General features: G+C 37.6%; 6 protein-coding genes across 13 annotated transcripts; 2 read left to right on the forward strand and 4 right to left on the reverse strand.

Annotated features, from left to right (window-relative positions):
• Positions 1 to 4,000: 4,000 nt before the first annotated feature.
• On the reverse strand, positions 4,001 to 16,388 carry LOC122663929 (agamous-like MADS-box protein MADS3). 3 transcript variants are annotated; one of them, XM_043859601.1, is made up of 9 exons: positions 16,336 to 16,388; positions 16,081 to 16,283; positions 9,671 to 9,749; positions 9,403 to 9,464; positions 9,195 to 9,294; positions 5,777 to 5,818; positions 4,634 to 4,675; positions 4,328 to 4,467; positions 4,001 to 4,247 (listed from the first exon to the last, which is right to left on the reverse strand). In XM_043859601.1, the coding sequence occupies exons 2-9, from the start codon at positions 16,260 to 16,262 to the stop codon at positions 4,160 to 4,162; spliced, it is 735 nt and encodes a 244-aa protein (XP_043715536.1). In that variant the 5' UTR covers positions 16,263 to 16,283; positions 16,336 to 16,388; the 3' UTR covers positions 4,001 to 4,159. The 3 variants fall into 3 exon arrangements, with proteins under 3 accessions (XP_043715536.1, XP_043715533.1, XP_043715535.1); XM_043859598.1 differs by having other exon boundaries at positions 4,328 to 4,476; XM_043859600.1 differs by having other exon boundaries at positions 4,328 to 4,476; positions 16,081 to 16,276; positions 16,339 to 16,382.
• Positions 16,389 to 35,562: 19,174 nt separating this feature from the next.
• LOC122665206 (protein FIZZY-RELATED 1-like) lies at positions 35,563 to 50,169 on the reverse strand. Its single transcript, XM_043861295.1, has 10 exons — positions 49,514 to 50,169; positions 49,303 to 49,425; positions 48,979 to 49,083; positions 37,502 to 37,681; positions 37,225 to 37,287; positions 36,939 to 37,133; positions 36,163 to 36,264; positions 36,018 to 36,080; positions 35,836 to 35,904; positions 35,563 to 35,649 (listed from the first exon to the last, which is right to left on the reverse strand). Exons 1-10 carry the CDS (start codon positions 50,105 to 50,107, stop codon positions 35,596 to 35,598), a joined length of 1,548 nt encoding a protein of 515 aa, XP_043717230.1. The 5' UTR covers positions 50,108 to 50,169; the 3' UTR covers positions 35,563 to 35,595.
• Positions 50,170 to 57,280: 7,111 nt separating this feature from the next.
• On the reverse strand, positions 57,281 to 58,293 carry LOC122665009 (expansin-A7-like). The gene is made up of 3 exons (XM_043861064.1): positions 58,098 to 58,293; positions 57,696 to 58,011; positions 57,281 to 57,599 (listed from the first exon to the last, which is right to left on the reverse strand). The coding sequence occupies exons 1-3, from the start codon at positions 58,285 to 58,287 to the stop codon at positions 57,287 to 57,289; spliced, it is 819 nt and encodes a 272-aa protein (XP_043716999.1). The 5' UTR covers positions 58,288 to 58,293; the 3' UTR covers positions 57,281 to 57,286.
• Positions 58,294 to 64,905: 6,612 nt separating this feature from the next.
• On the forward strand, positions 64,906 to 72,091 carry LOC122664457 (histone deacetylase complex subunit SAP18). The gene is made up of 6 exons (XM_043860275.1): positions 64,906 to 65,094; positions 70,301 to 70,333; positions 71,045 to 71,155; positions 71,236 to 71,331; positions 71,653 to 71,727; positions 71,814 to 72,091. The coding sequence occupies exons 1-6, from the start codon at positions 64,981 to 64,983 to the stop codon at positions 71,844 to 71,846; spliced, it is 462 nt and encodes a 153-aa protein (XP_043716210.1). The 5' UTR covers positions 64,906 to 64,980; the 3' UTR covers positions 71,847 to 72,091.
• A 1,892-nt stretch (positions 72,092 to 73,983) lies between these two features.
• On the reverse strand, positions 73,984 to 82,014 carry LOC122664455 (PGR5-like protein 1B, chloroplastic). Of its 5 annotated transcripts, none has more exons than XM_043860273.1 (11): positions 81,655 to 82,014; positions 79,849 to 79,957; positions 78,490 to 78,593; positions 78,259 to 78,359; positions 77,148 to 77,204; positions 76,847 to 76,923; positions 75,701 to 75,752; positions 75,216 to 75,326; positions 75,016 to 75,113; positions 74,595 to 74,670; positions 73,984 to 74,228 (listed from the first exon to the last, which is right to left on the reverse strand). In XM_043860273.1, the coding sequence occupies exons 1-10, from the start codon at positions 81,860 to 81,862 to the stop codon at positions 74,601 to 74,603; spliced, it is 987 nt and encodes a 328-aa protein (XP_043716208.1). In that variant the 5' UTR covers positions 81,863 to 82,014; the 3' UTR covers positions 73,984 to 74,228; positions 74,595 to 74,600. The 5 variants fall into 5 exon arrangements, with proteins under 5 accessions (XP_043716208.1, XP_043716205.1, XP_043716206.1 ...); XM_043860270.1 differs by having other exon boundaries at positions 73,984 to 74,271; positions 78,490 to 78,586; positions 79,842 to 79,957; XM_043860271.1 differs by having other exon boundaries at positions 73,984 to 74,286; positions 78,490 to 78,586; positions 79,842 to 79,957.
• Positions 82,015 to 86,853: 4,839 nt separating this feature from the next.
• Positions 86,854 to 103,754, forward strand: LOC122664448 (polygalacturonate 4-alpha-galacturonosyltransferase-like). Of its 2 annotated transcripts, XM_043860260.1 has the most exons (11): positions 86,854 to 86,930; positions 87,041 to 87,221; positions 100,556 to 100,593; positions 100,710 to 100,769; positions 100,893 to 101,027; positions 101,154 to 101,220; positions 101,323 to 101,369; positions 101,557 to 101,891; positions 101,999 to 102,356; positions 102,523 to 103,110; positions 103,241 to 103,754. In XM_043860260.1, the coding sequence occupies exons 2-11, from the start codon at positions 87,071 to 87,073 to the stop codon at positions 103,511 to 103,513; spliced, it is 2,052 nt and encodes a 683-aa protein (XP_043716195.1). In that variant the 5' UTR covers positions 86,854 to 86,930; positions 87,041 to 87,070; the 3' UTR covers positions 103,514 to 103,754. The 2 variants fall into 2 exon arrangements, with proteins under 2 accessions (XP_043716195.1, XP_043716196.1); XM_043860261.1 differs by lacking the exons at positions 86,854 to 86,930; positions 87,041 to 87,221; positions 100,556 to 100,593; positions 100,710 to 100,769; positions 100,893 to 101,027 and having other exon boundaries at positions 101,148 to 101,220; positions 101,541 to 101,891.
• Positions 103,755 to 110,189: the final 6,435 nt, after the last annotated feature.

Here is a 110,189-nt window from a genome sequence, read left to right on the forward strand (position 1 = left end):
TAGTTTTGTTGGTTGAACTTTTGTAAATTCACTATCCCAGTTAAACAAATACGAATAGATTAAGATTTTGAAATGTCACATCAGTACTGTCTCATCTAATTCTCTCATCTCACCTATGTCCCATCAAATAAAGGGACTCTGAAAAGAAATGAAGATGAGTCGGTACTCAGAAATGGCCATGACACTTTATCATTTTGGTATTATATGAAGGAGAAAAGATATTTGTCCTATGCCAACACTCCCACGGATCTCTCTCTCCTCTCTAGGTGAAAAAACACTTTTGCCCCTTTATTTTGATAAGAGAGAAATAGACACATGGAAATACTGGTGTAGACCATACTCCCGATCAAAAAACTGTTTCCCTTATATAAAATATAGTATATTCACCTGAAAAAAAGATGATAAAGTATTGATATGTCACGACTCTGACTCCCCCATCAAACCATAATGGCAAAAGGGTTTTTTGCGAGGCATGGATAGAAACAGATTCATGCTTGATTTGATTTGGCAACATGTCAATTTCAATGTCACTAAACCATATTCTCCCTCCTTTAGCCACCCAATTAAACCAATTATCTCTACCAAAAGAGATTAAACCAATTATTAAAATTTTAACTTTTTAATGATTTTTTAAAGCTTTACTTGCCACGTGGTAGATTAATTAGGGGACATAAATTCCATAATAATTGGACCCATTTGAATAATAAAAGGAGGCAGTTTTTCCACACCCACTTTGAATGGAGAATTCCAAGTCCATAGGTTTCTGTATCAGTTAGCTATCGAAAGCAATGGAGGAGGAGCATTATCGATTTCGTATAATATGAGATAAAGTAATAATGACCTTAAATGAGTGAGTGAACCCTACGCCGTGGGTGGAGAATGACTTTCTCCAAAAAAATTATGATAGTCAAAAATGTAAAGCAAGAATCTTGTAATTATGGTGAGCACTAAAGTTGAATTTGAGGGTATGTGATGAATACTTGCACTAAGACAATTATATATAACTATGGTTTTAAATATTGGTACGGTATCGGGTGATCTATATTGAAATTGGCCGAACCCGATACCAAGAATAGTGCAACGGATCAACCGGAGAATCAACCCGATTCCTGCTTGCTATGTGTTAAGTAAAGAACAACATAGATTTTGCTGCATATATACCTTCTTAGCTGAAAGATCAGCATCGATATGTTCCTGTCTAATTGATGTGAATTTTTCCAATCAATCGATCTCAAGAAATGGTTGAAAGGCAAGTCATGGAGCCATGAAAATCCAAGGAATTAAAATTTTGAAGATAAAGTAGCCATTAATAAAGCTGCCGAGTCACTCTCAATCCCTAGCTAGTATCTCCGATCCCGGTATGAGAGCCTCAAACTCTGTATAATTATTAGATTGAATGGCAAGATATTTTGAGAAATACCATAGATGAGAGCCATTAGAATTTCGAAATATCCCATTAGCTCTAGCGCGACCAGTGGTGGTCCAACCAGCATTAGTTTGATCTATGTCTTTAGTAGGGTTTCAAAAAATGGAATCACAAATCGAATCGGTCAATGTTGATTCTAATTAGAATCAGTCGAAATCGGTCTGAATAAGTTAGAATTGACTGAAAACAGAGAAGAATCAATGGGAATCGACTTGGTCGATCACAACCGATTCCGGTCCGATTCATGATGGTTAAACCTGTGGTCCTTAAAGGCTGACAAAGCTTAGGATTTGGTTCATTACAGGTTTTGGTCCAACTCATCACTGAAGCGCTAACTTGATTGATTCTAAATTAATAGACTTAACTAGGGCTGCAACAGGGTTGGGTTGGGCCTGGCCTTTTAAAACCCCAGCCTAACCGTGACTCCCTTATCTGGGTCAGAAAAATCCAACCCCAACCCGCCCTTAGGGTTGGGTCAAGCTAATTCTGATTGGTCCTGACCATGGGGGGTGAAGGGAGATGCATGGGCTGGTCAGGCTGGGAAGAAGAACAAGAAGAACAAGAAGAGGAAGAAAAAAAAAAAAAAAGAACAAGAAGAAAGAACAACAAAAAATAGAAAAAAGAAAAAAGAAGAAGACAGGGTTGGGTTGGGCCCGCGGCCTCAATCCTAACCCGGCCCAACCTAGACTCAGGGCCAAAAATTGCTAATCCTAACCCGCCCTCAGGGTCAAGGTATCTCAACCTAGGCCCTATTCAGGCTTAGAACGGGCTCGGGACCGTCAAGGTTAAACTTGCACTCTAGACCTAACCCTATACAAAGCATATAAAACCAGACAATATATTTAGTCTGTCCAATTGTAAATGTTTGGTGTAAAGATGCTTCCCTTCAAATTTATTTCTCTTTCCGTTTACCCCTTAAGCAAAATACACATATTAACTTAAATCTTATAGATGAGTTGATTATTGATCCTCTATATCCCTTCAAAATTTTGCTTGTATTATCAGATGTGGATAGCCCCTCATGTATTTGCATGCAGAATCTTCTAACCCACAAATGTTGTAGACTAATCTAAGAAGCATTCTTTTATGGGATTGGATAGAGATCCAAGTTGGCACCTTATCTCGTCCTTGTCCATGGGCTTTCGAGAACACTAAGAAGATATGATTCTATTTTTGTGGTAGTTGACAAGTTTTTAAAAATAACACATTTTATTTCTTGCAAAATACCACCAATGCCTCAGCTCACATGTTGCTTTATTTTTCAAAGAAATTGTTAGGCAACGTGGTGCATCCAAAACAATTACTTCTTAGCACGACACTCGGTTTTTAGTCATTTTTGGCTTACTTTGTGGAAGTTTATGGATACCAAACTCCAACTTTCTAGTGTCCATCTTTCATAAATCGATGGTCAAACCGAAGTTGTATATAGATTGTCTAGCTATTTGCTTTGTTATCTTGTAGGTGATCATCCACCCCAATTAGGTTTAGTTTACCACAAGCGGAGTTTGTTGACAATAGCTCCAAGTGTCAATCTACTCAACAGTATCATTGAGATTGTGTATGGAAGAAGTCCAAACCATTCCAATTCCAAATCTAAGCAAAAGAAGCATTGAAGCGGAAAAGCTTGCAAATCACATAGGGGACATCCAAGAGCAAGTAGAAGACCAACTCCAAAAAACCAATGAACATTACAAAGAAGCCCCCAAAACCCGCAGACAATATGTGGAATTTGAGGAGGGAGACTTTAGTCAATGTATACTTGCAAAAAGAAAATTTTCCTACTTACACCTACAACAAGCTCAAATACAAGAAGAATGATCTATGTCACATTCTCAAGAAAATTGGACCAAATGCTTATAATATTGAGTTGCCCGAAGCAGGCATGGATATTAGCCCTGTCTTCAACATTTCCAACTTCTACCCTTATTTTATGGTAACACAAATACTCCAATGACACAAGCTCGAGAACAAGTCTTTCAAAGTAGGGGAAGAATGATGACATCATGAAACACTAGTCCCCAATGTCTCTATCTCTTTCCTTCCCCCCTCTTAACGTCTTTCTTGCACTTTTCCTAATAGCCTCCAACGTCTCTTTCTTCTCTCTCTCCCTTCCCCCCCTCCCCCCCCCACAACCCGAATCTAACATCTCTTCTTTATTTTCCTTTAAATATATGTTTTGTTTGTTTTGAGCCCATTTTGAGAGTTGAATGAGTCCTCTCTTATTGGGTGAGTAATTCCCCAAGTTATGTACCTATCCTAGTAATTTTTTCTTTCTTATAAAAATTTCTCCAATTTCCTTCCCTCCATTTATATTCCCTTTTACCTTTAAACTTAAAGCTGCATCAATTCTACCCGAATCCCAACATAGGGTTGATAGAAGATACTGTCCAAATCCAACCTAAAAGCAATTCGATTCTTCTACTTCTGCCTGCCCCTACTGTCGTGTGCGCCCCACACACAAGCAAGGCAGAATATACCGCCTTACCCCTGCCCGAGCACCCTTAATCGCATTGCTACTATAACATAATGATTTAGAAAAGATCCAAAAGCCTTTCTATATTATTATTATTATTATTATTTTTTTCTGGTAGCAAATGAAAAGTTTCAAAAACCAGTATATATAGTCATGAATCATAATCGAAGCAGATCCTTCAAACCATGTCAGAAAAGCTTAACAACATATAATATGCCAAGCTTATAGTTTTAGGTCTTTTGCTGAGTTTGCCTGAGAATTCAGAGGACCCATCCATGGATGAAATTACTCTCGCCGGCTACACTCCGAGGAATAGCTGTTCCTTCCGGTGGAACAAAGTTGTGGTACCTGCACCAACAACATTCAAGTTAGAAGGATTGCTCTCATTACCAATCCATCTGAATCTAAACATCTATAAGGAAACCTACCCTATTTGTAAGGTGGGTTCGCAGTCCATAGGGTTGTTGGACTGAGAAGGGTGTGTAGTAAAAGCATTGTTTCCAACCACTGAAGTAGAATCCCACGAGCATTGAATAGCTCTAAGAGAGCTATGTCCTTCAGCTTCAAGCTGAAACAACTAATCAAACATGAGAGAAATGGAAAGAGTATCATTAGTTACACTGAAACACCCAAAGTGTTTCTTGATTAATGGTTGCCATTCTTATCATTATTAGAAACATAATAAAGAGAAAGCAAGTATTTTATTCAACAATGGTTACTGTTTTGGGCAAAACCTTATTTTTGAGCTGCTTGTTTAAGTCTCCAAGATAACGCTCCTGCAACCCAATCAAAAAACTGGACAGTTCAGTGAAAGCATAGATATAGAAACCCAATAAATTCTGAATAAATTTTCTATCTCAAATCTATCTTAATTTGAAGACCATGGATTGAGGAATAGGTATCAGGTCGTCCGTATTGGTCGAGTTAACCCAGATCACCAGACTGATCAAGTTATTGGTCGAGTTAATTCAGATCACCAGACTGATACAAGTTAACTCACCGATTCCTCCTCAGAATTCGGCTGTTATAGGTATGTGTCATTGCATTTTGGTGGTTGAATCTGCTTCTGATATCTGATCCCTAAATCTTTCTTGTAGAAATCCTCAATGCCATTGGGGAAGAAATTATGGCAGAAGTTTTTACAGCAAAAGAAAAGAAGAGAGAGAGGGGAAAAAAAGAAAAGAAGAGAACTATCTCTCCGGGTATGTTTTAGGATCTCGGATGGGTGGGAGAGGGCATCGTGAAGGTGTTTTGGAAAAAAAAAATAAAATCCTATAGGGGTTTGTGAACCCTAGGATTGTGGGAGAACCATCATCCTCTATGGGTGGAGGAAAACTTTGTCCTATGTTTTAGACAAAAAAGGCTATGTTATCTGATCTTACTGCAGAGGCCAGAGGGTACACTAGCATCCTCTCTCTACCTCTCGTCACCTCACATGAAATGACCTCTATGCTCTTTAAAGTACGAAACCATTTCGTTGCCCCTCATTAGTGTACTCCCTATGCTGCTTGCTCATAGGTGGATACCCAGATATTTGTTTTATCCATTGCAAGTCTATGGAAGCCCGCAACTTCTCCACATGTGAAAAGCTGACCTGCTCCTATACCTCTAATTAGGGCAGGTATGAGTTCCATGATAAATACAAGAGTGGGCAATGGATCGAAGTGGCTGTGTGAGTTCAACCAGATTCAAAGACAATTACATGGTTGAGAATGACACTAATATCTACTAACCCATTCTCATCCTCAGACTGTCCATGATCATATCAAGTACTTAAATTTGTTGAAATGAAATCTGTGATGATAAAATCAACTTCCATAGACAACAAATCTGTGTATATTTATGAAAGTCTTCCCCATCTAACAATAAGTGCATACCTTTCGGCGGAGTTCTTCCATTTGTTCAAGCATTATTTGTGTCTGCAATTAGGAAACAATAAAGGGATCATGGATCTCAACTTCATATTTAATTTCTTCACAAGATAGTGAGATGGGAGAAAATATCCATAAGAAACGAAGCAACTCTAAAAGAGAAGTTCTGTATATATAGTGATAGAACAGCCAACATGGCTTTGATGAAAGAGAAACAAGCATATAAAAAGTTTGATCTGATGAAAAATAGCAGAAATAAAGGTGGTTCTAAAGGAACCTGGCCTATCTGCAAAAAATTTAACCTCTCCCTCTAGCAAATAAATAATCACTGAGTTTCTTTTTTCACAACAATACAAGCAAAGAGACCCACAAACAGTCAAAAATACTAGCTTTAATCTGTCTCAGTAGGATAAAATAAATTTCAAATTGATGTTAAATTGCAGTGGAAGTTCTAAACTAACTAAGCCCACCAACTGTAGCCTCTACAACAACTAGAATATCCCTTCTCTTTATTCCTTAATAAGACCCCAACCCCAGACTCCCCAGTACTAATTGAACTTCTAATTCTGCCTTAGACACCTATTCTCTACTTTTCTTTTCTTAACAAATTGACATATTAGTTCTCCTCTATAACCCTTAGTGCTCCAACTGCATTTTTCCAATGGCTCTATTCCAACAGTTCCTTTACTTTCTCTTATATGTTATATAATATATATGTATAATTTTTTTTAGGGTAAATTACATATGCCTCCCCTGTACTTTGTCCTAATTACACATTCCTCCCCTTGATTTTCCCACCTTACATACGATTCCCCTATAGTTTTCAAAAAATTACTAATTCCTCCCCGTCGTTAGCATCCGTCTTATGTGCTGACATGGCATAATTAGATTTTTATAATGCCCAAACTAACCCTTGGTCATTGTGAGATGACCCATTTACCCTTTTGATAAAAACCAAAATAAGAAGGAAAAATTTGCCCTTTCTCCTCTCCCAACTTCACCTTCAACCTCTCGAACCTTGTAATCGCGAACGATACCCCTACCAGTGCACGAGTAATTATGCTCACAGTGACCATTGCTGTCATTCGATTGTTTCGGGTTCTAAAAGATTCCTTCCCAAACCGGTTTCTTTTTCTTTCTTTTACAATTATTAGAAGCCCTTCTCCATTCTTGTATTATAGGATTAGTTTCTAGTTTTAAGTTTCGTAGGCAGCCAGCCCCCATTCTTGTATTTGTGGCTTGTTAACAGGGAGAGAGAGAGAGAGAGAGAGAGAATGGAGTTACTTCTTCTTCTTACGCTATCGAAACCCATTCCCACCTTCAGGCCTCAATTTCACCAACTTCTCTTCATTCCATACGGTTCTCGCTACAAGGTATGCTCTCTTTGTGTGTGATTTACGTACACCTTGAAAAAGCCTGGATTTATGAATTACACGATAAAGGAAACATAAATTCCATTGAAAAGAGTGATAAAAAAACTACCAATTATGTTGGTGGAAGTGAATCTTTGGTGCTATTTTGGGTGAGAAGGGAATCAAACAGAAAATGCCTGTTAGAATTCAAGAAGGAAAGACATAAAAGCACTGCCGAAATAAGAAGCAGAAGAAAATAATCGGATCTTTCATCTTATCTCATCTATTGACAGATAAAAATTCAAAGTCGATAAACAAATAAAACAAAAAGAAAATTTAAATACAGAATCTCCTGCATGCATTGAATTCCGTCTTCTCCTTCAATCTCTCTCTTTCTCTCTAGTCTCTCCTTCCCGAAATTGATTGCCCTCTGGTCGGGAGAAACCAAAGGGCTCCTCGCCTCTCTGTTTCTTCTTCTTTCTTATTTTTCTCCGGCAATTATGGAGAAGATGATTTAGATGAAAGACATAAATATAAAACGTGGCGAACCAGAGGTTCACGGGTGTTTTTCTTATGTGAAGGGATGAGGTTGCGCTACGGTTCGGTTTCTAATGTTTTAGTCCCCTGCAGCAACCTTTGGTGATCTTTTACCAATCGGTATCCCTTCTTTCTCCTCTAATCTCTTCTTATTTGTTTGTGGTGGAGGCGCGGCTGCGGTGGTGGCGGTGATGGAGGTAGCGGCAATGGCAGTGGTGGCGGTGGTGGTGGTGCGGCGCAACGGAGTAGGAAAGATATGAATGTTTTAGGTTGAAGATGATGAGAAAGGTAGAATTGAAAATGCAGTTTTAATTTGTTATTCCGTGATTCCTACGTGATAGAACAAGAGATGCTCCAGCGTGTTCAAGCGAGCTGGAAGATTGAAATCAACACCCTTCCGTGCTCTTCACGCGGTAATGGAAGCTATGATGATGAACCCATCTGCTGTTCAGTCTTTGCGGTGCGTGAATTTAAAGTTTTAGGGAATAAGAGTTCGAGGAGGAGGAGGCGGCGGCAGTGGTGGCGGTGGAGAAGGAGGCGGGGCGTGGTGGTGGTGGTGGTGGCGGCGGTGGAGGAGGAAAGAAATGAGTGTTTTAAGGTTGAAGATGATGAAAAGGGTGTCATTGTAATTCAACTTGTGTTGTTTTAGAACAAGGGTAATATTGTCTTTTCAAATCATTAACTTACGACAAACTAACATCGTCACCATAAGGGGTCAAAATGTAAGGTGGAAAAATCAAGGGGTGGAACGTGTAATTAGGGCAAAGTACAGGGGAGGCATATGTAATTTACCTTTTTTTATTATTATATATATAAATAAGAACTCCCTTTTTGTGGCAAACTTTTCACTGGACAAACCTACCCCTTAAATCTCTCCCATATTCTCCCTAAACTCTCTCCCCTTATCACAACTAACCATCATCCTAAAGAAATACCACCAATTGCTAGAGAGATCGTGAGGGATGCCCAACTCACCTCCCTTTTACTTTTTAAATTATTTCATAGTTATTTTCTGATTCTAAAATAATTTCTAATATGTTAGTATAGATTCTTAATTAGCTTTCATCTTTAATTTCTTGCACAATAAGACCCTCAATTTGTGTTCTTTCTTCCCTCTCCAATTGCTCTTTTTTTCTTTTCTTGTATATTTATGTATCCTTAGACTTGTACGAAAAAGAAGAGTTTGTTTCCAATGTAATCTCTTCTAGTGAGTGAGTCCCCATTTGAGTTTGAGGTTCTTTTGTGGTGAGTGAGTCCCACACTTGGATTAGTGATTCCCCAAGTGACCCAAAAGTTAAATGGTCCTCTCTGACCCACTTAACTTTGGAAGATCTTACACTTGATTAATTTGCGGTTTATTTTGGACTTTTACCCTTAGGACCGAACCAAGAGCAACTCTATTAAAGGACACTCTACTGTTCTACATCTCTTCATAATTTCTTCTTTAAGTAATTATGTTGTGAATGTTAAAATATGAATCCCAAACAGTTCTTCTGCCATCAATCTAAAAATTTCAAATGGAAAAACAGCTATACCTTCCGTTGCCTCGCTTGTGACAGAGCTCCTTCCAGCTGTTTCTCAAGATTTTGCAGCTCTTTCACACTAAGTGGACCAAGATCTTCACCAAGCAAATGCCTTAACAAGGATTGCCAATAAGAAAATTAGTATGGATATAGAGAAGAATAATGGTGGTTGTTTAACTACTTCAATTGTTTGTCATAGCACTAGACTCTGAGCCAAAACCTCTGTGAGCGCTGAAGAGATTCATATTTTGCCTTCAACTTGGAGACTTCCTGGTACCAGCTCTGCAATTACCAATGGAAAAGAAAATAGTAAAAATTATTTATATGTATTCAATAAATCCTTCCAGCTCTATTAGACATATTTGCATTAGCAAACTAAGACAAGTTTTTTAAAACATAGAGAAATTACCCAAATCATTTACAATTATGGAGTGGGAAATTTTTGCTTCTAGGGAAAGTTTTATAGGAAGAGTTTATCAAACAAAAACCTGTGTTTCACGATCAGCAGCACTGGTGTCTTGAGGAGTGTAACAACATCGTTGGTATCGCTCAAGGGTTTTGTTCATACTGAAAATTAAAACAATTTCAATATTAGATTTTGAATTCATCTATGATTTTCTCACAAGTAGTGCCATTTAATATAAGCCATGAGATGTATTATCTTTCAACCCTAGTCATTGATTTTGTAGTTAATATTATCTAACTCTTTTACATCTATTTTCTCAAACATGGTAAGTGCACTCAGTTACATAACTCAAAATATACAGCAACTACACATAGAGAGAGTCGGAAGAACTATTGCCACAACACTGTTATCACTGTAAAGCATGCATTAGAATTAAAACTCAGGTGGAGTCCATTACTAGTATTCATGAACACAGAAAATAATTACAGAGCATGTCAAGAAGGTTCCATCATGGCAAAGCAGCACAGAATAAGAAAGTGGGAGAGAGGAAGAGGGGTGTTTGGGGGGGGGGGGGGGGGGGGGGAGAAATTAATAATCTTAAGCTGCAAAGATTGACAAAGGAAATTTTGGTCAACTCTTAATAGTGATTGTCTTGGCCTTGCAGCATAGTTTCTAAGCTTCGAAATTTTAAAAATTTTGCTTGGTACCCAGACCCATTGCTAGAAAAATGAACTGTGGAAGATTCACCTTTAATATAATTTTGTTTGAAATTGGACTAAAGTTAAGATTGGAAATTGTATTGGGTATAAGGATTTAATGTATTTGATGTCTAAACAACAATATTGAAGAAAATATTTACAAACACAACTCTGAAAGTTTGAAAAGAAAAGGAGAAGAAGAAGAAAACGAATAAATAAACATAATCTTTATTTGGTGGATAGATAATGCATATTATGCTGTATTAAATGAATTTACAAAGAAAAATGAAGTTTCAAAATACTTCTTTTGGTTGCCCTTGTTTTTGTCTCTCACAAGTTTTGAACTCAAGACATCTCCAATGTTGCTTCTTATAAAGCAAAGTAGCGGGAAATCTTTAGTCCCACATTATTTATGGAAAAGAGTAGAGTGAAATTCAAATTGTCAAATGGGAACTACAAGGGTAGGGTTCCTTGGAAGAAAGACTTGTTATGCTCTCTTGTCTTCGGGGGTTTGGTATTTATTTTCACATATAGGTGCATGCGCCGAGCCGACCGGGTAATAGCAAGGTGAAGCGAAGCCTTGTATGTGTGTGATTTCTTTTTGTTGGCGGTCGGACTTGACCTGTATCTAGATTTCTTTTTACCAACAATAGATGTCCTTCTCCTAACAGATTTTTCTTCGTCAGACGTCGGTCAAAGCATGTTATACATTGTGGGTTTTCAGGACCATTCCAACATACTTTAAACTCTCGCCGAGGCACAATGAGGTTTTAGCTACATCTGAGGCATTGTTTGACACGATGCCGACATCAGCAATGTTTCGTTTCTTATTGTCTAAAAGGCATTGGATGTTGGGAACGACAAGCTTTTTGTGTATTCTCTTGAGAAAGACACATCTTTTGGGCTTTTTTGGACAGGTGTTTCTGATGAGTATCTCTCCTCTATAAAATGATGTCCTAGACACTTTAGGAGACATTTTAAGTATTCTACTCTCTCTCTCTCTCTCTCTCTCTCTCGTGTCTGTGTGTGTTGCCTCTTGGTTTGGTGTTTTATAAGTTCTTTAAGGTCTCTCCCCTTTGTTGAATGAGCAAAACCTAAGTGTATCTCGATATGACCCAATAAGCGAGTGCAAAAACTACTGGAAAGCCTAAGGGATTGTTTCATCTTGGACACCGATTCACAAGAATCCCTATTGCACCATAATGGGTGACTACGATCTTAAGGAGAGTGACTGGTGGCACAACTAAACCCCACCAAGTGTTTGTGAGTTGATTTGTATATAAAACTCTTCTACAATAAGTAGTTGCATCAGTTCAAGAGATTAAACCCTTAAGATAAGTTCTATATTCTTATTTATTTGGTGTTACTTCCAATATATTAATTTAGTTGTAACCATATATGGTTTTCAAAGAATAAATAGCAACATACTATATAATATCTGAAGGTAAAGTATAATAAAAATAGTTCTTGTTTCTAATAATACAGTAACTGAAATGTCCAATTCATTTCAATGTCTTAAAACCATAAACTTTATTCATCATAACCTATCAAATACACTCATCAACCATAATATAAGCATCCACATACTCATTGAGTCATTGTGGACTAATTCAAAATGAAAATCTAAATTCACAAAAGGAAAAAACTGATGTAACCATTATGTCAACAAGTCAATGAATAGTGAACCTGCTACTATTTAATACACATAACAACTCACTTAGGTACTAGCTTGGTTCTGCTGACTAAGCAACCAACCAGAACTGACTAGCTTTGCATAGACTAATATTAACTATGAATAAACTGTTAATACTTTTGATACCTGCTTGATTGAAAAATATTGTAAGAACTCAGACCTACCCCTCACTCCCTTAAAGGTTTCTATGTACAAGTAGGACTTCATTAAACTTCTATATAAGTTTGTTATGTACGCGTTTTGGATTTGTTCCCCTTGATCATCTAGCCAGCCTTCCTGCAAGAGACCTTTTCTTAACACCGAGCGTGTTGGTGCAATGTTTCTTATCATCTGGGAAAATCTTTCTCAACAATTTTTTGTTATTTGATCCAATAGTGTTCCGTCAGATGAACAGATTTGATAAATATTGATAACTCTCAGATGGAGTATTAGAACGGAAAGATCATTAGATAATAAACTATTGGTTCTAAGCCATCTCTGGCGATGAAATCGTAGTTCTCGAATGAGCAATAAAAAAGATCCTACTTTGGAGGTGAATATTTTCGTAAAAAACAGTTCTGCAGTTGTAACAAAGCCAACACAAAAGAAGCTGTGTTCATCTCTATCTTGGGTTTTCCAAACCAAAATGTTCTCCTAACAAGTTTACTTGGCACTAGGTAAGTACTCCACACAAAAAGAAAAGCTAACCACCAATGGTGATGAGATCTATGATTTGACGTTGGGTTCATCATTAACTACCACCCCTATTGTTCATAGTCCAAAACACTTTTCTCTAGTCCATTCAGAGGGTCAATAGATGAAGAGATCCTATCTTCGCCATTGGTGGAGAGAAACTGGATCCATATTAATTATCAAATTATCTTTATAGTTAATAATAAAAATTAGACAGATCCACCCCAACTTACTCCCATTTTGAGATGGCTAGATATTCATCTAACAAATGCTCTTGCACTCATTGTTACACTGTGTATATGATCATAACCTTGTTGTTATGTGTTAAGGATGCATTTTCATGGTCACTCTAAACCCTAATTTGGTATTCAAAAATTCAAAGCTAGTAAAAAGTAAAGGATAAAGACAAATTTCTATGATATTGAAATAAACAGTACTACTTATGTGTAATGGATTGTCTTATATATTCTCAATAAAGAATACTGGAATATTGACAAGAAGTGTAGATTATTGACAAGTAAACATAATTTCTGTGTTATATAAGATATTAAAATGGAATAGAAAATTATAGAATTGAAACAAATATGATTATGGATATTTAAATATACTAGTTTCAATTTATGCTACATATCACACTAGATCTGCAAGAATTGCAAGACATAAGAAAAGAACAAAATCAAACCATAACACACTAGAATCACTGGCTGATGTTAGATTCATGAAACTGCGTAAAATCTACTAAACAATGCGAAAATCCTACCCGATCAAATTTCTTGCTTTTTATCACAGGTCTCATCACTTTTAATTACTTAGAAATTAAACACTTAAGATGTAGAAATCAATGCAGAAGAATCAAGTAAAATATATATATATATATATATATATATATATATTTTTTTTTTTTTTTTTTTTTTTTTTGGGGGGGGTGGGGATGGTGGATATAGTTGCAAGCATACTACTACAACCTTAATACATAGCTAAATCTAATAGCAGTAAATGAGTCGATTTGTTTGAGAAAACCTAACAAAGCCTGGGGCATTAGAAGAAGACAAATATGGATTAAAATCAGTTTAATACAACAATTATGTTGGTAAAGAATATGATTATCATGACTTGGAAGAATTCAATATTTATATTCCCAAATGGGTGCTGTGTATATGATCATAACCCTGTTGTTATGTGTTAAGGGTGCATTTTCATGGTCACACTAAACCCTGATTTGGTACTCAAAATTCAAAGCTAATAAAAAGTAACGGATAAAAAGAAATTTCTATGATCTTGAAATAAGCACTACATATGTGTAATGGATTGTCTTATATATTCTCAATAAAGAATAACGGAATATTGACAAGAAGTGTAGATTATTGACAAGTAAACATAATTTCTGTGTTCCATAAGATATTCAAATGGAATAGAAAATCATAGAATAGAAACAAATATGATTGTGGATATTTAAATATACTAGTTGCAATTTATGCTACATATCACACTAGATCTACAAGAATTGCAAGTTATAAGAAAAGAACAAAAGCAAACCCAATTTTTTTTTTTTGTAAAAAAAAAAAAAAAAAAAAAAAAACCCCTAAGAGAAGCTTAGCTTAAGAAGTAAAAGATATTAACATCTTGAACATACTAGATTCACTGGCTGATCTTAGATTCACAAAATTGCGTAAAATCTACTAAACAATGCGAAAATCCAACTCGATCAAATTTCTTGGTTTTTATCACAGTTCTAATCACTTTTAATTACTTAGAAATTGCACACTTAAATGCAGAAGAATCAAGTAAACAAATTTTTTTCTTTTTTTGTTTGGGAGGGGGGGGGGGGTTGGTGGTGGTGGTGGATATAGTTGCAAGCATACTATTAGAACTTTAATACATAGCTAAACCTAATAGCAGTAGATGAGTCGATTTGTTTGAGAAAACCTAACAAAGCCTGGGGCATAAGAAGAAGACAAATATGGATTAAAATCAGTTTAATACAACAATTATGTTGGTAAAGAATATGATTATCATGACTTGGAAGAATTCAATATTTATATTCCCAAATGGGCACTGTGTATTGGTCAAAGTGACTCAAAATGGCATCCATGATTGTAACCAGATTTGGAAAGATGAAAGAAGGCTTTCATGCAGTACAGGTTTAGGTACTTTATCCAACGAGTCCTTTTGCTCCATAAACTGAGCTGGTCTTTCCTCTTTTACTTGCTTCTTGGGATGCGATGTGATTCAGGCTTTTGCCTTCCAAGAAAATAAATAAAAAATTAAACAAAAAAAAAATCCAATGGATAAACAATTTCTAATTGATAAAATGCTAATTTTTTTTTAAAAAAAATAAATTACCACAAAAAGCTACTTCAAATCATATGAGTGAGAACAAATAGTTCCTCAGGCTGATTGATCAGAAGCACATGAACCATAAAGGGGATGTTAGGGATCTACGCGGAAGTAATAATCTCACATCACATGTGAATAGCCCGATGTAAAGATTTATAGGTATTTAGGCACCCTCTACTTAACAACTAACCTTTAAATATGATGAGATCTACAAGCATCTAATCCTTACCACCTAATTTTAAAGATGAGATCTACAAACCCCTAATAGGGAGTCTTCTTTGTTTTTTTGTTCCTTCTCCCCTTCATTGTCTAATCCTAAGTAGCAACAAAATAACTCACAAGCCATTCCAATGCAGAGATCAAAGGATCTAAAGGTGAAAATATTTGAAGACAAGTTCCAAACGTAAGTTTGAGAGAGAGAGAAAGAGAGACAGTGAAACTACAACGATATTTGAGAAGAAAATCTCATCTTGAAGAAGCCTAGAAGAGAGACAATGCCAACATTAAAAAACGATTTTTCATGTAGACTTTGTTAACCCAGAATTTCGTTTAAAATTAAGACTTCTCCATTTTTTTTTGTTAAAAACCCTAATAAAGTTCTGAAAAAGAGATGGAGAACCCTAGATCCTGCACCAAGGTGTAAGGGATGTGAGTTCCTAGGAACATCTGCACCTCTCTCTCTCTCTCTCTCTCTCTCTCTCTCTCTCTAACCGTACGGATAGATAAAGCTGAAAACCAGGAAAGAGAAAGAGAGAGAAGTACAAATGAAACGTGTCGAAGCATCATTTGAAGAAGACTAGCTTCCAGCTTCCTCGAAGGAAGGAAGGAAGGAAGAAGAAGGGATAATTTATGAGTGTAAGTCTGCTAAAACCCATCATTTCGATCTTTACAATCAGAAATTTAGTAAGAATCAAACTGTTTAAAGTGCACTTCTGCACAAACACTAACTTATAACACCATGCACCAGAAGTAGAAACAACATTTAACCTCAACTCATCCAAAAAGATACCTAGAAAAACCCAAAAAACAAATCCATAGCAAAAGAAATGAAGATGGACAAAAAGAGAGAGTGTTTTGCAGAGGATAAGATACCCGGCGCTTCCGAACTCATAAAGCTTGCCGCGACTGGAGAAGACGATGAGAGCAACCTCGGCATCACAAAGAACAGAAAGCTCGTAAGCTTTCTTAAGTAAACCATTTCTCCTTTTGGAGAAGGTTACCTGACGATTAATCTTGTTCTCAATCCTCTTCAGCTCCACCCGTCCTCTTCCCATCTCTCTCTCTCTCTCTCAAGCAAGCAAGCAAGAAGAAGAACAACAACAACAACAACAACAATAATGACGAGAGCACCGAGCCAGAGAATGAGAGAGAGAGAATGTCTTTCAAGTATGTGTCTCTCCTAAGTCCTAACCCTTTCTCTCTCTCTTTTTTTCTTCTTTTTTGTTTCCCTTTTTAACTGGGTTGGTTTTTTCTCTCTCGTCCTCTCTCTTTGCAGGAGAAGGAAGGAAAGGAAGTAAAGGGTAAATCTAAGAATAAGAAGTCAGTGAGAGTGTTTGATTGGTGGTGATGGTGGTGCACACAGGAACATAATATTTATAAATATAAAAAGATGAGATAGATTTTACACAGAAGAAGAATGAGAAAAGCGAATGAGGGTTGGTTCTGATAATTCCTTCTACTAAAACTGGAGAGATTTCTCTAATTAGGGGATGTAGTTGAGAAGCTACCACTCTCGACTTAACCGAATTTACACAACACCTCTCGTCCCAGGATCTTCTCTTATAACAAAATGGAAATCCTCCTTATTTCCTCTTTTTCCCCTTCTTTCCTTTCTTTATTCATTTTTTCACTCTTTTAGGGACTTTTCTGTACTACTACCCCCCCCCCTCCTGCACCAGTCTCTCTCTCTCTCTCTCTCCATTCTTTGGTGTTCACTTCACCCAAAGAATTCTGAAAGAGGAGAGAGAGAGAGAGAGAGAGAGAGAAAGAGGGAGCTGTGGACCTGTAGTGGTAGGGCAGGGGATGAGAGGACTGAGGAACAGTGTTAATGCCTGGTGGGATGTAATGTGTGGTGGTGTCAGTCACTTGGTTGGGACTACTACGTTAAATCCAAAAAATATAAAATTTAAATTTAAAGTGTCAGGCTACGTGTCGCCTTGTATCTCCTTAGTCGTCTCTTGGTTACAGGGGAACTTTAACGCCGTCAGGTGACGTAAACTGGTGAGTTAAGGGATCTGCTCATCTGCTGTGTTTTTTGTTTTTCACTTGCTCTAACACGCAACCTAGTGCGTATGTTAGCAAAAGAACTACATACTAAGAAGGGAAAAGATTAATTGCAGTCAGAGTTCCGATTCTGGGTATGGCTTCCTCAGTAGAGCAGATCATGATGAAGGAACCAAAAAAGCACAACAAGCTCTACAGAAACAGCACAGATTTGATTCACAAGGAGTTGCAGAACTACGTACAGGTAGTTAGTTGCCTTAAGTAAACCTATATTGTATCTTATTAACAATCCTCAAAATGGTTGGGCCGGGGAAGATTTACCTTTGATACTAATGGTTTCCATTGAGGACAACTATTCTAGGGTTTTGATAGAAGAAAGTTAGAATTAGAGATATTTGGTTTCTCTATTAATGAATTAAAATTTTAGGGAGAGGGATAGGCACACCGTCCGTACGCGATAAGCTAGTAGGGGTGCAGGACGTCAGGACACCAGGTCAAGGCATCATATATACAAGAGATAGATAAACACAACGGACACTAGCTTGTGGTACACGGTGATGTGTCCAGCCATCCTAAATGAAGACAAACCAATTCGATGGAAAAGAGAGGATAGAAGGTCTGTTGATTAGCCTACTTGTTTCCGGGGAAGCCCACTTTAAAGGAAGTAATGAAAACCTGATTGTGCCAATGGTATAGTAAGAATTAGGTATTATATTTAAGAAAACTAAATACGTTGCTTTTAAATAAGTTATCATATAGCATATCATATCAGGTAGGGTCCAAATTTTGTGGACAAATAAATAAATCTTTATATCTCCTTCTCATAAGTCAAGTTTTAGCAAAAATAAAATTTTCCAAAATTACGAAATTTAACTTTGAAAATCTAAGACAATGAGAGAGTGTATAGTGGTGATGGGAATATATACAAACACATCCATGAACAAATATGGGATGCATGCATGCACCTATCCCCTAGTGTACAGGCAAAGTGAAGCTAATCCTACGTACCTTGTCTCTAATTTTCCAAGTGTGAGTGGACATAGATAATCTTCCTGTCGTATCGATCTTATTGGTTATTCCCTTGCTATTTGCAACAGCAACTTATATCTCTACTTTGTCTGTATATATATGTCTCCAGCTAAATGGATCAAGCTCTACTTTTACTTAACCCCATTGAGTGGATCAAAAACCAAAGTAGTTGATTGCCTTGTTCAAGCACTCCTTCAAGTTTTTTCCAATCCCTTTTTTTTTTTTGTATTTGTTAAGTATATGCTCCATGGCTAGAATTAGAGGTAAGTTTTAATCCCTCATCAATCGGTAATATGTTACTGCTTGGTTTTGATTTTGGAAGAGTTTTTCCACTGTTCTTTAGGAGTTGGATGTCCTCTCTCTCTCTCTCTCTCTCTCTTTCTCTCTCTAAGACACACACTCATATGCAGTGGATACCCTCCATGGCCAAGATTGGGGTGGCTTATGACTTTGGGATAAGCCTCTCTAGCTTGAAGATCAGATTTTGGGGTTTGGATGTCTCTCTCTCAACTCCCTTAATTGTGTGGTTTGGATGTCTCTCTCTCTCTCAACTCCCTTCATTCATTTTTTTTTTTTTTTTTTTGGGGGGGGGGGGGAACCAATATGCAACATGATCAAGAGCTAGACAAACAACAATGATCTTTATCTTAGCATTAGCTTTAATGCACATATGCTTATGCTTAATCAAGCCCATAACCATACTTTGGCCGCATTCAACTCAGTTGGCATTTTTATGATGTTCTTAATACAAATAATTTATATTGACAAATTTCTCCATTTCAGTACCCAAAATATAAAAGGTCGTATCCAGTGCGCGAGGCTCTCATCACAGCGAGGTTTAGGGAGGGTCGTGTACATAGCCGTACCCTTGCTTCGTAGAAAGCCTGTTTCAGTGTCCAATCTATATATATTAACCAGTTTAATAATGGATGCCTCCTTCAAAACATTCGAATGTAAAATGTATGTCTTTCAGTGGTTCCAACCCTTTTGTTTTTTTTATTTTAGACAAAATGCCTAATATTTTGAAATTGGTTTCGACCAATATTAATAAAATTTATTAAACATGCATGCAACAGGAAACAAATGCCCATTAAATTCAAAGAAACCATTGTAATTGAATTATAATTGTTATATTTCACAAAATCTATACGTATATACTTGTATGTAAGCAAATATTTGTATACGTATGAATATCACATAGATATCACATAGATCAAAATTTTGATCCAATTTTTTAAAATACCAGAATTTATTATTTCGATTAAACCGGAATTGTCATCGAATTTAATGTTGCAACCTAAATCCAAGGAAAGGGTTTGCTAATAATCGTTTGGGAAGCATTTTTTTGTCCGGGAGTGTGGGCTACCGTCTATGCCACCATTCCCATGTGTCTATCTCTCTCCTCCTCAAAACAAGGGGGCAGAGATGTCTTTTCATATGGGAAGAAGAGAGATAGACTCATGGAAGTGCTGGCGTAGCCGTACAGAGTTCTTTTTCCCTAATCTTTTATATAGGATACAAGAGGCATATGCTGTTGTAATGGCCCTCAAGCAATGATGCGCATCAATAAAAATCAACTCCAATTACATGAAAGATTGATTCATTTTTCAACCTTAGGGAGACTGCTTCATATCAATATCTCCCCTTTTAGGAAAAAGGTTGGATACACCGCCCACATACTGCAAGCTAGCATCCAGTTCCACGCCCCCATCGATGCCACCCGTTAACTTACCGCACGCGGGCATTGTACCTATCCCTCTCCCATCTTTTTATTCCTTGTTTAATTAGTTTTGATTTTCATATCACCAATGTTGGCTCATGCGCTTTGTGAGATTTCAACTATCTAACTGATCCAACTCCACAATGTATTTTTAGAAGAAACTATTATTTATAGTAGTGTTTAGCTGGAATTACAAGAAAGGAAAATTAAGATTAAACAAATTCCCTCGCTTAGAAAAAGAATTGGTTCCTTCGCATGCACTCTTTAGAGGAACCCTTTCCCATACACACTTTTTTCCTTTTAAAGGAAAAGTTCCTGCAATGAACATATACAGTAACCCCGCTTCTCCATTATCTAACATACTTGTAGTATTACCATAGGTTTGTAGTATTCACAAACCTCGTGTGGGGTTAATAGTTTTCATTTCCATATCATGGAAAACCCTTTTTTCGCTCTGTTTAGGAATTTATTTGTTTATCTTTTTTTTCAAATTTAATTTTTTTTCTTAGCATCCAAACATAGCTTTACTATTTTCTTTATATTTTTTTTTTGGTGGGGAGGGGGTTGGGTGGGAAACTAATAATAGACTTTACCTTACTTGCCCATTGGGCTCAGTATTAAAATTGAAGACAGGCCAGGCCCAATCTAAAACCTAAACTTGCGAGTTGAGACAGTATATATCTAAAAATAAAAACCCAATCTTCCCATAAAACAGAAAAGCCCACAAACCCATTGGATCAGTGTCAGCCATTCACCAACCAATAATTGAATCAACTGAAACTCTTGACGACAATATTGGGGCCAGTGGCAGCTGTGCCGCTTGCCATATGGTTGCGCTAGCAATCGAGAAAAGATCTTTAGAAATCTTGTTCTGACCTAAAATATATGGGTCTGTTGAAGACATAATCTATCCTAATATCGGACGGACAGGAGAAAATGTGGAGAGATTTTTAGAAAATCTGTAAACAGAAAAATTAGTACCGGTAATTATTTGACAAGGCACTCAAGTTAGAACGACTTCTAAGGTTCTCTTTGGTATTATTTTATGAAATGTTTCATGGGCATGGTTTAGTTGCAAGGTATCGGAACGGGTATCAGCAACACGCAAAACTGATACGATAACGATATGATATTGGTCTGGATCGATTGTATCAGACAAAATTACCCTTGAAATTCCTTAAAAAATGAGCTTTCTGACCATTTTACTCCTTGTCCGTACCGTGCTACCGATACGATATCGGTATCGGTGACTAGCAAAACCGATATGTATCACTCAATACGGGCGATACAATACCGATACTTAGAAATCTGTCTTATGTGAATCCTACACACAGAGAATCAAGAAACAAGGCTGAAGAGATGATTGGAGTGAGCTCTGGAGGACTCTCTGTTGCCTAAGTCAAATTACAAGAAAAAATAGTTTTAGTGGAGCATGGAGAGAGCAGTAGACTTAAGATTGTATGATTCCACCTGTCATACTTTGAGTATTGTTCCTTTATTTATAGGATGAGGAAGGAAAGTCTTGAGTTCACGTAGCCCTTAGGTGATGCATATCACGCACACTTGAGTTTGAATGGGAACTGTTGAACTGAATAGTTTGTCTTTATGTGCCAATAGCATCGTGAAGAGTTCTTGGTTTGTTAACCAACGTGGAAAGTCTTGATCATGAGTTTTGCATGGGGAATCCGATCTTAATGACTTCCTTATGGTCTTGAACTGGTCACGTGTTGCCGTGTTGGGCTTGCTTACGTGACTTTAGGCTTGAGTCTCTACCACGTGGCTCCTGCTCATTGGTGAGCTAATCTTACATATATCAGGATCATAAATTGTAATTATGATGTTCAGGCCTGATTTGGTATGATTTCTATTTCAATTTAATGGGGTGATTTCTATTTCGGGAATTGTTTGATTTCATTGTTGCACCTTATTTCAGTGAAAATTTTGAAATAAACTGAGGAGCTGTTTAATTCTGAAACTAAAATTGGTTTCACCCTTCCTCTTTAATGAGCACATGGTTAATTTGATGGACAAAATAGTAATTTCATGTTAAAAATAAAACACCACCCTTCTCTTTCTCCTGATGGTCTCACCACCACCACCACCACCACCATAACAGGGGCAAACATGCCTCTCTTTCTTTTTTTTTGGGGGGGGGGGGGTGGTGTGGGGGGTGGAAGATAAATGTTGTTAAATTAATTAAAGAGAAACATAGAGACATGATCAGATACAGTTATTCTAGTTCTAATGGTTCTAGCTATAACAGCAAGGTCATGTGCTACTGCAATAACATTCCTATCCTTTTTGGTAATACAAACTTTAGGAGAGGCCAGTCAGTCCAACTATCGATACATACACATTCCAAAGATTCTAGTTGTTGAAGCCCTTGGAGCAACCCTTGCGCTAAGACCACTTGCGCTTGCCCTATGTAGCCAAAATCCATACATGCAATAGTATAGCAATTCTTGTTAACAATAACCGAGGCCCACCCTACTTCCCCGGTCTACTTAATAGAGCTCCAATCACATATAATGATAACACAATCCGGTTTAGCAAGCTCAAGGTAGTCAGCCATTGACAAGGAGAGGATAGCACTGGTGAGTTTCCATAGTAGTATTAGATTACAGGAGATTAAGGTCAACAATCCAACGATTAATGTTCTTCAAAATGCTAGTGGAGTTAGGATGGACGATCATGTCATTTAACTCGATCTAATCATACAACTAATTCTATATTTATTGATTTTCTTCTTTCATCTATGGTGAAAAGAGAATCTCTTCAACCACGGACCTGACCCTCTAATACAACTAAGGAAAGATATCACTAACCTTTGTCAGTATCATCATAGATTAAAAGATCAATCTCTTCTTCACTGTAGGTGACAGAAACTTTTGCCACAAATAAAAGTTGGAGATAACAATGGAAAATTCCAAATTGAGCAAGAATGTGGACCATTCATCTAGTAGTGGAAGGAAGTGACACTGTTTTTTACGTAAAGCAAAGCCCATGGGATCATTTGCCTAGACACTCCATAGTACATATTATTGTAGCTAAAGTAAGAGGAACAGAGTGAAGCTTCAATTGACCTTGCTTGGTGAAAATTGGGCAATTCCTAGTTTTGTAGCCTCATATGGCTTCATTTGTGGGTCTCCCTTCACAATGGGGCATATGATATGTTAAGCTATCTATAACCAATTTAGGATTTCTCCTCCTCATATTAACAAATTGAGAGGTACCTATTTATCTTGGGGAGACCCCATAAAGAAACCACAGAGGTTCTCAACTTGCAAACTTGGCAAAGAGGCAAACCCGGGCGAGGTTGAATAGTGCTCTGCTTAGGGGTAAGCATTGCAACTACCCAACAAGGACGCAACGTCAAAATACAATCCTTATTCCACTGCAACACTCTACCTAAGTAGACTTCCTCAAGGTTGTCGTTTGAGAAGATAGAAAAAAGAGTTTCAATGGTGAGGGTTAAAGGAAAAGTTATGGGAAGCTTGGGAAATAGATTTGGAGCGAGGTAACTTTATTTGTTTAATGAGAAAGAGAAATGATACTATTACCCTCATTGGAAAAAAATTATGTGTTATACTAAAAGGGTAAAAAAGTAAGATACCTTGAAGGTAAGAAAATAGAATTTTTATCCCTTACGGTTCCCTAGTGCCTCTAATAAAAGGGGGGTGGATCCCACTCGGGCAATGTGTTCAGTCAGGGAGTGGAATGGTCATTTCAGCCCCCCTATGAGAAGAACCGTACAACCGTATAGGTCAACGAACCTCAGGGGATAAAGATCCAAGAAAATGAGGATGGGCCTTGGTGCAACGGTAAGGTTGCTCTATTGTGACCAAGTGGTCACAGGTTCGAATTTGGAAACAGCCTTTCTGCGAAAGCAAGGGTAAGACTATATACATGACATTTTTTTAAGGTTAACTAGATGAAATTTGGAGTACATCTTCTTCTCCAATGGACCCTTTAAGCCAAATTTTAAATTGAGGTTATTTTTAACAAAGAGAATGCAATCTTCCCATCGCATACCATAATTCTCTTAGAAAATTAAAAATATTTTTATAAGGAGTACTCAGTGGTTTTTGAATCAATGGGATTTCATTTCTATCTATTTTACCTTTTAAAAAAAAAGGAATTTCATTTCTATTAAATCAAAACTTTTATATTGAGAAAACTTAGTAGAATATTCTTTTAGTTTGGGAAACTTAAACAATCCATTTATGAAGAAGTCTTACTTAAATAGCTCTATAAATATATATCATATGACAAATTAGATGGAACCTAAATTTTGTGGATATGTAGGCATCTATGTTTATTAATCTTGTCAAGTTTCAATACAATAGAGTTTTTCAAGTGACAAAATAGAATTGTAAGAAATCCATAACTACGTAAGGATACACACCAATGGATGAAGTATCGAAGGTGTGCCTGAGCATAACGAGGATGCATGTCAATACACAAAGATATTTGAATTAATTAGGTTCTGAGATTTGACTTCTTGTTAATCCAAACAATGTCATCTCTCTCTCTGACATTTGGAATTTTTATATCGTTTTTCTTACGTGTCAAAAAACGACGGCCTACTTAACAAACCCTTTCACCAGAGAGTATAAAGGCAAAGACAAAGTTTTCCACCACCCATGGAGGATGGTTCACCCACCATCCTAGGATTCACAAACCCCTCTAGGGTTTTAGTATGTTCCAAAATACCCTCCCGATACCCATTCACACCCTCTCCCGCTTCTCGGTGAATGGGATCTCATTCACTGTTGCTAGAGGGAAACTCAACCACCATCCTATGGCTTTAGTATATATGTTCCAAAATACCCCTCTCAATACCTATTCCCACCCCCTCCTGCCCCTCGATGAATGAGATCCAATTCACCATGGGTGGAGGGAAACATGGTCCAAAAAGCAAAACATTTCATATAAATACATAAATTTTTTATCTTTATTTATTATTAATATTAATATTATTACGGGAAAAAACACATTACTTGGTTGCATGGCCCGTGTAGCTCCTGTGCTTGAATACAAAAGTACACAAAAATACCACACTGCCCCATAGAAAGAAAGAATCCCAACCAGGGTGGTGGGCAATGCGACTGGGTAGGATGAGACTTCTCTACTTCCGCCTCGGGCAGTACTTCCGTGCGCCCCACATACAAGGCAGGTGGAATGTACCACCTTACCCCTGCCCAAGCGCCTTGCCCGAGGGGGGTTAAGGCGGTACTTTTCACCCGCTTTGTGTGTGTGGGCGCACGAAAGTACCTGGCAGGCGGAAGTAGAGGAGTCGGATCCGACCGGGTAACGTTTTTGCCCCCTAAAGGATTGATTCGATGTAATCACTTCACAGGTACACAAGCAAGCGATGTGTACTAGTGAAATCGTTCTTGAAACCAACAGTCTAATTACTGTCCATCCGTTATGTCTTTGTGCGTTGGATTATCCACGACGGAGAAACCCTACTTTAAAGTGCTGATATGACGTATGTGGTCCTGATCTTACGGAGTTGTCGTCGGGCCCACAGATTTATTTAAAAAAAGGGTGAAGGTTTTTTTTTTTTTTTTTTTTTTCAGAGCTTTTGAGAAGGAAAAGTGACGTTAGTTAGTTAGATCAATCAACAACTCCTCATGGTTGACAGTTGTCATGGTTGACAGTTGTTGTCACACGTGAATTCAACGTTCCAACTACCCCCAGGCCCCAAGCCCCAAGCCAAGCCCCTTGTTCTCCATGGTCCATCCCTGTTGTCCCAATCCCATATTCTTCCATTAGTCCGTCACTTGTATTGTCATCCCTTTTCTTTTTCACAGGCCACCAAGTCCTACATTTCCTCCCTCCTCCTTACTCCCTACTCCTTACTTTCGAGTTCAAATTCGTTCACATATGTTCACCTGAATGTACAATTCATGTGACAATGTCTGTCTAACCCTTTTGTTTTCATAAATTCTCTTTTTTAACCATTTTGGTAATAAGTTGGACAGGTGTTAGCACATAAAGTATTCTCAATTCTTAACTCCCAGTCCCACCATACACCCTCTCTCTCTCGAGTGTAGCTCAGATTCTCATATGGCATCAGTCGTATAGATGGAATTCAAGAGAAGTGGGTTTTACTGTTGAAATATTCCATCTATACAGGTTAGGCGGTTCTTGAACGAGAACCTGAGCCGGCCTCCTGCCTCTCCCATCTCCGTCCACAACCCCTCTACCTTGCATCATGATTGCATCGTTCATGTAATCAGAGCTCATACATTAGATACAGACTTATTTATATTCGATCTATCAGTTACTGGTCCATAATAAGACTCATGCTAATTGGGTTACTTGTTTGACCGTCCAGCAGTCTACCATAAAAAAAAAATCGACCGAACCGGTTTTGGTTTTAACCGATCGGATCCGATCACTTGACTGAAGTGATCCATACCTTGATTGCCTGACACCCTTAACTTGGGGTGCAATCATTTTCCGAAGGGCTTTATTAATCTCACAGAATCCTATCCGAACAAATCACATATAAGATCTTGGAATCGAGAATCCGTATTCCGTAAAGTAAGAAGATAAAAATAAGTTATTGGGCTTTATTGCTTATGCTTTCCAACTCAACTGGTCCAGCCCAACCCTTTACCGAAGTAAATAAAAATGGTGCATTAGGTTATAGGCCGTAGACGATAGGAAAGGGACTGACCGGGCCTTTTAAAGAGAATATTACTTAGAGAGAGAGAGAGAGAGAGAGAGTTACGTCTTCTGTCAATTGTCAACTGAAACAATAAACGGACGGTAAAATCAGACGGCGACGGCGTGATATTTTCTTTTTACCAACCTCTAAAGGCAAGTGGGGAGTGGGGACCGCATGACCCACGTTTCTGTTTGGTTATTTGAAACGGTCAATTCGCAGAATTTCGTACTTTGAACTCAAAGACCCTAATAAACACTCTCTCTCTCTGTTTGTGTGTGTGTGGAAAGATGATGAAAAAGGAATCTATCGCTCACCATTCTGTCACGCTAAAAACCTGTTTTCTTGTCTTATTCGGATCTCTTTCTCTGGACTGTATTTTACCGTAAATTCCGAAATGCCATTGCCTTCCTGGAATGGAAAACCTTGACAAGAGAAAACCCCCAATTTTAACCTTAATAAAAAAAATATATTTTTTTAGGGCTGGGCTTCAGTTTTCACCGAAATTAGGGATCGGATCGGGTCAGGTCAGGATCAATGGAACAATTGCTACTTTTGCTTCATTTTGGTACAAGTCCATGTTGGTCCTTGCTTGGCACCTTGCTTATAATGCTGAGTAGCCAAGAGGGCAAAAGCATGTTAGTCAATTGCGTATTCATATTGATACCTACTAGCCTAACTCAGTTATAAAGTCACTTGGTAACTTGTAAGGGGCCTTTACTGTTCATATATCCTGTGGCTTCTATTTCCTTCTTTTTCACTTCTCTCTGAGAAAGATGGGACTGTTCCAAGTTCGAAAAATCGAACCGAATAAAATTCGTAATGGTTCGATTTTGGTTTGGGATTTTTAGAGAAACTGAAATTGATCGAACCAACCAAATGGACGCAAAATTAAAATCATATCAAATCCGAAAAAAAATTAAAAATTGCATGAATGTTTTCTCTCACCAACCAAATACTGGTATTGTAGGATCTAGATCGAGAACAAAAGTGGACGAGCATAGTGGAGTGAATGGACTGTTAAGAGGTGGAAGATTGGCTGATGAAGGGATCAAGCAAAGGATGATTGTTGAAGCTTTTTTTACTTTACTTTATGACCTTTCTCAACTAATGAAATGATTGAAATCTTTTAAGTCTATTAGTGTAATGAAAAAGTATTGACAGATTTAATTTCTATAGCCCATAAGTGGGCTATGAAGGTGAGAATTGAAAAGATCTCAGCCATTGTAAGCATGGTTTTAAGAATCGGGAATCAGGTCGGTGAATTGGCTGATTCGGATCAGAATTTGTTGACACTGATTCTGATTTCCATCACTCCTAAACATTGCTTCTTGAATCGAAATCAGATCGGCAGATTCGTAGTCATTTTCTTTATAAGTCATTTTGAATCGGACCGATTCATGAGCCGATTACTGATTCCTAAACCAATTCGATTTTCAACATAAAATAGCTTAGATTTCCGATTCTTGAACTGTCAGATCAGAATACCCTTTGACCGATTCTGTTCCGGATCCCGAGTTTTAAAATCTTGATTGTAAGGGACGATGTTAAGAACAAAATATTAATATTTAGTTTTATTTAGTTATTAGTCAAAGTTAGTTCTAGAAATTATTTATCATGCTTTGGGAAGACTAATTTTTTCCTTTTTGTTTTTTTAAGAAGAAGTTTAAACTTTTCTTGCATGTTGATGATTTGAGTCTTTCTTTGTTTTTACCTATATTTTGGACGTGCCCAGGTAGTGTTCTTGTTCCCATTAGTTTACGAAAGAATTCAATGGCGACTTCTGTGGTGGAGTCATTGAGCTATACAAAGAGAAGCTCAAACCCCCACCCTCCATATATATATGCAGTGTGTATTAGTGGAGAGAGAGTGTGTGTGTGTGTGTCAGAGTGAAATTAACATGCAAGCAAAATTAAATATGGGTCGGATGTGATCATATTCAGATATTTCCTTACTAGATACGAATACCTTTAAGTGGATATAAATGCGAATCAAATTCAGATTTTTGATTATTTTGTTTCACAGTGGATATGATTCACTCTGAATCCATGTCTCACAGTTCTCTAAATCTAATGATTCTCTTTTTCTTATAGTCTAGAACATGTTGAATCTTCAAAAACCCTCAAGATCATTAGTTTTACTTAATTTCCAGATTGTCCAAATTCGAATATAAGAATACCCCTAAGCAAATATGGATGTGAATCGAATTCAAATTTTCAAATATGCATTTATATCCCTTGGTATGACCGTATGAGTTTAGTCTATTGTGTAATATAGAAAACTGATATAGCTGTATTAATTGTCAATGAAAGTGATTTATAAGTTTCCTAAAATTGCTTTTGTGTGGTCCATTTGTGAAACTCTACACTTTAGTCATATACTAGGTTGTCCAATCAATCCAATATTGATCTTAATCGTTGTTGTTTAAATTAATTAATAATGTTAATGACAACAAACAAAAATCCGATTTTGTTTAGTTGTCAACCAAACTTGTAGATGGTCTATGAACAATTAACGATCATGATTAAGTTTCATGTTTTTGTATTTTTAACTTAACGATGACTCGTTCAGTCAAAACCTAGTTTTCCAAGTATAGTTAATATGGGAATAGGAAAAAGACCAATTTGAACATTTATATCAATAGGACACCAACAACCCCTTCCTTGAGTGGCTCACAAGTCACAACATTACCTCACAAGATGTTGCTCTTGGTTTCAAGTCATATGGCCGGCACGGAACTAGAGAGAATAATTTTTCTACACTAGTAGTACCTTCTCAAATATCATTGATAGACAGTGTTCTTTTTCCATTAAAAAAAGTTGAAGCAGAGTTTTTTGTTTAGGAGTAGAGCCCTTGCAAAAATAAGGGGCCAAAGGGAGTCCCGGAAACATCAACATGGGTGAGATTTTGTACTTTTTATGATGGATGGGGCAGTCATTTTGCTCCATCCTATGTGTGGACACGCAGGCACCACGCTCATAGACAGAGCCCTTTTTCCGAGAAAAAAATAAACTGATTCATGGGCCTGTATGTGCAAAAGTAAAGTTTATAAGCCTTAAAATGCAAAAGAAACTCTTCTGATCATAGGGTCCCACAAACTGTTGTATACCTGCAACAGCAACAACTTTTAACTTTCATATGATATTAGTACTTGTTTCCGGACAACCAAGACGGACTTTAATCCGCCGCTGTACCTGCAGTGCTGCTATCCTCATCGTGTGGCACTGCAGGTGCCATATGTGCACAGCAGACCCCATATGACACACATGGCACCCGCAGCGCCGCACGATGAGTACAGTAGCGCTGCAGTTACATCAGCCAATAAAAATCTCAAACGGGACAAAGGTGTCTGTATACACTGCAGTTTGCCACGTGGCCGACACTGGGACGCAAGTCAGTTGCTCTTAGGTGAGAAAAGGTTCGGCATAAGATGTGTTTGGCTGGGAGATGTTAATTGGGTATTGTTTCTTGAGGCTATTTTATGTTTTTTGATAATACTTGTGGATAATTCTAATTGCCTAGGTATCCAATTTCAATCAGAAAGAGTCTCAAAAATGATTTTAACAAGAAAATTCATATACATGGGATTTTTTATTAAAATTGACGCTTGGATTTTCTTTTAGGCTATGTTTGGATGCTAAGAATAAATCAATCATTGCATCATCATAATTTTTATGTTTTTTCTTTTCTTGGCATCCAAACATAGCCTAGGGAGAGGGTTCCCTAAATAGCAACGTGACCCCTACGCCAGCGTGAGGGCCATGGGAGCATGTGTGGAAGCATCAATACGGGTGGGATTATCGCCTTTCATGGGGAGCAGGGCAGTCATTTTGCGCCCCTTTGTGTCAGGATACAAGGGCTACATTGTCTTTCAAGGTTCTTTTTCTCTTTCTTTTATTCTATTTTATGGGAGAAATAACACTGCCAAGTTGCATTGTGTAAACTAGCAACTCCATGTGTCTATCTCTCTCTTCTCCTTATTTATTTTATGGGCAAGGAATCGTTGCACGGTTGCGTGGCCCTTGCACCAGAGCATGGGCCAATGGGAGCGTACATGGGGGCATCAGCAGGAGGGGGCTTTTCAAGTTATATCAAGGGGTTGTGAGCATGTAGCTCAGCGTAGGCTGCACACGACCACGTGGCATTATTTTTCTTTTATTTTATTTTATAAAAACATGGGGAAATAGCTAACTCACATCGAAATAATGGATTTGACCAATTACAGTTAGGGTTAGCTTGAAACCCAAAGAAACACATTATAAGGGAAACAAGAAAGCTAATTCCTAATCAAAGCCCCAAAAATTTCTCAATCAAACAAGTTAGCACTGTGGGATGGAAATCATGGAATCTCCAACACCAAGCCAATGGGAGCAAAGGAGGAGGTGTTGCACGATTCATATCAGGGTATCCACATGCTAGGGAGGAGAGGGAGTATGAAAAGACTCATGATTCCAGCAACATGACCATCATTTGCCTAAAATAGAAAGGAAGTTATATAAGTTTCCAACTTGTTATAATATACATTATTTTTATAAGGAATTTTCTTATTAACACTCTCTAAGTTGTCAATAAATTTGTAACCTTACTTTTTAGCCCCTTATTTTATTTTCAAAATTTATTTAATGCAAAAGTAAAAAAAAAAAAAAAAGGATTTTTCAAAAAATTGAAAGTTATTTAATATAATTTTTATGTAAAAAGATAGATTTATCTCCATTGAAAAAACTGCATTACATACTTTTGAAAGTAAGATAAGGGGTAATTCAATGAAGGTGTCAAATTATAAATACATCTATAAAGGTGTCATTCAGACACCCTTTTTATAGTACTCTACATCTAACTTGACAAAACGAGAGCTTTGGTGGAAGTAGGCAATATTATCTATGGAAGAGTTTTTTGTGCAGGAGTGTGACTCATGAATTGAGAACGTGCCCAGAAACATCAATAGGGATGGGATTTTCATTTTTCATATGGATGATTCATAAGGGTAGAGCAATCATTTCGCCCCATTCTGAGTCGCTCCTAGACAGAGTCATTTTTCCCATATCTATATCATGTAAGGTAGAATAGATCCTCTATACTGTTTTAAAGCAAGCAATAATATTCCTACTACCTACTCCTCTTTTCGGGTATTTGTGATGAAAGATCAAAATCTCATAAAAGAGAGGCTTGAGATAGTTGCATGGTAGTTCATTTTGGAGCCATTCATTGTCTCATTGATAAATGGCATTCTAGGGCAAAGTTGATGCATGAAGACATGAGGTCAGTTTTTTTACTCTTAGCTTTTATATTTTGCCAATTTGGAGAAGTCAGAGGCAGCTTTCTGTCATTTTCCCAGAAGACAAAAACATGCCATTAGGAATTCTATAGGCTGTGGCCCAGCCCACTGCCAGTGGTGGGCCAGTGGACCAGTGGACCAGTGGACCAGTGGGGGACTCTTCCCACATTATTGCTGGGAGACCCTGCAAGTACAAGACTACATATTTGTTTGGTGCTTTATGCCAAAAAACTGTAAATATGAAACACATCAAAACGATTCTTTTAACCTATTTCATACTGGGTTGGATCAATCTAGGGTTGGGGTTAATTTTGGGTAATTTCATCATCCCCATAGCTTACCTCTATATGGCACCATACCCTTCACCTTGGACTAGGGCCAGGAGTGTCAAAAAGTAGCCCAAACTGTCTTGATCAATCAGAGCCAATAAAATAAAAAACTGAACCGCACCGGACCGACCAAAATCGAAGAATCGATGAAAACCAATAAAATTTTGATTTTTTACATTATTAGTTTTTATAAATGAAAATTCGAAACTGAATCGATAACAAATTGATAGCACTTAGCAACCGATAGGAGTCCATTAAGAGAAACCGATAAGAACCCAACCAATACTGACTAGACCAAAACCAAAACTAACCGAACCGAATAACATCTTAAAGTTTGATTTGGCCTACTATATGCATAAAATCAAATTAAACCGACCAAAACTGAACCGAACTAATCGTTTGACACCCCATAACCTGAACCTGGAACCTTAACCCACAAAGAAGAAGATAAAGACAGGGACGTTATTAGTTGGGCCCAGTGGTCCAAGTCCAAGCCTATGAACCGTTGATTCACTGAGAGCTGAAATTAGCCATTCCCTGTAAGAGACTTTGATCCATTCCATATGATAATAAGGATAAATGTCAGGAAATTTATCCTTTTTACCATAATCAGAATATTCTATTTCTATAAATACGGACTCTTGCTCCAATGTTTCAAACTACTCCATTCCGTTTTTCTGATGATTTTTTTGAATATGAAGAGTTAATTCCATTGATTCAGAGCATCTATTCCGCCGTAGTATCTATCAATTCTTCCAAAATCAGAAGAAATAAAATAAAGAATCAATCCATTTTATGAATGACACAATCTGCTTATCCAACACTTTACAATCTTTTGATATGGTCAAAGTGTCAAACTTCATAGTAAAAGATCACCTACTTCGTTCGCTACACGAAATTCCCACAATGGTTTAAAGAATCAGAATCAGGTCGCGGATTTCAGCCATTTCAAATCCACCGATTCGTACTTGATTTCTAGGTTTCAGGTCAATTTCGACTAATTCCGGCCGATGAAATCAAAATCCATGGAAACCAATTCCATTGTCCATTATGCTTTACTTGAACCATAGGTCCCAAGGTCCCACCCTTCTTTAAATTGTATGTTAATGTACTTGGAATTCCTTTTTGAGTTCACGTTTAAATTACTTCTGGTCCCCCCAAAAGAATGTGACTCTTTACCTAAAAAATATACAGATATAATAATTGAAGTGTCCCAGTTTTAGTAGGTTTGGTTTGACAATTGCTGCATTCACTGCATCATGAGCTGCTGTTTGCTATTCCTGTGATGAAGTTGAGGATAGCCGATGGTGAATCAACAAGAGAAAAATAGGGCTATTTAAAGATATGAAATTGAACTAAACATCAAAGAATCAGTTAAATAAAAGGACCCGGTTTCTCTTTATCACTCATGATAAAGAGAGAATCTCCTCAACAGAGAGATCTGACCCTTTGATTAGCCTAGTAAGGGTATTTTTTACCATGTCTAATAGAAGGTGAGAGTCGAGGGTGGGCCTTGGTGCAATAGTAAGGTTGCTCCATTGTGATCAAGTGGTCACAGGTTCAAGTCTGAAAACAGTCTCTTTGCGAAAAGCAAAGATAAAGTTGCATACATTATGACCCTCTCTAGACCCCGCCACAATGATCTGATCTTAGAACTTAGAACCATGCCCCTATGTGAATACCAATCATAAGACTGATTCCTTAACCTTAATAAAGGACCACCAAAATTGGTGGAGGATAGTGTGTGGGATGACAACAAACACACTTGGATTGGAAAGATAACAAACAAAATCCTCTCAGAAAACCAAAACACAAGTATTCATAATTGGCAATGAAGTGGAGGGAGTAAAGTACCTTAGCATTGAATGACACTATTGTAATATTATTCATTCGAGCAAGAGATCTCTACTTGGTCACATAGTCTCTACACAATCGTCTAGGCCAATGGGTGAGCACACCTGGGCTACCTAAGGAGCAGAGGCGTCATCTCACAATGCCCTGTGAGAGGGCGTAGGAAACACCACTAAGTAGAGATCTTTTTCTCTATTCATATATAGGGTTTTTTTTTTTTTTTTTTTTTTTGGTAAAACCTATATAGCCCAATCACTAAGTTAGAAAAATAATTTTTGCTTTCCATCCCCTATTTAGCGATTCAAGGAGCCTGTGTATGTGTGTGGGTGCCATGTTCCCTATTTTTATCTGCTCCATTTTCTCAAGTTCCTCTAATAGAGGGGGGTGGACCCCACCCAGGCAGGAGTAGGGTAGTCATTTCCACCCCCAACCCCCACCCCCCTTTATTAGACGAACTTGGGGAAATGGACTTGCCCAGGAAATGGAGCAGATAAAGGTCCGCCATGTTCCTGTAAGGCAGTGAGCCACCCTCACAGTTAATTTCTATTAGGTTTGCAAATCTGTTGACTAAAAGAGTCTGATGAGCTGAGATGGATCAGAGGTCATCCAACCCACCCAATTGCCACCCCTTTTCTACTGGACCTCAACAAATGTCCAATTTGAGACAATCCCCACACTCCATGGAGTCCACCGAACCGTATTGGGCTGAATGCATGCTTGTGTAAGCCACCTTAAACTCTTGCTAAACATGGTAGTCGCACTTTTCCAAATAGAATCTTTAATTTCCTCCTCAAACTTAGCCATACTTGGAATGTTTTGGCTTTAATTACAAAATCATGTTAGCCATTGAATTTTGGATTCCTAATGCGCAGTCAGAATAGACTTGTGAGGCTAGCAAAACCCGATGTCGACAAGGGAGTCTGGGTAGTCAACCGGTTTGATAAAGATCAATGCCAACCAAATTTGCAAGAAGTCCCTACATAAACATAACTCTTTTGGTTCGACAGATGCTCACAATATTATGAGAACTGGCCCACTGGCCCAACAGTACCATAAGTTCAGAACCGTTCTGCCAAAGTTGGTTGTAGATAAGAATTCATAAATAGAGGATTGTGACTTGAAGGCCGTGAGAAAAAAATAATTTAACTTATATACAAAATCACTGATTACATCTAGATATTCTATCAATCAAGTAGTCTTTTTCTGTCCATTGTACAACGTTCAAAGGGAGAAGCCAGCAAGGATTTGCCAACAACCCCTACTATACATCAATAACTCTGAAAGGGGTGAACAAACCAAAAATTCCAGTTTGGCAAGAGAACCATAGAAGATAATTTCACCAGTCTCCCTTGCATTGTTACACTTCTTCATCTCTTCCATTTCTGATTGGGTAAATGGGTTCGTTTAAAGAGATGCTGTCTGATGTTTCTCTGTATCATGAATGCCAAACCTAGAACGAAAAGCAATCGCTCTATAATAGTGTTGATGTTAATGGCAGCAGAAATCATCGGATTTGAGTTCTTCCAAAAGACGATGCACCAATATCACTGTCACTGTTCTGCAATTAACAGTTTCATAAGCATAGACAAATAGATACCCCTCTTTTCTTAAACATAAAGGTCAAATGGATGTAGTTTTTCTGTAACTAGACGGTGAAAAGAGAACCAGAAAGAATTGTCCTGTTGTTAGAAGTACAGATGTTTAAGATCCAAATGATGCACCCTAAACAGTAGGAAGTACTTACTTGGGACTTTGGAGAGGGGAATACATTCCAGAATCTAAGTGTCTCATCTCCTGCCCCCGTGACAATTGTCTGATGAAAATGACAATTATTAAATTTGTGAAAAGAAAAAGGGGAAAGGAATGGTAATGCAGCTTGTTGATCAAAAAACGAAAAATGAATTCAGAGAATGGAATTTATATTACCTGACCATCAGGTGAGATTGCAAGATAAAGAACTCTATATGTATGCCCAGTAAGTGTTGCCAACTACAGTGACAAAAATTTTAGAATTCTATCAGTATATAGGCAGTTCATAATAAAAAAATTTGAGTATTCTGATGTCAAGTACCTTCGACATTGTAGGATATCTCCACACAATTATCTGGTTTTGAGAGTAGCCATGGGTGCTAACTAGTTCATTGACATTCTTAGACCATACTAAGTTGCATACCTGTATCAATGTGTCAGTGGGGATTAGTATAGCATTATCCTAGTAAAGACAAGGAGAGAGATGAACAAACATATGTTCAGTCTCTTGATCAGTAAATGGGTACCCATTCCATTATGCAAGCCATTGATCATAACAATCATCATAAATTTTATCTAAAATATATCCACTTTAAACATAAATGAAAGCATCTAAATTCATTTTCAAGCTTTGATGTCAGTGAGGATCAACATGCCTCTTAAATATCATGTAGCATATTCCTCCAATACAAAAATTGAGATTACATGGAATCACTTTATTTTATTGTTGCATTGTCATCAACAGTGTCAGTCAACCTCTACATGTGAGGTTCTTTTGTTGACCAGAGATTTGAAACCAGAGTACTTGTGATCAAGATTTGCAGTATTAAGCAACTTAGGTTGTAGATTCTAGAAACCATTTATTCAGAATTTTTTGCTCTATTCTTGAAGGTTGGTTGGAGGGAAAAGAATGTGGTTCTGGCATAGTCTATCACCATTTATATCAAACCATGTCCATGCCACCAACTAAATGAATATTGATATGTTATTAAGACCTCCTTTTGAAGAAGTTTAAGTGGCATACCATACATATTATTGGAAATACAGAATCCCATAACAGATGGAAATCCTAAGGTAGGATAAGGACAAAAATATAACCTGACTGCCAGTGTCCATGCAACTCAAGTGCGAGTTAGTGGTTGTGTTCCAAAAACGTATACATCGGTCTGCTGTGCCACCACCAGATGCTAAAAGCCCATGAAGATGTGGGGACCATGCAATTGCTTTTACAGCTGCTGTGTGCTCACAGTACTTCAATACAGGTTGTGTTGAATGTTGGTTCCAAACAAAAAGCTGCAAAGAGGAAAGAAATTAAGGATTAAAAACTTTTGCTTTTGGGTGTTGGGGGGGGAGTTTAAGGGGGACTGAAACCAAAGTCACTCACTCTATTATCATTCCCACCAGATGCCAGCTGACGGTTATCGTATGACCATTTCAATCCACAAACCTAGATCAAAGTCATTTGATTTATTAATTAACAAAATAAGCAATGGCAATAACATTCAACAAATAGAATAAATATTGCTCAAAAGAAGGGATCATTAAAGATGAAAACACATAAATTCATTCAGAACTCAAACATAAGATTCCCTAAAGAGTTTAAACATCACAAATGAAAAAAGAAGTACAATAAGCTGCACCAAAGTGCAGCGGATTCTAACCTCTGACTTGTGCCCAGTGAGCTTGTTAACAAAATCATCCTGAGCACGTATATCACGTTGAAGAATAGTCTTGTCCCGGCTGCCTGAAGACAACATGGATGAACTCCAGGCAAGAGCCCCAACCCGCAATTGGTGGCCCTCCATAGTCCTTACCCTCTTACACCGAAATGCATCCCAAATCTACACGGGAAAATTAACAACAATCAATTGATTTTCAGGTTAGTTACCATAGGATAATATGCCATACATCTAACATAAAGGTTAAAAAAAAGTTAGATACTTCAATTATAAAAAAAGAACTGGAAATGGGATAATCTTTAATAACCATGATCAAGAACAGGCACTATGTGGGAACTGAGTGACATCTCTTAATCATTCCTAAATGTAAAACAATCGAATAAACTCTGATAGAAATTGGAAGAAGATTATGTTTAAAAAAAGAATGTTCTTTCAACGTATGATATGCTAGAACAATGAAGTTCAAATGGACAGATTTGGTGAGTTTTCAAGGCCCTGAGGATATTAAGGCTCTCTTTCAGTAATCTCTGTAGAGGATATTAGCCAATCATTTAGGGAAATTTTTGACAAATAGGACGTAATGGACATGATGCACAATTTTCAGTTTCCAGGATTTTCATAAACAAAATTTAAGAAATAAATAGTGATTATTCATTCTCATGATCAACTTCATAAAGATAGTAACAAGTTCCATTGACTACAATTAAGGATGGAGAGAGGAGCACAGTTGTCACAGCGCCAAGGAGAGGCAAGGCAATGGCCAGGCACTAGGCATCACCTAGTTGAACAAAGAATGCCATGTGAAGTTTGGGGGTAGGTGTAAAATACCATATTTCTTGCCCTTTAGTTTTAATTTTGAAGGACTTATGTGTAAAATAGGGAATTTATTTCCTTCACATATAAAAGTACAAGCACTTATGGATTATCTTTTTTCAGTCATTAAATGTTAAGGATCCAAGTGTTTGTTTTCACTTGGAAGGGAAGACTGAATTCTCTGTCTTCTTCACCTTCTCCCCGGCGCAAGATGATGGAGACAATCGACAGAGATGAATCTGATGACCAAAACAGGTAGGTACCCCTCCTCCTCCTTCCTCTGTATTCTTCATCTTCTTCTTTTTCTTCTTTTTTTTTTCCTTTTTCTGGGTGGTGTAGTGGCTGTAGCAGCAGTGATTGCTGCTGCATCTCCGGCAGCAGTGCCATCTGTGGCTGCTGTTGCTGTAGCTGTTTTCTTTTTCTTCTTCTTCTTCTTCTTCTTCTTCTTCGAAACTGGTTGAATATGGAATTTTCCTGTTATAAGCTATAATAGGGTTGGTATGGGATTTAATAGAGGAGATGGAAAATGTAATATACATTTGACCTAATATTTAGAACGGTTATTTGAATTTGGAATTTTCCTTATTGGACCAAGCCTAGTGATCTTAAGACCGGTTAGTAAATCTTGACATCGATAATGGAAAAGGGTCGATTGGACCTAATAGACCAAATGAGAGGACCATTTATTTCAAGTGTTGTATAAACTTGAATAAAACCCTAAATAATACATTATGTCTATACAGGTAACCTACATCATTTAGGTAATGTAGTCCTAGGTGGCAAGGATACCAGCTAGGAGCCAAGCAAGAGGATCTGCTATGAACAGGCAGTCCGATTGGGCAGAAGCAGGGTTTTAGTCCAAATTAGGGTTAGGATTAGGGTTAGGTTAGGGTTTGATGGTATGGTTATGCTAGGCAGGTGTAGGGAAGTATATCAGTATAGGTCCAGTGATGCTTTGATGAGTGGAAGTGAGAAAATTCAAAAGGCAGCAGGTTAGGGTTTCGGATTTGTGAAAAAAGGGAAGTGATGAAATCTAGGGTTTAGAGATGGAATTAGGGCAGGGGGCTAAAGTCGAGCTCTCTAGGGTTGCAGAGTGACACTCGGCCAAGGTTTGAGGGGCAGATGATGGCTGAATGTTTTTTTTTTTTGGGTGAATGATGGCTGAATGTTGCTGAAATGAAAATTAGGGTTTTGGGTTTTAATGGAGGTTAAGGGAAATTAGGGTTTTTATTGATGGGATGGGGCAGAGGTCAAGATCGAGTGGCAGAGATGTTGTGGGGATACTGTGATCCAAATTTGGTTGAATTCTGATGGTGGGTTATGGCTGTAGGTGAATTAGGTTTAGGGAATTTGAAGAAAACAAAAAGGGAAAATTAGGGTTGGGCTGTGGAAGGTTTAGAAGAAGAAGATTGGGGTTGGGGAAGGTTCAAACATACTTGGAGATGTGGTGGGATGTAGGAAGCAGCAGAAACTTGAAGTAAAATCGAGTCTTGAAGAAGAGCACTTGAGAGAAAGCTTGTTCGGACCACCCAGGCTTCGCACCGCAAGTTGTCGGTTGGATCACACACCAATCCCACCTTGCTTTGATCACATACAAAGCAGTCCTCACAAGGAAGAGAAGCAGCAGGTTGCAAAACAGAGTTTAATTTTCAAAAAGTGGAGAATGAGAGAGCTCCACAAATTTCATTAATTAAATAGGCTTAACAGCCTTTACTCCTATTCAGCCTAGGATCTAAAAGACCCCTAGCCGGCTAACTAAACCCACACTCCTTTCTAAATCATGGGAGTGTGATGTGGACCAAAAATAAAAAAATGACATAATAAATAAAGGGTGACTCAAATCACTTAAATTGAACCACTGGTTCAACCAGGTTGGGCCGGTTCAATTTAAAAACATAAAAACACTCTAAAAAACTGAGCATGGATCCACATCTAACACTACTAACTAAACTACTTGGACAGCAGCTTCTTGTTCTTCTTCTTCTTGCGGATGTAGTGCTGTAGCTCTGCATCATTAGGTTAAATTGGACGTTTGGACTTTTCATTTGCCGAGGACAGTAGAGGTGAGTGGAACTTGCACAACTGACAGATATTTAATATTTTATTTGTTTATGTGTATTGAGATGAAAATGTGATTAAATGCCTTAATGTGTTAAACATGTTTACATGTGTTTAAAATGAGAATCATCATTAATGTGATATGGTTATACTTATTTGAACTCCATTACTTGACATACTATTGCTCAGAGTGTTATGTGAAATGGGAATGAGAAAGGTGTGATTGGATAGAGTTGTATGTGGATGGAAATGTTCCGGAATGAAAAGGAATAGAAATATTGTAATATTAAAAGAAATAGTTGGACTTGTCTGTAACCCTCTCCAACAGGGGATCATGTGTTGGATGAGGCAGTGTATGATGATTGTTCCTCACTTCAGGAGTGGGATATGCTTGGTTGGACCAACCAATGCCTCGCGTAAGTGCTTGAGATGCCTTACCTTCGAGTAGGATGTTTTGCCTAGCCAGCAGAATGCCTCGCGTTGTAGCGCTTGAGATGCGAAAGATGACATCACCTTAACCGGTGATATCGACAGGTGTAACAGAAAGGCTGGACCGAATTGTGGCCAAGATCGACGGGTCTGCAGCGTGCCTCACTTATTGTACTTGCACATTTGACAGCTTGTCCGTAGAGACCAAAGACTTAAAACATTTTAAATAATGGATTGTTTATTCTTGGAAAACATGTATACTATGTTTCACATGCAGCGTAGTTATGTAATGTTTCATCTCACTGGGATTGTTAGCTCACTCCATGTTATATATGTTTCTTTTGTAACAGATCACTATCATTGCACTGAGGACTTTGCTAGGACTGAAAAAGCCTGATCAACTTGCTTTACTATTCTTTTGTTATTTTGTCTTTTTTGTGTAAGTGATGTATATTTTACAGACTAGGCAAACTGAATGTAAATTTAAACAGTTCTTAATTCAGGTAGTTGCCACCAGATCTCGCCTATGGTTATTTGTGTACATAGGGATGTTGGTTTTGTATTTATTAACCCTTTTCTTTTTATTAAGAATTCCGCTGTATATATTTATGAGATAATATGATTTAGGGACTTACAATCCCTTTTGTTTCCCACTTTGTGACATGGCTTGGCACACGCTGCCATTTAGATATGGGTTGGGGAGTGGTTTTTTCCCGTCGCATCCCAGTTGGGTCGGGGGTCTTGACAGAATGAGTCAAAACGTTGTGCTCCATACTAGTCATCCTTTCAGCCAACTGTCGAACTGTCTCAGCTAGAGGTTCCACAGCCTGGTTTGGGGTATTAGAACTCCCCTCAGCCATGGCTCTGGTACCAATTTAATGCAAAACCAGATCTACAGTAACCCGTTACACCTAGTCTCACAACAGGATTGTAATATGACAATCCAATCACTCAATAATCAACCTTCTCAGATGAAGGCCAAACTTTAACAATCAATCACAAATAAGTAGAATAAGGTTCCTTCAGAATGTAGGGGTTATTCAACGGTCAGATTAACAGTAATTAAAGAGAATTCAAATCGGAAACTGAAATTCCAGAATAGAGGAGATCTCAAATTAAACCCAATCAAGAAGTCAGATCAAACTCAAATCGAGTTTCCCTCTTGGCTGACTCAAATAATCCCCAAACTCTGAGGCCAAGTTAATGGCTGGATTCAAAGTAAGTTAAAAATCTCAGATCTGAAATAGCACCAAGAACAGAAAATAGTAGATTTTTAAAATCAGCAGATCAGAGCCTCAGATCAGGGAGATTCCCTGGTCAAAGGTCAGTAGTAAGGCACCCTTTAATACCCCAAAGTCTCAAGCCCAACTGATAAGGGTTTCTGTTTCAGGTGAAACTTATAAAACAAACAAGTTGGAATCTTATAGAAGAAATTCTTGATTCCAAATCATTCAAATTCAAATAACAGTGACAGGTTTACTCGAGGACCACAAGGTTTCACAATGGCTCTCTCCCAGGCTTGTTATTAGCATCACTTTGCTGAAGGAACAATGGGACATAAGAAAGAAGGTTTCAGGTAAGAATTTTATATAGCTGTGCTGGGTCTTGTAAAATATAGTAAGCCCGTTCGATCCTTCATAAAATCTTAGACTAACAAAAATGAAATCAAACAAGCTTTTCACCACTAACTGATCTTATTATGAATAAAGTTGAGGTTTTCTCAAAGTTCAAATGTAAAATATAGTGGAGTTCAGATCTGACAATGGCAACATAAAAATAGTGGACAAACAACGCAAACTACTCAAAGATTAGAACCCCATTGGTTAAGTGCATTTATTCATGCAAAGTACCAGTTACGTAACATTTATTCATGCAAAGTACCAGTTACGTAACACACATGGTAACTTTATAGGTGTTCTTAAAAAAAAATTATAGGTGGCCAATAAGTCACCTTCACCATTGCCAACCAAACAGTAGTAATATGAACAACAATTTAGTTGCATTACTCAATAACCAATGCTCCAACAAACCATGCAACAATACACTTCACAAAGAAAGCATTATTATATGCAGTGATGAAACCTTAGGGAGAAGGTTCCCTAATAGACAAAGGGACAAATATCTTATGATAATTATGTACAACAAACAACAAAAACAAACTCAGCCTTATCCCAACTTAATAGGGTCGGCTACACGGATCCAAACAAAGAAAGTAGGTAAAACTGAAGTCTAGACAAAAAAAAAAAAGTGGAATGAAGAAATGGAAAAAGAGAGATGGGAAATGAGATGAAAATTGAAAAATGGAACATGACAAATGAACGATGGAAAATAAAAGAAAGGTGACAGATAAAAGTAAGAGGAAAGAGGGACAGTCCAGCAAGTCAGGAGAATCTCAGCTAAATAGGGCCTGCTACATGGATCCTTGCCCTCCAATAGGCTCTATCCAAGGTCATACATGGTACAAGACCTAGACTATGCATGTCCTTCCTCACAACTTCTCCTACAGTCATTTTAGGCCTGCCCCTCGCTCTTTTAGTTCCTTCAATCGGAATCATATCACTCCTCCTAACTGGGGCATCCCTAGGTCTCCGTTGAACATGACCATACCACCTCAAACGGCTCTCTCGGAACTTATCATTGATCGGAGCAACTCCCAAGTCAGCTCTGATACGATCCTTCCTTATTTTATCCTTCCTTGTTTTTCCACACATCCATCTTAACATCCTCATCTCTGCCACACATAACTTCTCGATTTCTTAACTGCCCAACATTCTGCCCCATACATCATAGCCGGTCGTACAACAGTCCTATAAAACTTTCCTTTAAGTTTTAGAAGAATACATCGGTCACACAGCACTCCGGACTCACCTCTCCACTTCTTATGATGATTATGTAAAAGACATAAACATGAAGTCAAGAGTAAGTGGGGATTTTTTCATATTTCCAAAAATCCATAAAATCGAGAGCTTAAAGGCATTGAGAGTCAACCAACTATTGTTCTGTAACCTATGTGCCAAGGACACTTCAAATTTCAAAATTTTGTTGTACTGGACACTTGATAACAACACTACTTTCGATATAAGCCTACATAAGTTAAACACTATCTCAGAAACCCAACTATGTCTAAAAACAACAATTATGCCCGTTACCTTGTGAAATAGGTTAGGACCAATACCACAGCTGCAGAAAGACGGATAGACACACATAAACGATTGGAAATTGAACCTAAAGTTTTTAAGCCTGTACTTAAGCCCTGTAAACGCTCAATCAGTAAATTAGGTCCTAGAGGCTAGAAATAGTTTTTTTTTCAATTATTTTAAATTAGCCACTGGGAGATTCCTTCTTTTTTCTTTTCTTTTCTTTTTTTTTTTTTTTGGGGGGGGGGGGGGGAGGGGGTAATTTCTTTTTTTCAAGTCAAAACAGAACAGAGTATTTGTGGGTAAAAGTTCTAGTTCGAGCTAGTAAGTTGGAGAGTATAGATACATCATACATGTAAAGTCCATATTATGGGGCAGTTACTGCGAAAAAAAAGTTTGTTAATCAGAGCTAGGAGGATCCCATGGTAAAACTGGGGACATTTTCTCTCCTCTCTACTCTTTAACCTTCATTTTCTTTTTAATATGTGCTGGTTGTCATATTGGATACTTGGCACCAACATTTCAATTTTGTATATAAGCTTTGTATCATTTTCACCAAGGTTTTAAAGATCAGTATTTTTTACAGCTGATCATTCTGGGCTGCGGTGATCTGGTTTGGACGATCCAAAGAGAGGAAAATTAATGTAGTGGCACTCCACTCCTATCCCACACTGGATCGTTCTGGAATGATACCGATCCGGATCAGGAAATCAAAGATAATCCATATCCTACAACCCACATCTATGCCTAAAACCCACACCCATGTTTGTGTCCTTGCTAACTAGCTTAGGACCAACCTAGGGCTACAAAGCAATCAACTACTAAACTAAAGTTATTGTGTCTGTATGACAGCCTTCAGTAATCAGTACTTAAACCTTACAAAGGTTCAATGGGGCAATTTAGGTCTAAGGATAAGTTAAATGTGAGTCTTTTTATATTGCTTTAAGTTTTCCATTCCAATAGTCTCTAGGAGCTCTCCCGTAATTTCTTTTATTAAGTAAAAAAAAGTCTAGTATGTGTAAAATCTTATTAGTCGTTAAGAGTCCTAACTTGAGTTAGTAAGTAGGAGACTTCATAATAAATATATATCCATGAAAATCATGCAGTCGTACTTCAAGAATAGGTCCTTTTTGGTACTACTTGGTTCAGTGCTTTTAATTTTATTAGGTTTACTTGTTAACGGAATCTAGTATCAAGCCCAAAAGTATAGTCCAATAAGGGTATACAAGTTTTCTGTTTCAATTGAAGAGATTAGTTTGTTGTGAGGCCCAATAGATAAGAATTTAAAAAGTCCCAAGTCTTTTCGACTTCTGTAATCTAGCACAAGCTACAGAATTGTATTTACATGGTTTCTTTTAAGTTTCTTAATTAAAATCTCTATAATTTTCTCATTTGACATCATTACCTCTTCCATTTCCAACTTTGCATTTTCATACTGTTTAAAGGTCTGGTGCTTATATCGCTTTAGCAGGGCCCCAGGAGGGGTGGATTGGGATCGATCCTAACCATCAGCATTTTTTGCACAAATGTGACCACCCTTGGACTCAAACTTGCGTCTTCACACTAGCATCCCAACCTTTATTTCCATAGTTTATTTCGCTTTTAGTTTTTAAAATCTAAATTACTAACTTTCAATACAGTGTTATTTGGAGCTTAAAATCAAATTGTAGACTGCTCTTTCACTAATATCCCAGTTGCACTCAAATCAATCAGTTTGCAGTAGTCCATAAGTTCTTTCCAGCATGCGTTCGATGTAATACCCAATAATGACAAGTGATAGCCATCAGACGTGTAGGTGAAATTCTCCAATCCTACATCAATACCCACTCATTGCTCAGCAAAGGTGATGGAAACAGTCTCCATAATTCAGCACGGCTGTCAGCACGTCTCTCAAACCAGTTGATACTGTCACTAAATCATAGACAACAGATTACTCGGCAGCCAAAATGATTGACGCAAAGGCAGTGGGTAGTCTTAATCATTGTAACACCATCAACTGTTAAATATTACAAAACCCAGCCAGAACTATCAAACTAGAGTTAACACACTTGGCAAGCTCTCTGGAAGCTCCTCTCTTTTAAGACAGAACAAAAAAGGCCCCCTGATGCAGATCCTAGCCTCCTCGAATTGAAGAAGCCACCCTAAGCCTAGGGTTTTAGTAGGAGCTTTAGTTTAGTTTATTTTAGTTCTATACTTAGTTTTTATTTTGTGTTTTTAATTGAACCGGTTTAAATTGGTTGCATCCAATTGGTTCAATTGGTCTAATTTAAGTGAAGTGATCCTATTGGCTAAGAGGTTCTTATATCCTATTGGCTAGTAGGGAATCTTCTTTTATTTTAAGTAGTTTAAGTTGTTTTTAAGTCATTAGGACTCTATTTTGAATCTATTTCAGCTTCCTAGTCAGTTTAAGTTAGCTAATAGGTTAAGGATTGGGTTAGGCCATTCCTTTTTAGTGTCTAAGTCTAATTTTGAGTCTTTTATATAAGACTCTAAGGGGGTCAAGTATTGAAGACGAATTTGATTAATAAAAATTAGCTTTATGCTTGCTGCCATTGCTGCTACTCTTTGTGAGTGTATATCCTTGTGGATCTCAAGGTGGATAGGGTGGGTGGACTCCTGCGACTCCTTGCATTGTGAAGATCGGGAGGCTCTTTCAAATCATCAAGCTACTGCCATTGTTCCTGCAATACAGTGAGTTTGAACCTGTTTTCTTATTTTAAACCTTCTTCTATCATCCTTCACCTTCCCTTAGACCTAATCCACAGTCCCCTCCACCCATCAACCCTAATTCTCCATTAAACCTGCAACTCCTACCTCAACTAGGACTCCTTCATAATTTCAGATCTGTCCATCAATTCCAAACCAAACTTCTAGCCCACATTCCCCACATCACTCCCCACACTCGACCTTAACCCTAGCCTTTAGTATCCACTCTAACCCCTCCATCCCCTCACTCATTAAACCCTAAAACCTGCAACCTGATTCTGCCCTACTGCAGAATTTTAAAACCCCTCCAAACCCTAACATCTTTATATCATTAAGACCTCCTAGACCTGCATATTAAAACCTCATAAACCCCATTACCTTTATTCAACCCTAACCCTAACCCTTAATTCTGCCCTAATTAGCCTAAGCTGTCCCAATCGGCCAGCCTTGTTAGGTGATCCTATTCTCCTGGCTCCTAGTGGGACTTCTCCTACCTAGGACTACATTACCCCCCCGGCCCCGGCACACACTAATTGCTGCCTCAAGGATTATGTCAAAACTTGCATGACCATCTTTCGGGAACATAAAATCCTCAATGGACTAACCTCTTTGGCTTTCTCCATTTTCTTTTTCAAAGAATAATAACTTTATTAGCTGAAAACACAGGGCTCAAAAGGGGCTATACAGAAATGAGAAAGTATACAATTTATCAGATCGGGCTAGAGCTAGTAGATCCCCAAGCATGGAGTCCCTCACAACCATCTTTTAGCCAGCGGACCTACTAATAAAAACTAGACCTCAAAACCTATCAAAAACTGACCCACTAATAAGAACTAGACCTTAGTAACTATCAAAGGGGGGGTGGAGAGAACTAGCCTTGGCCTGCAAGTGAGTGAGGTGCTCATTAGAGAAGCCCAAGATCATTGGTTTTCAGGGTAACTACATTTCCAGGCAAAGCAAAGGGCTTCTATACAATGTGTTCCTCCTAGCCAATTTTTCTGAAAGGTGCCAGCCTTGTGGCTAGCAATCCAAAGCCTAATATTGGAACCATTAACTTTCTTTTTATTACAAACCAGATTACCTACTGTTGCCAACTTCAATATCAAAAGGTTCAATTTCAATGAAAGCAAACTGAACTAACACCAGGAAACTTGTCTTAGGATTTTAACATCTGACGACATTTGGTGAGGACAGGTTTTATGCAGAACATTGTAACACAAATGAAACAAAAATATGAGAAATAGTAGTATCTGGAACACTAAGACTAAAATGATATGAAAGAAGCTGCCAGGTATGATAAGGTAAATTAGATATGATAAAAAGTACTACGGAGAAACATTACTTTGAATGAGTGATGTCTTTCAAAATAGGAAGCAACAGGTGAGCCTAGACTCCAATCAGCAATCGAAACACTATTGAAGTCTAAGGAAGAGAATTATATGTGGATATTCAGAATCACTGAAACATGCAAGTTTAATACTTGTATATAGATCTCTGACTGATTGGATGGGTTTCAAAAAGAATTAAAAGTCAACTAGATTCATGTACCCAACCCCAAGTAGTTGGGTCAAGCTGAGTTGGATCAAATGGTTTTCAACAAAGGACCCAAGTCCAACTTGATGACAATATGTTGTATCATTGAAGTCACTTCCACATCAACTTTACATGACCTCCAAAATAACTGAATGATATAGCTTAATCAATCACAAGGAAGGAATCAGAAGTAGGTGTTAATGCTAAACACATCTCTTCCACTTTTGGCTACTTAGCTTCTAGTTTACCTGAATCTTACAGCTTAATCAATCACAAGGAATCAGAAGTAGGTGTTAATGCTAGACACATCTCTTCCACTTTTGGCTACCATGCTTCTAGTTTACCTGAATCTTATAGCTTAATCAATAACAAGGAAGGAATCAGAAGTAAGTGTTAATGCTAGACACATCACTTCCACTTTTGGCTACTATGCTTCTAGTTTACCTGAATCTTGTGTACCTTACAGATTGATTGTCTTTCCACTATGTTGGTAAGAAATTAGAAACAAACAAGACTAAACACTTTGAGAAATATGGCCTCTATAAAGCACGTATGCGCCGTCAAAGATATAGAGTCAAGCTAGATGGAACTAATTCACTTTAATTTGTGTATAAGCAAAAACACGATCATAAGTTCCATTTAGTTACAAAGACACGATGGAAATTAATAACTTAGTTTGCTCGGGAATTGCTGACATGAAACCTCTAAAAATAATCATAAAAATCTTCAGTACCTAATCCCCTTTTCTAACAATTATGATGTAGGATTTCCATGATATCTTACCTGAAGCTTTCCATCATTAGTTCCAACAGCTAGGTGTGTACCACGCTGTGCCCATGCTACCGAACAAACATTGTCATCCATTCCTAAGTCACACAATTTTGTCACCTACACGTAGCATGCCAAGGTGGATACCATTAATCTCAAAATAGAAGGATAGACTCCAAGAATGCCAAAAAATACAGTCCACAAATATAACAGAAGAATATTACAAGTTGTAAGTATCCAAAGAAGCATGTTTCAACCTCCAATAAGTTATAATAATAATAGAGTCTTTTACAATGTTAGCACAGATAATTATAATGGGAAAACAAACTCGGGCCTTACCTTGCTACTACAAGCATTCCACAGATAAACACAGTTACCCAAACCCACAGCCAACATATTATGTGAAGACCAATCCACAAGATTCAGATAAAAATCATCTTGCAATGCAGGTGCATCCAGTACCTGAATGAACATACAAGTACCCCTCAATCGAAACTAAAACAAAGAGAGAATAATACAAATAAAATATGAAATTGAAAAGGAAATTTACCTTGTAAGGGGACCTCGGAACCTTCCGCGGAGTCTTTGCCGGGCTAGGGATAACCCCGGGCAAGGTATCATCGAACCCAAAAGGGGAGAGAGAGTAGAGAGAGCGACGGGTTTCGGTCTTATATCTAAAAATATTCCTATTAGGATGAGTCAATGGAGAATGTCGGCCTTTAAAGCCAGCGGGTTTCTCAGGAGTAATAGGCGAAACAACCCCCGAATCAGGGCCAAAGAGAACTGTCCTCAGCAGAGTGGCGTAAGTACCAGCCCCATCGTCACGCCCCTCCGACGACGAGTTCGATGACGGAGATATATCAAAGAGAGCGAAATTAGAAGCAGATCTGCTAGGGATGAAGCGGTCACTGTAGATAGTTCTAGAAGGAGAAGGATGATGCCCTACACCCAGCAGGCGATCTATGTGACTCTTAGAAGAAGAAGAAGAAGAAGAAGAAGAAGAAGACGAAGGAGTTTCAAGAGAAAGAGCGCTTCGCGTCATGTTGGGAGGGAGATTCAAGAGTGACGAAGAGGCGGAGGAAGAAGAAGGGGGTCCCCTCGTCCCTGATCGGTTCTCGTTTATAGGAGTTGCAGGATCCCCCATTGCTCAGATTTTTTATTTTTTTTCTTAGATCCCAAAATAGAAACTTAAAGAAGGTAGATAATCTCCCTCTCGTTCTGGCTTCCTTCCCACTGTCACGGACGCTGCTCCATTCTTTCCATAATTCGGAGAACTCTTCTCCCAGAAACGAAGACCTTTCAGGAGTTAGAGAGAACGTTTAATACCTCGTTTCGGGAAATTTAGGATTACTGTTACGTTTCCCGGGAAAAGTTAGAAAGTGTTTCCCGGGAAAACAAATAATAATCGGTAACTACCGTCTGTCCGCCGTGGCATAAGTGCACCGGTATGAACTATGAATGCCGTTCTTACCAAAAAAACCCTATGAATGCCGTTCCACCAAAGTTTCTATTTTTTTTGGGGTTTTTTCCAAATGCCCCCCTTATGACTTTTGTAATTGTAAATTTTTCTTACTTTCAAAATACTGTAGCACTTTTGTCCAATCCGTTAGCTTTGAACGATATGTGCAAATGGATTGACATTTTTTATCATTTTGGGGTGGAATGACCAACTTGCCCTCACTAACACATAGGATTGGTAGAAAATCCAAAAAAGGAAAGAAGAAAAAAGAAAATAAGAAAGAAAGAAGAACAGGAAGAACCACTGTTCTGCAACTCATTCCAAACCCTAGCTATCTCTTCTCTTGTGGTGGACTAGACCTGCTTCAAATGGGAGATTTCAGTAGATAGAACCCCTTTCAACCTGAAATTTCAGGTAAGACTTCGTAACACTCAGGCCTATTAAGATCATCCAAGCACAGCCCCAAACTATAAGTGTTACTTGACTAAGATGTTGTTGAAACAGTTCTGGACGGTGACAGGGAAACCAACTCTGGTTTCTGGTTTCAATCTTACACCAAGAAGGGTAGTAGGGGACGAAATCTTAGGGGTTAGTCGAATGGTGCATAGCAGGAATTAAAAGGAATAGCTACGGCAGCAATTGGTTTCAACCCAAAATACCGTTCATTCAAAATATCTGTAATCTCAATCGCTGAGTTACATGTTACCATATGGAATCAAATAAAAAGAAATCCTAATCCAAAAGAAGGCCGCTTGTCAATCTTACAGCAGAGAGAGCCTTCCACTTGCTTTTCAAAGGTCAATAATGAAGGCCGCTTAATTCCAATTCTAAATAGCTAGAAATTTACCCCAAAAGAAGCTTTCTTTTTCTGCACTTCTCCTGGTCAGTCTATCTCCTGGTCTTTCCTGGGCACAACATGGATCTAAGATTGTGATTCAAATTTCAAAGTGTTCTTTGAGGTTTTCAGTTCTCAAGGAGAAGGGGAAGGAATCAAGAGTTTAAAGAACATTTTGAGGTTTCTACTTTGTGAAGTAATGGGAGAATCTGCTTATCTTATACAAACCTTTTCTCGGGCTTCTGATACTTCCCATGAAACTAGAGAGGTAAATGTCCAACATCTCAGAATTTCAGTTACGGGGGAGAATAGAAAGTCATTTCACTTGTTCCATTTCAAGTTTCTTTCTTTATTGGGTTTCCATTTGTTGCCCAGGTTGTTGAGGTTTTCATTTTGTTTCTTCTCATTTCCAGTTCCTCTTCATGTGTTTTTATTGAAACTCAAATTTTTTGTGCAAAAACGAATTTTATGCCCTGGCGTGATATGCTTGTGTTTCTCTTTTAGTTTTGTTTCAAACTTACGGTGGAAATAGCTGGGATTTGGGAGATGAGTTGCACGGTTGAGTGTAAATGAGGGCAAGTTGGTCATTCTATCCTATCAAGGGTAGAATGAACAAAAAAGTCAAGACTAACGGATTGGACCAGAGTGCTACAATGTTTAAAAAATAGGGGGAGTTTACAATTAGAAAAGTTGTAAAGAGCCATTTAAACAAATGGGTGTTTTGGGGGGAGCATTTATAAAATACCCTTTTTTGTTTTTTTTGGTAAGACCAGAGTTTCTATTATCTAGCTTGCCCTTTGTACTTTTGATTAAATAATGGTAAAACTTGAAATACCCGGATTACCCCATATTCCAAATCATCGATGGGACTTTTGCGGTTGTTGCTTGGTTTTGCACCCCTTCCCTTTCACACGTGTGTGGGAAAAAGACTATCCCATCCCTACTGGTTGATGCCCATGTAACGTTACCATTGGCCCAGTAGCTGGCGTAGTGGCCACGCAACCAAGCAGCGTTCCTTTTCATGTATCTTGTGTATGCCAATTTCTCTACGCATGTGTACTTCAGAAGTTTAGATATCACTATGCAATCTCCTAATTCTGAGAAGGAATAGATGGCTTAGATTTTTTAAAAATAAATAAATGAAAATGGATGCATCGGATTTATTTTGTGATTTTTGGAAACATCACATTCCATTTGTTACATGAATAACTACTAAAATAGTTCTCTAAGCGGGCATAAGAGTGTACGCTAGCACCTTTTCTCTCTATCTCTTTCCTCACATGAAATGACCTCATTGCCTCCTATATACAAAAGAATTCCATTGCATCTCATTGGTGCACTCCTCTATGTCATTTGCTCGGGGAACACTCTTCCTATAAATATAAATGGGAAAAAGAAGATTGACAGGCTACGTGGCGTCTACACCTAGACACAGAAAGGCGAAATGGTCATGCCCTTTCTGAAATGAAAAATCTCACCCATGTTAGATGCCCCCATGTGTGCTCTCATTGGCCCTCGCATTGGTACAAGGGCTACACAACCTAGCAACAATTCCCCCCCCTCCCCCCCCCCCCCCCCCAAAAAAAAAAAAATATAGGAGATGGTTTCCCAGGCCTTTAGTGTGGGAGGAATCTCCCTACCACACCAATGGGGTGTGGGTAATGATTTTGTCAATAGGGGACTCGCATAGCTCGAGAGGAAGAGATCGATTGAGAGAATGTCAAGGATATGAGAGGGCAAGGGAAAGAATCCTCGTATTAAAATGTAGGAATATTTTCCCAGTAAATATATATAACACGCGGGAAAAGGTTCTTTGAGCACCACTAGAGTAGGGTACACTAGCGCTTATGTGTGTCCCTCTCTCCTCCTCACATGACATGTCCTCACTGTCCTCCAGTGTACGATAGTTTTATTGCACCTCATAGGTGGGCTTCTCAATACCGCTTGCTCAGAGAACCCTCTCCCATATAACGCACAGTAGAAGGCATAATATAATAAGCAAGAAAGTTTGTTGTCCGGGAGCATGGCTCCCACACCAACACCCATATGTCTATCTCTCTCGTCCTCCCTTTAAAATAACGTTCTTGCCCCTCATGAATTGAACCAAAAGGGAAGCACTGATTGGCTATCTCACAAGCACAAGAACCACGTTCCCGAACAGAGAATACTTTATGATGAAAATAGACAATGTTTAAAAACCTCAAATCAAACACGAGATCAACCTCCATCAATTCAGATTCAAATTGTTCCACATGGATCATAACCTTATGAATTGGAATTTAGGAAGAGAAAACAAATATTTCCATAAATCTTGATATTTTGGAATTGTTTATTCAAAAGACTTGTTGATCTTGTTATAGGAGGAAATCTTCAGTGTTTTCGCTACTTTATTGATTAAAAGAATAGAAAAAATATATCAAAAATTAAAGATCTAAGAGTAGTCATCAATCATGATCGATTTAAAAAAGGTTTGAAAAATTAGATATAATCGGAACCCGGATCAATAAATTCCACCAATTCTGATCAGATTTCTAAAACCATGCAATTGTAGGATTTGTTTCCTTATTATTCTAAGGTTTGATTCATTGTTTTGTTTCCGATGTGCTTTATTGAGAGTTTTTAAAAGGTTTTGTCCTTCTATTTTGAGGTGTTTTGTTTAAACATACCATCGGCAATGATTTTACATGTTATACACATATGTTAATTGATTGATTTAAATTAGTTACTAAATATTAAAAATAACATCTGAATTTTTTGCCTGAATTTTATATTTGTAAACGAGTAATTCTCGAATCCGAATTCAAACCCAATTTTTATTTTATCCACTTTTTTTTACCTTTGATTTGACTGGATCCTTAAATTTATCAGTCGCATTATTACGAATAATTCTTCCTTCGAATAATTCCCGAATTATGGGGAACATGTTTCCTGTGGTTTGTCTAAAAATCTTTCTCAAACAGACCTCAAAATTTTATATCCAACAACACCTTAACTGAATGTGATTAACATTAAAAAAAAAAATTTGCACTGTATTCAACAATCAAAGGATCATGTTTTGGATGGTTAAGTAAAAGATTCAATATATGTAGATCATATGATTGATTTATAATCTTTGTGAAATTGGGCAAGGATGGAATGAGTTAGGCATTTTATAATTCGGTCTGATTCATAGATAGTAAGTTCAGGACGACAATAAAACAGTACGGATACATACGACAATTAATAAGACTAGACAGCAATAATGCTTTTCAATGCGGTGCAATAAAGTGTTTACGACAATGATACGGTCGACCCCAAATTCAATTAATGTGATAATTCCTATAGTTTAATTCTGAATCGATCATAAATGAACTTTTTTATCTTTATTTTTTGTTATTTTCATTTTTTAATTAGTAAAAATAAGTTAAAAAAAAAAGAGGTAAGAAAACAACCCATCAAACCATCAAATATTTGAATCCGAGGCTTGCTCTTAATTGGATGGTAAAGCAATTGATCGGTAGGGATCAGGGATTGATGGGAAAAATCCGGTTTGAAGTCAATTTATTACAATTCGATTTCTGAAACCATAGGAGCATTGACTCTTTTGGTCAGGATTGATCTGGAGTTAGTGTTTGGATGCCCTAACCCTAGTTTCAGTGTTAGGATCGGACAAATCAGCCTCTGCTGAGCATAGTTGGAAAAATAGGTTTTGACTGGGCGATTTGTTTGAGTCGAATCAAAATTTTTGAAAACTTGATCAAAAGTCATGTAGAGTGGGCCAAAGTAAAAAATGATAAGAATCAGACACAACTCACCAAAGTCAAATAAGACACGGTCTTTTCATCTGAGATACAACAAATTCAATGAGTTCGGTCATTTAAAAAAAAACTCAATTAAACCATTCCACTGGAGTAAAATGGTAAGAACCCTTGAGTCCTTCTATTCGATTGTTCGTTGAGGGAAAAAGAAATCCTAAGTCCCTCTATAACTTGTTGATGGTTAACAAAGATGTGAGTCTACAAAATGGATATGTATAAAACAATTACTACACGAAGAATATATATCTGTTTAATTGATCAGATTGGTCCTCATGAATGAAACCCACACCTTTTTTTTTTTTTGGGTATAAATGAGTCGAAGGGGAAGGATTCCAATTATGTTTTCCAGTTGATGAATCACTTTCACTATACACTTATAAACAAACAAACAAAATTGTCTACCAATTTTTTCAATAAAAAACAACAAATTAATTGATTTTTTTTTTCCCTTATGTTTTCATGTTTTCTATATCTTTTTTATTTTTAATTAATTTATATATATTTATATTTTTTGTATTTAAAAATAAGAAAAACGTGACTTGCCCTAACTAGCTTTGACTAGGCAGAGTCACCAGGTTTTCTAAAAGGTGAGTCAAGTCAGAAAACCTGGTTTCCAACTATGCTGCCGAGATCCCAATTCTTGATCGCTAGTTCTAGGTTTTTTAAGTGACCCATAATTTCTTTACAGATAAGTCAATTAGGATTAAATTAAAATGACTTGGGTTAGAGGTAGGGGTGTAAATTAATTTGGCCATGTTAGCTCCAGCCCGCCTTGTGCCCGAATAGAGCCTGGGTTGGATTTTTCAACCTTGATGGTGGGTTATGGTTGGAATTTTCAGGCCCGGGGTTAGGGTTAGGTTGGGCCAAGGTTGAGACCTCGGGTTGAGCCTGACCAGACCCTATGTTTGGTTGTGCTTTACAATTTAGTGTTTACATATTACATTCTTTGTTTAGTATCTAATTATTTATTGCTTTACCAAAAACAATGTCTAATTATCTATTGAACGGAACTATTTAAAATTTTAAGATTAGATTAAGTTTTTTAACCCAAAGAAAAGTCTAATAGTCAATTGAGTATGAAACAAATCAATACCCAATTACATGTTTCTCATTTCTTTTAATGTATAGGACGACACAAATGGAAAAAAAAGGAAGAGTCAGTTAGGGTCGCAAAAATAGGGTCAATCAAGGTCAACTCAACCTAGCCTAGCCCTGCCCTGATTGACCCTGATTGAGTTGGGATAGGCTAAGTCCGACAAGGTTGGGCTTGGGCTAAGATATCTCAACCCAACTTAAGGCCAGGTTGGGCTTAGGCTGAGGTAAGAGAACTTAGGGTTGGATTGACGTTTTAAAAAATCCGGTCCAACCCGGCCTTGTTTCACCCCTAGTTAGAGGTGGTAACTTTGGAAGAGAAATGATTTAGAGGGTGGAACGCAGTAGGTATGATGATAAATATTCATTTATACCATCCCCACATAATAAATTATGGGACTCATATTGACATTTATCTCTCTTATTTTAATCATGTGGACCCCATGTAAGATCCATAAATATATATTATTATTTTCCAACCCCTCATTAATTATAATGTGCAGATTTTTTTCTTATACTACCATTATATAATTAACAAACCCTTTATAAAAAAAAAAAAAAAATACTTCATAACATGTTCCCCACTCTATCTTTCTCTTCTACTCCTCCAGATTATATTATTGCCTCTCCATTTTCTTTATCCTGATTTCTTCAAATAGCTACAAATCTACAAAATTAAGCTGATTTTATTCATATAGACCAGGCGAATGTAGTAGTAAGAGTTTAATTGGTCAAAAATGTCAATTAAAGAGAATCAAAGCAGCAAAAAATTTTCGTTTTTAAAGGGAAAAAAAAAAGACCCAGTTTCTAAGTTTTCACCAGTAATAGATCCCATCAAAGCCCTTCTTATTTCTCAAATTAAACTTTAAAAATGAGCTATTTTCTGGTCAATTTGTTCAAGTAGAAATGATCGAGGAGGAGGGTTGTACACTGATTTCAAAAAGAGATTCAAAACTATCAAAATACAACCTTTCTTATCTCTCTTCACTCAGTCATATAAGCTGTTTACTAATTACAGTATATGAAGATTAACAAAAAAAAGAGTGGTTCAGAGTGAAACCTTTAAGAGGAATTCTTAATACAGTGTTTTGCCTTTCCAAAATAAAAAAGAGATCGAGAAGAAAATTTTATTTTTATGTATCAACGGAAATTCACTCTACCCTCATATGTCATTCCAGTATTCCAGTTCCTAGGAGCAACGTTCCAAGCAACAATAGTCTGCCTTGTGGTACGACAAGTGACCTTAAAAGAGAGAGCTTGTCCACCTAAAGATGCAAATGCCTGGTATGATGCTCCCCAGTTATGGCTCATGCTCATCCACCTAGTAGAGCTTCCTTTTATCCAAATATTTCCTATGTCTCCTGCTCCTCCCACATTCATCACATACACTAATAACCAATACCCATTTCCTTGAAATTGGAATCGAATTCCACCTCTCCTCATACAAGGTACTCTGCATGTATAAACCAATTTATTAATTGTTAGTAATAATAATAATAATTTTAACATGGTATCAGAGCCAACGTACGTTATTTTAATTAATACATACCGACGGTACATGACTGGGATGATGCCGGCGTGCCAATCGGCGATTTTCATGAAAGCAGGCTTAGACATATCAAAGTGTGTCCTTGGTGGGTTGCACCATCCACCAGCATTGGAAGACTCAGCCCAATTAGGTGGGCAAAGGTTGGTAGCAGTGATGGTGGTGAACGGAGAGCCCCTGTAGCAGTGAGGCGATTGGACACACCGCATCTGAAAACAAGCCCCACATCCATATCCATTCTGAAACAATGTTGAACTCAAGGCTGCTGTTTGGGTTCCATAACCGCTATTGTATAAGTTTCCATATCCACAAGCTCCTCCTGTAAATCCAAGAGAAGAACAGAAAATCAATCACACAGACATCGACGATAAGATATATAAGATGAAAACAGTGGATGATGAGTACCCATTGTCTCAGAAGCTGTTTCGTCACCGTAGAAGGTGGCATGAGCAAATTCCCATGGACCTCCACGGTAATAACCTCCCGATAATATTCGATGGTGATAGGAAGCTTCAATTGTTGGAATGTTCATCGTCACCATCGTCCAGTACAGAAGAAGGAAGCCAAGGGTTAATGATTGGTACAAGGAAGCCATGATCGATGCGCTTGAGGGGTTGCAGGCTTCACTTACCAATCTATAACTAAATACTCTGCTTATATATATAATAGTAAGAACTATATAGCCCATGTTCAAAGTCTTCCGACCAAATTGAAAAATATGCATGGCCATACGGCCCCCCCATATCTACCTTCGTGACCCTCACTAAGTGGGTCAACTTTATTAAATAGAAGATGGTCACGGGAAGAAGTCATATGGTGGATCTGAGGTGTATTATCCCAAATGTACCTTCAATACTCTTAAGGATGAGGGGTGTCAAAATTGAGACCGAACCGAAATGATCTGGACCAAAATACACCGATGGTTTATTGGACATTTCGGATTGGGATACTATAACCCCAAAACCGAACCAAACCACATCGGAAACCTAAAGAACTCAATATTGAAGCCAAAATTGAAATCAAATTGATCTATCCCGATAAGAAACTGATAACAGAAACCTATTTAAAAAATTTTTTTAAAATAAATATGTATGTTAAACCAAACCCAAAAAGAGTCGAAACCGAATTGGACCACAATAACAAACCGATACAATCCATAACCGAGCCAAAAAACGAACTTTCCTAATAGGTTTGGTTTCGAATTCGCCATTCCCACACCGAAACTGGCCTAAACCGACCAATTCACTCCCCCAAGGGTGTCAATTGGTCGGATCGGATCGCTTCGGTCCAGATTGAATCAGTTTTAGTTTTTTTTATCAGGTTTGTTTCGGTTTTAGTCCGATATGACATATCTATATATATGTATGCAAAATTATGGGAAAAAATATGCTTTTTTAATGAGTTTCAAATTGATATCAGGTTCTTATCAGGTTATATCGATTTGGTCTCTTTTTTAGTTTGGTTTCAAGTGAGTAATACGCTAGTCCAAAGCCGATCCAGTAAAGAATAGTTTGATTTGATTCAATTTGGACCGGTTCAGTCTAGGTTTCAGCACCTTACACATGGTCGAACCAACATAACAATCTTTACCATGAAGTCTTCATTATTCAGATCTGATCTCTTGGTTTAGAATCTGTTTAAAGCTTGATGAGGTTAATAGAATAGGGTCTATTGAGGATTGTGTACCCGCGGTTCTTTGTGTTAAGTTCGTACGGTTCGTACCCAACAAAAATATTTTTTTGTGCAAGTTCGTACCCAACAATTAAAAATTATAAATCAGATTATTTTTCACCTCAAAAAATCTAAATAAATTAGGTGTCGGCGAAAGACGTGCTCACCAGTCTATAGCACTGTTCAACAGGTGACACGTATTCAGGTAATATGGGAATTTAATATTTCCTGTTTTAACTGCTCCGACCAATGAATACTGACCACGTTTTTTTCATTTTCTTTTTATTTATTTAAATTTTGGGGAAAAAGATTCCTATGGCGACGCTGGGATGCGTTTCAACTCTCTCTCATATTATGACCATAAATTCGGTCTTAAACGAACACTCTCACGCTCTGATTGGTGTGCTTTGGGAGATTTCTCTCACATTATGTGTGTGTGAAACTAATTGTATGAATACAAAATACATAAATCAAAACCAAATTGAACCAGACATTGGAATACATTTTTAAAATCTAATCAAATCGGTTCGGTTTGATTCAATTCAATTTCATATTTGGAATATGTTATATTAGGTGTTTAGGTCAACTTTTTATATCTTCATCAACGAAAAAACACCCACTAGTTTGTTAGAATTATAATCCATCAAATTTTTTGAAAACATGAAAAAAGTAATAGATGGATCATCCACATTAATTGAAATATAAAAAAATAATATAATTTTACCCGGTTCTTATGGTTCTAAAATAGGTAATTATTCTACCCAAAAAAATTAGGTCATTCAAAAGATTCCAACTTTAAAACCAAAATCGAACTGATTTACTTCGATTTGTTTCAGTTTTAAATGGCCAATTTCAATTCTAAATTTACACCCTTATGCGGAACCCTCTCCTTAGGATTTCAATGTAGAACCAAATTTGAAAATTGAAACTAATTGATATAAACTCTTTTCTTTGTTTGATTCGGTTTTGATTTCATGATTAAAACTGTTGAACCGAATCAAATTACCTATTTTCAAGCCGAATAAAGAACTGGGTAAATTATATTCTTTTTCAATATTTCAATCAATGTGAATGATAAATTATATATATATTTTTTAATGTTTGGAAAAAGTTTGTTAGATTATAATTAACAAATAACAATTCTTTTATTGGTGAAAATGTAAAAAGTTGACTCAAAAACTTAAAATAGAAACTAAACCGAATAAAAATCGAACCAAATCAATTTGGTTTTATTTTGATTTTGAAAATGTGTTACTATTTTTTGTTCTTAGTTTCTAATTTTGTATCTTGAACCAACTCAAATCTATCTCCAGGGTGCAGGAAATGCAGGATGCGCCCAAACAATGTGGGGTGAGCAAAATGATTGACGCCCCCATCTTGCCCCATGTGTCTAAGCGCAGCCTGCGCCCCTGTGCACTCCCGAAAAGAGAACATCACTCCTAAAAACAAACTCGAGCTATGAGCACTTGTTGGCCACATCACCCAAATGACATCTTAATTAGATCAGTAGCCAAGTCATGTGATAAGGGTCACAAAAAATCAGTTAATGTTTGACGGGGCAAAAAGCTATTCGCAAAGGCTTTCTATGTGAAATTGTGTCATTTGCATAGTTTGAGGAATCATAATCGGATCAAGGGAATATCTTGATTTGAATCAAAATCAGCAGCACTTGTTCCTGATTTCAATTGATTTTTGTAACCCTCTTTTGAATTGCTTGGTTTCATGTTTGATCTTCATTTTTTGTGTTAAAAATAGCATAACATCATTAATGAAACTTACCAATGGTAACAAAATTCCCAAGTTTATTGAATCAAGAACTATATATACATATATATATATATATATATATATATATATATATATATATATATATATATATATAAATTAATCCTTGCATCTTCTTCTCTATTCCAATTTTTAGAGTTTTAATCGATTCAATTCCAATCCAATAGAAATCATAATCGACAGGAATCAATCCTGTCCCCGAAGGATACGCATCCATGTCTATAGTGGGACTCATAAAGCATGGTCTAGGTTTTATCAAATTTTAGAACCAAATTCAACCAGGTGTCCATAGTGTTAGCATTTTATGTCTTATGGGCTTGTAGTTTGCGGTATGGTTTTAGGGTCAGTACGAATTAGCACATTCATTGTCTTTAGGTTATACCCCTTCATATGGGTTGTATCCTTTTACAAAGACACCCATACATAGGAGAGACCCAAATGCATATGGAGACTTCTTGAAAGGCCACTTCCACGTCTATAAATAGAGAGTGGATGGTTGTCATTTCATTTATTCAAAGCTCAAATTTGGAATATACAGTTTTCTCTCTCTTTCTATGTGTTACAGGGAATTTGGTCTTCGTCTTCTTCTTTTCTCCAATTGTTGAGCATAGTCTTTTCCATTTTTAAATAATCAAGAGAGTAAGTGCAACACTTCTATAATCATGCTTTGTAGAGAAAAAAAAAATGGAAAAAATGGCTCGCCCAAGTTTCTAGATTTTGAGGGAAGTCCAGGAAGAAAAACTTGGTTTTCCAACCATGCTTTATAGTTTTCAATATTTTTATTGAGCAAGGGTTCTCCAAACCAATAGTGTACCCTACGCCCAAAGACATGGATTTATTTATTTTGTATTGAGCAAGGGTTCTCTAAATACAATTTTTTCATTTATATTTTACTATTGGAGAAGGGAAAGTTTTCCTTCATCGTGCGTTAAAGGTTCAACCACTATCCTAGGGTTCACAAACCCCCATATGGTTATTACCCCCAAAAAAAAAGAAAAGGTTTTAGTATGTTTCCCAAAATACATTCCCGTTTGCACCTGAAGCCCTACGATAAATGAATTCCCATCCACCGTGGTTTGAGGAAAACTCTGTCCATTTGGAAAAATCTACTTTAAGTGAAACTTGACATATGAGCAAGAGACATTATTCAAACCAAATAATTTTATTGTTATGCTGCAAAGGTATATAGGTACGGTATTACCAAAAAAAAAAGCTATATAGGTACACTTGACTTAAGTGATATCTTCTATTCCCTTTGGAAAAGGGAGAATTTAATTAATAAAAAGGGCCATAATAAATTTACATCCTATTAAATTTTCTTCCATTGGAATCACCCTGCAATAGAGAGGTGAGATCTCGTGGAAGACTTTCTAATTTCTATATAAAAATGAATTTCCTCACAAGAGTGTAGAAATCTTGATAGGAAGTCAGCACAAGAATTGACCTCTCGGACATGATGCAAGAACACACACTGCTCAAAGCCTTGACGTAGATCGAGGATTTCCCCAATCAAACCAAGAGCCTGTCAAGCGGCCTGAAAATGGTTCATGATCATCTGGATTGCCAATAGAGAGTCAGACCGAATCTGTATCCAAGGCAGCCCCAACGACCTATGTCAATTCCCGAAAATACCTTTTGTTTACAAAAATGTCATTTATAGCCTCGAGTGGTGATTCAATTCGGATCTTCATCCCTTGCAATTCCCTACCCTGTCCAGTTCCTGTTGGACTTGTGTGTCCATCAAATCCGGTTGGGTCCGGTTCAATCCGGTTTTACTTTGTATTGAACTTTTATACATTTTAGTTTAATATTATCACATGCGATATAAACTTTTTTGAGCATTATGTATCCGTAAGTTTTACTTAAAATGGTAGTCATGACTAGGGTTTGGGCTGGGCACCCTTATCATACGGTCGTCGCATTGGGTATGCCTAGACATGTGATGTCAGGGTACAAATGCGAGTACTCACATGTTTGATGTGTTTATTGGCGAATAATCTACTTTGTCGATTCCCTCATGTATTACTGCCAGATGTAGTAAGGAATAGACATGTGTCACCGACACCCTTTGCCTGAAGGAACCCTGTCACTGCAAAGTGTGATCGCATTCTTTGATTCATCAATGACTGAGACTCAAGTGAGTCAAAGTCGGTGTTCTGGGAATGCATGAACACTTTGTGAGTGAAGGAGTTACTCAACATGGTCACCACTGCCCGATTGGGGAACAACAAGATTGAGATTGTCTGTGTATGATCGGATAGGAATCTGGATCCAATGCCGTTTTGAAAATGGTTTTTGCAAAATCTATTTTACATAAAATAATAGATTATATATGATTATTTGAATAAAGTGTTTTATCAAGTTTTGCGGGACCCGAACAGATGCACAGACACTCATATATGGACATGTACTATGGATTCGGATTTGACAGTACAAGTGTACATGCCCTAGATTCCATAATGATGGTGTTGATTAGTGGGGGTTGTACATGATAATTTGTTATCATGCATGGAGTTATTTAGAATTAGCTATATTAATTGATTATTTATTTAATTAATAGATATGGTGCTAATTGTAATTATTCATAAATTTAAATAAAGTAACTAATTAAATTATGCCCTATTAGATTCTGTTTCTTCACCTTTTAGAAGCACTTTGAGTTTAAACAGAACTGCCAAACAAAGAGAGAGAAAGTTAGACTCTCACAGAGATTTATTTAAATCCATCTAGGGATTAAATTAAATCCAATTATTATAAATAGGACCAAAACGCAAAGGGGAAGACAGTCTTCCACGTTTTCTGGCTCTCCCCCTCCTGGAGTGTTTTGGTCCATCTCTCTCTCTTGTGATCTCTTCTTCTTCTTGTTTCTCTCCTTTGTGATTGAGAGTTAGGGTTTTAGAAACCCAGATCTGTGCTTGAAGAGTTGAAGAGCATCTGGGATTGGCTTGAAGAACCTTGGTTGCACCATTGGAGGTTCAGATCTGTTTACTTGGAGTGCTCATTGGAAGAAGAACCACTGTCTATTGGAGGAGCAACACTTGAGGCTCATCAGGTTAGCAGTTCTTTGTGAATTCCTCTTGATTTTAATTATTGATTATTCATGGGATATGAAAGAAACCTGAATCGATTTGTTTCTGCTGCGCATTCGGGTATGGGATGGATCCCTCTTTCATAATTGCATGGGACACAAAAGAGAAGAACAGGACATTGGTTTATCAGACCAAACCCTAATTGGGATACACCAGGGTTCCCATGGGCGACCATGGGAAACCCTAAAATTTAAATAGGGCGCCCATGGGCAACCATGGGCTAACCCAGGACGTGCAATACCCTAATTGGTTTCTAATTGGTTTCCTAAGGAACCATGACTTGATCCCAGGACCGTAGTTTGACCTACAGTGCCCCTAATAGGAGGCGCAATAACCATTCCACCCTTGCTCGGGTGGGGTCCACCCCCCTCTTATTACAAGCATTAGGGAACTAGACCGAGCAAGAAATTGCAGGAGATAATTTTCCATTCAATTGTCGATGACGGAATCGGCTGAAATCGGTTCCCCTGAACCCTTGAATCAGTCCTCGGATCCAAAAACATGGAATTTATAGGTGTTTTTTTTTTTTTTGGGTGTGTGAATCAACCGTATCGGATTGATCATAATCGGGATTGGTCATGGTCGATTCCGATTCACCGATCCTATTGCTGGTTCTTAAAACCCTGAGCGTAAAGGAAACTGGAATGGCATTGAGCCAAAAAGCGTAAGAACAAGTGAGGCACATACTAACTCCGAACCCAGGAGGAAGATCCAGAACAATAGGATTGCAGCAGAGACTAGAGATGGCGGGAGTCGCGGAAGCTCCAAACAGACCTGCCAGACCCCTTCCCCCTTCTCAGGCCAGAGGCCCTCCACCTCCCGCTCGCCCCCGCTTCGAGCCAGTTGATCGCGAAAAGGTGCTCTCTCTCTCTCTCTCTCAATGCTTTCGTTCTATTAAGTTCACCTCGTACTTGGGGACATTAAGTTTTCCAGTTTTCAGGTTTTCATGATTAATTGATATAAGTTCTTCGTCCTCTTGTTGGCAGTGTTAGGGCTTGTGAGCACTGCTTATGAATTTGAAAACCTGATGTGGTACTGTATTTTCTCATTTAACATACAGAGCCTATAGCAAGAACTTTAGGGTTTGAACTTTGAACTGGTAACCCCACTGAAGAAATACTTTGGTGCTTATTTTCACTTCCATGGGTAGACAAAATAGTTATGAGAATGTAGTGAAGAGAGGAAGAGAGGTAAAAACTTTGATCCTGGAATAGCAAACATTCTGTCCAGAGAGGGAGAATTTAAAAAACTCTCATCGTCTCTCACCAGCTCCATCGCTCAACATGTGATGGAGTGCTTCCCCCTCCCCAACGGTACCATAGGGGGAATAGATTGCCTACAATAAAACTCCTTATGGTCTAATGGTTCAGAGAAGAAACCTGTGGCTTTTTTATTATGGTCAAGAATATGATAGTTGAACTCTGACTGAGGGCTTTGTCACTTAGGAGTAGGTCTTCCCACAATGCCATGGCGAAGTTGAGAAGGAAAATTTTCCATTAATCCAATAACCCATGGGTTGAATTAGTTTATTTCAAGCTCTTTTGAAATCTTCTGTTTGTTGGCAAGGCATGGAACTAGCAAGAAAGCTTCATATGAAAGGAGTAAAATGGTTCAGTGGTGATAGTGTTAAGTGTTTTATTTTTATTTTTATTGACAGCCTGATCCTTGATGAGCCTCTTTTGAGTGAAACTCATCTGGTATCTGTCGACCATAAGGTTCCCAAATTCATGACCAAACTACTGAGAAGTAGAAAGAAAATGCCTTAGAAAGCTTTGGCCTCCGTAGGTTATTGTTAATCAGCTTCTTCCAATTTCAATCCTCTGGTCTCATATTGGAAAACAATATGGTGCACCCTCTTGGGATGGGGTAGTTACCCTCAAATCAGGCACTCATGTCTCTCGTGGACCTTAATGTGACAATCCATGGTTTATATCCAAGACAAATTGTGTGTGGACTGTTGAATGCCTGCCCAAGATCCAATTTTTCTTGTGGTAAGGAATAACATTGGATTGAAGTTGTAAAGATTTGCTAATATCTAAAGGCAGGGATAACCTGGACTGCGGTCATATATTTCTTCACTGTCTCATTGGAGGATATTTGTGGCAGATTATTAACCAAAATTGCATGTCCCATCTAGCGCAGAGCATGAATTTCCTAGATTTATATCCTTTATTAGAAATCATATCAGTCAAAAGACTGTAAATGATAGATAGCCTTTATAACATGGATTTTATGGCTGAACAAAAATGCTGCATCTTTCAAGGGAATTCACCCTCTTCTTCATCTTCATCCTAACAAAACAGCACACCAGATTTTCAATATTTTTCTGCAATGATTGATCATCTTGTATGCTTGGATTGTTGAAGCGAAAGAGGTATCATTCTTGTGCAATGGCTACCTATGGTGAAAGCAAAGTTTGATGCCTCAGTCTCTAAAACAAAACTGTTGTAGTAGGGCATGGTTATTAGGATCTTTCATGGTCAAGATCTAGATGTCAAAGTGAAATGGCTGGGAAACTTAATTAATCTATTTGATTACTGAAGCAGAATTTCACTCTGTTTGGGAGGCAATTCTTGGGCCAGACCTGTCTGTAAACCACCTATGGCTAGATGGGGAATCAAAAAAGTCATGAATATATTTCAGCTAAATCTCAATGCCCATGGAGGATTTGCTCCTATGGTTCAAGACATCAGATATCTGATTCAACATTGCTTGGATACCTTAAGACCTTGCAAACATTTCTGGTGGAGCTGATCATCTAGCTTCAGCCTAAGTTCAGAGTTTCATGGGCAAGAGCTGATACTGATCTGCTTCCGTTAAATTTATGATTTTGACTGATGCTTAAGGGGGGGGGGGGATGTGTACCCCTGGCTTTTGTAGCCCTTTTTCTTACCCCATCCCAAAAGAAGTGAGAGGGGGGGGGGGAGAAGAAAAATAGAGAAGCAAGCCCTGACCAGAGGAGGTGTCAGAAAGACATGCATAGATCATCTGTTAGTTTCTTATCCCAATGCCATCTTGAGATAGTTTCTTGTATCAGTGGCAATGATCCTTGGTTAGCACTGTCCAGAAAATAACAATGAATGGAAGAAGAATTTTGTTGGGATTATCTTGTAGGTGGATGATTTCTTTGGGCATCAAAAGTTTTGATGTGGGTGTTATTCCTTATGCTTTAGATGAACACAAATCAGGGGAAGATTGACTTGAAACTCTAAGTGATGCAGGAGTTGTTCCATGGGGCCAGGCCGAACCTGTTTGAGAACCCAAATCAAGATGAACCGGGTCCCAACCGTGTTTTGGTTCAGTAGGATATTTAGGGTTTATTTGGGAAATATATGTAATCTTTTATTTTGGGATAGCTATTAGACATGTAGGGAAGTTTCCAATTTGAGTTTTATTTAGTTTCTATTTTTATTAGTCTATGTTTTAGTAAGTAATTAGGAGTCTTTATTTTATGGGTCTTATAAATGGATGTGTAACCAACGATTGAAGCAGACTTGAGAATGGAATTTGATTGAGTTGTTTATGGTGCCGGTGTGGTGCAATAGCAATGGTTGTGTGACCTCTCTCTCTCACCTCTGGATCTTCTTTCACTTCACCTTCTATTTCCTACTTTATTTCTCAGTTCTGTAATTAATGATACTTGCAGCCCATAGTTGGGTATCGATCTCTTTGGCTTTTCTTTATTTCACTTTGGGATTTGGGGTTTAGATCACCGTTCCATATGCGATTAATCCTCCAAGACCCAGATCCAAAACCATCTTTTATTTTAAGTTTTCATCCAAGTTTCAGACCTGCACCTCCATTACTACCCGTCAGATTTGGTTTCAGCTTCATCGATCTCTTTGGTTGCAGATTCTTTCGATTAGATTCTTAGTGGCCTTGGGAGGACAGGTGGATGCGTCTTTTGCCTGAAGCTTCATATCGATTGGGCTTCTCACAAGGGAGACCCGTCTTCGAAATAACTTCCATTCTGCCGCTGGATTTATGGTCCCTTCTTTGGCTGAGGAGTCGTGAGGTTGAAGAAGACGAAATTCTTTTCCTCTTGTTTCTTGATTCCTTATCTATTAAACCCATTTTCTTTAGTTTCCAAAATTACCCTTTTCTTTTGCTGTTATTCCCACCATCCATTATTTTCCATTTCGTTCCAAGATTACCCTTTTCCATACATCATTATTAACCACAATTTATTATTTTCTCTCTATTAATTTGACTCCTACTAATTACAAATTTGCCATTACTCCTTTTAATTGGATCTTAATTGTCTTAGTGGATCCATAAGCGATCTGAATCGGGTCATCGGAGCCTTGGATCCGCATCACTAAGGCTTGGCCAATCGGTTATAATTGATCGAAATTAAATCCTATCGATGCAGATCAGAGAGCTGGATCTGTTGGTGGTGGGTTTCAGATCGACGGAAGAGGAGAACTCAATCTGCTAGGGAAGAAGAAGAAGAAGGGGAGATAAGGGGCTGTTTTGGGATTGTGAACAGTACTTGCAAACGTTATAATGAACAATAGCTCAGCGAGAGAGATAGAGAGAGCATCTGAAGGCCTCTGTTGAACATGCCCATGCCACCTCAAACGACTTTCTCTCGTATCTTATCATGTATTGGAGCTATTCCCAAATCACCTCTAATATATGATCATTCCTTACTTCATCCTTCCTAGTTTTGCCACACATCTATGATCTATCTCATCATCATCATCTCCGCTACACTTAGTTTATCTACATGATGCTTCTTTATTGCCCAACATTCCGCACCATATAATCAATTTTCACCACCTCATTATCCATCCTGATATGGGTAAATATTAACTACTCGTAAATAGCTGCCATGTGGCACGAGACACGTGTCGGACATCTTACTTGATTCACAAGATCTGCTACATTCCATATTATACCATGATTCTTCTTCCTGAAGGCCGGGAAGTTTTACCGTAGTCGGACTTTCCCTCCAGGACTCTCCATGACCATCTCCTACCATGATTGTCTCCTACCAAGATTCGCCTTCCGTATGAAGACAACCTACCATCGTAGGACTCGAAGCACCGCCTCCCAAAAGTTATCTATGTATCACCCTATAAATACAGAGGAAGACATCCAGGTACGACATCGAATAGCCTTCACCCCCTTACACCATTACTTTGCAAATTTGTATTGTTGCCTTGGAACTATCTTAGACATTGGAGAGTCCCCGCCGGAGTTCCCTCCGGTGTGTTCTCTGATGTTCTTTTGCTTCTTGAATTTGCAGGGACACTCCTCCACGTCATCTTGGTTAGTCTTTCGGCTGCAACACATTCTATTGTAACTAAAGTTACACCAGATACTCCGTTTTCGTTCTACTTATCTTAAAACCTTTTGATTCTTAGGTTGATCTCCATAATTCCAACTTTGCTTTAATACCTGCTTTTGTCTCATCCACCAAAACAATATCATCAACAAAAAGCATACACTAAGGAACCTCATCTAGAATGTCTCTGGTTAAATCATCCATGATAAGCGCAAGCAAAAAAGGGCTTAAGGTTGATCCTTGATGTAACCTGATTGTAATTGGGAATTCACTACCTTGACCCCGCACAGTTTTTACACTAGTCACTGCACCATCATACATATCTTTAATTATGTCCACATATTTACTTGAAACACTTCTCTTCTCTAGTACTTGCCTGATTAACTCTCTAGGGATTCTGTCATAAACTTTTTCTAGGTCAATAAAGACCATATGGAGATCCATAACCTTCTCTTCTCTATATTTCGAAGAAATATAAAACGTAAACTAACTTTGGTTATATTTCTATGCTCATTCTCTGTATCAGTTATGGATTGAACTGGAATCCCAGCAAGTACCTTATATTGTCATGTATGACTTATTGATTATGAACCCAATTTGAATTCCTCTGTCTTTTTACTGCACTTATCCATGAGTTGTCACTTGCAATGCATTCATCCTTCCAAATTTTGTGCAATATCCAACCATGTGAAACTTTTTCTAAATATTGTGAAGATGTCCTCCTTTTTTACCTTTTGAATTTGATGATGATTTGCATTTTTTTGCAAATGCAGACCTGCCCTCTCTTGCTTCGGGTTTTCACTAAGGTACGACCTTGCTTTGTTATTGTTTCTTTTGGATTTTGTTTCCTTTTTTAAATTTTGATGGTGTAAAAGTAATATGTTCTTAACTGCCCAATGCCAAGCTAAGCTTAATTATACTTCCACATTATTACTGTGATGCACTGATGTATGTTAATATACATTTCAGTGAGCGCCTTTTCTGCATAACTTGTAGCATCACCGTGTCTTTTTCTTTTCCCTACACATTATCATTGTCAAGAGAATAGAAGAATTATGGCCGTAATTTTCTTCTTCTAGTAACAGCCTGTAAATTCATGTTCCTTGGAGCCTCCTGTCCTCATTGATGAGCCTAACCAAGCTATTATCCTGCAATCTTTATTTTATGGAAGTAAACGTAGGAGCTTGGTTTCTTGGTTTGAGGTAGTTACCTAGTTTACTACAAGATAATAGTAAACTAAGAGGTGAATTTTCAGTGGTTCAAATTTTCGATTTTATCCTTGCTCAACACTGATGGACCAATAAGGAGAGTTCCCCATAGAAGTGTTAGTTATCATCATGGTTCAAGTAAGCGGAATTGGAATCAGAATCAGGTTATCATGCTGTGATGCCAATGCCAACTCAGTGATGGATGCTTAAAATTGGTCTTATCTGAACAAACTACCTGGTGCTTGCATTTTTCTTTTGGAGTTTTAAATTATTGTAGAGCCAACCAACTGATTCAGTATATGCATGCAGATTGGAGGTCATCATACCAAGGAAGATTTTGCCGTGAGGGGCAAGGAGCCCAAGGATGAGGTTCAAATATATACATGGAAAGATGCTAATCTTCGTGAGTTAACCGATCTGGTAAGTCCAATGTTGTTTCTCAATTGGTCTATGAACAGAAAAGTCATTTATGCTATCAGTTGATATTAGCTCTCTTCTAGGTCAAAGAGGTAGCTCCCGCAGCAAGAAGAAGAGATGCAAAACTATCATTTGCATTTGTATATCCTGATAAAAATGGCCGTAATGTGGTGAGACCGGTATGTAAAACCATGTCTACATTTAAATATCAATTTCTATGCGATGGCTTCCATTTCTTTGCATATCCTTTTATGAATGGACACTGATGGATGGAAGCATAGCTTGATATCCTTTGTAATTATCAACTAAAGCAAGCCTGAGGTATCACAATATAAATCTTATGACAGCCAAAATAACATGCAATCACACACACACAAACCCTTCATCAAGGCAAATTACTCAAAGACCCAGGAAAATGAAGGTCACTTGCATCATATTCAGTATTTCATGTACCTTGATGCTACCAATTATTATTTACTTGATATTTTCCGTTCATGAAGGTTGGGATGACACATTCGTATGGAAATGGGAGGCGACAAGATGACAGCAAAACGCTGGCTGAACTTAGCTTTCAGGTAAAAGTTCTTGTTAGGAAATGCAACACATCTCTTGAATCCATTTCTGATTACTAATTTTACTCATGTACATTGTGATTTTGAAGATTGGTGACTACTTGGATGTGGCGATCCTATAGAGGAAAAACTTTTGCTGTTGTGGAGCAGTGCTGATGTTATTGATATAACAGCAATCTCTTGCAACTCCAGTTGATCGTCAATGGTTTCTCTCATAGGTCTCAGTTTATTTTCAACTAGGATTTGTGCCTGCCAGCATATGCTTTATAACAATGTATTCTGGGATCCATTGCTTAACTACTTAATGTGATGCAGAAAAACGAGATATCTAGTTGTTTAGGGTGTAATGCATTAGATTTCATCCTTTGTTACTTTCAAGGAGACTCTACACACACTGGTGTCTGGGAAACTCTTTTCTTTTATTGAAATATTTATTTTATTACCTTTATAATGATGAACTCATTCTCGAAAACTAACTACATGTACATACCCTGGATGACCCACCTAACAATGCTACCTTGGGGCCTACCAAGCTGTGCCATATATTAGAGTAATTTGGCTATGTCAAATTCAACCTACTTATGTCGCCAGTGTAATTTTTTTTTCCTTCGCATTTTCACCAGACAAAGGACTTTAAAAGCTTTGATAGTTATTCCCCTGTATTTCGCAACCTGGTAGGTATTGAGGATAAAAATTCAGTAATGTTGGATCTTTGTCCTCTCAAGTTTTGTGCATTGCCCAGTGTACTTCACTTGTGCATTCGACTACTCGGTGCACATTTAAAGTTCATCTTCTCAGTCACATGGCCATTGTCGGGTGCTCAAGTGTGATGCACCGTACTTGAGACGATAAAATTTTGCCTTGTGCTTTCCAATAAGCCATTACATCATTATCTCAATGAGAATTTTCTTTGTTACCCAAGATGAAGAGAGAATCTCTTAATCCATCATGATGTGACCTTATGATTAGATTTTTGGACAAATGAATTTTCATCATTAACTTCTGCCTTTATTGTATGAAGCCTGACATGTTCTCGCTTCACCGTGGTTGGAGTTAAACTCTTATTTTTATTGGAATAGAAAACTCTCTTGCAATAAGTTGGACGTGACTCGACCCTGTTGCCTTTGCATATGAGGCTCTGAGTTCGGCGTAGAGAATCTTTTCGCATAATTTTATGAAGAAAGTTAGGAGGTGTAGAGTGTATCCTTAGACCAGCACAAGTATCTATCACATGGCAGACTTGATAGAGGTGAAATTTTTGTGCACAGGTGGATCTCAAGGTACCTCACCTTGTTAACCTATCAGGTGAAAAAATTTAAGTTTAGGAAATCTAATGAAGAAATGGACAGCTGAAAATACAAAGACATATATAAATACATGGGAGGACGTATAATTAAATCTGTGTTTGAAATTTAAAATCACCAATCTTTACCATTTCAAAGATATCCATACTGTCAAAATGCCACATCACTCTTCCATGTAACCAAACTTGGTGCTGATTTAAAGATAACATCTAGAGTGAAGGGAGAGGGATAGGAACACCGACTGTGTGTGGTAAACTAGTGGGCGGCACTACTGGGGGAGGGGGATGGGGTTATCATACAAGAGGGGTAGAAGGGTCATTTCAAAGGGGGAAGAAAGAGAGAGAGAGAGAGACACACACACACAGTGGGCGCTAGATGCTAGTTTACAGTACACCGGTGGTGTGCCCAGCCTACTCCATGAAGTTAATTGTTTGGGGGAATGTTTTGCGTTGAAACAAACAAAGCTTTCTGGATGCCATTAAGTTGAATTCATAGGCTTATAATACAACATCATATCTAAAAGCCCATAGCACAGGTAGGAAATGAGAACCTAACGGTGTATAATAGTTAATGGGCAGGTTAAAGAAGGTTGTGGTTAGGTTTATAGAGTCGGGTCAGCTTTTGCCATTGGAAGTATTTGGTTTCACCTCTGCGTGAACCCATGAAAGCATCAACTCCCGCTTGCAGATTCTTTCAATTTAAACTGCAAGGAAAAGATTTTCTATTCAAACTAAGGCCTGGAAATTTTTTTATTGGAACATCTGCTGTATACTGACAGGGAACTAATAGACTGCAATGCAGTTGTTCAGGTTGATGCATTGGCATCAAGTGCTGGGCGTGGGGAGAGAGAGAGAGATTGTTTGTCATACACCCAGACATACAAAGAGAGCAATATAGGGGAGAGAGATCAGAGGACCTCAACTTTACAGTCTGTTTATAATGTGCAAAATAGTGCGCAATACATACAGCTTGATTCTATGGATGATTCTTCTACTACGAGTATACATACTTCTTAGCAGCAAATAAGCTGGTACCAAATATACATATCAACAACTTTAACATACATATGGACAGACTTACATGTTGACATGGGCCTAATCTTGACTCTCCTTACTCTTCAGTTGCACAGAAGATGCTGATCTCAAATACGTGCAAGGTGATTTCAGCACTTGAGTTGTATTAGCAGAAAGCTCCACATCCCTTTGTTCATATTATTGCATGAATAAGCATCCATGGTGTCAGTCTTGTTGGGTGTTGGCTCAAAATTTTCATGCAAATAACAATGAAAATGATACCAATGGTGATAATAATAAGTCATGTGGTTTGCATTATAATACACAAGTAGTCAGATGGAAAACAAGAAAGGTTGAGCATCCTTAATGTCATTATGCTGTTCTATCCATCATACACGTCTGAGCTTGTCTAATGATGCATGTATTCCCCTCATTGACTAATGAGTGATCAATTTGTCAGCTTATGTGAAATAACTTACTCATGCGGCTTTTTTAACTACATTCAATCAAGGATGATGCTGAAGAGGAAATCTATAATAGACAAGATACATACCTCCACTCAAGCTTCACTTGGCTCCGGTAAAGTAATCAAGCGTGTTCCAGAATCATATATCAACTCAGTGCCACAACTAATGAAAACAGATGACAGGTCATAGTCATAAATCTACGGGGGAAAAATCTTTAAGGATGGAACACCACAAGCATTTAAAACTCCTTCAAGGTATACACAGATGGGTTGCGATGGCATGGTTGCATCAGTATCAGGTTGGACTGGTGGAAAACCTGAACCAATCATTAATTAGATTGGAGCAGGCCAATCCAAGCTTGGGCAGGTTGGCACTCAGCTTAGTGACTGAATGCCTAACCTGAATATAGAGTATGTTATACTAACAGCAGGGTGAGTGTGGACGTGGGTTTGCTGGAATTGAAAGGATTTGTTGACTAATACAGTGACCAAGTAGTTTAAGACTTACTTTGAACATTTAATGTTATTGGTGGAACCACCACTAGACACTGATAGAATAGTCCCAAAGAAGGAGACATTTTCTGTTCCACAGTTAGGACATGGGCCCTGGAAAATAAAGGAATCCGTCAAATATGCAAATCTAATAAACATTATATGAATATCAATTTTCAACTGATCAGATATGATGTTGGAGGCTTTGCCTAGTACCTTTAAAATTGAAAAGTCTTTCACAATTGCGTTTGTGATTGATTGAGCAATCCAAAGTATGAGGGGCAAGGCAGCAAACCATGTGAAAATGAAACTGAATGGCTCTGGAAGCTGCAATGTGATGATTAAATTAAATTTAAACTGAGAAAGAGATGCATTACATGAGTTGATGCAAAAGATGATAGCTAAAAAGTAGGCTGATTGCAGCCCCACAAAGATAAAAAGACAAAAAATCGATCAGTATTTATGTGTATGTGTGTGTGTGTGTGTGTGAGAGAGAGAGAGAGAGGTGGTTATTTCAGAGGTAGTAAATCTATCCATATTTTCTGTGAGGAGGCTGAAAACATCACATTACTATTGGGTCAAAACATGCAGACACAAAATTGCTACAACCCTGAAAAAAATAATCAACTTTCAAATGATATTGTCCATAGGTGTGCACCACTGGGGATCAGCATGGGAAAAGAAAAGGAAGAAAAACCAACCTCCAATAGATATGTGATCTCAAATCCAGTCAAATCATCCAAGAAGAAAAACCTGTGAGCATCAAAAGAAACATGTATGACATATGGCAGGATTGGCAGCTGAGGATTGCACCTACAGCTCTTATGATGAGGCCCTTATTGTATTACTAATGAACAAATTAATATATAAATAACTGAATCTACATTAACTCTTCTTATATCACCCATATTTCTCTACATACACTCAATAATTGAGATAATTAAAGCAGTTTACTTTAGATTTTATTAAGTAAAATGGCTAATTATTTTCGGTAGGCTAGAGAAATAAATGAAATCATTATCAAAGGCAACCCTCCCTTCTCTATATGTTGTTTTGGGAAGATCTAGTTTATCTTTGATATATATGTTTGCTGACTCGAATATCTCTTCTCGCATCACTTCCATACCCATTTCTCTCCTTTTTTTTTTTTACATGTCTTTCCCTTGTGCTGAGGGACTCCAAGGAACCTACGCGATCCAAATTACTCCTCTTCTTCATATCATGAACACATCAAAAAATATATTGCACACATCTCCATCTCTCCCATCCCTGATCAACAATCGATATTAATTATTTTATTTTCATGTTTTCAAGAAATAAAAGATTCTTCTTTCAAAACAATATCATACAGCAATTTGTTTTGCGTAGGAACTGGTAGGGTATAAGTAGGTCAGATAGGGCATTGTAGGAACCATATTTTGAACATTCCCTAGCTTGATTTACATCATTGACCACCTATAAAATATTCAATCTTGTATTGGATTGGCGAATCTAGTTACTCAAAAGACTTTATTTAGTCAAGCCAAGTTATTAAGCAAGTTAAGGCACACCAACTCATGGAAGTTCCCAAAGTGAACCTTAGAGAACTAGAAATAAACAGATAACTGAATTATATATCTGTATGTTGTCGGTGTGCGTGCGTGTGTGTGAGGGAGAGAAATAGAGAATTATAGGTAGAATTGAAGTTGAGCCAAGAAGATGAATCATACTAGTTTGCTCAAATGCACATAAATATTCACGTATATCAACTACTTAAAGAACAAATAATGAATGAGCACTTCCATGGAAATGGTTATACAGTAGTAATGTCTCCATTTAATGAATGAGGAAATAATCATGTTACTTACAACGTCAGTGCAATTACAGCGGCTGGAACATTCAACAGGAACATTTTGAAATAGTCAACAGTCAAGTCACTGTATACCTATAGGAAGAAAATCAAAAGCATAAACCATTAAACAAAGCTCTCATGGTAGACACTAACCAGTTACTGCCTGATGGCCTTGACATCACATGTCCAAGTCCAGCTATTCCACCAAAATAAAATAACATAAAATATAAAAGACCAAGTTCTGAAAATGAGAGGGAACTTTCATAAAATAACAGTAATAATACTATACAAAACATATAAATGAAATGTTAGCATACCTTTCTACTACGAAGGCTGCACCGTGGGCCTTCAACTACAATTTCGCTCCCTTCCGTCTATTAAATGATTATGCAAAATAGGGAAGGGAAAAAAATGAATACTATTATACTACGACTGGAAGAATCATAATTTACACTACTACTGTAATGATAACAGAAAACTAGGTATCCGCGACAAGCACTTCATTGAGGCATACAACTATCAAACTAAATGCAAATGCATATTCAAGTGCGTCTAAATCAACTAACCCTAACACAAGATACATGTAGGAGGTTCCTAATAAAAGATCTAAATACTTAGCATACACACATTAAATAAATGAGTGACCATGTCTGTGGTGTGGTGTGAAGTGTTACATACAAGTATTCATCCCAACAACATAAAATCAGCCATTTTCTTTTGGGCATGTTTGAGGTTCAACAGATTGACATAAACTAGAATCTGTGCTTATATTTTGGAGAGGGGAAAACAGGTTTCCTTCAACCTAAATTTCATTTTTTTATGTGCAAAGCTTGTACAGTAGAATACCAGTAGACAAAAACCTTTAATAACTCGGCATATTTCTATATACTTTGTAGCTGTTGAAATAGAAGGATTAAGATGCCAATCATTTCTTAGTTAACACCAACCAAAACAAAGGTTTGGCTATGGGTCTACTTTGTCTTTTCTGGGCTTTGCAACAAAGAATCATATATGCCAATATGCATTAAACAATGAAATGCATTTAGTAGTTAATCCTGGTTTGGTTTGTTGATAACAACCACACCAGCAATTATTCTTGGGAGATTTGGAAAGATATTTAAAAGAATTTTTAGACAAAATAATTTTTTTTAGCCATCTCTCCAGATGGGTCTGCCATTCAGTTCTGATGGTTCATTGATCAGTCAATGGTTCTAGAGCTTCAAACAGCCTTGACTAACGACTAGACTCTGCACCCTTTGTGGTAGGCAAAGAATCCAACTGTCTGGTCCAAAAAAACATCATTCACCTTTATATCTAACAGTTGAATCCCTTTCTCAAATTGAAATCTGTCACTACTCTTTAGTCAACCTTCCTTTTTTGTGTTCATCAAATATTTCCTTGTGGCAATTGAAGCAATGCTGCACAAACCTTAAGTCTTATCTTCAATTGGTCATACTCCTCATCTGTCAATATGGGTTTCCCAGCAACATAAGCCATTGAAGCTTCCAAAAACTTCTGTTCATCAGAACCTGCATTCCAGATGAAACAAAGAAGTAATGCAAATTTCAAAGTAGAATTATCTTCAGTAAACGAAGAGGGAGAGAGAGAGAGATTCAGACTTCAAGGATAAAATTCGTTGAGAAAACTAATAGCTCATACTTAGCATAACAACACTGCTTCCTTCCCACATTAGTTCTTCCTTCAGATTGTCAAATTCTTCATTTGACATAATAGCCTTTCCTTCATAATAGAATGCCTGTAGTATAAAGAACAGAAACTCAGTATTGCTTACCAGCTACCAAGATGGAACTCAAACAAAGATTACAACAATCAGACACAGGTAGAAGCATGAAACTAAGAAGAGCGGTATCAATGTATGGCCAAATCAGTGGTTAAGTGAGAAGGTAGAAGATAACCGCAAACGGGTAACTCCACCAATTTACATGTATCTTCTCCTTCTTATATATACACTAGGTTAGGGCAGATGAGCCACACATACCAGAGGAGCGTGTGTCATACAAATACATAAAAGAGTAATCTTAGTAATACAAGATAATAGCTTGGGAAAGGTTTAATATTATAAGGTAGTATATCATTAAAAAAGAATAATAGACAAGGGTATTGTTAGTATTTTGAAAAAATGGATAAAGTACGGGAAACAAGAGGGAAAAGTGGTAATATATTTCAGATAAAGGGTAGCTTAGGCAAAGAAAAATTTGAAACGAGAGTAAGTTAAAACGTCTAGGAGAATAGGTAGGCCAGCATTGCCTTTTATACCAAGAAGAGGGTTGTTTGAAAATACAAAAATAGAAATATGAGAAAATGGGGTGGTTTGGGAACTAAAAATTGACAACCAAACATGGCAATAGAACTTATAATGATAGGGCCATCTAATTTTTTTTTAATAGAAATATATAATTTAATGTATGAAATATAGAAAGAAGAGTGTAATTTAAGAATATAAAAAATGTGAATAAGAGATATAAAGCAGTTTGGGTATAAGAAAAAAGAAACCAAGCATGACAATAAAACTCATAAACATCAGTGGGCCCTATCAAATTTTCCCTTTAAGGGATATAATACAGTGGTGATTGAGGAAAAAGATTTGCTGAGTGGCATTTCTGGAATAAAGACTCTAGAAACAATAGAACGCTTAGGAGATTAGTTGGGGCCATCATTGCCTTTTATTATAGGTAATATTAATGTAATTTACGGAAGGTTGCTCCATTGTGACCAAGTGGTCACGGGTCGAGTCTGGAAACAGCCTCGCTGCAAAAGCAGGGGTAAGGCTGCATACATTATGACTCTACCCAGACCCCACAGTGGCAGGAGCCTCGTGCACTGGGTACGCCCTTTAATATTAATGTAATATAATAGATAAGCAGGGGAATTTTTTAAGATAAAAAATTAGTAACAAGGAAGGCCATAGGGTGCATAGAACTAAAGACAGGACTTCCTAAATTTTCTTTTGTACGGGTAGAATTTATATGTAGAACAATATGTTTTAGTACTTGTAACGCTTGAAGAAACTCTTGTTCAAGCTCCCCCAATGTCTTCTTCCCTTTCTTGTCTATGTTACAATATGGCAAGATTTTACTGTCAACAGCTTCATCTTCTTTAACCTGGCCTGGAGATAACAGTGGAGTCAGCAGACAGCCTTCCATGACATAAGCAAATAAAGATAAAGTACAATTAATAAGCGCAGAGAAAAACAAAAGGGCACCAGTGAAGTGCTGTGGGATTTATAAATCAAGAATGAAAATAAATAAGGGTATGCAGGGTGAGAAGCTATACCACCGTTAAACTTAATGATAAGAAACTTCTTCAGTCATCCATGCAATGATCACTACAGCAATGAATTCATGATAGAAACTTTGGAGAGAAAGAAACAGAAAACTACATATATTCACTGGATTTTATGGTTTGAATCCAAGATGGCTACCAAAACGCAGATGATAGCACTTCCAGAAAGAATAATCCACATAATATAGAACTTAGAATTGAAATGACTAAGTACAATAACTTCACTCTAGAAATTCCAGTGAATTAATAAGTTTTAAATTTCTTTCTTTTCTTTTTCAAGGATAGGAGAGTAACAATAAATTATGAGTCAACCACAAAGGTGACAACGAAGCATTCTATAACTTAAGGGTCCATCATTGACAAAGTTCTACATGTAACTGATCAAGACAAGAAGCACATTACGGATGATAAAATAACAATAAATCATTGAGCTAACTGCTAAAGGTTAGAATCATGCTTGAGATTTTAGAGATTAATATTCTCAAGACCTGAACATATGTAATCAATACCAGAAGCACAATTGACTAGGGATACAATGCCAACCATAGTAAATTTTTTAGCTGCCATTTTACAGATCTTACAATCACTTTCCATGGAATTATATTAAACTTCTAAATGAATTTACAATCGCAATTCAAAGCAAGCTGGTTGCAGTGCAGTTTATGTGCAAAAGCAAATTTGCCAAAATATGAGTCCAGAAAGTGCATTCAGACACTTTGCAATTCATTATTACAAATTACCTAGTACCGACCAGCTGTTCCGTTTGCAATGAAGTATGATCTATTTAAATCATTAATATCAGAAAATTTTCAATAGAACCTTCTTGTGTGAACCTTAATTTATACTAACAATGGGCATTGGTATGACAACAAGATTCAAATACCCACTGGCTTCTATCAAGGTTTTGTAAAGTATGAAGGAATCATAGACTTCATGAAGCCTGTTCAGTCGCATACACCATTGATGAACTCCAAAGTTGACAAACTTTTCGCCCCAATTTCTTCTTTGTAGGATCTCTCACAATTATATCTTAACTGTGGATGCTTTTCTGCTGCAGTACCAATATACACTCAGGTTGGGACCTGCGGTAGATATAAATGAAGATCATGTACTTCCATTTCCATTTCAAACTGTCTTACATGCCCTCAAGCCAGAGACCAATTGCTTATTTTTCTAGATTTGACCTATTCTGTTTCCAATTTTCACCCTGAGTCAGTCTGGTATCCTGGATAATTATATTCCTCTAAAGGTGTCAAACACTTCGATCGGTGTCATTGAGTCAGTTATGATTCCTGTCATAACGAATAAGCAAAGATGCTACGAATTGCAAATGGCTTTGTGCAAATAAATTAATCCATACATCAGTGAAATGGTGTGTAAGACAAAGCAAGCAAGTAATACTGTCTCTGCGATCAATTATACTTGGTTCATCAGTTGGCAAGAAAAACTTCAACTAAGCTGAAAGTAATACTTAGAACTCCATATCCAAGGATGTAACGTACAGAAAGATGAGATACTAACCTTGCTGATCAGTTGCTTTAGGGGAGAGTATGAAAAGCCTGCGGCGAGGCGATAGCCATTGGCGGCCAAAGAATTGGAGAGATACGTTATGAGGAGATGCCGGTTGAGATGAGTGAAGTCTTGAAGACGAAAGAGAGACAAAGGGTCTGCGGATATGAGCAGAGAGGAGACGAGAAGAAGAGAGAGAAAAACCCAATTCCGTTAGCATTTCCAACGAGGAGAGAGAGAAGAAGAATTGCTGCCTTGGAGGAGGAGAAAGAGGTTGGATGTGTGAGAGTTCTGTTCAGGCGAGGATGGAAGCAGTGAGAGGGTTGTGTATAGAGCTCCAATTGGTGGTAGCTGCTTCCCATTGTGTCGAGTTGCGAGACACGGACTAACGAAATCACGAAAGGATAAGGCTATTCAGAATGTGTGGAGGGAAATTCAATCGCTTTTTTTCCTTATTGTGTGTCTCTCTCTCCTCTCGTTGCTGATTTCTTTGTCGTTGTACATCGTCAGTTCATGGATTTGTGTTCTGCAGATCATCTTTCAAGAAACAATCCGTTTGGATCAAATGAAATCGCTTTCATACCTTCTTCCGGTGACACCTGGATTTTTTTCGAGTTCTCGGGTGCGTGGGGTGGATGAGAATTTAGGGATGTAAACGTATCGGATTCGGCTCGGATAGTGCTATATCCGAATCCGTATCCGATTAGCTTTCGAACGGATTCGACTAGTGCTAAACGGATATGGACACAGATACAGATGAATTTTTATCACCTCTAATTCGCTGTCCCCTCCAATTCCCTCTAATCCCTCACATAGGAGCATAAATGACCACCCTACCCCACCTTGGGTAGTGGGTAAGGCGGTCATTTCCGCTCCTATGTGAGGGATTGGAGGGAATTGGAATGGGCAAGAATTGGAGGTGATAACGATTCGATACGGATCGGATATTTTATCTGTTTACATGTAAATATAGCTTTTCGGATAGCTATAGCCTATCCGTATCCATATCAGTTTAGCTTTCAGACGGATTTAGATAGTGCTAAACGGATGCGGACACAGATACGGAAACGGATTTCGGCTATTCATTTACATCCCTATATGAGATCTGATCTAGGTCAGTGCTACTGGATAGCTGTTTTCTTAACAGCCCCCCTTAATACAACAACAACTCAGCATTATCCCAATTAAATGTGGTACGTTACATGGATCTTTATCCTCCAATCAGTTTTATTTGATATCATATTTGATACAAGGTCTAAGCTATGCATGTCTTCCCTCACCACTTCTCCTAATATCATTTTAGGTCTGTCTTTTATCTCTTTTAATTCATTTAATCTAAATCAAATCAATCATCTGTACTGGAGTATCCAAAAGCCTTCGTTGAACATGACCATGCCACCTCAAATGATTTTCTCGTAGCTTATCATGTATTGTAACTACTACTCCCAATTCATCTCTAATATGAAAAGAAAAACACTGCCCCCATCTCTATTATCACCTTTGCCTTTATCAATTTTTCACCAAATACACAAAATAATGTGGAATTCTAACCATTTATAATGAAATCTCTTGAATATGCTACATTTTGAATTTGGTGATCGTTCTTGAGTGTATGTCCTACAATGAATGTGGTCGTCTCCTCAATAGTCCTTGCCTCCTTGGAACGACGGTTTCCACTTTGTGTTTTCTTACAAACATATTTCAAAAGTATGAAATGAGATGTGGAGAAAGACTATGATTTGAAGTTTAACCACCAGAAATGACTAAAAGAAGACGTTGAGCAATCGGAATATGGATATAGCATGTGAGAGAGGACTAAACGGATATATAGGAACCCTCCCCCTCATGGTTTTAGAAATCGGATTATAATTAGTTAATCTTGATTTTGATTATGCCCTAATCTTAACCCCTCTTTTGGATCAAACATAAATAGACATGAATTGATCCTTATTTTTGTTTATTTCTTTATTTATTTTAATTAATAAAATAACAGAAAATCAATGAAATTGACTCTTTTTTTTTAACGAGATCCATAAGTAATACGATTAAATAACCTTTAAAATAATTTTTCTCTATTTCAATTTTTATGGTGGGGATGGTCAGGGCAAAGAAATATGAGGAGCTCTATATTAATCTAAACACAAAAGAAATGAGAAAATTTTATTTATAAAATAATTAAAGTGAGAAAAAGGAAAAATAGAGATTTCGATTATGTGAGATGTATAAAATAGAAAGATGAAAGAGCGTTGGTAAGGGACAAGGATATTGTAAGGAGATGGGATGAGTTAATCATTGTGAACTAATAAATGGAGATAGTTCGAGTATGAATGAACCGGATGATTACTATGTTCATCAAGACACTACTCATCATAGTTATGTAGAAACCTTAAGAAATATGAAAATAGGTAAGACACCAGCCTCGGATGAGATCCCAATAAAACGGTGGGCCTTAGGAGTATGTGGGAGTATATTAGCTAACAAAACAAGATCAGGAACACAAGGATAATATCAGATGAATGGAGAAATATTGGTTCAATTTACAAAATTAAATAAGGATGATATTTAGAGCTACAATAATTATAGAGGCATAAAACTAATGAGTCATATTATGAAACTTTGGGATAAGGTTATTAAAATCCGTATAAGAAGAGAGACTCATATCTCAAATAATCAATTTGGTTTTATGCCAGATAGATCTATGACAGAAGCTATCTACCTACTGAGGAAGCTCATAGAAAAATATAGGGCTAGCAAGAAGGATCTCCATATGGTCTTTATCCCTAGAGATTTAATCCGGAATATTTTTGCAAAGAGAGGGGTGTCAAATAAATATATAGATGCAATTAAAGATATGTATGAGGGTGTGGTGATTAGTGTGAAAATTGAGGAGAGATAGATAGCACCACTAAGTGACTATTTCAGATATATGGGGTCTACCATAAATAAAGAATGTGACATAGATGATGATGTGCTACAGAGAATTAAAATGGTTATAGATGAAGTGGAGAGGTGCGATCGGAGTACTGTGTGACTGACATATTCCTTTAAAGTTTAAAGGAAAATTCTACATGACTGTTATCCAACCAGCTATGGTGTATGAGACGAAATGTTGGGCAGTTAATAAGTGTCACATAGTAAAGTTATGTGTTGCAGAGGTGAGGATGTTAAGATGGATGTGTAGTAAAATTAGGAAGGATAAAGTGATGAAAGAACGTACTAGAGCTGATGCGAAAGTTATCTCGATCAATGACAATCTCCGAGAATGTCGTCTGAGGTGGTATGACCATGTTCAACGGAGGCATAGGGACGCACCAATAAGGAGGGATGATCTGATCCTAATTGAAGGAGCTATAAAAATTAGGGGCAAACCTAAAACGACCATAGGAGAAGTTGTGAAGAATGACATGCACAGTCTGGGTCTTGTGTCAAGTATGACCTTTGATAGAGTCTACTGGAGGGCAAGCAAGGATCCACATTATCGACACCGTGTAATTGAGATTTTCTTGATGTTTTGGACTATCCTTTGCTCTTACTTTCATTTTTCATTTCTCACTTTTCTTGTCTCTCTTCTTCATTTGTATTCTTCATTCCTCTTATTTACATTTCTCTTCGTGAGTGCCTCAGTTTTCCCTATTTTGTTTTGTAAGGATCCATATAATTGATCCCATTTAGTTGCAATAAGATTGAGTTATCATTGTTGGTGTTACTGTTAGTGTATGATTTAAACCATTTATTATCAATGTCAGACTGAAATTGGTGGAGGCAATCTTGGGTGTACTTCAGTTTTAAAACTTGCTACCTCTTAAAATTTATTTTGGAATGTTGGAGGACAACAGATTACCACGTCATTCTCTTACCCTTTCTCATCCTCCAAATAAAAAATCATGTGTTCAAGAAACTATTTATTATTAAATAAATAAATAAATTATAGATATATTCGTTAGGTTTGCATATTAAATTAATAACCACATGAAGGAAAAAGTTCCATGAATAAGAATTTACCCTTGAGGCCTTGAATTTATTATTTTGCAATTGACAAAAAACAATCAACAACCTATGTCAACCGTCCTAGTGGTGGGTCAACATGTTAGTACACTTATTACTATTTTGTTTATTTATCATGAAGATGACATATATATTCAAAGGAATACAGTTCCATCGCCATCATTGTGGAAATAATATCCTACGTTACATCAATTGAGGTGTGAGAAACGATTTTGTCATCAAATGACTCACATTGTAATGAAAGAGAGATATTGTCAATGCAGCTCCTATACAGGCAACATGTGAAAGGCAATGGGAAAAAATTCCCCCATTACGGGCGGCATGCGGGATCTTTTATCCATATTCAAAACAAGGGAAAAAAAAGGTTGCTTAGTCATATACGTGGATCCTCGATTGCTATTTGCAAGTAAAATTTGGTAGCATCATTACGGTTGTTAAAAAAAAATTGAATTATTAGTGTCACATACATATGATATTTTTTCAAATTTTATAAGGCATAAATTTTGCCACGGAATAAAAGAATGTCTATTCTGATGGTTGGTTAGGGAGGGCATGATCTAGATTCATATGTCAAATTTTAGAATCTAATTCAATCAAATATTTTTTTTTGTATTAATACACATCCCGTGTATATCCATATCTGTGTATTACTATTTTGACAATATTGTGTACTCAAAAATGAATGACTCATAAAAAAATTGTGGAGACAAGTGCAGTGCTCTAAGCATGGTATTGGTCATGTCGGTATTTTGATATGAAATATTCAACCGATACATACCGGTATAACTGTATAAATATCCATATTAATAGTGATTGATACGGTATCAATACGTGTTTTATAACATTGTACGGGAGACAAACCACTAGAACATCAACAGGGAAAAATACGTGAATAGTCCAGATTCCCGACTCAAGGGTTACGAAACGCATTTCCCGATCGAAGGTTCGGAACTGCTCACCGACAAAATTCAAGTTTACGTTTCCTTCAATTTTATCGCCTTTTAAACAAACAAAACCTATTGATGTCGTCTTCTCCCTCTGTGTGTGAGCTTGAGAGTCTGAGACTCATACAGACACATTCAACACTTTCTCAGTCTGCGTTCATACATTGCTTCGTTTCCGTAGCAGTTCTTCACTTATCGCTACTGGAACTCTTGTTCTTGAACGGTTGAACTTACTGTCATTTTGGCTTGGCGTCTTCGTGTCGTATCCCTCATTTTTTACATTCTTTTATCCTTTTCTCTCTTCTGGATATGACGGCCATCGATTCTAAGCATCTGAGGTTGGATTAGGCAGAGATCTGTACTTCAATTCACCGTTCATTCACTTTGTTTCTCTTTTTTAATTTTTCTTCGAATGACAATTACTTTTTTTTTAAACCCTTCCTGGCCGGAAAAGGTGGTTTTGATCTGACCAAGTAACCATGGCTTTGAAACGGGGATACTCTGGTGCTGGTCTTCAGAAGAACAGAAGCGGTTGGTGTCGTGTACCTGTCGTAATTCTCCTCTTCTTTGCGGTTTTCGTGCCCTTTCTGTTCCTTATCGGACGGAGTATCCACACGACTACTGGAATCGGTTAGTTTCATTTTTACTTATATTCTGCACTCTCATTTTCTTAATTTGGTGTAAATGGGATGCGATTTTTCATCTTTCTGTAATGTGGCTACAATCTCTCTTACTTTTCTGGATCTCACCTTGATTAATCGGTTCTTTGAATCTCCTTACACTCTCGCAAGCACAAACAAGAGAAAATAAAAGAAACCAGAAAGTTCTTGTTCATCCAGAGAAAGGGAAAAAGGTGTTATGCCTCTGTTGAGTTACCTTGACTCGACAGCTCCTTGCCGGAGCAACAATGAACCCATAAATAAGGGTGGATCCCTTGTTTTTCTAGTTTTGCCATGAATGTATAGTGAGTTCTGTACTTTGGGCTGGCGATGTTGGTGTACTTGAATTTCAGCAAATTTTCAACTGTTCTATTTACGCAAATTCGAATATTTTAAAAACTCTAGCACTGACAAAAACTCGAATTTAACTGACAAATCTTTATCCTCACTAATTCGGACCAGCTACCGGAATCATGTTCTGTCATTCCACTCTATGTAGCGCAATAATCTCTTCTGTTAAATCATCAGTTTGTCAGGATTGGTATCACTTCCTGTAGCAATGTCAGCTTTGGCATTCCTTTCACCTTCAAGAGCCTCAACTTGCACCATAAAACTCCTCCTCACTGGAACTGTCATTGCTTTTCTGTTGCATAGAACCAAAGATAAATTTTTTTAAGGAGTTCTGTTATGGAGATAAGTAGAGAAAAAAAGGGTTTCACTTTTCTGGGAGGCAAGTGGGGTTAGGGTTGACAAATAGCTTAAGGGATGATAGCTTTGTGGTTGAAGATATGGTTTGAGCCCACTTGTGGTGTCAATATACAGAATATAAATAACTTTACCGATCAAGCAAGGTGACACCTTCAGAATTGGTAATGCCTGTAGGGTGGTGCTTGAAATTTGTTCTTATTGTGGATAACTTGAGGGTCCTAATTCAAGTGGTGGTTCGTGTAAGTGGCCATCGTTGTAAATTTTGGCAAAATTTGCAATATTTTAGTTTCGACAGAAACTGAAACAAAATATTATTCAACTTTCAAGGAATTTCAGATTTTGGCGAAATTTCGACTCGTTTATGGTAATTTCGAACATTGCCCATATTTAAAAGCAAGATTTCGACGAAAATTTGACTCAGTTCGTTGAAATTTCAACGTTGAAATTTCAAGTTTTAGCCCCCTTTAGCCCAAGAGCTCCAAACTGCTAGAAAACCTCATTTTTTTGGCAAATCCTTCATTTTGCTACTGAATCAAGGCTTGATGGTCAACTGTGGAACATCCACTTCAACATTTGGGTGGATTTGAAGCATCATTTGGCCAAATTTTCCTAAATTTCAACCTATAGTGTAGTCTGCTATGGACTTTGAGAGATTCTTCAGGCAAAGGATGACATAACTGTCATATTTTATAGGGTCCGAAGCCAAACTATCACTTTGGAGGGTTTTTTCCCAATCTAATAATTCAAACATTTGTAATAATGTTTAAATAGACATGCCTTTAAGTTTTAGTGCAAAATTCTACATTTTGGACACCAAAATGGATCAAATTTCGGTCATTTTGCCGAAACATTTTGGTGTTTGGCAAGGGTCAAAATCCCGTCGGAATTCGAAAATTTTAACCTTGTCAGTGGCAACACAAGTATTTTCTCTCCACAGCTGCGTCTGATGACAATTTCAGAGTTGATATCTGTGCAAGGAGCCAGTCCATGCCATGACAGGAACTCGACAGGGGCACAAAAACTTGATGATGAAATTGCTTTGAGTGTGACATGATCATACTGATATTGTTCAAAATTCATCCATTGGCTTGAAATTTCCTTTCAAGAATCAAGACACAAATTCAATTTCAAGTAACATTTCCTATGGAGAGGAGTCATTACATGGAAAAGTTACTTTGGCTAGGTAGACAACCGAAAGTCTTGGAAGCAGTAAGGAACTTGGGAGAGTGAAAGAATAGAATGAGTTACATAAAACCTCTCTAACAAGGAATTAAAACATTAGAGAATCCTCTGATTAGTACTGATGAAGTAGGCTGACAAGATACGTGCTAAATTCGTTTGTTTCATGTGTAATTGAGATCTTTTTGGCATCTGTTTCTAGCATGGTTTCAAGGATGGGTTGGTAACGATCATGATTGCTGGATCAGGATCAGTATTAGTATCGGATGGAACCAATACCATTACTTATACTCAGTGGATCCACTACCAATATCGAGCTCTTACCGTTTGGTTGCTAATTCTTCATTTGAATTGTCAGTTTCCGTTTCATTCGGCCCTAGTGTTAATCCTGAAGGTCCTAATTAGGTTTCTCTTGTAATTTGGGTTGATTATTGGATAGGCTTTTACAGTAGGGTTTCAAGAGGAAATTTCACATGCACATCTATGTCAGGCCTTTAGTTCCAGTTAGTGTTGACTAGGTACTCCTTCTTATGTTTACACTACCCCTCTAAGAGTTTTCTACCACTAGAAATGTATTGCCTTAAGATATACTCAATCCAGAACTAAATTCTGGCCTTCTGATATTTAAACCAACAGTCACCAAAATATGTGTTTTCCCTTTGTGGATTTCAATCTTTATTGGTCGAAACATGTTCAACCTACCATCTATGCCAACTGCCTAGCGTATTTAAACCTCTTCTGCACTGCTTTAAATTCCCAAAACTTAATTCTACCTAAAACCCTGGAAATCCATCCGACTCAAAAGTTTTATTGTGGAGATTTCAATAATTATTTTTTTATCGATTTTTCTCCATCAAAGTTCCAACTTTTCTAGCCAACCATCTGTTCATTTATTATCCAAGTCTCTCCTCAAAGTGCAAACCTAACTATTGTTTCTAATTTTACCCTGAACCATAATTTTTGGCTTGCAATACCTGTACTCGTGATATCTTTCATTCATACCAACCCATTCCTCTTTAATTCGATCCCTAATTTTCCCAAAACTTGAGCTTTTTCAATCTAATGCCCCTTTAAGTTTGATCTTCTGGATCTTATCTTCCTTGAACAACAACAACAACTCAGCCTAATCCCAACTAAAAGGGATCTTGCTACATGGATCCTTGCCTTCCAATCAGCTCTATTCGAGGTCATATTTGAAACAAGCCCTAAGCTATGCATGTCTCTCCTCACCACTTCTCCTAAGGTCATTTTAGGTTTGCCCCTGGCTCTTTTAGTTCCTTCAATCTGAATCAAATCACTCCTCTGTACTGGAGCATCCAAAGGCCTCCGTTGAACATGGCCATGCCACCTCAAAATACTTTCTCGTAGCTTATCATGTATCGGGGCTATTCCCAAACCAGCTCTAATATGATCATTCCTTACTTTATCCTTCCTAGTTTTTCCACTCATCCATATCAACATTCTCATCTTCCTTGAACATTTTATTATACATACAGTTAGGTTTGTATCTTTCAGGATATTAAAAAAGGGCGTACCTAGTGCACGAGGCTCCCACCATTGTGGGGTCTGGGGAGGGTCATAATGTATGCAGCCTTACCCTCGCTTCATGGAGAGGCTATTTTCTGACTTGAACCTGCGACCACTAGGTCGCAATGGAGCAACCTATCGCTGTACTGAGGTCCACCCTCATCTTTCAGGAGATGAGATTGTTGCTTCTCCTGTTCTGTATTTTCTTTGACCAATTCTCCATTGATTGTGTTAAAATATACCGCAAGGGTTGTTAATGAGGTACCGCGATAGCTGGAGTGTCCCTATCGTGGGAAATTTCAGTGATAGTGTTTACTTACTGTATTGTTTTATTTTCTTTCCTAGTTAGACTAGGTTGTTTATTTTCCTAGTTAGATTAGGTACTTTCCTAGTTAGATTAGGTAAGTTGTTTAGTCTTTCATTCTATTGCAAACAAGGTTTTAGGTCTCGGTTTCGCCCGTGGTTGCACCAGGCCCTGAAACCGAGTTCGAGATCTCGGTGAGTTGGTGTATATTTTCCCATCTTGACTCAGGGTGGGTTTTGGTGGCCATATGGCCAAGCTAGGTCCTGAAACTTGACATCCACCCTATTGTAGACCTTCTAAACACAGTGGAAACTTTAATTTTTACAAAATCAAACCTAAAATGGTGTTTTGACTTCGGACCCTAGGTTGGTAGTATACGGCGTACGTGAGCTTTACCCTAGGGTATTCCTCATAATATTTAGAACAAATAATTAATGTAGAGGTGTAAAACAACTTAATTAATCATTAGGAATTTAAAAATATCAAACCATAAACCATTTAAGTATTAGGCATCATATTCATAATCATACATGGTGATGGTTTGACGGTTTGTTAATAATTGTTAGAAACTTGGAAAGAGACATAGATTAAACAAATAGAAGTGTAAGTGTGTAACAAGTCCTACCATTTGAGAGTAGCTAGTACTGAAATATCGGGTCGGACCATCAAAACGACCATGTTGTTGTTGTTGAATCTCTGCTTTGATTGAATCACAAACGCTGGCATGACATATTATGCCTTGCAAGGTTACTGCCCCCTTTATCCCTGTTTTTTTTGAGTGGATGGGTTTTTCTTTATGATTTGTTTTGTATTGCCATAAATACTCCTTCATATTCCTATTACCCTCCCTGCTCCTTATTTTCCTTCTCATTCCAAGTTTACCCTTTGACTTTGCTTGTGTTTATATTTGGAATTTGGATTTTGTTAGCAAGACAGAAATGAAGAGAATGGCTTAAGTGAGTTGTTTGTTCACTCATCCCTTTCATTTATATCTTTCAATAATAAGGCAAAATTATAAGAATACCCTGTACAGCCGACTATGCTAATAACAGGGAATAAACAAGTGAAAACCCAAAAATACCCTTACAGGGTTACATAACTCAACACTCCCCCTCAAGTTGGGGCATAGATATCACACATGCCCAACTTGACTAGACTAGGATGAAATAACTTTCCACTTAGCCCTTTAGTGAAGACATCAGCTAGTTGATCATCAGACTTCACAAAAGGTAACTTCTCTTTGATGAAGTGTCTGTCGATCTCCACATGCTTGGTTGATAGAAACTTTCAAAAGTAAGGGAGGGCATTATCATTATTCAAAGCTTGGGGGAGGGGTTTGATATTATGGATACTTAGAGGGAAGGGGGATGATATTTACCCTACAATTTATCAGTGGTCCACAACAACCTTATGCTGTTTAGTTCACAACAACTTTATGTTGTTTGGTTCACAAAAAGCTTATGCTGTCTAGTTCTCGGCAACCTGATGCTGAGTTGCTTGGTCCCCAGCAACTTGATGCTACTACTTGGTCGGTAACAACCTGATGTTGCTAATTGGTTCGCACTTCGCAATAATCTATACTGCCTTTTTATCAGTGGTCTGCAGTAATCAATACTGCATTTTTATCAGTGCTCTGTAGTAACTTGTACTGCAATTTTATCAGTGGTCCGCAATAACCTATACTGTACTTTTTACAGTGGTTCGCAGAATCACAACGTCTTATGGTGTATTTTTATGTCTTCTTTGTCTAGATTACTATTTACTACCTGCCTTCCTTGGGAAGAACTTAAGATGTTGTTGTTGCTGATATGATTTTGAATTGCGGATTGGTGTTCTCCACCGCATGTTTTGTTTGTTGCTAATGGTTATGTTGGGTTTATTTGACACAATATTTTTATCTACTATTGCTGCTGATGATTGATGTGTTTGAGCTGATATTGCTACCTTAATGAAGTTCTCTCTGTGCTCACTGGCATCTGTAACTGCGATATATGTTCAAGACTGGTGTTGCTTTTAATATCTATTCTTCTTGTTCCAAGCTGGAGCCTTTGATATGTATACTCCAGCTTGAGGGGGAGTGTTAAGATATACTGCAAGGGTTGTTAGTTATGTACCACGATAGGGGAAGCGTCCCTATTGTGGGAAATCTTAACAATAGAGTTTACTTATTGTATTGTTTTTATTTCTTTTCCTTGTTAGACTAGGTTGTTTACTTTCCTAGTTAGATTATGTAAGTTGTTTAGTCTTTCATCCTATCATAAGGATTGAGGAAGTCCTTGCCTTTTTGCCTTCAGTGGTCCGCAGTAATCTATATATATATAGACGATGGGAGGTGGACTGCAATCTATCGGCTGTTATTCTTGACAGTCCCTTTTCTTCTTCTCCCTCAATTTCTTTCTCTCTTCTCTCTCTCTCTCTCTCTCCTCCACTTGCAGGTACTGGTTCCAAGTTCTGGGTTTGTTACAGACTGCAATTCTATACCTGATTTTTTGTCATTTTGTTGGTTATGCGCAAGGTACTAAAACTCGGGTCTCGGTGCCAACTCGACTCTTGGAAAAACCGAGTCTAGTCGAGATCTCGCCGAGTTGGTGCATTTTTTTTTTTCCAACTCGAAGCCTCAACTTTGGGTCAACCCAAGATCTGGACCCGAGATCCGAGATCTCGCCGAGATATGTCGAGTTTTGTCCAATTAGGTAAGGTATTTAAGTGGTTGGTGGGTTAAAATAATGGGTTGAAACCGAGATCCAACCGAGATCCGAGATCTCGCCGAGATATTGCACTTTTGAGACTCGCAGGCAATCCCGTCTCGAGATTTCAAAAATCCGAGAAACTCGGCGAGATCTCGCGAGTTCTCGAACCTTGGTTATGCGGTGAAATAATTTCATGTAATGATTTAATTGGGACAGTTATTGAAGTGGCTTACAAGTAATGAGTTCAAATTTGACTTTCCTTTAATTTCAAGGTAATAATTCAAAGAAAAATGAATACTAGCACCATCTATCCCACGACCAGAGAAGTAGGTCCACTTATTAGTCGCAATTCCCCAACCAGCAAGCAGTCACAAAATAGTAAGTAAGATGGGAAATAAAAAACAGAGAAAAAGATAACCAGATGAGCTTCAACTTATCCAGAGTTGAGTACATGCAGCAACAAGCACTAGAAGTGCAAGAGCACCAGCCACAGAAATGGCGAAGAAGAGAAACAACTCGTATTCGGTTCCCTAAAGCAATCTCAATTCACCAATGCCCACTTGGCCTGTCCTTTCTAGCTTTATACAGGCTTTTTTTTTGAAATTTTGTACTCATTTTCCTAAGTACATTAGAACTTGCTAAAAACTAGAAAACGTAATTTAGGAATTAACCAAATCAAACTAAGTTAATGAGATACCAATTCTTTCACTTATAATTTTCAACCTGATATTCAAATACAAAATTTGACTCCAGTCACAAATTTTGTAACTTTCTCCAATGCTTTCCAAATAAATAAGGGGAGAAAAGAAATTACACTACAACCTGGCACCTTGCTAATAATTGGCCATACCTTTCCCAAAACAGTTGGTGAGTAGGGAATTGCAAAATCTTGGTCTTGTCGTAAAGACTATTAAATTATTTCTCAAATAGCACCAAAGTCATTCTGGAGATACAAGTTTTAATAATGTAAGGCCAGATTACAAGTAACCTAACCCCAATATTACCCACATTACAATTTAAATAGTCCCAACACAATAAGTTCACAACCAACACCGGTACTAAGGATGCCGCTGGTCAAAACTAGGCACTAGCAACTAGAAATCAACTCAGCCAGAAATAGTAACCAGGGGACTCTGATGGGACCCATATTCCCATCGAGATTAGTTCTCCCTAGGGTGAGTGACTTCTGAAAATTACAGATCCAAACTATTAGTCTATTACCAACGACTGAGATAACACATAGTCACTAAATTGGAAACTAAAACATGAAAATAGAAACTTAGTGAGTGTAGATCAAACCAGCCAGAAAAGGAGGACCAAATTAGGATCAAGAGTAGTTCCTATGGTGTTAAGATAACCCTCCAAATCTGGGCTGATTCCAATCAGCAGTTGTAGTGATATGGCTCCTTAAAGTTGTTGCAGCAGTAACCTTCAGAACAAACCAGCCGATAGCACAAATCAAGGGGTTTTATAAGCTTGCTGATCTGAAGTCAGACTTGACTCAAACTCAGGTCGAGTGAGTCTCTTTGAGGGGTGATATGAACCCCAGAATTGCAGTGGCAGGGTCTCCTTAGTTGCAGGGAAAACCAGGTTTGGACTAGCAGTAGGAAATTAGAAACTAACCCACCTGCAAGGTGTGACTGGTGCCACACATCAGTAACCAAACTCCAGCAGGTGTGCAGCTATTGGTGGACTCCAGTAAAGACTAATAGCTTTCGTAATGGGGCTCGGTTACTTAGTTGCAAGTGAAGGAAACAAAATAGAAAGTAAGAAGGAGAAGGGAGATCTAGTAGAAGAACGGGGGTTGTGGATAGATGACTATCTCACCCTCACAGCCTCTCTCAGGATAATCCATTGCAAAACAGCAACATAGCTTCATTCATTAAATCGTGGGGGAGGCCTCTAAGGGCCATTACATTTTATAGATTCAAGGGTTGAGCCCAAAATAAGAACAATAAAAAATAGAAAGTCTCTAGAAGGGGTGAGACTTGAGTTTCAACTTTCAAGTAATTAGACTTTGCTAAGTATTCAAAAGGAAAACAACTAAAATAGAAACTCTAACTCTGCTTAGACTAACAAAAATAGAAACTTCTAAATAAAAGCTAAGCCTACTCCAAATCTGAAATTAAAAACTGAGCAAAAATAGAAAGTAGATGATATGCTTGATTATTTCTTCTCCACGGAATTTGGTCTTGGGCCCCACATCATCTTCTAGAAGCATTCCCATACAAGGCAGTATGGCGTGACACTGTTCACGTGAACAATAACTTTTTCTGAATTCTATTTTGGTCCTTCTCTTCATGCTTTAATCTACATCATTTAGTCTTCACAGGATAGCCCCAGAGATAAGTGATGGAACTCATGGAAGTATCCCATGTAATGACTAAATTCAAAAGAGAATTGCACATGCAAAATCACATATGTGGCTATTTGCACCCTTACTTGGATATACACATTCGAAGGAAGAAACTCCATGGTTTGTAGATAGAGATGCTCCACTGTCAAAGCCCCTCCACCCCCTTCTTTTGGGGGGGGGGGGGGGTGGAGGGTTGGAATTGATCACAAGCTTTAGATTATAAAATCTCCATGAATTTTCACAATGCATGGAAAGAATAGTAGACAATTCTAGACTGCTAGCCTTTGGCAGACCTTTCTCAGAAAAATATTGCCTTGGAATAATGAAATGAACCAGGCTTTATCTCATCTCTTAAGTTTAGCGCTGACTTCAATAAAATCCTTGGTAGCACATTTGTTTAGCCCTTCCTCAACAAGAGAAAAATTGGCCCCCTTCAACCTTTTCTTGTTCAAAATTTGTTTGCAAAACTCCTCGTTTATAAGAATGAATTGTTGTACAACTGTCAGCAACCGAAATCTGATTGAAAACTTTTTGAAATGTTTGAGCTCGCCTTTCCTCAATTAAATGCTACAGAAGTAATTACTTAATAAATTTTCAAAGGAGCAATCTACACACACTGTCTGCATGGTCGCTCCCATGTGCAAACTGTATAACAAGATATTATTCATGATATCCTCAATAAATGTAATCTATAGTTTCATGTAAATAAGGACTTTGATTGTCTTCTAAAAGGAAAAACATTGTCACAAGATCTTCCATCAACAACAACTCAGCCTTATCCCAACTAAATGGGGTTGGCTACATGGGTCCTTGCCCTCCAATCAGCTCTATTCGAGGTCATACTTGATACAAGGCCTAAGTTATGCATGTTTTTCCTCATCACTTCTCCTAAGGTCATTTTTGGTCCGCCCCTGGCTCTTTTTGTTGTTTCAATCTGAATCAAATCACTATTCCGTAGTTCATACTGTAGCATCTAAAGGCCTCCGTTGAACACGGCCATGCCACCTCAAACGACTTTCTCGTAGCTTATCATATATCGGAGCTACTCCCAAATCAGTTATAATATGATCATTCCTTACTTTATCCTTCCTAGTTTTCCCACTCATCCATCTCAACATTGTCATCTCCGCTACACTAAGTTTATCTATATGATGCTTCTTAATTGCCCAACATTTAGCACCATACATCATAGCTGGTCATATGACTTTCCTATAAAATTTTTCTTTTCAGTTTTAAAGAAATACGTCGATCACACAATACTCCGAACGCACCTCTCCACTTCATCCATCCTATTTTAATTCTCTGTGAAACATCATCCTCTATATCACCTTCTTTATTTATGATTGAGCTCAGATACCTAAAATAATCACTTTGCGGAATCTCCCTCTCATCAATTTTCACAACTTCATTATCCGTTGTAGTGCAACCAAAATTACACACCATATATTCCGTCTTCGTTCTACTTATTTTAAAATGTTTTGATTCCAAGGTTGATCTCCTAATGTAGAATACTTAGGTTGCAACTAAATATGGAACTAGGTCTCGTCGAGATCTCCGAGATATCTTAGTTTTTTGAAGGTTCGAGACGAGACAGAAGATGAGTTAAGGAAACAGCATCAACTCAAGATCTCGGGATTATCCTGGTATTTTACATTATTTGTATGCTTTCTATTACTAAATTATGTGTAGAATAGGGCCTATTAGTACGTCGTAGCCTATCAACCTAGGGTCCGAAGTCAAACTCTTATTTGAACTTTTATATTTCAAAATCTGATCATAGTTGTTAAGGCGCCTAGGCAAACCAAGGTGAGTGAGGGGACTAAAAACTAAGGCGACAAGGTGTTGCCTAGGCAACCAAGTTGGCACCAGAAACCAAGGCGAGAGAAAGGCGCCTGGCCGCCTAGGCGACGCCTTGACAACTATGAATCTGATAGCACCATTGTGTTTAAATGGCCCAAAATAGGCTGTATACCAAGTTTCATAACCTAAAAATAGGTAAAAAACCCACTGAAACCTGGCTTTGAGGTCAAAAAAAAAAAAGAAAAAGCACCAACTCGTCGAGATCTTGCCCCAACTCGGTTTTCTGCCTGGTAGAAACCAGGTCCGAAACCGAGACCTTGAACCATGCAACTAAATCTACAGGAGGGTCATACACTCTTCAATGAAGAACATCATCCACAGAGTATTTTGAGGCTTTCTTCAATAAGCAACTATGGTAGCATGAAATCTTCTATGGAATTAATGAATCCTGGCAGTAGTTTGGAACCTCGATTGATCTCAAATGTGCAGGGAATTGAAAAAAAAAAAAAAAAAAAAAAACCCAGAATAGAAAGAAAGAAGAAAATAGAAAGTAGAGAATATGAATAGATAGAAGAAGAGGGATAGGGATGGGTCTCTCATCCACGACATCTCACCGTACTTGCCTCTCACAAAAGCCGTCTCTCACAGCCATTAATGGCTCTAACCAAGCTCATTCTTTTCTCCAACTCAACTTGGCTGTTTCAGCCCATATTTTCTTTATTTATAAACTTCAAATCGATTACATCAAAGTCTTCTAAAGATAAAATAAAATCCTAATATTAATCTAATTAAGTAACAAATAAAGAATTCTAAAAATAGAAACTCAACCTCATCCCAACTTAATGGGTCGGCGACATGGATCCAACAAATCAGAGTAGGGAAAACAAAGTTCTAACCCAAAAAAAAAGGGGAAAGAAAGGATGGGACAGGAAAGATGGGGCAAAAGATGAGAAATGAATAAAAAAAAGAAAAAAGGAAAACGGAGCAATAAAAGATGGAAAAAGATAAAAATAGATGAAAGATAGTAAGAGGAAAGAGGTACAACCTAGTACATCAGGAGAATTTCAGCTAAATGGGGTCTGCGACATGGATCCTTGCCCTTCAATAGGCTCTGTCTGAGGTCATACTTGGTACAAGCCCTAAACTATGCATGTCCTTCCTCACCACTTCTGCTATGGTCATTTAGGTCCCCCCCTAGCTCTTTTAGCTCCTTCAATCGGAATCATATCACTCTTCCTTACTGGGGCGTCCCTAAGCCTTCGTTGAATATGACCATACCACCTTAAACAACTCTCTTGGAGCTTGTCATTGATCGGGGCAACTCCAAGTTCGATCTTATATGTTCATTCCGTACTTTATCTTTCCTTGTTTTTCCACACATCCATCTTAACATCCTCATCTCTGCTACACAAAGCTTATCAAGGTGACATTTCTTAACTGCACGACATTCTACCCCATACATCATGGCAGGTCGAACAACAGTTCTATAGAACTTTCCTTTAAGCTTTAAAGGAATACATCGATCACACAACACTCCGGACGCACCTCTCCACTTCATCCATCCCACTTTAATTCTCTGTGAAACATCATCATCTATGTTACCTTCTTTATTTATGGTAGACCCTAGATATTTAAAACAGTCATTTTGCGGAATCTCTATTTCCTCAATTCACACCATATCAGTATCCCTCATAGTGTGACTAAAATTACACATCAAATACTCCGTCTTTGTTCTACTAATCTTAAAGCCTCTTGTTTCCAAGGTTGACCTCCAAAGCTCTAACTTAGAATTAATCCCTTCTTTTGTCTCATCCACCAAAACGATATCATCGGCAAAGAGCATACACCATGGGATCTCATCTTGGATGCTCTTGGTTATATCGTCCATGATAAGTGCAAAAAGGTGAGGATTTAAGGCTGAACCGTCTATTGAACCAATTAAGAACCAGGCCACATCATCAGACCAGGCTGCCTCTCATAACAGTTGAATCCCACAACTACACTGGGCTGGTTTTGGGACTTGTTCCTGCTGCTACACATGGACTTGTGATCTACTTCAGTTCTCCCCATGTTGAAAAAAAAACTTGTCCTCGAGTTTGGTAGAGATGTCGAATCTGACTTCAGTGAAAAGTCTCCGTCTGCCATCCTTCCATGGCTATGATACCAAATAATATAGAATAGCTAGGCTGCAACTAATTCTACAGGAGGATCGTACACTCTTCAATGAAGAACATCATCCACAGTATTTTGAAGTTTTCTTAAATCAGCAACTATGGTAGCATGAAATCTTCTATCGAATTAATGAATCCTGGCCATAGTTTGGAACCTCGATTGATCTCAGATTTGCAGGGAATTGAAATAAAAAAACCAGAATAGAAACAAAGAAGAAAATAGAAAATAGAGAAGATGGATAGATAGAAGAAGGAGGATAGGGATGGGTCTCTTACCCACGGCATCTCACTGTACCTGCCTCTCACAGGAGCCGTCTCTCACATCCATTAATGGCTTTGACCAAGCTCATTCTTTTCTCCAACTCAACTTGGCTGTTTCAGCCCTTATTTTCTTTATTTATAAAACTTCAAGATTACATCAAAGTCTTGTGCAGAATAGAAATTGAAGAATAGGTGAAACGGGAACTTAACCAACAGGGAACTAATGACTGCTTTTATAGATGTGGTTTTGTCCCTTCCCGAGTTACTTTGTTGTATTTGAACTGATGGAAACTCTATTTATTTATTCAACAGATCCAAACAAAATCCAAACTGGTGCCGATATACAGGTAGCTATTCTGAACATTTGTCTCTTTTTATAGTTAGTATTCTACATTGCAATATGGGTCCCCACTCCCAATTTCTCTTTTTCGTTTTTCTTGTAATTGTGGTTGATGGGTTGCAGAATATAGATTGGCGAGAAAGACTGGCGATGCAACATTTAAAATCCATTTTCTCGAAAGAGGCAAGTGGTAGTTTATGCCATTTCTAACCAAGTTTGTTTAGGGGATGCATTTGTTCTTAGTTACCCTTTCACAAATTATAGTTTTCAAATGAGGGCCAGATCCTAATTAAATTAAGGTGACAGGTCATTGACAACATTACAGCAGGCACAGATGATATGGGACCTTGGAGCCTTGATTTTGTTAGAAAAAACTCTTTGTCTTCATGGAAAGTTGTGGGGCTGGAGAAATCTGACCAGAATAATGCTACTTCTACAGAGGTAAATGATGGTTAGGCTTAGCTTCATACTTTTGTGCTGGTTGCATAGGTCGACTCTCTCATCCGATAAGCAAGTCAAGTTACAGCTTTTGATACTTTCCTGTGCTCTTTGTGGTTGTCTTTGAAGCCAAACCAAACAGTTACAAACATAGAACGAAAAACTCCTCAAGCCAAACCAGGAATTGTTGTTACAGGTAGCTATTTGTATGTTTGGGGATCATTTGCCTTTCTTAGCTCTAGTGGTGTTTCCTCTATCTACATGTTGGTTGTATTAAATGATACTTCTTTTGATGCAGATGATAATGCTCAACTTCTTGATACACCCGAAAAACTAGTCCGAAGGGTAAATATCTGCTTTGGAGCATCTCTAGCTGTGATTTTTATTTTTTGGATTTGATTTTACTCGACCTGGAGAAATGAGAAGTAAATACTGATGTTTGGTGTATACAGATTTCTCTAGTGGCTTATGGCTAAATTTCTATTCTATGAGTTTTTTTGCATTTGTTTTTATTAGTTTAAGCTTAATGCAGCGATTGAGAGAAAAAAGGCGTGAAAAACGGGCAGATGAGTTAGTTCGCCAAGATGACGGAGCAATTGTTAAGCTAGAAAATGCTGCCATTGAACGCTCAAAAGCTGTTGACTCTTCAGTTTTGGGTAAATACAGCTTATGGAGGCGAGAAAATGAGAATGAGAACTCTGATTCAACAGTACGCTTGATGCGAGATCAAATGATTATGGCAAGGGTATATGCAAACATTGCAAAAATGAAGAACAAAATTGACCTATACCAGGAGCTTTTGACAAGGCTCAAAGAAAGCCAACGTGCCCTTGGAGAGGCCAATGCTGATGCAGATCTAAGCCGCAGGTATTGACAGTTTCAAGGTGCAATCTCTCTTATAATGGTTTATTTGTATTTGTGGTTCTAAGCATTTCTGTCCTCTGTGTGCTTTCCATTGCTTTCTTAATTTCTAGTGCACCTGAGAAAATCAAAGCTATGGGTCAAGTCCTGTCTAAAGTACGAGAACAGCTCTATGACTGCAAATTGGTTACTCAAAAGCTGAGAGCAATGCTTCAATCAGCTGATGAACAGGTGAGGAGCTTGAAGAAGCAGAGCACATTCCTAAGCCAATTAGCGGCAAAGACAGTTCCGAATGGGATCCACTGCCTGTCAATGCGTTTAACCATTGGCTACTACCTCCTTCCACCTGAGAAGAGAAAATTCCCAAGAAGTGAGAATTTGGAAAATCCAAATCTTTACCACTATGCTCTTTTCTCTGACAATGTCCTGGCTGCATCCGTTGTTGTCAACTCAGCCATCATGAATGCCAAGGTGAAACAATTGAATCTTTCTTAGATTTGGTTATAAATTGGCATAAGTTCTGCTTTTATGTTAGGATATGAAATACTTCCAGGACAAGACTCCATTATTGTTATGGTCTCTTTATCAACACTAGTTTCCATTACTAAATAAATGCTTCTTTTTTTATGGATTTCAGGAACCTGAGAAGCACGTATTCCATCTGGTGACTGATAAGCTGAACTTTGGAGCCATGAATATGTGGTTTCTGTTGAACTCTCCTGAAAAATCCGCCATCCATGTTGAAAATGTTGATGACTTCAAATGGTTGAACTCATCCTACTGTCCAGTTCTCCGTCAACTTGAGTCTGCTGCTATGAAAGAGTACTATTTCAAGGCAGCTCATCCAACAACTATCTCGGCTGGTTCTTCAAATCTGAAATACAGGAATCCGAAATATCTTTCAATGCTTAACCACCTGAGATTCTACCTTCCACAAGTTTATCCCAAGTTGGATAAGATCCTCTTTCTTGATGATGACATTGTTGTCCAGAAAGACTTGACTGGGTTGTGGTCAGTGGATCTCCATGGGAAAGTAAATGGAGCGGTTGAAACCTGTGGTCCAAGCTTTCACCGCTTTGACAAGTATCTCAATTTCTCTAACCCCCATATTGCGAGGAACTTCGATCCTAACGCATGTGGGTGGGCGTATGGGATGAATATTTTTGATCTGAAGGAATGGAAAAAGAGGGATATAACTGGGATCTATCACAAGTGGCAGAATATGGTGAGTTTATTTGATATTACAATCAGTTGCATGTTTATTGATACATTACCATATATATATACTCATAAATGCCTGCATGCTTACGCATTACATAGTCTCACAACTCTTTTGGTTCATTTCCTTGAATCAGAACGAAAATAGGGAGCTGTGGAAGCTTGGAACATTGCCCCCAGGATTGATTACGTTCTATCGGCTGATACATCCACTGAACAAATCATGGCATGTGCTTGGGCTAGGGTATAATCCAAGCGTTGCTCGGGGAGATATTGAGAATGCAGCGGTTATCCACTATAATGGGAACATGAAGCCATGGCTAGAGCTGGCCATGACCAAGTATAGATCATATTGGACAAAGTATATTAAGTATGACCACCCATACATACACAGCTGCAACCTCGAATGATTGGAAAGATGGAGAAAGCCAAATGATTTACATCTTAGTAAACAGAGATCAGTTAGATACCTATCTCTTGCCCCATCGAAAGGTCTGTCGGATTAAAATGCATGAAGAAGAGCATGTTTGCCATCTATCTTCCATGCTGCACATATTTGTTCACCTTTTCTCACATATTAGTTATTCTTCTAATGTTTTAAGTCACATTTATTCATTTCACTAGTAAGAAATTGATGCTGTCTTCTCTGGAGCAGAGTGTGAACTGTCTTTACAGAGCCCTATCCTCCTTTCCTATCTAGTCCGTTAAGCAGCATCTTCTGGGTAAAAAATTATTAGTAATCCAAATTCCAAGGATCCTTAACTCTTTTCCTTTTTCTAATGGTCGGATGACATTGATACAGATACTTGGTTGATCCCAGATTGGTGATATGGTGCGGATAAGGGGGGGGGGGTTTACAATGGTTAAATTATGGTATTGTATTGGTATCCTTGATGGAAAAAACATCCAATTCAAACGACATGGATTGATACATATAGCCTTACAAAAGAATCAAGTCCATGAGCAAAGAAGAAGGTCCTTCCGCCCCAATTATTAGTAAGACCGCACCAGAACAAGGCGAGCCAAAGGCTTGGATATGAGATCGATTTTGGAACTGGCCAATTGACCAGTTTCAATACTGTGAATTAGGTTATCCCTTAAGTGTAAAGTGATTCTTTTAAGACATGACAATGATGACATTGATCTTCACCCAGGGGATTGTTCACCCACCAATAGGAGCCTTGGGCTGGAGACCAATCCCTAGACTGGTCCGGTCTGGTGACAAGCACCATCACTAGTCTGTTGTAGGAGTTGGAAATACAACCGTCGGTGCTCTTTTGTTCTATAGGGTTTCAGTCAGTGACAATCACTGCACAGTACGGGAAGAAAAGTTTAGGTGGAGGGCCAGAGGGAAGCACTTGTAACATTTAATTTAAGGGTGTAAATCGGTTTGAAACCGGGTATTTGGTTGGGTTCGTGTTGATGTGATTTGGAACCAGACTGAGTCTCACCTTGGCTCTGAAAATTGCTGTTCGGTTTCTATTCTTGTAATCGGTTTATATTATAATAAAATATTATTTTAAAGTCTAATATTAATATTAGTAATATAATATATTATAATATATTAATATTATAGTGTATTAATATATTATAATATAAATAGTATTTTACTAAATTAATATATTATAAGATATTGGTTTCCAAATTCAGTTTGATGTTGGTTCTAAACATCGATTCATATATTGGAATCAGAAAGTAACCAAGTCCCGCTTTGGTTATGTTCCCTAGTTTTAGATTGTAACCTAGTTCTATGAATTTATTCGGTTTGATTTCAGTTTCAGTTCCGGTTCCAATTTAACACCATTATCGGAGTCCTTATTGGACTCAATTGATATCCATCTGATACCAATCTGAAGTGACCCTTATTGGATAGATTTGCCTCTGATTTCATTTAAAAATTGATTTTTACTATTATACCCTTGGTCTACGATCGACATTAGCCGCTGCTGATCGATTACTAAAAAGGCTCTCATCTCATTTGCCAAAGGGCCCAAAGGAGAGAACCAGAGAACCAATAAGAACAACAAAACAGATTAGACACCTCTCTCTCTCTCACTCTCTCTAAAGGGCCCAATGAAGAGAACCAATAAGGAAAACAAAACAGATTAAACACCTTTTTCTCTCTTTCTCTTTCCTTTCTTATCCAAAAAACACCGCACCATTTGTGGATGATCAGTGGATGGTGTATAGCTTTTGGGTTGAGAGAGACCATCAACTCATAACCCACCCCCCTTAAAAAAGTGGCATCATGGCACAGCACGCACTGAGTCTAATTTACCAAATACAGAGAGATCCACGACAGGAGTTTCTTGTTTCTTGTCCATGGTGACAGAAGTGCAATTATCCACACATCCTTAATCGAAATCAGCCACCCATTAATTTCCACTTATTTCGAGTAAAAATAACAGAAAATCAATGAAATTTACCTTTAAATTTATAAGATTTCTGAATAAATAACTGTAGGATTTTTTTTCTTCTCAAAATTCAAATCAAAATCAATGAAATCGATCCTGTATCCGATTCGGCTTTAAATCTCTCTCTCTAAAATTGAAAAAAGTTCAATTGGTACTTGATGAAGAGGAGGGAGAGGGACTACTCACCTTTTGTGAGATGTGATGTGATGGTGGTCTAATCTTTTTTCTCTCTCGTAGTCGAACACGTACCACACGAGAAGGCTTTTAAGCCTTTAAGAGACCAATGCCATTCAATTCTCTCTCCTAACATTGAAAGCAAAAGATCAAACTCTGGATTATCTTTGTTCCCCACCATGACCATCAACCACCCTCTTCTCCTCAGTATCAATCCTAGCCTACCACAGTTAACACCCCTAATGACCCCACCAAAAAAATACAATTTGTGGTACGGCTTCTTGATCTTTCTTGGGGAGTTTGATAAGGTTGCTCTGCTTTTCTCTTTCTCTTTCTGTTTCTGGGAGATACTATACTCCATCACTTTCCAACCTACTATGACTTACTTAAAACTGTTAAGATCCCAGTTTGTTGGGTCTATCAATGTCACTAAAAATTGTTTCAAAGAAGGGGAGGAAGGTGACATATACTCCACTCATCCATTTCTTCTTGTCTATAATCTATAATGTTGGTGATATTTGTGAATTCTTGAGTCTTCTGACCACACACCACACATCACCCACCACAAATTGCCTTATTACCTTTCATCTGTAGTAGTAGTACACTATAGTAAAAAAAAACAAAAAGGTGGAGAGTAGAGTTAACTTTTTGAGTTAACAGATGTGTTTTGTCTTGGTGCTTTGAGGTACCCTTTTTTCTTATTTGTCTGGATTTCCCTTCTTACAAAAGTTACCCTTGTCGGATTATGTTTCAAATCTCCATTACCTGATTCAACTGGAGCTCACATGTCATATGGCCGGCCACGTTTTGAATTTTGGTTGGTTTTATGTACAGTTGCCTGTAGTTACCATACCCCAATCAAAGTTATCAAACTATGAAACCATTGTAGCAAACTAATTTTAAGCATTCCTAAATTCTAGATTTGGAATAAACTATGAATTTTTTTACTAACTGCAATTCAAACATGAATTGATTTTTGTAACTATGAATGTTGAGGGTTGATGTCTTGCATTTTAACAGATGGACCTCTACGCCGCGCACTATAGAATAGATTTGAAAGGTCATTACTTTTGAGATTAGACATAGACTACTCTCCATTCGATCGTGAGTCCGATCGAGCACTTTAAGAAATAAGCATTGGACACATGTTGGGATCATCCTCTTATCTGTCCCCCCTCCTTAGATACTTGATATATCATCCTTTATTTGGTGTTTCTTCCCATTGGATTTTGACGTATCATCCTTTGTTTGGTTGTTTTTTTCTCCACCCTATCTTTTGATTTATCATCCACTGGTTGTTTGTTTTGGGGCTTTTGAATAAGGTTCCCTTAGGCTTGTCTCTTTGGCTTTTGTGTTGTACTTTGCTGTCTCCTTTTAATTTAATTTCATTCACCCTCCCCCAACAAATAAACCTAGAGAGCTTACATAAGGGTAGTTCGGGAAATTACATCTCTTTATTTTCCTTAAAAATTGGTAGCGATGGGGGTTATTAGGGGTAATAGAGAATTCTTTGTAAACATAGAGACACTGGAGGAAGAGAGCTTGTAACCTTTTTCACCATTGCTAGCTAGTGAAGATTGTTCTCAACTCATCGTGGCCGTAGGCATCTTGCTGAACCACATATATCCTTGCATTTTGGATATTTTGATTGCTCTTTCTGTTTGTTTCATTTTGTTTTCTGCCATTGTATATAGTTTCCATTTTACAATACAAACTTAGAACTATGAATAACATAGGAGTTTCATCCATAGTTGCTAAGGAATCTTGATTTTTTCTTCCCATCACTCCCAATGTCTACCAAAGGGATTGCAATTTCATTATCTTTTCCCTCCTACATGGAATGGAACACAATTTTTTGAGATCGTCAATGGGATTTATCGGGAATATACGAACTAGATTTAATGTAACAAGGGAAATTGTAACAAAACGGGTTTTGTGAGTCATGTAACCGTTGAATGTCCAAGCTGTCAGGTGTCAACATCTCCACCTAGCATTGTCGCACTGTACACTTTTAGGAATTGAAGAGGATTAAAATCCATTATATTACATTGCTTCTCTTGTTTTAGGGCATGTTGAGGGATGAGGTGGCCAATTTGATATATTGAATGTGCTCTAGATTTGCTTCATGTTAAATTTTGTGATCCAATAAACCGTCTTATCCCTTTTTTTTAAATTCTTGGCAAATTTTCTGAAGCTTTGTTTTGCAATATAGGAAGACTACATGATATTGTAGAATGCAACCTTTGTTTGGTATGCGTTCTCGGCATACATTCTAGGTCGATTTTGCATTCTAAAATTAAATAGCATTAAATTTTTTTGGCATTTATTCCTTCCTGATCTCTCTCTCTCTCTCTTTCTCTCCAAAACCCAAACTGCATGCATGCTTACATTATAATTGATTCTTGAATATTAGTCTGATATGATTCACATTGGAATCTTGTGTAAGTTGGATATCAAATATCATTTCTATTTATAATTAAAATTTTTTTCCCATTTGTTTGCAAAGAATAACTTTAGCAGGGAAGGTGAGATACCCTTCATTAAGGACAAAGAAGAGGATTACAACAACAAATGAAGAAAGAGAAAGATGATCGACAAAAGAAAAGCTACTGATGCAGCAAGAACACCCAATTCTTCTCTCCTACATCATATTCCAAAAAAAAGACCACACAAATAAATGAACAAGTATCTAAATAAATACCCATATCTAATGGATCTTAAATTTTATGGATCCAACTAAGCTAAGATCATAAGATGAGAGAGAGAGAGAGAGAGAGAGAGATTCAAATAGCCGGAAGATTACATTAACCAATATATTTTGCTCTGCTTACGTGTGTGTTGAGAGTTTCTGGTGAGTGACTTGATGTGGTTTAGTCTTTTAAAGACACAAAGAAAATCAAGTACATAGTGAGATTTAATTGGATTGATTAATAATTCAATTTGACAAGAGAGGCCACCCCTTTTTTGGAATATCACTTATGGTGCTTTTTTGCCCACCAAATTAATGATTGTACCTTTTACTCTAATCACTGTGATTCCCAAATAACAAATCACCCATTAAACTCTTCTACTTGAGAACCACATGAATCTACTTTTATCTTCAAAACCAAACTATTCAAAGTGCCAAGGCACTAATTAAGGCTAAGACCTCTCTCTCTCTCTCTGTTTTATGTATGTATGTGTATCAAGTGTTGAACCTTCAAGGTCATGGTCAAATGTGTAACCCACAAACCACTTAGGATTCCAAAAGACTGGTACTGGTTAAACCTTTTATTTGTAATTAGTGAAGCAATATTATTCATAATTTAGAGAATTAAGTTGATGTGTCTGTCAAGATGTTGTCTGTAAAATCTGAGATCAAGTTGAATGGTTCAGATGCACTTCATTAAATCAATGGAAAGTTTGACAAGTCTGCTATCAAATCAAAATTTTTTTTTTTTTTTTTTTTTTGGCTTAAGAGGGAACAAAAAAACATGAAAAAGAAACATGTTTTTAAGAAGTAGAATGTTAAAAACCATTGTAAATGCAGATAGAAGTAGTGTTAGTGAGATGAAAAAAAAGGGGGAAATTAAAAGGTGATGAGATGGATTAGAGTCTACTGAAATGGTTCAATTGTTTAGAATAAAGATCATAATTAAGTAAAAGTTTTTCTTCACAATGGGTGATGAGAATCTAGTCATTGAAGTGTCATAATTATTTCCTCCGCCCCTGCACTATTCTATGATGGGCTCTTAGATTAAGAGATTCACTCGTCATAATGGGTGAAGGAAAACTCAGTCCTTTTAGTTGAACCTTACTTGCGGGGTTTATATTGTTGGTGTGAACAAGAAATCTTAAATCTCGAAAAATTACCAAATGTTGGTATCAACTGCATTTGGTATCAATTGCATTGTGTTGTCTCCAATCTTGAAATACAGTTTTGGAGTGTAATGCCAGTCCTATCCATTGATGATCATTTAAGGTACCAACATTTTTGATGGGTTGAAGAAAAAAGCTGCAACCTAAAATGTAGTAAGATTTTCAATCAACCATAATGTAAAGCATATAGAATCTACAAAGCCATAATTAAAGATGAATTAGTTTGACTGTGAGAGAGAGAGAGAGAGAAAGAGAGAGAGAGAGAGAGAGAGAGAGTTTTTTGTAGGTTAGGTAATCAAATAAGTTAGCTAGGTATCTAACGCACTATAGATCACAGGTCCACACGAAAAATAGGTCCCATATAGTAGTGCCTCAAAACAACCTGAGTCCTAGTAGTCTTTATCTTCCACTATTATAGGCTATAATAAAGTGAAAAATTGAAGCTTTTTTATTTCACTAATAAAGAAGTTGAAGCTTCATTAATCCACAGATTTCAAACCAAATGGAATTAAAGAATAGAGGTAATGGAAGCAAAAAGGAGGAAAGAAAGAAAAAGGATATACAAAGGAAACATGAAACAACTCTCTAAAACCTACCAAAACTCCATTAAACTACAAACATTTATAATCAAAATTAAGAG

Source organism: Telopea speciosissima, chromosome 6 (assembly GCF_018873765.1).
Source record: "Telopea speciosissima isolate NSW1024214 ecotype Mountain lineage chromosome 6, Tspe_v1, whole genome shotgun sequence".
In the NCBI taxonomy this organism is placed as follows: Eukaryota; Viridiplantae; Streptophyta; class Magnoliopsida; order Proteales; family Proteaceae; genus Telopea; species Telopea speciosissima.

Coding starts and splice junctions, on each gene's coding strand:
- LOC122663929 (XM_043859598.1), bottom strand. CDS start 16,262: ATGGGAAGAGGACGGGTGGAGCTGAAGAGGATTGAGAACAAGATTAAT. Junction 4,676..5,776: donor TGGAAGAACTCCGCCGAAAG/GTATGCACTTAT, acceptor ATTGGGTTGCAG/GAGCGTTATCTTGGAGACTT. Junction 4,477..4,633: donor ACAAGCAGCTCAAAAATAAG/GTTTTGCCCAAA, acceptor ATGTTTGATTAG/TTGTTTCAGCTTGAAGCTGA.
- LOC122665206 (XM_043861295.1), bottom strand. CDS start 50,107: ATGGGGGATCCTGCAACTCCTATAAACGAGAACCGATCAGGGACGAGG. Junction 37,288..37,501: donor TCACTGGGCACAAGTCAGAG/GTTAGAATCCGC, acceptor ACTTTGATCTAG/GTTTGTGGATTGAAATGGTC. Junction 36,265..36,938: donor GCATGGACACTGGCAGTCAG/GTTATATTTTTG, acceptor ACATTGATACAG/GTATGCAACTTAGTATGGTC.
- LOC122665009 (XM_043861064.1), bottom strand. CDS start 58,287: ATGGCTTCCTTGTACCAATCATTAACCCTTGGCTTCCTTCTTCTGTAC. Junction 58,012..58,097: donor AACAGCTTCTGAGACAATGG/GTACTCATCATC, acceptor TTGGATTTACAG/GAGGAGCTTGTGGATATGGA. Junction 57,600..57,695: donor ATCCCAGTCATGTACCGTCG/GTATGTATTAAT, acceptor TTATACATGCAG/AGTACCTTGTATGAGGAGAG.
- LOC122664457 (XM_043860275.1), top strand. CDS start 64,981: ATGGCGGGAGTCGCGGAAGCTCCAAACAGACCTGCCAGACCCCTTCCC. Junction 70,334..71,044: donor TGCTTCGGGTTTTCACTAAG/GTACGACCTTGC, acceptor ATATGCATGCAG/ATTGGAGGTCATCATACCAA. Junction 71,728..71,813: donor TGGCTGAACTTAGCTTTCAG/GTAAAAGTTCTT, acceptor GTGATTTTGAAG/ATTGGTGACTACTTGGATGT.
- LOC122664455 (XM_043860273.1), bottom strand. CDS start 81,862: ATGCTAACGGAATTGGGTTTTTCTCTCTCTTCTTCTCGTCTCCTCTCT. Junction 78,594..79,848: donor GAACAAGAGTTTCTTCAAGC/GTTACAAGTACT, acceptor TCTGTTCTTTAT/ACTACAGGCATTCTATTATG. Junction 76,924..77,147: donor GCAGCCTTCGTAGTAGAAAG/GTATGCTAACAT, acceptor TTCTTCCTATAG/GTATACAGTGACTTGACTGT.
- LOC122664448 (XM_043860260.1), top strand. CDS start 87,071: ATGGCTTTGAAACGGGGATACTCTGGTGCTGGTCTTCAGAAGAACAGA. Junction 101,892..101,998: donor GATGCAGATCTAAGCCGCAG/GTATTGACAGTT, acceptor CTTAATTTCTAG/TGCACCTGAGAAAATCAAAG. Junction 102,357..102,522: donor CAGCCATCATGAATGCCAAG/GTGAAACAATTG, acceptor TATGGATTTCAG/GAACCTGAGAAGCACGTATT.